This window comes from Lissotriton helveticus, chromosome 10 (assembly GCF_964261635.1).
Source record: "Lissotriton helveticus chromosome 10, aLisHel1.1, whole genome shotgun sequence".
Classification (NCBI taxonomy): Eukaryota; Metazoa; Chordata; class Amphibia; order Caudata; family Salamandridae; genus Lissotriton; species Lissotriton helveticus.
In genome coordinates this window covers 109,772,788-109,916,966 of record NC_136071.1, presented here as the reverse complement: position 1 = coordinate 109,916,966, position 144,179 = coordinate 109,772,788, and the positions used below count along the sequence as shown (strand labels likewise).

General features: G+C 45.0%; 2 protein-coding genes across 2 annotated transcripts; one reads left to right on the top strand and one right to left on the bottom strand.

The window, feature by feature from the left end:
* Positions 1-57,343: 57,343 nt before the first annotated feature.
* On the top strand, positions 57,344-123,236 carry LOC144783953 (uncharacterized). Its single transcript, XM_078662682.1, has 4 exons — positions 57,344-57,956; positions 120,410-120,502; positions 121,745-121,876; positions 122,588-123,236. The coding sequence occupies exons 1-4, from the start codon at positions 57,344-57,346 to the stop codon at positions 122,995-122,997; spliced, it is 1,248 nt and encodes a 415-aa protein (XP_078518808.1). The 3' UTR covers positions 122,998-123,236.
* LOC144785993 (zinc finger BED domain-containing protein 6-like) lies at positions 120,976-126,890 on the bottom strand. Its single transcript, XM_078664899.1, has 2 exons — positions 123,494-126,890; positions 120,976-121,234 (listed from the first exon to the last, which is right to left on the bottom strand). The coding sequence occupies exon 1, from the start codon at positions 126,868-126,870 to the stop codon at positions 123,499-123,501; it is 3,372 nt and encodes a 1,123-aa protein (XP_078521025.1). The 5' UTR covers positions 126,871-126,890; the 3' UTR covers positions 120,976-121,234; positions 123,494-123,498.
* Between the last annotated feature and the right edge of the window lie 17,289 nt (positions 126,891-144,179).

Genomic DNA, 144,179 nt, shown 5'->3' with positions numbered 1-144,179 from the left:
CTGGATCTAGCTGGAGCAATGATGCTTATCTTCACCCTCAGATACACCCAATCACCATTCTGATTTGACACATTTGACTTTACACATATTCTGGTTCAATATTATTAGCTTAATGTCATCCATTTTCTAATTGCACAGTTTCACAGTAATGTCATTCATTGTTTTATCACAGGAAATAAGTTTAAACATTTACAAAAGTAGTTTCCACTTAAACTCTACTTTTGAGGCACAGGAGCGTTCTGTCTTTTCCTATTTTATATTGCATCACAGGCAACTCTTGGCAGTAACAGCTGTTGATTTACCGGGGCAAGTTGTTGTCACGCTGTGCGGTCGACTGAGATGTAATCATGCTCAAAGTTCAACGGTGTGTCTGCCTCTGGGTACTGCATTGCTCCTTCGGGGATGGGTTCACAGGGCATGGTATTTCTTGGGTGCAGCTAGTATTGGCCCCTCTCACTCACCATATTCTGTTAAATGGCTGTGCTGGGGTAAATCACTTCTTTCACTCAAAGCCTTACCATGGAAACTTCTTTTGAGGAATTCTGGGTCCATTCATATATCCATAATGTCTCCATTCATTGTTTCTCTGTCCATGAAACAGAAAGTGTCACAATGGGGCTGATGAGGATGGCAGTCGGAAAGCATTGTTTGGTCGGACTCCCATTGACTTCAATAGGAGCAAGTGTTCCAAACGACAACACAGGCTCCCATTGAAAAAAGGGTTGGTTGCAGAAAACCATGCACCCTTTGGAGTGCACCCCTTGGTGCCTACCACACCATGCATGGTTGGAAAGAGGGGAACCATGGGTACCCCCATGGGTCCCAACCGGAGGACTCCTGGTGAAGGGAGGGCATGCTACGGGCCACCAAAATCAGATTCCGACAGTCAATCTGTGTCGGACAGACCATTTCAGAAAATTCGAAATTGTAATGGCTCGGTTGGAAACGCGGTCCGTAGAGATACACGAGTTGGCTCCGACCGACTCAGTCTCTCCGAAGGCCAGTCAGACATGAGTCGAAAAGTCCAAATGGTTTCCAACCATCGTAATCAGTCGGTCAGAAAAGATAATGAGTCAGTCAGAAACTAGGCTTCCGATACGGATTCGGAGTAACCGAATGCCGTTCGGAGCCTTTCCGACCGACATCATAATCAGCCCCTTGATGTTTATCCCAATTAAATAAGGAGTAACTTGCTAATACGTTATGTGTTTCCTCAATTTTACCTCCATCCCCCAATTGTAAAGAGAAGGAATCATCAGTACCATGCCTTATAAACTCTTTGGTAACTATGGCAGTGGGTTTCTCCCTTGTGGTTACTTTTGCTGCTTGTTTTCTGTTTTCCTGCCTTTAAGACATCTCCTAAGGGATTTAATTCATCTACATCTGGAATCTGCTCCAGCTGGACAGAGTGCTCATCTCCTCTGGTTTGGGGTTTGCTTGTGCCAGGTCCCTCTATTAGTTCTGCTTGGATTTATCCTGCCTGTCTGGAGGATTTTTTATGCCACTTGGCTTTTTCCTCCATTTAGGGACCCTTCAGAAGGATGCATGTTGCATCAACATGATACTCGGAACTATTAAGCAACATAGTAGCTATAGGAAGAATTCACCCTTACTTCTGCCAACATCGATGAGACAATTAGACATAACAATTGTGTCTAGCAATTTACATTTGCAGATTTTAGTTTCTGTTACATTAAAGAATCGTAGTTAAGCTTGCTCTCAGCTTTTTTGTATAGTTTATTTCTTGTTAGGGCTAACTTACTATACATCTCATGCAGTTTTGTGCTTGATTAGCAACTTTTCTGTTACTGCTAACCTTGGCTTTATAGGCGGTGGCAGAATTCAGGTTACAGAAGGTTGAGGCAATTTTCTGCTGAGTGTTGAATCCAGTGGGATCAGGCAAAATAAACTGCGTAATCATAGGTTCTGACTGCCTCACTTTTCTTTGTTGCCTAGCAAGATGGGTAAGGAGGGTGCACAGTGTTTTACTGTGACGTTCCAGAATGGCTACGGAAAATGGGGACTCCCACAGAAATGTAGACGTCCTGTTCTCAAAAACACTTGGGGGCTAATTAGGATGGCTCACTGCCATCCTAAGCAAATTTCCAGCCGACTACATTAGGATGGCGGGCATTTCGTTGGCCGCTGGCAAGACCACCCACCACGCATCCGACGGGCTACACATATCCCTGCACTACGTGGCAGGCATCATGCAGTGCCTGCCACGTAGTGCAGGGATATGTGTAGCGACCCCTTTTTGTCTTGCAGCGGGTGCTGCAGCCAGCATTGTAGAACGGATTCAGGGGTGAACACATTACCTTTCTATATCGTAATGACACCATCAATATAGCTATTCCACCAAGTTATATTTTGATGGAAGGGGTTGATGACAAAAAATAAATGCACAAGTTCATAGTAATCCATATAGAGATTAGCTAAATCTGGGGCAAAGCCTTCCCCCCTAATAATCCCCTTGGTTTGGAAGTAAAAATCCCCTTTGAATGAAAAAAACCCATTGAGATCTATTAATAGAAGATCTACAATAAATATAGTAGGTACCTGCATTGGGCATGCTCTTTTTTTGAGAGCTGAGGTAACCATTGTTAAGGCCTCGTGCTGGGGAATATTGGTATACAATGATTTTAAATCTAAGGTGACCAACATTTGTTGGATCGAATCAAACCAATAACCTTCCAGGATATTTCTAATGTGCACAGTGTCCCTTACATATGCTGCAGTAGTTGGCACAAGTTTAAGAAAGTGGTTAATGCTCTTACAAATTAGTTCTTGTATTGAACCATAACCTTCTATTATACCCTGGTAGTTTATCAAACTTTTGTGCATCCCAATACAGTCAATTCTTTAGAGGTCGACAAATTGACTTTTTGAACATGATTGACCTGCCAGGAGCTTGTTAAGCCCAATTAAGAAAACCCCTATGAAAATCTAGTAAATACTGTTCTGTACTTGAATCTGAATTTGAGGCAGCTAGGTTTTGTATATATTTGCATTGGAGCTGTTTTATTTTAATTTTGTTGCTTATACATAGGCTTTCCTGTTTTCAGTTTCTATTTTTGGTAAATTCTGGTGTTTTTTTTTGTGTTTTCAATATCTTAAAAAACAGTTGTTATCAGTGGTTACACATTTTCGCGCCACTAAAAACAACAGAAAAAGTGTTTTATCCGGTGTTTATGGAACGTTTTGCTTTTATTATTGCTTGCTTTCTGCACTGAAAGAACATGGTATATAGACAGTGTACTTATAGTGTATATGAGGTCCAAATAGATTTTGCAAATTAATCTTATTGTAGTACACCATACAATACTTCTTCAGTGAGTCTTTGGGTCATGTGCGCTCGCTCTTTCCTTCCCATGTAATCTTCTGTGAAAAGCCCCTCTCAGCATTCATAGCACCTTGGGCTGAGAACCATCAGCTAAGGGACACAGTTGGGATGACTCTTTCTTTGATGCCACATAAAGCACGAAATGATAAATATTTGCGTTTTAGTTCCTGTGCATGAGAAAACAGTGCACCAGCATGGACGAAAAAGTCAATAGCTTCCCTCATTAACTCTGAAGATGTTAAAGATGCTTTCAGCACACCATCTAACAAGTGGCAAGGATCTCCTACAGGGAGTCACTTCAGCTCGTGTATCAATTTTGACAGGTCATCACACAACTTTTTTATATACGTAGCTGAATCACTGCAAATACAAACAATATCACTCCAATCTTTGTTGAACTTGGAAACAACCTTTTTTGCAGAGCATTAAAAGTGACACTGAGTTCGATGCTTTCCAAAAGTCTGACGTCATGTTTTCACCACTATCCCAGATGCTTGGTGATATATATACTTGTCACTATACCTTGCATTGAATGTTTAAAGCCTGAGGTGTTGGCAATTCACCTACTATCAATACTGACCCACTAGAAACTATGGTCTGATGTATTAAGGGTTTTTACCCATTCTCTGTGGGTAAATGTGATGACACATATTAGGAAAGATTTTCATGAAACCAGCCATTTTACCTATCAGTGAAAGAATCAAATGCAGCCAAAATATCAAATATGAGTTTGATTTTTTCTGATTCTCTACAGTTTATAAAATAATTAAACTAGACCTAAAACATGAAACTAAACTCTGCATCTTTAGACCAAAGGCCACTCAACTGAAAAAAGTAAAAGGAAGAAGAAACAACATTTTAGTGGCATCCCTAAAGAACAAAACTCAAGCAGAATAATGTTAGCCAGTCTTCCTTACTGCTAGCTTGTGTAACAAAGTTACATTGTATTGACACCTTTAGGAAGAAAAAAATGACTTTCAGTCTCTTTTTCCTTTCTTTGAATGGCATTTAGTTTGTGGTTGTGCAGGTGTTTTTACAGTGTGTATATGTTTTCACTGGTGGGGGCTATTTATCTTTCAGTGGGGTTTTATCAGTTATTATAGATTTAAACCTAAAACCCCACAGCCTACTTATACACAACTATCACTGCGCCCTAATTGTGCATTACATCCACTGAGCACCACTTGTAATGTAGATTGCTCTGCTTTATGTTTGTTGGACAGTGTTACCACTACCGATGCAGTGTGAGGCAACACAGAGACTTGCTCTGCACTGCCTCACTCCATCTACAAGGCCATGAAAAGCCATGCAGGGTGGCTTTACGTGGCCATGTAGATATGGCTAAGCCCTGTACGCCATTGGTACGTCACAAAAAGTGACATTCCAGCGGCACACAGGGCTTGTAAATGAGCCGCCTAGAATACAGAGTGATGTTGGTTGAAAATCCAGGCTTGGCAGAAAGTTCCTTTAAGGCAATAGGTAAAGAGTGAGCTTTGAATTCCATATCTCCTGTGATCAGCTTAGGACTTATATTTCTTATATTTTATTTGGTGAAATGCTCTTATGTAAATGAGTGTGGGAAAAAAGGCAAGTGGTTTTGACCGAGCAAGGTGATAACTTTACAATTTTAATATTGATTTTGTCATTTGCCAGAGTTGTAACGATTATTTATGAGACTTTTCACCTTTCCCAAAAGTTGAGACTTTCTTACATGGGTAAATAATAGTTAGAAAGCAAAACCACATCTCTAAGCCGACACAATTACTCTAAAACCTGCAGGGAGGTGCTGGAAAGCTGCTTTGTCAGAAATGAAATCCCATTAATGATAGGTTAGTCATCAGGCTGTGCTGTGGGATCATGAAACACACACAGGATAATGAAAAACAGAGACCGGTTTTGTTTTCATTTCAACTTTTATGTTTGTTAATCACTGTTTTTCTTTCTTTACTCAAGCTAGCGGGAAGGGGGGTGACTTTTCCCGTACGTATTGGGTGTGGATTTGCCAGAACTGGGGATGGGTTGTGCAGCAGCCAAATGAATATTTGTGAAACTCTGTACATGTCATGCAGGATGACAACTTGATCGGGCAGCCACACAGGAGGTCGGAGTTGCATCCTTTTGCCTCCTCACCTCAGTAGTATCTGATTGGCTAGGCAGATTCCAAAAGACTCATTTACAAGCCCCTTGCACCCTTGGTGCGTCACTTTTTTTGACGCATCAGCAGCGCAATGGGCTTCCCATTATTTACAAGGCCAAGTAAAGTCACCCTGCTTGACTTTTCATGACCTTATAAATATGGGCCCCTTCCATGCATTACTCTCCGTGAAAGGGGTGTTCTGTGGGTGTTGCTGTGGGTGTTCCTACACAGAATCCATGGAACCTGACACGTTCCCATATTTACAATGTTTTGTAAAGCTGGGAATGCGCTGGAATCATACGCCTTCCCAGGGAAGGCATAGGAGTGGCGCAACAAGGAGAAATACTCTAATTTCTCCTCGTTTTTCCTCTTTCTATGTGTGCTGCATTCTGCAGCACACTTAAAAAGAGGAATATGCCATCAATGTTTGTTTTTGTGCAGGAAGGTCTCCCTTCCTGCACAAAAACATTAATCCCTGTAATGCAGGCACCCTTGCAACATAACGCAAGGGTGCCTGCGCAAGTGCATGGCAGCCAATTGTGTGCCAGTGCAGGGGAAAGCACACAGATGCATTGTATTGTTGTCAATATGACGCAACCCTGTGCTTTTAAAACGATGCTGCTTGGCTCAGCAAAATAGCTTGCGGTGCCACGCTGCATAATTGTTTCATAAATGAGGACCTAAGTCTTTGCAATTGGCATGATGCTCCAGTGCAAGGTTTTCAGCACCCCAGACAAAATTAAATTTTGCAGTTTGGTGCACTCTCCCGCTAGAAATAAGGGCCTTTTAAGATGCTGACATCCTCTTGTGGCTTCTTGTGGTGGTGGCTTAAGACAGGTACTTACATTGGTCATGAGTCACAAAAGTAAATTTACACATATAGATGTTTCCACGTGTACATCTAGTACTGCAACTAGGTGTAAATATACACTTTTTCTCTTCACCATTGGGTAGATTTACCTCAAAATGTAGGCTAACGTGTTGCCACCTCCTTAGTGAGCATCCTACAACAGGATTGACAAGCATAACGTTACTACTAGTAAGTTTTCACATGTAGGTAGAGGTCTTCGTCACAGTGGCAGAGATCTCCCTTGAGAGAAAAAAAGACAAAAAAATAGGTTAATATACAATAGAAATGTAAAATAATGGAAAATAAGTTATATAAACCGAGAACTGCTAAAATAAAATGTTTCACTACATTAACTCACTAAATGAATTGTATATTAAATAATTAATTACTTACAAATATATCTATTAAATGTAAAAAGAATATTTCTTAAATTATACTGTAAAAAATGATGTCCACCCACTGTGACATTTTCATTTAACATGTATTAGATGTTGTTAATATTTATGTTGCACAGATTGAACGTACATTATTTTAAGTGTTTTAGCTAAAGTTTAATTCAAGTTTTATAACACTAAACTGTATATCTACATATACATATCACCATGAGATTTTGCAGAACTTTTCCTTTTCCCACATTGGCGGAGGATGTAAAGTTTTGGGATGATTCGTAAAGGGGGAATGGAGAAAAATGGGTTTCCAAAACATGCTTTTCCCCATGCATTTTCAATGAACTTTTTTGGACTTTTTAGACAGACTTAGCGCCATAATGGCTGAATGAATTTTAATTAAATATGACCGGAATATAGATTATGGTGTGGAAAGGATCCTTGTTCATATCTCAAGTCTATTGGTTTAGTAGTCTTTCAGTTAAAAGGCACAAAAACATAGTGATATCTCATGCCCAGTCTACTGCGGTGGTAACACGTAACTACTACGGACCTAGCGATGACAAACCACAATATAATTGGCTAATGAAAGCCTTTCCAAAATGAAAAGGCAGCCATCTTGATTACAGCACAGTTTTACTGTGTTGTGTGTTTGAATATAAAGTCTAAGTGATTACTTATGATGCACATCACAGGAATAAAGTCGCCACTCTAGACAATTGTGTAGTAGTAGGGAAAGTTAGTTTTATGCATTTAAAGGTTTTTGCATTTTTTATGGCGTACTGCAATACTACATCGGAAGTATCTACAAAGTACGGTTGTACTTGAATTCTTTTTATTTTAAAACTGTACATCACTCTATTATACGGCACTCCCTCTACACCACTCCACGCTACAGATCTCCCCTCACCCCACTCCAGAGTATACTATTCCACTTTAAGCCACTTCACTGTATACCACTCCACTCTACAATACTCCTTGCTATTCCACTCTATGTTACTACACTGCCTCAAACTCCACTCTATGGCAGTCCACTCTACACCACTCCACTGTACACCAGTCCACTGTACCACATTCCACCCTCTGCTATGGCACAGTACACCACTTCACTGAATGCTATTCCACCATACACAGCCCACTCTATGCTGTTCCAGTCTACGGCACTCCAGTGTAATCTATTTCACTGTATGCCAGTCCACTCTACCACATTCCTCTCTACGCCATGGTACTGTACACCACTACAATATACGCTAGTCCACTGTACGCTGCTCCAGTCTACACTGCTCCAGTCTACGGCACTCCACTGTACGCTACTACACTGTATCCCAATGCACTCTACACTATTCCAATGTATGCAACTCCACTGTACCCCACTCCACTGTACGCCACTCCACTCTACCCCACTCCAGTGTATGATATTCCACTGTACGCCCCTCCACTGTCTGCCGCTCTACTCTACACCACTCCACTCTACACTATTCCACTGTACGCCTCTAGTGTACCTCATTCTACTCTTCGCCAGTCCACTCTACACCACTCCACTCTGCACAATACCACTGTACTCCAGTCCACTCTACCCCATTCCACTGTACTCTACGGCACTGTACACCACTTCACTGTACGATATTCCCCTGCACACTGCTCCACTCTGTGCCACTCCACTCTTCGCCACTCCACTGCATGCTACTAAACTGCACCCCAATCCACTATACACTATTCCACTGCAAACAACTCCACTATATCCGACTTCACTATATGCCACTTCACTCTACCCCACTTCAGTGTATGCTGTTCCAGTGTATGTCACTCCTCTGTACACCACTCCACACCAGTCCACTCTGCACTATTCCACTGTATGCCACGACAGTGTACCACTCCACTCGAATCCAGTCCACTCTACACCACTCCACTCTATGCCTCCCCACTCTATGCCACAGCACTCCAATGTATGCTAGTCCTCTGTACTTCAGTACACTCTACCACACTATACTCTATGCCACCGCACTGTACAATACTTTAATGTATGCTATTCCACTGTATATCACTCCACTCTAGGGCACTCAAGTCTATGCCACTACACTGTACCTCAATCCGATCTACATTATTCCACTGTACGCAGCTCCACTATATGCAACTCCACCTTAGGGCACTCCACTGTATGCTATTCCACTCTATGCGTTTCCACTTTATGCCACTTCCACTGTACGCTACTCCACTTAATGCAATTCCACACTATGCCCCTCTGCTCTACCCCACTCCACTCTATGCCATTCACCTTCTGTGCAATTCCCATCTACACCACTCACCTCTATGCCACTTAGGTCTGCGCAACTCCTCTGTGCACTGCTCCACTCAATGCTCCTCCTTTCTGCACGATTGTACTGTACACAACTATACTCTACACCATGGGTACTCACAAACTTTCTCTCGGGGGCCAAATTTACAGTTTGGTTTGTGTCCGAGGGCCGCATCGGTGGGGGGCGGGGTCAGTGGGGGAGGGGGCGGGGCTAGAGCAACAACATAAAACTGACCATGAGGTTGAGCACAGGTCCCTGCAGCGGACGCCTTCATCCACTGAGCCGTCCCAGCATACACACATCTCTCTCTCTCTTTCTCTCTCGGTCTCCTTCCCTCTCTCTAGCTCTCTCTCCCTCTCCCCTGTCTTACTCTGTCTCACTGTGACTGTCTCACTTTCTCTCTCTCACTCCCTCTCTCTCACTCCCTCCCTCTCTCTCCCTCCCTCCCTCTCTCTCTCCCTCCCTCTACCTCCCTTTCCCTCCCTCTCACTCACTCTAAGTCTCACTCCCTTTCACTCCCTTTCCCTCCCTCTCCCTCCATTTCCCTTCCTTTCCCTCCCTCTCCCTCCCTCTCCCTCCCTATCAGTCTCCCTCCCTTTCCCTCCCTCTCACTCCCTCTCACTCCCTCTCCGTCTCCCTCCCTTTCCCTCCCTCTCACTCCTATTCCGTCTCCCTCCCTTTCACTCCCTCTACGTCTCCCTCCTTTTCCCTCCCTCTCACTCCCTCTCCGTTTCCCTCCCTTTTCCTCCCTCTCCCTCCATTTCCCTCCCTTTCCCTCCCTCTCCCTCCATCTCAATCCCCATCAGTCTCCCTCCCTTTCCCTCCATGTCATTCCCCATCAGTCTCCCTCCCTTTCCCTCCATCTCACTCCCTATCAGTCTCCCTCCCTTTCCCTCCCTCTCACTCCGTCTCCCTCCCTTTCCGTCTCCCTCCCTTTCCCACCCTCTCCTTCCCTTTCCCTCCCTCTCCGTCTCCCTCCCTATCCCTCCCTTTCCCTCCCTCTCTGTCTCCATCTCACTCCCTCTCGCTCCCTGTCTGTCTCACTCCCTCTCCGTCTCACTCACTCCCTCTCCCTCCCTCTCCCACTCACTCACTCTCTCTCACTCCCTCTTGCTCACTCCCTCCCTCTCACTCACTCCCTCTCACTCTCACTCACTCCCTCACTCTCACTCACTCCCTCACTCTCACTCACTCCCTCTCACTCCCTCCCACTCACTCACTCCCACTCACTCTCTCCATCCCTCTCACTCACTCCATCCCTCTCACTCACTCCATCCCTCTCACTCACTCCATCTCTCTCACTCACTCTCACTCACTCACTCTCACTTACTCCCACTCACTCACTCCCACTCACTCACTCTCACTCACTCCCTCCCTCTCACTCACTCCCTCCCAGTCATTCCCTCTCACTCTGCCTGTGTGCCAGCCGGGGCACACACACACTCGCAGCCGCACCCGAGCACTTCACAGGTCTTCAAAAGACATTTGCATGTTAATGAGGCCTTTGTATTTCACCTCTTCTTAGGCCTCTGCAGCTGTACTCTGGCCATTGCTAGGATCGCCCGGCCGGCAGCCCCCACAGAGCAGCAGAGTCTCTCGCGCTGCTGTAGACACTGAAGAAAAAAACGTAAAACACAGGTATGATGTCTCAGGGGTCCGCGGGCCGCCAGGGAAGGCTTGCCGTGCCGCCCCTGGCCCGCGGGCTGTACTATGAGTACCCCTGCTCTACACCATTCCATTTTATTCTATTCCACTCTACGCTAGTCCACTATATGATATTCCATCCTATGCCACTCCTCCCTATGCTATTCTAATCAATGCCCCTCCTCACTACTCCACTCCACTATACACTATTTCACTGTATGTCACTCCACTCTACACCACTCCATTCTATGCCACTGCACTCTAAGCTAGTCCACTGTACGAAAATCCACTCTACCCCACTCCACTGTATGCTATTCCACTCTACCCCACTCCACTGTAACACTCCACTCAACTCCACTACACTCTACGCTACTCCTCTCTATGCCACTCGACTCTAGACTATTCTACTGTATGTCACTCCAATCTACGCCACTCAACTGTATGCTATTCCACTCTAACCCACTCCACTGTACCCCACTCCAGTACAGGTCATTCCAATGTATGGCACTCTATTGTACGCTACTACACTCTATATTATGCCACTCTATGCTACTACAATATACGCCACTCCACTCTGCACTATTCCGCAATATGCCACTCCACTCTGCTATTCCACTGTATGCAACTCTTTTGTGAGCTACTCCATTTTACACTACTCCATTGTATGTCACTCCATTCTGCACCACTACACTCTACGCTATTTTATTGGATGCCCTACCACTCTACGCCTCCCCACTCTATGCTCTTCCACTGTATGCTACTCCACTCTATGCCACTACAATGTATGCCACTCCAGTATACGCTATTCCAGTGTACAACACTCCACTGTACGCCACTCCACATAATGCTATGCCACTGTACGCCACTCCACTCTATGCCTTTCCACTCTACACCACTCCACTCTACACCATAACACTATACGCCACGGCGCTCTATCCCATGATACTCAACATCGCACATTACAATTTGCAAGAATACAGTGCATGGTAGAGTGGCCACTGCATTGTACACCACTTCACTATATGCTATTCCCCTGTACTCCACTCTACTCCGCTCCAGTCTACACCACTCCACTGTACACCACTCCACTCTTCACTATTGTGCTGTAGGCCACTACAGTGTACCTCACACCATTCTACCCTGGTCCACTCTACACCACTCTACTCTGCGCTATGCCATTCAACAGCACTCCACTGTAAGCCATTCCACAGTATGCCAGTCCACTCTGTCACACTCCACTATATGCCACTGCACTGCACAACACTTTACTGTACACTATTCCACTATATGTCGCTCCACTCTACACTGCTCTAGTCTATTCCTCTTCACTGTACCCCAATCCATTGGACGCTATTCCACTGTGCGCAGCGCCACTGTACACAACTCCGCTGTACCCCACTCCACTCTACGCTTTTCCACTCTATGCCACTCCACAGTATGCCACACCACTGTGCGCCACTCTACCATTCACTTTTCCACTGTACGTCATTTCACCCAATGGAAATCCACTCTACGCCACTCTACTCTACACCTATCTACTCTATGCCATTGACCCACTGTGCTATTCTACTCTATGCCACTCCAGTCTGCACCACTCCACTGTATGCTACGCCACTCTATGCTGCTCCATTCTACATTATTACACTGTACACAACTATACTCTAGGCCACTCCACTTTATGCTAGTCTGTTATACTCTTAACCACTCAACTGTACACCACTCCATGGTATGATATTACATGCTATGCCACTCTACTCTATGCCATATAGCATATAGTGGAGTGGCGTAGAGTTGAGTGGTGCAGATTGAAATACCAATCTACACCACTCAACTCTACGCCACTCCACTATACGCTATTCTACTGTATGTCACTCCACTCTATCCCACTCCACTCTACATCACGGCACTCAACGCTAGTCCACTCTACGCAACTCCATCCTACGCCAGTCCACTGTATGCCATTCCATTCCATTCCACTCTACCCAACTCCACTGTATAACACTCCAGTCTACACCATTCCACTGTGCACCACTACACCCTACGCTACTCCATTCTACGCTATTCCACTCTATGCCCCTCCACTCTATGCCACTCCACTCTACACTATTCCACGGTATTCATTGTACTGAACAACATTTCACTGTATGCTATTCCACTGGACGCCACATGACTCTATGCTGTCCCAGTTTATGCCATTACACTGCACCCTAATCCATTGTGCGCTATTCAACTGTACGCAGCTCCACTGTACGCAACTCCACTCTAGGCCGCTCCACTCTCCGATATTCAAATTTATGCCACTCTACTATATGCTTTTCCACTGTACACCACTCCACTCAACAAAACTCCACTCTACGTCACTCTACTCCATGCTATTGTACTGTACGCAACTATACTCTATGCCACTGCACCCTATGCTTTTCCACTCTACACCATGCCCCTGTATGCCACTCCACTATATGCTGTTCCACTGTATGCACTCCTCTCTATCCCACTGCACTCTACAATATTCCAATTTATGCCATTTCATTATATGCCACTCTACTCTATGCCACTAAGTAACTATAACGCATGCTCAAAGGTAACTATAACTCGCACCCTCATCATGCACTGATAGTTACCGTACATATTCCATCACTTATGACATCGTCTATGACATCATTGAAAATATTACTGCAACATTTGCAGCAAAATTACTAATGAGAAAACTGTGCATGGTGGGGGCGCGAGTTATAGTTACCTTAGGGCACTAGTTATAGTTACTTGAGATAACTCTAACTATACCTGGTGGATTTCTATGGTTTTCTGTGTGTAAAATCTAAACCTATTACGTCCCACTAACCTTTGTTTATGTGTTTTATGTAAAAAAAAACCTTACCTCGTTTTTACCCCTTGCGCGCTGCGCTGTGCGGGAGAATTAATGAGTTGGCGGGGTTTGGACGGTCCCTGGCTGTCCTCCGCACACGCCCACCGTGACGTATGATGGCCGGGGGCCGTCCTGAGCACCGAAGGGGTTAAACTATATCCCTCTGCTTGTAGGCCATTTGGCAGCAGACAAACAGGGCTTACTTTCCTGTGTCAAGAGGGCTACACCAGCAGGTTACCTGACCCTATTATTCAAACCAATTTTGCAAATCCTTATCTTTTCTTGACAATTTTACCGAGAGGAAACAAAGGGGGCCCTACACTGCCCCTTTTGCCTCACTCCATATGGATGCATATGGATGTGCCCCAATGTGTGCATTCACCCCAGTACCTGCACGTCATGAACTGCAGCAGTTTATGCCATGCAGGTATTGCCTTTGACATCGTCATTGCAGTGCCTGTTTCATAGGCACCGCACTGGAAATTCCAAAGAACTGCCCATTAGACAAGGATAATACTACTGATCTGGTGGGCTGTTCCTAAACGGGTTTGGCGATGCGGGAGCAGGGCGGTCCCGCCCTACCAAACTCATAATAATGCCCCAAGCCTAGTTATTTTTTTACTTTTATATGCCAATAAAAGTGTTTTGATAACTGTTTGAACCACCCCGATCGTGTGTCCCCCTTCTATCCCTGCCACACAGAAATTATGTAATGATGTAAACTCTTTTTTCTTAGACAAAATTAAGGATTCCAACCACAAGGAGGTGGAAGAACGGTCAGGAAGTACCAACACCAACCCCATGGCCAATTTCTCAGGTCTAAGCAGAGAACAGTTCCTGGAGCTTCTAAACAAAGTAAAATCAGGCCCCCCAAATGATGTGTTCTCCTCATATACAAAAACACATTTTTGCAGCATTTCCAGAGACTATTCCCTCTTTACTGAATATTTCCTTAATCCAAGGGACAGTTCCACAATCTTTTAAAGAAGCAGTGATCATTCCACTACAGAAAAACAAAAAGAGTTGACCCTCAGAGGCTGGACAACTATAGGCCTATATCCCTTCTCCCCTTCCCGGACAAAGTATTGGAAACACATGGGGGAGGGTGCTTGGTTGCGCTCCACCACCAAACTCTAAACCATGGTCACTCTTCCAGCCCATTCTAGAAGAGGAAATAGTCAAACTTATCTCCACCTCGAAACCTTCATCTCACACCCTTGACCCCCTTCCTGCTCTGCTAACTAAAAAACTGAAACTCTCCCTAGCCCCACTGTGGTGCAGGATCATTAATAGCTCCTTACAAACCGGAAATGTCCCAGATTGCCTGAAAGTAGGACAAGTCACTCCATTGCTAAAGAAACCTGGCCTTGATACAAACGACTTAAATAACTTCAGACCCGTCTCCAATCTTCCTCTCCTTTCCAAAATACTAGAAAGGTGTGTTCTCCAACAACTAACACAGCACTTGACAAATACCAACCTCCTTGACTCACATCAGTCAGGATTCAGGAAAGGGTGTAGCACGGAAACTGCAATCCTTAACATAATCGATGACATACACAAATCACTGGACCAAGACCAATGCTGCCTCCTCATTCTCCTCGATCTATCTGCAGCATTCGACACAGTTGACCATACTCTTCTCCTCAAAACCCTCGAAGAAAGGGCTGGACTAGATGATATGGTACTTAATTGGTTCTCCTCTTTCCTGCATAATCGCTCACAAAGAATCAAAATGAGAAGCTTTGAATCCGACCTTCATCCAGTCATTAGAGGAGTTCCACAAGGTTCAGTGCTCTCCCCTCAACTCTTCAACATCTACATGGAACCCCTCTCCACCTTACTTAGGAAAGCTAACATCCCCTTCCACCTTTACGCAGATGATACCCAAATCTATCTGGAAATCTCCTCGGCGCAAGACATTCACAGACTCAACGAAACACTAAAGGAAGTCCAATGCTGGCTGTCTAGCAACCATCTAAAGCTGAACCCTGACAAAACTGAATTACTCCTCATCTCGAACAAAGAAGAGAACCCACAAATGATCGAATGGCTAAAAGATATTGACGCGCTAAATAAGAATCTCTCCCTAGCGGACTCTGTCAAATCACTTGGCATCACACTTGACTCCAAACTAGATCTAACCAAACACATCAAGATCTCGGCGAAGAGCGCCTTCCTTAATCTGAAGCTACTAAGCAAAATAAAACCTTTCATTCCACCCAGTGATCTCAAACAAGCCACCCAAGCACTGGTACTATCAAGGCTTGACTATGGGATTGCAATCCTCTCTGGAATACCCAAAATACATCTGGCTCCTCTGAAAAAAACCCTCAACGCGGCTGCCAGAATGGTCACTGGAACTAAGAAATTTGACCACATCTCTCCGGCACTAAAAGAACTCAAATGGTTACCAATAGAATTGCGGGAGAACTTTAGAACAGCCTGCCTCACCCACAAAGCCCTTCACACTGGCAAACCTGAATATCTGGCATCCAAACTTAAAAAAGCGGGTCAGAACAGGAACCTCAGAAGCTCTAACACCCTACTCCTGATCCCACTAAAAACTCGAAAACAAAAAACCAAGGATCGGTCCTTTGCCGGGAATGCACCCACGATTTGGAACTCTATACCCCCTGACATCAGAACTATTCCTTCTTTCCCTAAATTCAAGAGTCAGCTCAAAACCCTGTTCCTTGATCGTTCCTTAACTATCAGATAGGTTCACCTTGGAGTGCACCTCAAATGTCTCTTTGCACTGTATTGTACTTTGCTTGCTTTGGTATGCTATGTTGGCTTTCTTTTGCACCGCCTTGTACTTATGTGAAGCGCTCCGATACCTTGCGGTCTGGCTAGCGCTATACAAAACTTCCTAAATAAAATAAATAAAACATGTGGCCAATAGAAGACGCCAATTGTTTAGACTCACATCAGGCAGGGTTCCGCTCATCCCACTCTACTGAATCTATTCCTCTATCTGTCATAGATGCCTCCAAGGGTAGGCTGACGAAGACTGCACTCAAGCCTTGACTCTCCTGGACATGTCTGCGCCGTTCAATACTGTCAACCATGACATCTTGACGGAACGTATTGCTGCAGCAGGTCTCAGAGGTGCAGCCCTAAATTGGTTTCAATCCTTCCTAGAGGACCTGAAACAATCAGGGTGGCTCCCACCTTACAAATCCGCCATTGCCAACTTGAACTGCGGAGTACGGCACGCCTCTTCACTGTCCAGCACCTCTTTAATGTGTATATTCTCCCCCTCATTTTCACGCTTCGTCAGATGGGCATACAGATTTACAATATGCTGACGATATGCAGTTGATCTTTTCCATCAATGACTCTACTGACTCCGAGGAGTTTCTCAGGAATACCATGTTGTTCATGAGGAATTGGATGAACAAAAATCAATTAAAACTAAACTCCGAAAAAACTGAAATCATCATCCCTAACACTAAACTTCTGCACTGGACTCCTGCCCATTGGCCCATGGAGTTAGAACCTGCACCGGCCCCTAAGAATTTGATAAAGAGCCTAGGCATACTCATCGACTTGGATGTCAGCATGAAAAGGCAGATTGGGGAGGTCACCTCTGCCTGTTTTTTCCAACTGCGGAAACTGAGAAAAATCAGAATGTTTTTCAGCAGAGAGGCCAACATTCAAATCATCATTGTCTTGATCCTATCAAAAATCGATTATGCTAATGCAATCTATCTAGGCCTCCAATGCAACCGGAAACAAAGTCTGCAGCTGATACAAAATCAGGCAGCTAGAATTATCAATCAACAAGGCAGACGCTGTCACGTCAAGCCGCTGCTGAATGAGCTGCACTGGCTCCCAGTGGAGCAGTGTTCCATGTTTAAAACAGGTTTCATCCTATTCAAAGCAATACATGGTATTGGCCCAAAGTACGTATCCTCAAAAATTCACAGTTACGTTCCACAGCGCACTTTAAGATCCATGCACATGAATCTATTGGTTTCAGACGTAAATTGACGGGAGGGTCACGTTTCTCAATACAAGGAGCTTACAGTTAGACATGGACCTTTCTTATCGGCAAATCCAATTGAAAAATTAGCGCCAAGAGACCTGTTGGTGAACGTGCTCTCTACAAATTTACAAGAACATAACATTTGTTTTATTTGAGGTGTACATGTACCCGATCTGCCTTTCAGTGCAATCCATTAGTCAGTAAAAAATTCAGTACTATGACAAAAACCCTTAAGAAAGGGCATTGCTTCAGAATTACTATAATCTCACCCTCTGCAGAAGGGGTGTCCAACATAGGTCAAAAGGTTGGAGCATGATAGATTTTCAGGATAGCTACTGATTATGTATAATTAGTCATATTTACATTACTTGTATGCAAATGTATGTGGACATTCTGAAAATGTGGTTTGGATATAGCACTCCTGAATCTACATTGGCAGGATGTAGCCACAGACGGATCAGTTGTGTACTGCTATTAACCTTTGTTGTCCCTTGCACATGCACTTTAGCTGCTGCTCCATTGCTTGCATGCACCATGCCCGCATTTTAGCTTCTAAGCATTGATTTTAGATTTTTTATTGCAATTATTTTAGCAGTTATATCTATTTCACTAGTTTGCACTTACCTCACTCTTTCCACTGGTCTCCGGTCCACCGCGACACCTCACGGCCTTTTGTGTGTAGAGAGCAGGCGAAAGGGACAGTTCAGCCGCATCGACGGCCGCTATATTGGGGTGGTTGATGAGTGACGGTCTAGTTTGTAATCTAGGCTGAGCCTGCCCCTACTTAATCGGCCCTGCCGCAGTCGCACGCAGTAGACGCGCCAAAGGTGCGGCAAAGGCACGGCAAAAGCAAGCCTGTCTGTGCCCGTCGGTGCACCGACCGCGCACAGCGCCAGCCACGCTGCCAGTTTCAGGTGAGCCCCTCTTAATATGTACACATACTCCAGAGAGAGTCTACTGGCCTAGTCTACCCCCAGGCTGCGCTGTGCAGGCCCTAGTTTTAATTGTGTCACCAGCTCATAACCCTGGAAATGTCATATTTGCTACATAGAGCTCTCCTACATTTAAACGAAATCAACAGGGACTTCCCTTAAGGCCCAGTCAAGGCTTCATTGTACGCTTATTAACGCACGCCCGCTCATCAAACATAAGTTTGAATTCTCCAACTTCGTTTAAGAGCAGAGGCTGGGCATCCTGTTTGTGGTAGAAACCTGGGCAGATGAAACCTCAGGTCCTGATCTGGTGGTAGCCATTCCACCTGGTTTTGCCATCTTTAGGAAGGACCATAGAGGGAAAAAAGGCGGGGGCTCGCAGTTGTCTATAAGAACCACTTAAAAGCCACATTTAATGACATTCCCGCGGGATTATCGTGTGAGGCACTCACTTTCCAAATAACTATTAATCACAACCATTCTTTTAATGGGATGCTGATCTATCTCCCCCCTGGACCCAGGGCCAACTTTCTACAATCATTGGGGCAACTATTAGAGCACAAAGTGAACTTCCAGGATTACACCATACTTGGGGACTTACATTTTCCTGTAGATAACACACAGGACAATGACTCGAAGGCCCTGATGGACCTTCTTACTAGTGTTGGTCTGACACAGCTGACAGATGGTCCTACTCACAGAGCCGGTCAACTACTGGATGCGCTTTTCTCTGATTGTACGCGCTTGAAATTTAAAAGCAGCCTACAACTACTTTGGTCGGACCACGCAGCAGTCATGCTCACTCTTACCCTGCCACCCTCTGCAAGTAACAAGCACGTGCCTATTAAAAGCCAGAGTCGTTTTCTCCGGCATCCCCTTGACCACACTGAATTATCTTCTGAACTTAGTCGTAATAGACCACCCCATCCATTGCCCCAGAGAGAGAAGCCCTAGATTACCATGACTGGATTGGGTCTTCAATAGGGACAACCGTTCCCCAAAAACCAGGAAAAATCACGAGGACAGCCCCCACTGAACCATGGTTTTCGGATGAGTTGAGACTTTTTAAAAAGCAGTGCGGCAGGCAAGAAAGGCGCTGGAGACTCATTTATGATCCCAAGGAAAAAGAGCGCTATAGGGAAATAGTCACCCAGTATAAAGGTATAATTCATACAACAATAATCAAGTATTTCTCAGAGACCATTGACAAAGCCAAGAATAATGCAAAAGAACTCTTTGCTACAGTTCAAAAACTGAGACAAGTGCATGTATATAACAAGGCAATCCCGGATCAAGCCTTTTGTGACACCCTGGCTTCCACCTTTTATAGTAAGGTTTAGGACATCTACAACAAATTTACATTGAGCCCTACTCAGGTGGCAAGTAGTCGGGATCCCCCTGAGTTAAAGCACTCCAGCAGCCCGAATTCTGTGCTTCTCTCCGAGTTCCCACCAATTACTTACGAGCAGATGGTTAAACTTCTCACTGCAGCCAAATCGGGCTCAACATCGGATCCATGACACCCCCAAGATTGTAATCTCAGTAATCGAACCGATAGCCTTCCATCTCACAGAGCTATTTAATCTTGTTCTGCAAGCTGGTATCGTCCCCAAATTATGGAAAAAGACCTCCATTTTACCACTATTAAAAAAATCCAATCTGGACAAAACAGACCCAGGCAACTTTCGTCCAACAGCTCGTCTGTCACTGCCAGCAAAAATTCTTGAAAACTACATGTATCAAGAACTTACCACGTTTATCAATAACAACAACATTCTGGATCCTTCCCAATATGGTTTTTGCGGCGGTCATAGCACGGAGCTTGCATGATTACGGCTGCGGAAGAAGTTAGGCGCTCTGTAGATAAGGGAGGCATGGCGGCGCTGATCCTTCTGGATCTGTTGGCAGCATTCGACACGGTGGACCATGGCCTCCTACTACGTCGTCTTCAAGAAACAGGCATTGCCGGCACCGTCTTACAACCATTTAACTCTTTCCTTTCTAAACGGGAATAATTTGTGGAGATGGAGGGCATGAGTTCTCAGAGTTTTTATCTTCCTTGTGGGGTCTCACAGAGCTCGTCCCTCAGCCCGACTCTTTTCAATTTTATGTGGTTCCCCTGACCAGGCTTATTAAATCCTTTGGATTTGCCATGGTGTCATATGCCAATGACACTCAGATTATAGTATCCATCTCTGAGGACCCTCGCAGCACCATTCACAACTTTCATGCCTGTATGAGACAGATGAGGAAATGGATATCTGAGAACTGCCTTAAACTGAACTCCAATAAAATGGAGGTTCTTCTCTTTGGCAGAGATGTCTCCCTTTGGTCCTCAGACTGGTGGCCTAATGAACCTGGCCCTCTCCCCACTCCAGTCTCTAAGGCTAGGAACCTTGGAGTCATCTTTGACACCACTCTTTCAATCTCCCATCATGTGAATGCAATTACATCAGCCATCTGTTACATCCTAAAAATTCTGAGGAAAATCTTCTGCTTTATACCACCTGACCTACAGAAAACAGTGGTCTCGACATTAGTGCTGTCAAGGCTGGACTACTGCAACGGCCTTTTGATTGGTATTAATAAAGACCTTCTCATCAAGAGACAAGTCTTGCAGAATTCAGCCGCCGCCTGCTATTCAAATTACCTAAATATGCTTCTGCAAAGGTGGCCCTTAATTCCCTTCACTGGCTCCAGGTGGAAAAGAGGATTACGTTTAAGGCCCTCTGCATCGCCTTTAGGGCATTGCACAATCAGGATCCTGCCTATCTGTTGGACCACTTTCGTTGGTATACTCCTCCCAGAATGTTGCGGTCTGCTTCCAATCGGCTGGTGGAAGTACCCAAGGCACATCTCTCTAACTGGGGTGGAAAAAGCTTTCTATACATTACCACCAGATTATGGAATCAATTGCTATTTTCATTGAAAAATTAATCAGACTTGATATCCTTCAGGAATAGTCTGAAGACCTGGTGGCAGATTTACGTTAACTGGCGCATCCCCAGGAATGCGCCAGTTAATGTGCGCCACAGTGCGCCACAGCTCCGCCACCCATGGTGCGCCGCATTTAGAATGCGGCGCACCATGGTGCAAGGCAGGGAAGATGCGTGGCGCATCTTTCGGCGTACGGGCAGCGCATTGCTGGAGTCATGTCGCAAGTGCGACATGACCCCTGCAATGCACAGGGGCCACCCCTACATTGCATGGTGCATCACCCTTACGCCTGCTTCAAGCAGGCGTAAGGAATTGACGTAGAAAGTGACTCAGTGAAATCTTGTGGATTTCACTGAGTCACTTTCCAGGGGCGTTCCTGCGACGGAACGCCCACCCCTGCACCGTAACGCCTACATGAAACCTGACGCAGGTTTCATGTGGCGCAGGGCCTTACACCGTGACGCATCTCCATAGATGCGTCACGTTGTAAATGCCTCGTAGGGATGCGCCACGTTTACGCCGCCTTGCGTGACGCAACAGCGGCGTAAACGTGGCGCAAGGGTCTCATAAATCTGCCCCTGGCTTTTTCAGGCCTAAAGATAGACAGTGATTAGTTCTCTTTCTTCCGATTCCGCATGACGGGTCGGAGATTGAATGTCAGCGCCTAGACGCCTCAGATTAGTGTGCTATATAAATATATAAATAAATAAAATTTCCGCTAGAGCGTTTGACCTCGAAGCTGGGGAACCGGGTTCGAGTCTCGGCAATAACGGTCAACATACAGTGATTCTGGGCAAATCACTTAATCTTCCCGTGCCTAACAAAAGTGAATGTGTCCGTCTGTAACGAAACTGGTGCTCATGTGAGGCGCTCTGATACCGGATATCCTCGGGTCTAGTTCGCGCTATATAAAACTCTAAAAAAAAGAAAAAAAACTCCAGCTCAATATGTGCCTAAAACACTAGTTACCATTAATGTTGAGCAAAGAGAGGGGTAGCAGTGGTTTACAGGTGTTAAAACTGCTGCTATACAATGTTTGCTGCCTGCTCCAGGGTGCTGCCGTGTCTTATCCATTGAGTAACTCCTGGACAGAAACCGAGGACTGAGCTCAGATGCTCTTAAACCACATCAGAGAGGAAAGGAGTGGGACAGGATGTCTCACTGCCAAAGGCTGGCTGGGCTCCAGAAACAGGAGCATTGAGCAAAGGGTGACTGCACTTTCACAACAAGAACTGAGGAATTTAGGATTCAGTCCAAGGAAGGAAGAAAGGAGCGGAAAAGAGCTGAGCAAGACGTGTTGTGAATTTAGATTTAATCGACACCATTGAGAACTCCTGCACTCAACTTCCGATATATGCATAGTTTGCCTGTGTTACAACGTGATTCTTTCTTTGACCATTATGACACAAAAATAAAGAAAAAAATGAACACATTCTTTTTTTCACTAGCTGAAAGCTTATCAAATCTTGTAACTCTTGTTAAAAAAGACAGAAAATGAGTCCGACAAAGAAATACGTTTTTCCCCAGGACCATACAAAAACAAATTGTGTCTTATCATAAGCATTAGCAATACCTGGAGCCACCCATGAAAGAACATTGTTAAAATATATTCTTTCTAACTCAGACACACTTGTACACTCACACCTTTAGGTTCAGGTGTTAAGTAAAATGAATAAAAAAATGGCTGGATTATAGAACCATTGCATTTGAAATACATGTATGATGAGATTCTGATATACAATATAGTATAAGATTGTGTCCACAGGCATTCTTCACGTCAAAAAATATATGAACTCTTTCTGTAGTCACATTTGCCCAAACTTTTACACTGTTCTCGAACCAGCAACATTTATTTTTTGGCAGAGGCTGTTTCTAGCTATTTCTTCTTTTCCTGTCTCATGGATTGGCCCAGGGACCATGGAGAGCAGAGCTAGAAAGGGCATGGCTAGCTGTGAGTTGCATTTGTGTGTTTTCTTTCCTTCCATAATTACGCAACACTACCAGACGTTGCATTGTGGAAACAGTGGCAGAGTTTTTGGCTACACCGTGGCAGATCTTCATAAGGTGGCCCTGGCGTAGAGTGTGGAGAGGTGTGGTGCAGCGGCCAGGGCAGCTGACTTCGGAGCACAGGGTTCACGGTTCGATCCCCGGCGGAAGCTCAGCTCCTCATCATGCGACTCTGAGCAATAGCTCACTTAATTTCTTAAAAAACAAACACTTTCCCCTATGTAGGTCAGAAGTGCTCCAGGGAGTGTAACAGTGAAAGATGAATCAGCATCTAACCTCTCTCCATCTTCCCATGTGGGCAGACTGGACTGAGTTTTGAGAGCACTCAGTAGGAGGAGTGAGGTTTGTGGGACCACTGGGCTAACTCTCAAAAGGCACCCTAGATGGGCCCACTAATAATAAGACATATTTGTAAAGCGCAAACATATCGGGCCCGATTCACAAAAGTAATCTGAGGCAAAATCCTAACTTTATGACATTTGGTATTCACAGAAGGCATTTAGGAGTACTAAAGTTCGGATTTTGTCTCAGTCAAGCTTCAGTTTTGGTCTCAAGTTAAACTTAAAACAAACTTAGGTTTAACTGAGACAAAATCCTAACTTTAGTACTCCTAAATGCCTTCTGTGAATACTGGAAGTCGTAAAGTTAGGATTTTGTCTCAGATTACTTTGTGAATAGGGCCCATCACCCTTTAAGGTTTCATGGCGCTGGGGGCCCTTGGGGAGATTACGTGAGTTATTGCCTAGCATCACATGATGCTGAGCTAAACCGCTGCCAGGGATCAAACCGTGAGCCCAGCGCTCCGAAGTCAGCCATTCTGGCCGCTGCACCACACCTTTCCCAGCTCACTTCCTAAAGGGCACACAGTGTGAGAGAGAGTTTGCTTGCCCCTCTACCTGCATCAGTAACGTGGCCTGGGTGCAAGGGAAAAGATGTTCCAGATGGAACACGACTATGACATTGTATCGGCAGGAAATCTATACCCACACAATGATTATCACAGTAGGGAGTAGCAGCTGTAAAATCATATGCATCCATTTCCGTAATGCAGACATAGGAAGCAAAAGTCCACTTCGCCTCCAGGTCACTTCTGTAATCCGGTTTTAGTGCAGTATTGGGGACCATTGGTAGCAGCTGTTGCAATCTAACATGTACCAATTCTGCATGACCCTGAATACATCCCACAGGTATGCATTGTACAAAGTGCCTTGTCATCTGTGGAATCACTTAATGACGAGTTACAAGGAAAACATATTACAATTATGTTGTCCTGTACTCCAACGTTTGGGGATTTCCATTCAAAGGTGATTGTTCGACTCCACAATTTGTATGTGTTTATTTGCCTTTCAATTGTTTACTTTCTTCTGTTTACCATTTTTGGATATAGTATGTATGGTCAAGTGTATATTTTGTATGCATTATCCTAAAACGTGAAAAATACTTTTGCAGCTGTACTGTTTTCCTTTTTGTTGACTTGTCTCTAATGTAATATATGTACAGTTTGAAATAAGCAGAAGCAAAAGATGACACACTGTGCCAAATGCAGACTTTTAAAAACTAATTAATCAGTTCCTATCTGGGATCTATATAAGTTGAGATGAGGAAAGAAGACAAGACAGCAATGCCCTGATTATTTACTAGAAATCTGTATTTCAGAAAAAACTTTCCTACCACTGCTCTGTGGTCTCAACCCTTCAATGTGCTTTGGCTTTGACCTTGTTTAGAGGACTGCTTTGGCCAATAATGAATGAGTTCAAGAATCAGCTCCTAATCAAAGGCCCTAGTGAAATTGATCTCCAACCTTGTTTTTCAGACATGTGTGAAGGATACACTAACTGGGCACATGTCCAGGCAAATTGCTGCTCTTCTTTGGTTGGATGAGAGAGAGATGAACAGCTCCATATTTACCAAGATATGGCGCTGTTCGACTCCCTCGATGCACTGGTGTACTTATGGTGTCTGGTGAAGGTACCAGTGCACCATGGTGCAAGGGTGCCTGCATTACGGGCAGGATTGTTTTTGTCCAGGAATGAGCCTTTTCATTCATATTTAAAATCCTTAGAGGCATATTCCTCCTTGTATGTTTGCTGCAGAATGCATAACCCATGGAAAGAGGAAGTAACATGAAGGAAAGAGTATATTTTTCCCTTGTTACACCTGTTGTGTGATGCAACATTTGGCGTAAACACATTTCACAAGCCTTTGTAAATCTGGGTTTGGATCAGAATACATGGGTGGATGAAGGGGGAACTCCCATGCTCCACCCATGTAACGCCTACCTGGTGCTATTTGCTTGCTTCCGTTACTTTGTATTTGATAAACCATGCAAATCGACTTTGCGCAGCTTAATAAATGCCAACATTGATTTTGTGTCGGGGCTGCGCCACAAAAGTGACGCAACCCTGACACAAAATCTTAGTAAATCTTTGCCTTTAAAACCATTGCTATTCATAAACGACTCTTCTACGTTTACTATAGCTCTAAAGGTGTCATAAATGGTGTAAAAATACTCTAGCGCCGTCTTCAGTAAGTCAGGCACAACACTTGGCCACTCTCAAGTCCTACAACACACTGGCAGAGAAAACATTGAGGGCAGGGAAATAAGTAACATTCCAAAGCAACTAATGTTAAAATAATTAAATTATTTTGACATGTAGAATACTCCTATATGTATACATATACATATATCATTATTTTAATGTTAAAATCTATATTCATATCGTATTTTTTTTAAAGTTGATAACTTAATTTAAAACATAAATTAAACTTTCAAACTTTATAGGGAATGCATAATAATCGAAATCAACTTTTTTCAAGGTTTTATGTATTAAATTACATTATATACATTTAAATTTATTATTTAATATGCAATATGCAATGTTTTTCAGAAAGTATTTATAGGTTAAAATACATATTAAAATTGAATGTGAATTAATTAAAAAAATGATTTTACATTAAAGTCGTTTTGAAATTTTTTAAAGAACAAAAACGTTTCCTATACTTTTCCATGTGGAGATCTCTTGGCAATTGTTACTAGTAGTTCCTTTACACCTGTAAATACTTTTGAAGAAGACTTCATCCCCTGGTTTTGAGGTGGTGGAGACATATAAGTCTACACCTAGGTGTTATCTCTACCAAGAAATGGTGAGTACCAAAAATTAGAATTACACCTATGTGTAGTAGTATATATACACATGAGAAAAATGCATGTGAATATTTACATATATTTAAATGTATTTATTTTAATTTTATAATTATTTAAATTATGTATTTGTATTTCTTTAAATTTATTTAAATACTTGTGAATATTTATTTATTTGTATTTATTTAAATACATATGAATATTTACATTTGTGAATAGGCCTTTAAGTGTTTATTGCTTCATAAACAGGAGCGTGACTGCCTCATCTTTCTGACCTTTTCTTTTTGGCCGGCCATGTTTATGACCAATAAACACTTTGGAGGGATTTATTGACATTTTTGCAGGTGCAAAGGCAGAAAAAGTGATGCAAGCCACCACAAAGTTGTATTTGGCATTACTTGAGAGTGCAGGAGATGATAAAGCGCCGCGGGACAAATTCCGTCTTTTACTCACTGCTCATACACACAGCTGAGCATAAGCAGTGAACAGGCTTTATAGCTCAATAATACGAGGAGCTGTATTAGCCTGTAATAACAGGTGTACACGTTAATACGTGTATAGTAATCATGGACGTCATTTAGGGGTCACCAGGGGTTGCTGCTGTGAGCCCTGGCACTGCCTGTGAGACCCCTAGCGTCAGCAGTGTCAAAATCATTGGCAGGAACAGAAGCAGCTTGTCGTCATGGGCGTCGATGGGCGCATCACTTTCATTTTTTTGGTCACTTTTTAGTATACTAATAGGGAAAAATAATACATTATTCACTATTATTTTAATTTTTTAAAAATGGAGTATAAATAGCTGGAATGACTTTCCCTGGCAGCTTAGGTAAGTATAAAAAAATGCTTTTAAATGTATGTATGTATTTTGTGAACGTGTTTGCAGTTTTGAGTGTGTTTATGTATGAGCCACTGTATGTGTGAATATGTGTGTATGTGTAGGCAGAGTGTGTGTGTATGTGCCAATGTGTGTGTGTGTGTGTATGTGTGGGTGTATGAGTGTATGTAAGAGTGTGTGAATGTGTGTGTATTTGTGAATGGTGGGTACGTGTGAGTGAAAGTGAAAGTGAAGCTCAAGGGGCATGTGAAGTCACTTCCGCAACTTCAGATATTTTCATGAATTGACGTCCATGGTAGTAATAGGTCTGGTATTCCAAATAGTGTAGTGAATGTGTGAAGGGTGAGAGTTTACGCTGCAGATTGAAGGGTGCTAGAGTGAGGCTTGTAGGGAAGACCAGAGTAGAATCAGCAGTGCATGATCTACATGTGCAAGAGGGCGGCTGGGAATGGCTGGGTACTCATTCCCAGCCCGACTCGTGTGGTTTGGCCTCTGGGTGATTACTCTGTAGACAAGTGTTTCTTAAAGATTTGAGTTTTTAGCTCATTGCATACATGCAGTTTGAATGCAGTCTGGTGGATACAGAGTTTGCAATATGGGTTCATAATCTAGGCTCAAAGGACAATACCAGGCATCTTGTCTATGCTTACTTAGCAAAACAGCCAAGAAAACTTCCTGAATGGGAAGTTTGTCCCTCTCAGGACCTTCAACGACTAAACTGGAAAAACGTATCCTGTGCCAAGCGTTCTGTAGTGGGCTGGACCCACGTGTTGAGAAGACATAGTAGACGTAGCCGAGATGTATTTCAGGTAGTTTAATAAGCTCCTGAGAAGAGTAGTTACAAAGAGTTACAGCAAGCCCCACCAGGAGCAGTCTGCTAGCTGCTCCGCCCATCTTCCAACTGACAACACTCACGCCAGGCACCCAAGCATTCCACTCATGTCAATCACACCAACATTCTACACAGATCACTCACACTGGCTGAACAGCTAGGTACAAGGTGAAAGGGAACATAATAAAATAACCTGAGGATCCTACTCATTCCAAGAACTGTCTACAGGTTCAGTTTGAGAATCATTTATACATCATTTCCTAGTGAGTGAGTGATACTAAGATATGTATATGCAAGAACGACTGATGGACAGTGAGCCACGTTGGGAAAAGGGAGCAGCTAGACAAGGGAACTTTTCTTAGTAATATCTTCCACCTTTGCAATTCCATCCAACTCTCAAAAAACTTGCCCAGAAATCAGGGTATATTATCAAGGGGTTTTATCTCCGCTTTTTTGGCTTTAAAAGCCAAGAAAGGGGAGATAAAATTATCTCCCTATTACCAAGCTGTCGCTAACACCAGTTAGCGACAGCTAATAGGAGATAGCGACCATCATGGGCCCCACTTTGCATGTCAGTGATATTTATCACTAATGATATGCAAAGTGGGCGTGCCAATATGTTAGCGACTGGAAACAGTCGCTAACATCGCTATCTCCTATTACCAACTTTTGGAGATATTTGCGCTAAGCGCGAATATCTCCAAAAGCTAACACCTGCCCTGAGCAGTTCTTAGCCATGTTATCCAATGGGAGGTGGATAACATGGCTAAGAGCATTTGCTCGATAATGCATGAATATCGCTGACTTTTCAGCGATATTCATGCATTGCGGGCGTTTTTTATCGCATTTGCGATAAACCTTGCTAATAGCAAGGTTTATCTGCGATAAAAATCGCCGATGTGCGGCGATAATTTTTGTCTCTAAACAAGTTAGAGACAAAAATTATCGCTAGTTGTTGGTAATATACCCCTAGGTTTCCCACTTTAAAGACTATTATCTCCCCATTGAGTTGAAACAGACACTTTTTTCTCACAACCAAAATTAGTAAGATTTACTTTCACATCCAGAATTTGTTTTGCGGCATGAATAGCAACCTGCCTCTAGTTGTAAGTAACGAGTTTCTGGGAGACTGGACTTCTTTCATCCTGGCTTCCCAGAATGAAGCTGGTCAATACTTAAGCAGTTCAAATCAGGCTCTCCGATGATGTCGGCACTGTTTCCTTTTTAGAAGCATGCGCCCAGTTTACCAGCATCATGAATCTCTCACTCTCGGCAGGTTGTATTCCTGTCTAGTTACATGGAGGTTAGAAAACTATAGATCCAAAATGGTAGCATGCATAGTAGCTAAACAATGGCCTCCCATTTGCACCCTTAGCCACTGGGTGTGCGTCCTGTTGGAGGCACAGAAACTGCTCTTACATTGGCACAGGATGAGTTAAGATTAGTAGTTGACCAGGGTGGCCCTGCAGCGCTGTTAGAGCTGGACTTGTCCACAGCTTTTGATACTGTGGACTACAGGATTTTGCTAAATTGTCTCTGGATGACTGAACTAAATGGATTAGTCCTAACCTGGCTTCCCTCTTTTTTGACTGACTGTTCCCCGAATGTTGCACTTTCTTCATGCAGAGGTTCCAAAGCTTTGCAGGCAAAATAGATTGTAGCCTTAAGAAATATGAGAGTGTATCGCAGACCCATTTTTCTTTGCACTAGCTTCCTATCAAGCACAGGGCGGTTTTTCACACTCTAGATTTGATGCATAAAGTTTATTATGGCACTGAGAAGTCTCCACTCGTCTTCCATTTCAAACACTATACTCCAGGGGGCATATTTACGAGTTCTGGCGCATCTCTGCATATCAGCAGAGATGCGCCAGAACAAATGCGTCACGCAAAACTACCCTTGCGTCACGGCAGATGCGGCACGCCGTGGCGCAAGGGTAAGCAGATGCGTGACGCATCTTGTGACGTAAGGGCGGCGCATCGCTGGAGTCGCGTCCAGCAATGCTCAGGGCCGCCCAATACTTAACATGCTGCGTCGGTCCTTACGCCTGCTTCAAGCAGGCGTAAGGAATTGACGTAGCAGCGCAGCGGAAGTGCCTGCGTGAAATCTTGTAGATTTCACACTGGCACTTTGCGAGGCGCACAGGTGCCGGAACGCCCACCCTGCGTGGGAACGCCCCCATTGTGGCGCTGGGCTTTATACCGTGACGCATCTCCCTAGATGCGTCACGTTGTAAATGCCTCCAAGGGATGCGCCACGTTTACCCCGCTGTTGCATGACGCAAGGCGGCGTAAACGTGGTGCAAGGGGCTTGTAAATCTGCCCCCAGCTATTTATCTTCCTTCAGGATCCCAGCTAAGTGTTTCTGTGCCAGGTTTCAGAATCTAGTGGGAAGTCTCTTACTTTGCTTGCCCCAACATGGTGAATGATCTTCCCAAAAGGACTAAAGCCATTAGTTGTGAAGTCTCATTTAGGAAACAATTCAAATAACTATCTGTTTTGCTAAAGCAAGATTGTGGCTGGGAATATCAAATCCCTAATATCGCCGGGACAGAATACCATTATAACAATACTGAGGGCCAAACTATTTAGAAGTAAGTGCACAAAGAGAGGTATGGATTTTCTATTCTTAACTCCACATCTACGTACCTTGAATGTGTATATATATATATATATAAATATATATATATATATGTGAGTGTGTGAGATATATATATATATATATCACACACTTATATATATATATATATATATATATCATCAATCAGGTAGATGTGAATTGAGGTGGATTTTAGGTGGAGAAAATGATTAGCAACATAACCTTTTGATAGTTTGTCCCTTTCAACCGTTGTAACGATATTCTGTTGCACTGATATTCAGGGTTCAGTGTTCCCAGCCTAAAACCTAGTGCAAGTGACTATCTTCAGTGACTTGTTCCTGGTGGGGTTTTTTTCTCTCAAAGTGTCAATATGCCTTAATGCCTTAATGGTGAACATTGTCCTTAATAAGTTCCTTTCAATTCCTTTCTGTTCTATTATGTGGCATACTCAACCATTGCAAAATACGCATTAAGTTCAGCAACAGCGCTAATGAAAGCTATTGGGACAAAGTAAAACAACTCTTAACTTAAGGAGGAGCTGCGCATGTCCTGTTAAGGAGGGCACAAGTTCTGCAAGGCCATCTAACTGCATACATCTGCAGATGAACCACTAGGGTGTGCCATTGTGATGACGTGCTATGCATTATGGAACACATGAAGGGTCAATCACATGCTCTAGTCACATAGAAATTACCTCCTTCACCCAAGACATGCCTTTCCCTACAGCTTCTCAGACCAATCACTGGTAAAAGTGATAATCAGACGGGAAGAATATTTCTGACCCTTGTGTACCTTGATGCTGTCTTGGATAGCATGAGAGTTGCATTTTTCTTTCTGTTTCAAACTCGTCAGTAGACAGCAAATGCTAAGGGGTACATTTAAAGATGGATGATAACAGGACATCTACCAAAAATTGGTGGACTCATGACCGGCTACCTTTTGCCTACCTAGCCTAATAAAAAGATGAATGGATGGGGATCAAGAGTGTAGCTTCCATTGATGCAGAGGCGTGAAGGACCCACTGAACCCTGAATATTGATCTATTTTATCATAAAAAAAGCAGCCAGGGGGCCCATTTGCTTCCTTGCACTAGTGCCTGTGACACACTGGCTATGCTACTGATAAGGCCTTAGGGCAGTTGCTGGCAGGACCTCTGACTCCATGCCTGTGGTATATTATGCAGTTTGGGTCTTCCGTCTGTCTTAGGCATCCTGGACAGAAAAAGAATAAAGCTCTCCCTTCCACACACTGGAAGCTAATTCCTTCTGCTCTATGAACAAAAACTCCCTTCTAAATACATTCCCTGCAATAATTCTACTTTGTGTATGATCCCTCTGTGCTTCCCGTCCTCTCTTCTCTAGAGTGTCATAATGAGTAATCATTAGTGTCATAATGAGTAAGGAAGAAAAAGTGTAACAAGAGGTGTCAATGGGCAGCCTTATCTCACAAAGAAGTATCCGGGAGCTCCTGTCACCTTGCCCCACCTTGATAATATCCAGCTTGCCAGCAGCCTAACGCTTATTTCCCTTAGCAAAAAGTGAATTTTTTATTGTTTAGTTAATTAAAACCAAAACAATGTTCCAAAACACCAGGGGGCATATTACCAACAACTAGCGATAATTATCGCTATGTTGGCTTAGCGGCAATAATTTTATCGCCGTGTTGCGGCGATTTTTATCGCTTAGGAGCCTTGCTATTATCAAGGTTTATCTCCTAAGCGATAAAAATCGGCCTAAATGCATGAATATCGCTGTAAAGTCAGCGATAATCACGCATTACCGAGCTAATGCTCTTAGCCATGTTATCCACCTCCCATTGGATAATGTTGTAGATAAACTCACGGACCATTTAAGGTAAATAAGGAGGTTTATTTACTAGCGCAGCAGTGAGAGACCAGGCGCCTGCCGACCAGTCGACCAACTGTCCTGGCAGAACTCAGAGTCTACATTAGTAATACAATTCTAGAACACAGGGAGTGAAGAACATGGAGAATAGAGCAAACCATAGAGATAACAAGTGTATAGTTTACAACACATCTCCTTTCCTTATAAATTAAACAACAGAAAGGAAAACATATTAATTACAAAGGTAATCATTTAGATAATTGGGTGGTTTGCGGTACCTTTGAATCCTGGAGGTGGAAAGGGGAGGAGGAAGGGAGGGAGAAGAATCAATGGTGGTGGATGGAACAGCAGAGGAACCAGAATCCGATGATCCCATCCTCGTCGCCAAATTGTTGTAGATAAACTCACGGACCATTTAAGGTAAATAAGGAGGTTTATTTACTAGCGCAGCAGTGAGAGACCCAGCGCCTGCCGACTAGTCGACCAACTGTCCTGGCAGAACTCAGAGTCTACATTAGTAATACAATTCTAGAACACAGGGAGTGAAGAACATGGAGAATAGAGCAAACCATAGAGATAACAAGTGTATAGTTTACAACAGATAACATGGCTAAGAACTGCTCAGGGCAGGTGTTAGCTTTTGGAGATAATCGCGCTTGGCGCGAATATCTCCAAAAGTTGGTAATAGGAGATAGCGATGTTAGCGACTGTTTCCAGTCGCTAACATCTTGGCACGCCCACTTTGCATGTCATTAGTGATAAATATCTCTGACATGCAAAGCAGGGCCCAAGATGGTCGCTATCTCCTACTAGCTGTTGCTAACTGGTGTTAGCGACAGCTAGGTAATAGGGAGATAATTTTATCTCCGCTTTCTTGGCTTTTAACCCCTTCGCTGCTAGGCCTTTTCCCCTCCTGTGCTGAGGCTTTTTTTGGCGTTTTGGAGTAGTGCGCGCTTAGGCCCTTGTAACTTTTTGACCACATAAGGTATCCACGCCAAATTTGCGTCCTTTTCTTCCAACATCATGTGGATTCTAAAGGCGCCCTGGGTTTGTGGATTCCCTTGGAGGGGGCCCAGAAATTTAGCAAAATATAGTGATTTTTTTGTTTTTTTCAGAAAAATGGGAAAAACGGGCTGCAAATGAAAGCCTCTGGGTGTTTCCCTGAAAATGGTATCACAAAAAGGTTTGTGGGGCTGCAATCTCCATTTTCTCAGCTTTCAGGGAATGACAGACTTTTGTCAGAGAACCGAAATTTTTCACTCAGTTTTGGCATTTTTCTGGGACATAGCCTATTTTTGCTATTTTTAGAGCTTTCCACCTCCTTCCAGTTAATGGTAGAAATGAGTTTGAAAGCAATAATGGATCCTGGAAAGCTTTACATTTTCGAAAAGTAGACAAAATTCTGAATTCAGAAAGGGGTCATTTGTCTAAATCCATGAAGGTTTCGTTATAGAAACTAACAGTTAGATATTGGAATATTTGAAATTTTGTTGAAAAAAACAGCCTTTTGTCTCAACGTTTTCACCTATAACTTTTTCTAATTTTGACAGCTCTTGGAAAGCAATATACCGTTACATCCGTTAGACCTTCCTGGTTGTGGGGATATATAGGACTTGTAGTTTCACCAAGAACCCGACGAACCCAGATCCAAAAACTGAGCAGCAACTTGCAATGGTATTTTTTCATTTACTGGGTATAGTGCACTTTGTCTTGGAAAATGTATACATGGAATAATCTGTATGAAAGACACCTATGTATTTCTGAATTGGGTACAAATTATAGACTTCAGAAACAGTATATAATTGCACATTTTCAAAGTTGGGAATACTCATACTAGCATGAGAATTATTGGTCATTTTTCATAAAGATTTTTTTTTTACTCAATGTCTTTCATTCAAAGGGAGAAATGCATGAAAGCTCAATTGGTAATAACAGTTGATTTACAAATCTGAATTACCCCAAGTGTCCCGATAAAAACGGTACCTCACTTGTGTGGGTCGGCCTTGTGCCTGCGACAGGAAACGGCGGAAAATGCAACGTGGTCACACCTAAATTTAGCAGTTACAAATTGACCCTTTTTTGGCAAAGTGCCTACCTGTAGTTTTTGCACCCTAGCTCTGCCGGCACCTAGGGAAACCTTGCAAACCTATACATTTTTGAAAAGTAGACACCCAGGGGAATTCAGGATGGGGTGACTCGACTGCCTACCACCAGGTTTTGTTACCCAGAATCCCTTGCAAAGCTAAGTTTTTCACAAAATAAACACATTTTCCTCACATTTCTGTGGTGGAAAGTTCTGGAATCTGCGTGGATCAACAAATTTCCACCCACCCAGCGTGCCCCCAGGTCTCCCGAAAAAAACGGTACCTCACTTGCGTGGGTAGGCATAGTGGCTGCGACATGAAACAGCGCAAAACGCAGCATGGTCGCACCTCAATTTCCCAGTGAAATTAAGCACGATTCGGACAAAAAGACTACCTTTTGTTTTTGCGCCGTAGCTCTGCCAGCACCTAGGGAAACCTAGCAAACCTATACATTTTTGAAAACTAGACACCCAGGGAAATTCAGGATGGGGTGACTCGCCTGCCTATCCCCAGGTTTTGTTACCCAGAATCCCTTGCAAACATAAAAATTTGACCAAAAAAACACATTTTCCTCACATTTCTGTGGTGGTAAGTTCTGGAATCTGCGTGGATCAACAAATTTCCACCCACCCAGCGTGCCCCCAGGTCTCCCGAAAAAAACGGTACCTCACTTGCGTGGGTAGGCATAGTGGCTGCGACATGAAACAGCGCAAAACGCAGCATGGTCGCACCTCAATTTCCCAGTGAAATTTAGCACGATTCGGACAAAAAGACTACCTTTTGTTTTTGCGCCGTAGCTCTGCCAGCACCTAGGGAAACCTAGCAAACCTATACATTTTTGAAAACTAGACACCCAGGGGAATTCAGGATGGGGTGACTCGCCTGCCTACCCCCAGGTTTTGTTACCCAGAATCCCTTGCAAACATAAAAATTTGACCAAAAAAACACATTTTCCTCACATTTCTGTGGTGGAAAGTTCTGGAATCTGCGTGGATCAACAAATTTCCACTCACCCAGCGTGCCCCCAGGTCTCCCGAAAAAAACGGTACCTCACTTGCGTGGGTAGGCATAGTGGCTGCGACATGAAACAGCGCAAAACGCAGCATGGTTGCACCTCAATTTCCCAGTGAAATTTAGCACGATTCGGACAAAAAGACTACCTTTTGTTTTTGCGCCGTAGCTCTGCCAGCACCTAGGGAAACCTAGCAAACCTATACATTTTTGAAAACTAGACACCCAGGGAAATTCAGGATGGGGTGACTCGCCTGCCTACCCCCAGGTTTTGTTACCCAGAATCCCTTGCAAACATAAGAATTTGACCAAAAAAACACATTTTCCTCACATTTCTGTGGTGGAAAGTTCTGGAATCTGCGTGGATCAACAAATTTCCACCCACCCAGCGTGCCCCCAGGTCTCCCGAAAAAAACGGTACCTCACTTGCATGGGTAGGCATAGTGGCTGCGACATGAAACAGCGCAAAACGCAGCATGGTCGCACCTCAATTTCCCAGTGAAATTTAGCACGATTCGGACAAAAAGACTACCTTTTGTTTTTGCGCCGTAGCTCTGCCAGCACCTAGGGAAACCTAGCAAACCTATACATTTTTGAAAACTAGACACCCAGGGAAATTCAGGATGGGGTGACTCGCCTGCCTACCCCCAGGTTTTGTTACCCAGAATCCCTTGCAAACATAAAAATTTGACCAAAAAAACACATTTTCCTCACATTTCTGTGGTGGAAAGTTCTGGAATCTGCGTGGATCAACAAATTTCCACCCACCCAGCGTGCCCCCAGGTCTCCCGAAAAAAACGGTACCTCACTTGCGTGGGTAGGCATAGTGGCTGCGACATGAAACAGCGCAAAACGCAGCATGGTCGCACCTCAATTTCCCAGTGAAATTTAGCACGATTCGGACAAAAAGACTACCTTTTGTTTTTGCGCCGTAGCTCTGCCAGCACCTAGGGAAACCTACCAAGCCTATACATTTTTGAAAACTAGACACCCAGGGGAATTCAGGATGGGGTGACTCGCCTGCCTACCCCCAGGTTTTGTTACCCAGAATCCCTTGCAAACATAAAAATTTGACCAAAAAAACACATTTTCCTCACATTTCTGTGGTGGAAAGTTCTGGAATCTGCGTGGATCAACAAATTTCCACCCACCCAGCGTGCCCCCAGGTCTCCCGAAAAAAACGGTACCTCACTTGCGTGGGTAGGCATAGTGGCTGCGACATGAAACAGCGCAAAACGCAGCATGGTCGCACCTCAATTTCCCAGTGAAATTTAGCACGATTCGGACAAAAAGACTACCTTTTGTTTTTGCGCCGTAGCTCTGCCAGCACCTAGGGAAACCTAGCAAACCTATACATTTTTGAAAACTAGACACCCAGGGGAATTCAGGATGTGGTGACTCGCCTGCCTACCCCCAGGTTTTGTTACCCAGAATCCCTTGCAAACATAAAAATTTGACCAAAAAAACACATTTTCCTCACATTTCTGTGGTGGAAAGTTCTGGAATCTGCGTGGATCAACAAATTTCCACCCACCCAGCGTGCCCCCAGGTCTCCCGAAAAAAACGGTACCTCACTTGCGTGGGTAGGCATAGTGGCTGCGACATGAAACAGCGCAAAACGCAGCATAGTCGCACCTCAATTTCCCAGTGAAATTTAGCACGATTCGGACAAAAAGACTACCTTTTGTTTTTGCGCCGTAGCTCTGCCAGCACCTAGGGAAACCTAGCAAACCTATACATTTTTGAAAACTAGACACCCAGGGGAATTCAGGATGGGGTGACTCGCCTGCCTACCCCCAGGTTTTGTTACCCAGAATCCCTTGCAAACATAAAATTTTGACCAAAAAAACACATTTTCCTCACATTTCTGTGGTGGAAAGTTCTGGAATCTGCGTGGATCAACAAATTTCCACCCACCCAGCGTGCCCCCAGGTCTCCCGAAAAAAACGGTACCTCACTTGCGTGGGTAGGCATAGTGGCTGCGACATGAAACAGCGCAAAACGCAGCATGGTCGCACCTCAATTTCCCAGTGAAATTTAGCACGATTCGGACAAAAAGACTACCTTTTGTTTTTGCGCCGTAGCTCTGCCAGCACCTAGGGAAACCTAGCAAACCTATACATTTTTGAAAACTAGACACCCAGGGGAATTCAGGATGGGGTGACTCGCCTGCCTACCCCCAGGTTTTGTTACCCAGAATCCCTTGCAAACATAAAAATTTGACCAAAAAAACACATTTTCCTCACATTTCTGTGGTGGAAAGTTCTGGAATCTGCGTGGATCAACAAATTTCCACCCACCCAGCGTGCCCCCAGGTCTCCCGAAAAAAACGGTACCTCACTTGCGTGGGTAGGCATAGTGGCTGCGACATGAAACAGCGCAAAACGCAGCATGGTCGCACCTCAATTTCCCAGTGAAATTTAGCACGATTCGGACAAAAAGACTACCTTTTGTTTTTGCGCCGTAGCTCTGCCAGCACCTAGGGAAACCTAGCAAACCTATACATTTTTGAAAACTAGACACCCAGGGGAATTCAGGATGGGGTGACTCGCCTGCCTACCCCCAGGTTTTGTTACCCAGAATCCCTTGCAAACATAAAAATTTGACCAAAAAAACACATTTTCCTCACATTTCTGTGGTGGAAAGTTCTGGAATCTGCGTGGATCAACAAATTTCCACCCACCCAGCGTGCCCCCAGGTCTCCCGAAAAAAACGGTACCTCACTTGCGTGGGTAGGCATAGTGGCTGCGACATGAAACAGCGCAAAACGCAGCATGGTCGCACCTCAATTTCCCAGTGAAATTTAGCACGATTCGGACAAAAAGACTACCTTTTGTTTTTGCGCCGTAGCTCTGCCAGCACCTAGGGAAACCTAGCAAACCTATACATTTTTGAAAACTAGACACCCAGGGAAATTCAGGATGGGGTGACTCGCCTGCCTACCCCCAGGTTTTGTTACCCAGAATCCCTTGCAAACATAAAAATTTGACCAAAAAAACACATTTTCCTCACATTTCTGTGGTGGAAAGTTCTGGAATCTGCGTGGATCAACAAATTTCCACCCACCCAGCGTGCCCCCAGGTCTCCCGAAAAAAACGGTACCTCACTTGCGTGGGTAGGCATAGTGGCTGCGACATGAAACAGCGCAAAACGCAGCATGGTCGCACCTCAATTTCCCAGTGAAATTTAGCACGATTCGGACAAAAAGACTACCTTTTGTTTTTGCGCCGTAGCTCTGCCAGCACCTAGGGAAACCTAGCAAACCTATACATTTTTGAAAACTAGACACCCAGGGGAATTCAGGATGGGGTGACTCGCCTGCCTACCCCCAGGTTTTGTTACCCAGAATCCCTTGCAAACATAAAAATTTGACCAAAAAAACACATTTTCCTCACATTTCTGTGGTGGAAAGTTCTGGAATCTGCGTGGATCAACAAATTTCCACCCACCCAGCGTGCCCCCAGGTCTCCCGAAAAAAACGGTACCTCACTTGCGTGGGTAAACATAGTGGCTGCAACAGGAAACGGTTCAAATTGTACGGTGGTGAATTTACATTACCTTATTGCAAAACTACCTTGATTTTGGGGGGGGGGCATCTGAGTTTGTGGCCCGGGGCTCGGTGGTATTCTTTGCAAAGTAGCAAACCCAAACAGTTCTGAAAACTAGACACCCGGGGGACTCCAGGGAGGTATGGCATGCATGGGTCCCCCAATGTTTTCCTACCCAGAACTCTCTGCAAACCTTAAAATTAGGTAAAAATTGCACTTTTCCAAACTTTTTGGCGTGGGATCGCCGGGTCGGCAAAAAAGTCATACCACCCTGCGTTCCCCTTGTTCTCCCGAGTAAAAGGATACCTCACTTGTGTGGGTGCCCCAAAGCAGAATACGCCAAAAATGAATTTTGAAAAAAGTAGTTTTTACTCATATTTACGTTTTACAAATTAAGCACCCCAGCCTAAGTCACATGCCTTTGGCCCACCCACACAAGTGAGGTATCATTTTACTCGGGAGAACAAGGGAAACACTGGGTGGTAGGACATTTGTTCCGGCAGCGAGATCCCACCCAAAAAAGTATGGAAAAGTGGGTTTTTTGATCAAAATTTCAGGTTTGCAGGGGTTTCTGGGTAGGAAAACATTGGGGGACCCACGCATGCCATACCACCCTGGACTCCCCTGGGTGTCTAGTTCTCAGAACTGTTTGGGTTTGGTAGTTTCCAAAGATGCCTGCCAAGCCCCGGGCCAAAAGCTCAGGTGACCCCCTCAAAAAATAAGATTATTTGGCTAAAGGTAAAGTTTTTGTCTCCACAGTATGAATTGGGCCTTTTCCTAAAGCAGCCGCTATGCCTACCCACGCAAGTGAGGTACCATTTTTATCGGGAGACCTTGTGGAACGCTGGGTGGGAGGTAATTTGTGTGTGCCCAGTGATGCCACGCTTTCCCACACTAAAACGTGTGAAAAAACTGATTTTTTACCATGCAAAAAAATGAGGTTTGCAAGGGATTCTGGGTAAAGGAACGTTGGAGGATCCACGCAAGCCATACCTCCTTGGAAGCCCCCGGTTGTCTACTTTTCAGAAATGTGTGGGATTGGTAGGTTTCCCTAGATGGCTGTCTCGCACGGGGCCAAAAACCCAGGTAACCCCTCTTGCAAAAGCTGGTGGACTTAGGGGTTACCTGGGTTTCTGGCCCCGTGCGAGACAGCCATCTATGGAAACCTACGAAACCCACACATTTCTGAAAAGTAGACACCCGGGCGCTTCCAAGGAGGTATGGCTTGCGTGGATCCGCCAACGTTCCTTTACCCAGAATCCCTTGCAAACCTCAATTTTAGCAGAAAAAAATCAATTTTTTCACACGTTGTAGTCTGGGAAAGCGTGGCATCACTGGGCTCACACAAATTACCTCCCACCCAGCATTCCCCCAGGTCTCCCGATAAAAACGGTACCTCACTTGCGTGGGTAGCCATAGTGGCTGCAACAGGAAAAGGTCCAAATCTAACAGTGGTGAATATAAAATACCCTGAAGCAATATAACTTTGATTTTTTGGGGGGGAGGCACCTGAGTTTTTGGCCCGGGATGGGTGGTATTCTTTGGAAAGTAGCAAACCCAAACAGTTCTGAAAACTAGACACCCGGGAGAGTCCAGGGAGGTATGGCATGTGTGGGTCCACCAATGTTTTCCTACCCAGAACTCCTTGCAAACCTTAAAAATAGGTAAAAATAGCACTTTTCCAAACATTTTGGCGTGGGATCGCCGTGCCGGCAAAAAAGTCCTACCACCCTGCGCTCCCCTTGTTCTCCCAAGTAAAAGGATACCACACCTTAACAGAGTTACTCAAAAGTCAAACATTCAAGCACGGCTATCTATTCCTCAAAGACACACACATACAGGTTGGATTTGGCACGAGGGCGAGTGATGGTTCAGTACATAAAATTTTATTAACAAGATATTTCAAAAAAATGAAATGCTCTGTCAATAAATAAATGCATAAAAACTGAACCAGTGACTCGCAACTCGTGAGCTGTAAAGCCACGACAAGGCACCAACCGTTTTACAGGCCATTCACGCACCTTTCATACCTGATACAAACCAGACCATTGACACCATCCGAATGGAAAAGCAACACATAACAACAATCACAATAAGGGGCAAGGTACACCCTACTGCAGAAATTAGAAAAAAAACAATTATTACTGCACACCCATCTAATCCGCAAGCACACACACATACTGGTTGGATTTGGCACGAGGGTGAGTGATGATTCAGTACATACAATTGGATACGCAAGTAATTTCATCAAAAATGAAATACACTGCGTATAATTGAAAGTATGATAAACTGAACCACTGACTCGCAGCTCGTGAGCTGTAAAGCCACGTCAAGGCACCAACCTCTTTACAGGCCATTCATACACCTTTCGTACGCGTGACACATACAAAACATTCACACCGCCAGCCGCGGACCCATCACATTTCAACACTCACACCAGCAAACAGCGCCATTCAAGGGCCCATCACTTTCACACGCCCACATTTCTGACACTGCAACTACACAAAATGATGGACTGTGTGGAGTGTCACTCAACTAGCAGTGTGTGTAGTGACCAACAGAAAGTAACTACTCACACACCGCCTGCCGAGCGCCAGTCCACCCACACCACCATCCAAGCACCAGACCATGCACACTGCCAGCCAAACACCACTCAGCGCACACCGACAGCCAACTACCACTCCACACACACCACCAGCCAAGCATCACTCCACGCACACCACCAGCCAAGCGCCACTCCACAAACACAACACCATCCAAGCACCACTCCACACACGCCGCCAGCCAAGCACCACTCCACACACACCGCCAGCCAAGCACCACTCCACTCACACCGCCAGCCAAGCACCTAACCATACACTCCGCCAGCCAAGCAAAAATCCACTAACCCCCCCAGCACAACTCCAATCCATGCACTATTCCAGCCAAGCACCAGACCACACACACCACCAGCCAAGCACCTGTCCACGCACACCAACAATCCAAGCACAATCCTGCACACACCACCATCAAAATTAGAATTTTTTAAAGAAATACCACAAATCAAATGTAGAAACCTACAAATCTGCTAACACAAATTCAAAACCTAAATGCTTTGCACTAATGCAAACCTAAAAGCAAACAAAAAAATATTACAGAAAACAAACCAGACAGTACACTTACAAGCTCAATGAAACTCCCAAAACTTCTTTTGTGTGTGGTACGATTTAAAACAAGCTGGCACACACAATCCAGGATTTGAAGGACAGTCAGGACAGTGCATACGAGACTCCCTCCGCACTTCTCTTCGCCAACAGACTCTACATCTTTTAGTGGGTTTGTCTTTTGCAGTTGTGGGAGGAATGTATTCTGGAAAGTGGCGATCTTTCAGTCTAGCCACTTCCTCCACCACTCCAAATCTTGGCACACTTGCCTGTTCCACTAGTACAAGGCTGCCTATTATAGTCTCCTGAAACTTAACAAAAGGCATCTTTGACTCAGGACAAGATTTCTGGAAAACAACAAAAGCATTAAAGGATGCCAAGTGGAAAAGATGGATAGCCAACTTCTTGTACCAAACGTAAGCCTTTCGAAGAGCAGCATAAGGTTCCAACCTCTGATCTACTCTGTCAACACCACCCATGTGCCTATTATAGTCTAAAATGCACACAGGTTTACGCACTTCAGCAGTCTCACCCCGAACTGGCAGAGCTTCAGTGCTTTCGTCATGGATAGTAGTCAGCATGTAAACATCTCTCCTGTCTGAAAACTTCACAGCTAGAAGCTTCCCACATCGCAATGCAGTAGACTGTCCCCGCACAAGCCTTTTGCAAACAAGTTCTATTGGAAAACCTTTCCGGTTACTGCGCATCGTGCCACATGCAACAGTGCCCACTTTGGCCAACTCCTTGAACAAACGCACACTAGTGTAGAAGTTATCTACATATAAATGGTGGCCTTTGTTAAATAATCGTCTACCTAGTTCCCACACAATTTTCTCAGTCACTCCAAAAGTGGACGGACAAGCAGAAGTGTTAATGCTGGAATCCTTACCGGTGTACACCCTGAAATTATAAACATATCCAGTCTCACTGTCACACAGCATATACAGTTTGATGCCATAGCGTGCCCTCTTACTAGGAATGTATTGCCTAAAAACCAAGCGGCCCTTGAACAACACCAAAGACTCGTCCACAGCTATTTCTCTTCCAGGTGCAAACATCTCAGGAAAACGATCAACAAAGTGATCAAGGACAGGCCGAATCTTAAAAAGACGGTCACAATCAGGGTGATCGCGTGGCAACGCTAAATCATTATCAACAAAATGCATCATGCGAAGAAGAAGCATATATCGATCACGAGTCATAAGTGCTGGAAATATAGATGTTGCCATCAAGGGACTAGTGGACCAATAAGAAGACATTGATGGCTTCCTTAGCAAGCCCATCAAAAAAGTTAATCCCAAAAACTTCTTCATCTCTTCAACATATGTGGGAGACCAATGGGTAGCTCTGGAATGGGGCTTAAGGCTGGCACTGTGGTCCCTCAAATACTGCTCTGCATACAAATTAGTTTGCTCCACAATCTCCTGCAAAAACTCATCGTCAAAAAACAATTGAAAATATTGAATTGGCAAAAAATTGTCAGTATCCACTCTACACCCTGGAACACCAGTGAAGTCTGGCAATTCCGGCTGCACCATGCCAGGGGCAACCCAGACGTCATCACTAACATGAGGAGAAGAAGCCACCCTAGCCTGCAGGCCAGATGCCTCTTGCTGCACTACATCAACGGGAACACTAGCATCCCCAGATGCCTCTTGCCTCACTACACCAACAGGAATACTAGCATCCCCAGATACATTTTGCATCTCTTCACCAACAGACGAACTCACATCCCCAGCTGCCTCTTGCATCTCAACATCAACAGAAGAACTCGCATCCCCAGATGCCACTTGCTGCTCAACAACAACAGAAAGACTAGCAGCACCAGATGCCTCATGCTGCTCAACAACAGGAAGACTAGCAGCACCAGATAACCTTTGGCGCACCACAGCAATGTGAAACCTTTTGGGCGCAGCCTTTACCACACTTGCCTGTTCCTGACGAGAAAAAAAGGGAAACCTTGAGGACCTAGGCTGCCGCTCACATGGCTCTTCCCTCTCTACCGGCACATCAATGTCCCTCTCTACCACAGGCACTTCATCAGCACTAGAAGAAGAATCATCATCCGATGATACCATGCGAAGAGAAAACTCACTGCCTGAATCTTCTGCACCTAACTCAAGCTCCGAATCGGAGTCAGTGTCTGGACCATGGTCAGAGGAAGACTCAAAAAGCAAACTAACAACCTGCTTAGCAGTAATCCTGCGAGCAGCCATTATCCTTACAAATCAAGAAGACTACACACACAAGTGAACAACAACCTACACTGTGCAAAGGAAGAAGTAAACAAGGTAGAGTCTTCACACAAAAATCAATACACTCAAAAACAATTCAAATCTAACCAAATATAAGAAGACTCACCAGCACCTACTCTGCTGAAACACAGCAAAAAGAAAGGAAATCCCACTGGAAAGAAAAAAAAACAAGTATAGATTAGACAAAGTACACATCAAGCAGCAATACAAAAAAAAAGTTAACAATCAAGAAACACAAAGCCACACAAACAGCAATAACTTCACTTTTCATAACAACACATTTATCTAGGAAAAATAGTACAAAAAACATTTACTTACCAAGCACATGCAACTACACAAGCTGCAAAACCAGCATTAACCGAACCACAACCTACACCAATACAAACAGCAAAAGCCTGGATCAAAAACAAAGAAGAAAAAAAATAATTTAATACTACATTTCACAAACAACATAACAAATGAATAAACAATACACAAATGTACCCCCAAAATCACATCCACACAGATGGGCCATCAAAAAGGGCAAAACGGACAAAAGTACGGGTTGATTTGCCCACCGGGGGGGGGGGCCAGAACATCTAAATTTAAAATCCGACCCACCTGAAAGCGACCCTTGCACAATGGGTCACTTCCTACAATCTAAAATAAAATCCCTGGTGCTAGTGAGGGCATTCCCACCGCACAATCGCAATGCTGTGCGCGACCGTGAGCCAGAAATGCCCTGCAAAGAGACATCAGAAGAGAGGAAAATCACTTACCTCTCCCCTGAAGCCTCTTTGCAAACCCCCCCAAATATCTCAAAACCAACCTAACACCTCCAGGCGCAGGAAGCAAATGGCTTCCCGACCGCCTGGGAATCCCTGAAGATGTTGGCGCGTGCTGTGCGCGCTGACATCATCAGGGATTCTCATGGGGAGGGGGACAACAGAATTACTGTGGTTAACTGCGATGCTGGACAGAGGCACTTGCATCCTTGATTTTCACAAGCGCAATCCTAAAACAGTTCCTATGACCAGGAGCTTCTTTCTCCCCATCTGCTGCTCTCAACAGTCTCTGACCATTTATACACATAAGAGGCATGTGAACTCACACAGAAGATCCCCTATTGGCAACGCCCACCAACTAGCGGAGTGCACCATCTTTCCTAAATTTACCCACTATGATGGACAGCTCACTCAAGGGACCTGTGCACACATTGGTGCGATGGCATAGTAACACACACGGACACTGGAGACAAAGCAAGCGCTCGAGTTGCAGCACAAATTCAGAAAAACATTCATCAGCCCCAAAACATTTGTGACCTTCCCACTATGATTCACAGCTCACACAAGGGACCCCTGCGCACATCTGTGCAATTGCATAGTAACGCACACATGGACACTGGAGACAAAGATGGGGCTCGAGTTGCAGCACAAACTCAGGAAAGCAATCATCAGCCCAAAAACATTTGTGAACTTCCCACTATGATGAACAAATGGTCTCTGCTTCCAGATACCTAAGAGCGTTGCTAGTTTATTCAGATAACAACCAACACACACTGGGGTCGATTGTGAAAATATGGTATTGTGTACAAAAAAGGGGAGAAATGCTCCTCTTTTAGGTGTCCCCTCACTCACCAGGGTTGCCCCACGGTGACATGCTTCATCATTGGGGCCATCCCAGTCCTCTACGGGCTGGGGCGTGCTGCGACTTGCGAAAGTTACGTAGGAGCACTTTATTAGACTATGTGTGGTGCATGTGTATTTGAGGAGTGGACTATGTGATGTGTGAAATACCTGCCCAGTAGGTTTACAATAAACTTTATTCTTGCCTCTAGGTGGTAATAAACGGGGTGGAAAGATAGGCTGCCCTAAACGTAATGTGTCCAGATGTACCTATCAACTCCTATCGTCGACATGTTTCGTGCATACCCCAAACACTATGATGGACAGCTCACACAAGGGACCCCTGCGCACATCTGTGCAATTGCATAGTAACGCACACATGGACACTGGAGACAAAGATGGCGCTCGAGTTGCGGCACAAACTCAGGAAAACAATCATCAACACAAAAAAATTTGTGAGCTTCCCACTATGATGGACAGCCCACTCAAGGGACCCCTGCGCACATTTGTGCAGTTGCATAGTAACGCACCCATGGTCAATGGAGACAAAGATGGCGCTAGAGTTGCAGCACAAATTCAGGTAACAATCAACAGCCCAAAAACATTTGTGAGCTTCCCACTATGATGGACAGCTCACTCAAGGGACCCCTTCGCACATGGCATAGTAACACACACATGGTCACTGGAGACAAAGCATGTGTTTGAAAAGCAGCACACAAAAAAAAAACATTCATCAGGCCAAAAACACTAGTGAGCTTTGCCTAGGCAGCACAGGTGTGTTTTTTAGCCACTTCAGAAACACACATCAGTATAAGTAATGAAGGACAGAGGCACTTGCATCCTTCATTATAATGAGCACTATTATTTTACTTTATAAATGACCCCCATCGGCATTTTTGTAGAAAAAACGGCCTTTCAACAACATTGCAGCAAAGAGAAGACTTCATAGATAATGTTCCCCCAACAAGGGGAGCGACCCTTCCCCAAGGGGCCGCTCCCCGAACTACGAAATTGATCATCCATGAAAAAAAAAAAAAATCCCTAACATTCCTGCTGCACGATCGCACGATCGTGCAGCAGGAAACCTCTAAATGCCACCGAGGGAAAGGAAAAGCCTTTCCTTTCCCTCCTTAGAACCAATACTGAAATCTCCCCCGCCCCAGCCGCAAAACTAACCTGTTTACCATCCGACGCGCAGGAAGCAAATGGCTTCCCTGCGCGTCGGTAAACAAATGGAGCCTCCGGTGACGTCAGCGCGCCTCGCGCGCTGACGTCATTGATGACGCGGGCGGGGAGGGCGGGGGGAGGCAGGGGAAGGTCTTCCCCTGCCATCCCCGCAGAAACTAAAAAAATCGGGCTGACTCGGGGGGAGCGCTGGCGCTTCCCCCGAGGGTGGGGCTCATGACGAGCTGGGCTCGTCATGAGCGTGCGAGGAGGCTACGCCATGACGAGCCCAGCTCGTCATCAGCCCCGAAGGGGTTAAAGCCAAAAAAGCGGAGATAAATCCCTTGATAATATGCCCCAGATACCTTAGGTTAAGAAGATCATGGGGAGCAGTGGAAGACCGCAGTAAGCATTGCCAGCACTGCAACGTCACACCACAGTGCATTCTTTTTTGTTTGTACACTGGTGTGACATTATAGCAGTTGTTAACAGCTACCAGCATTTTTCTTTTTGTTTAAGTACCTCTCATGGAAGCTGTATATATAAAATAAAATGGTTTTATGGATTGAGATTTCTTCACTGATGCTCCTGTTGCCGGGATGGTGTGCATCATCAATATTGAGTAAGGAATATTGTTATACCTTATTATCGCAGCGAAGATTTCGAGGACAAAAATATTGACAGGTAAATATGTTTAGATTTTCTATACAAAACGTCTCATCTACGCACCTTAATGATAAATATGTTTTCAAGATAAATAGATGTAGAGTAAAGAACAGTAAATTGATACTTCCCAATATGCCCTTACCTTTCGATATTTTGGTTCTCAATATTTTGGCTACAATATTAAGGTATCACGATATACATGCACTCGAGATTCCAGACTACAAACGACCCGAAGCTATGGAGGCCCGCGCTTTGTTCAATCCGGATTTGATGAAAGCACCCGGAGACTTCTTTGCATATTTGCCTTTATTCAAATTCCTAGCCTTGTCCTTGCGTTAGCTTGTTAAAATGATATGATGTATTCAAATGCTTAAAGGAACACTGAAGGGTAGAGTAAAAACTAATTTGGCTGGATTTCAATATTTCTACAGCAGGTGCAACCCTAACCGAAATAAACATGGACGGATGCAAATGCGGCTTACTTATATCTATGCACAGTTACATGTCCTTGTTTATTGTAGGTGCAAGAATCACAAAGGCGAGGACATCACTTAGAGGTAGTCGGGCTAGCACTTGCTACCCCCCCTCCCCGCCTTCTCTCTTTCAGACCCTGGTTCTTTCATTGTCACGGGTCAATATAGTCTCAGTCTAGACATATTAGACTTAAGCAAGCGCACACATTTCACTACAACCATACTGATTACACACCTGGTCGCACACTGACTTGTTCACATTCAACAAACCCATTAAATTCAGCAATCAAATAAATAGCTAACCATAAATGCCAGGATAGAGGGTAGTGTTGGGGTGAAATGGGCTGGGTTAGGTGGGGTGAGCTGGCTTAGAGTAGAGTGGGTTGGGTTTGGTTGAGTTGAGTTGGGCTGGTTTGTGTTTGGTTGGGCTGGGTTGTGTTTGGTTGGGCTGGGTTATATTGGGTTTGAGTGGGTTTGGTTAGATTGTGTTTGGTTATATTGGGTTGGGTTTATTTGGGTTAGGTTGGTTGGGTTATTTTGTTTTGGGTTGGGTTATGTTAGGTTGGGTTTAGTTGGGTTAGGTTGGATTGAATTGTTTTATTTTGGATTGGATTAGGTCAGCAGTAATCCATGAATAAAAGAACAATGTACAATCAGTGTCTTTATCGACAAGACACTTGTTGGTTCTCTGACCGGCGTCCTCTCCATCATCTCCAACTCTTGATCTTCTTGGGGGTCCATTGCCTCATAGTCTGCGCTGGCTGAACCTGTCTTTCTACCCCCGCCTTTGCCCCTACCCACATATCCCTTTCAGTCTCCGCGCTCATCCTATCCATTAGCAAGTTTCAAATCGTAATTTTCATCCTACTGAGAAAGTAAGGAGTTTGGAGCCAGTCACATGTTGTCACCAGAGAACTCTCCAACAAGGACATTGATGTACTGAATTTACTGGAAACGCTTTCTTGCTGTTGTCAGCCAAGTAAACCACGTTAAACCTCTGCGATTCAAAGTAAGTACGTCTTTGGTGAATGCTAAGTCTACTTGGTGGGCTGTGTGCTTGTTACCAGTAAAGGTTTTTTAACACACAAATGCTTTGAATGCTTCTTTAAGAATAGGTGCCGGATGCAGTGTCATTTCATTGGTACCAAACGTTGTCTGATGTGCCTTCTAGTGATGTCATTGCAGGGGAGTCTTATAGCATGGGACTTACCTGAACAGTATTTGTCTCCTCCTCCATTTTGTTTAGATAAACAGTAGCGCGATATATCCAATGACCAATCAGCAATCCCAGAGTCTGAGAAGTCTAAGTGGGAGACAGGCATGACAATGCGGGCTTTACACCACGCTGCCATTACGACGCTGCCATTACAACGCAAGTCGTTACAACGACTTGCGCTGGATGGCGCTAGAGACTAAGGAATAGTAGATTTACTATTCCAACACCTTCCCTACTGTTGCGTAGGCTGGAGTTGGAATAGTAAATCATACTATTCCAAAATCCAGCGCCTACAGCGCAAGTCGTTGTAACGACTTGCGTTGTAATGGATGCGTCGTTATGGCAGCACGGTGTAAAAGCCCGCGTTGTCATGACGTACATCCGTCTAATTGCTTGGCGTCTCAGATGTCGGCATCTGGGCAGCCAGTCTTTTTTGTAGTCACCCCTACCCTTTGGAACAAAATTCCTCTTCAGCTCTGCTTGCTTCACAATCACATTCTCTTTAGAAAACTGCTCAGTACCTTCTGTTTTCCTCCAGGCTCTGTAACCACAAGTTTTTTTTGTTTACTTTGTTGCTGCCTGGTACCTTAGGCAAGTTCATAGAAATGCGTTAATGAGGCGTTCGCTTACGCCCAAGCAGGTCTTAACACAGCAGAGTTCACAGGGCTTAAATACAGCAGAATTTTTGCCCATTTCATTATATATTTGTACACCCCATAGTCTGGAAGTAACACAAATGGAGACTGTTGGAGGTCACAATGAGTATTCATGTGTCTATTAAGGGCAAAGGCTTTCTACACTGCTTGCAGGAGGTATGTGGGTTTCCTCTTACTTTATACGTTTTGTTGGATGGCAGAGGTGTGTGTGCCCCCTTACGTCCTACGCGTGCACATAGAAGGATGGGCATTGCAAGATCTAAAGTACTACCAAAGAAGTAGTTTCTATAGGTTCCACTACTCACTAGTAGACAATGGCGAGGAAGGGGGTAAGAAAGTTGGAGTAACAGGTGTAACTATTACCAAGGTACCCACTTGATAGACAAATGGCTGAGTTGGCTCCATGACCTGCAAGGCCTACCAAATGTCAGCGGTAACTTACTGAGTCAGACATGCCTGCAGGAGCGGCCCTTGCAGGTAAGAGTGGTGGGGGGGCTGGGTGGGGGGCATTCGACAGGCGACCACGAGGGACAATTAATGATTAACTTTCTCTCATCGTCATCTGTTGAAATCCCCCCACACCCAGCCCCACCGCTCTTACCTGCACGGGCCTCGGTTGCATGCCTGATATCACAACATGCGTAACATTATCCAGGATATGCAGCTGGAGCATTATTGTAAATATTGGGACAAAAAGGGCCAACAATGGGGCAATCCCACAAGTAATAATGGTGGACCACCTAGGATCCAAACACTGGCAGCAGGAGTATCTAATGAAATTGATGGGGTTAGTATAGCAGTTCCTGGATAGAAGCACGACCAAGGAGGGGGGAACTGAATTTATGGGTGATACGATACCCAGACCAAACAACCGTGGGCTTACTGCTATACCCCGGTTGGAGGGGGCCACAGGGAGTATCAACATTTTATCCTGGAATATCGCTGGGCTAAAAAATAAATTGATACCCGAAGACTGGGGCAAGTTTGTGGACAAGCTGTCTGTCTCATGCAGGAGACGTGGGCCACGGTGGACATCCAGCAATGTGGATTTGCGACCTTTAATATCCCTGCAATAAAAGCAACTAGTGGCAGACCGTCGGGCGGATTAAGTATATGGGTTGCCACCCACCTGGGAGCTAGAGTTAAAGTGCTCCCCTTAGACTCCCTTGACATTCAATGTATTTTGCTAACAATGCCAGGAACAAACACATTGGTTTAATAAATGTATACTCTAGGCCAACCCAGAGTGGGCAAGTGTCAAATGTCATTGAGCAGCTGAGCGAATTCATGCTGACACTTGACCCAGATTATGGTTTAATAATCGGGGGCGATTTCAACTGTCAGTATGAACCTCTCAATAATACGGGTATAGATGACATTGACGAGGGGAACCAGTACTGGAATATTCCTGAACCAGTGATTCCACCAGTTAAAGCATGGACCCCGTTGGTCTTACAAATTACCTCCTGCACCCTGTCCACTTCCCTGAGGTCTTGCAATGGCCGATTACACTCTGATAGACTGGGTGCTGCGACTTTTAATAGAGAACGACACACTTCGATCATAGATTACATTATGATCGAATCTAGATCATGGGACAATGTCTTGGATTTTTGGATCCATCAACGGATGGACAGCGACCACAATGCCCTGGTTATGATTTTAAAGCCAGGTAGTTGGGGTCTGTCCAACAATCAGAATGATGCCAACCAGGTACAACAGCCTCTCCTTCTCCATAATAATAGGCGGAGAGTTAAATGGCCCTACATAATGGGCTCTCCTCGTAGGCAGTCCGAGATTTACCGCAAGGTTTTACCTCACCTTAATGAAATGGCAGAGTTGGCGTTTTTGGGATTAGGAGATGGGAGGAACAACAGGCCCATAGAAATTCATAATGAACTAGCCTCCAAAATGTTAGAGGTATTTTTCCCTATTATGAATGCCAAGGTAAAATCAAATAAGATTCACCCATGGTATAATATGACGTGACGCAAAAAGAAGAGGGACTTGATCAGAGCAATTAAGGCCAAAGACAAACCCAGGATCAAGACACTCCGGGCCCAGTAGAAACAAGCCATTGAGAAAGAGAGAAAATCTTGGGAGGCGGATCAATGGGAGGAATTGAGGTTAGCTCTACAGCACAGAGATCTGAAATGCTTTTGGGCAATTGTTAGCAACGATGGGAAGGGTGAGAAGAATGCAATTAGCCCTAACATAACTCCAGCGTTATGGTAAGACCATTTCGGTAGTTTATACACTAGTCCGAGCAATGGCGTCCCTGCACCGATGTCCCCGTGCCTCCCTCACGAGTGTCGACTGGGGGGGGGGGGCAGGTGATATCAGTACTAGAAGTGGAATCTGACATCGCCAAGTTGCTCCTAAGCAAAGCCCCCGGGCTTGATAAGATCCCTGGGGACTTAAATTGGTCTAAACCGAAAATATGGGCCCCATATCTCTCCGTCCTGTTTAACTCAATCTTAATGGGGATGGATCCACAGGAGACTTGGCGGGGGCGGAGATAGTCCCTATCTTTAACAAGCATTTGCAATGCAATAGGTCTCGCATTAGGAAAGTTTGAGCTATTGGTCTTGTAAATGACAATTTTTTTATTTATGTGTTGTTTTTGAAAATAGCTAAATTAATAGCTTTGTCATTTACAATGCCAATAGTTATAACTTTCACAAATGTGACACCTATAGCATTTGTAATGCAACACGTTTTGTATTTACGTGACTTAGATGTATTGATATTACAAATAACAATGGCTAAATTCATACAGTTCATATACAGGTATTTACATTTTGTGGTAGGTTACAAAGAACAACATCTCTCGCTCTCCCTGTACTCCAGCAACAGTGTCAACTCTTCTAACTTTGCAGTCAGAGAAATAGAAGTTTTTAAAAACATACACACGTACTAATGGTATGATGAAGTGTCACAAGGCAACTTAAAAAATCTGATTTTGTCCCCAGTCAGGTTACAGTAGTTAATCCAATTCGATTTCCCACCGCCCCATCATGCACGTCTACTGTTACTATTCCTAGAATGAATGCGAGCATTGAGGTATGCACTCCAAGGTAAAACAACTGGTTTCGTGCACAGTCGAAAACGTTTACTTTTTCAACTGCTTGTGATAATAAAAAAAAACTACTCAAATGGGGACATGAGGGGTGCAAAAGACACAGAATAATGTCCCACAGTCAGCTATGTTAACACACTAGTTGCCAGCAGACCCCAGATCATGACACTGTCAGTCAATTCCGAATAATTTACCAGTGGCACTTTCAGGGTGGAATCATTTTAAAGTCCTTACTTAAAAATGTTACATTGGAACTACAAATCTGGCGGTGACTGGGTAGTTGTGTCAAAAACAGGGTGCGTCCCCAGCTAGTGACGTCCCCGCTTTTGATAACATGCGTTCCCGGACTACACTGAAACCTAGCCATTGGGGACTGAATGGCGGCACAACACAAGGGTTCTTACTTGGAACCGGAACGTGAGGGCCGGGGGTAAGATGGCCGCTGAGGAGCTGTGCTGAGTAGTCACACTATTTCCCCTCTCCTGCTTGTGCCAATTATGGAATGACTAGAGGCGCTGCGGACCCCAGATGGCTGGTGAACACTGGTGGCAGCAAGGATTAAAGGAGTATATACGGTTTATACAACAAGTCTCCAGGTTCGGACTAAGCTGGGACTGGCTGAGAAAAAAACTCGTAAGGTGGGCAGGCGCGGTAGACGGTGAAAAGAACCAAGATTTGGTCTGTAGGATGCCGCCCCGACCTCCTAAGCAAGATAAACCGAAAGAGATGTCGGAACTATCGGCAACAAAGACAAAAACGGTAGTAACGGCGCTTACTCCGTGCAACGATGCAGGTCTTGGAAAGGCTGGGAAGGCTATGGGGGCGATTCGCAAAGTCCCGGCCCCCCTGGCTAAAAAAAAGACAGAGCTTCGCGGAAAGATAGCGGAGACCTTAGGGAAATGATCCACTTAGTATCACAGAAGGCAGGAATCTGAAAACAGACAAACCGGTCAAAGTAGATAAAACAATGAAAGGAACAGACACCTCAAAAATCGAAGACCCAGGGATGCGGCAGCCTACCCTCACAGAAGTTTTCTCCACGAGGGTCCCCGGCCAATCGGATGGTGTTCAGGAGCAGCTAGAGGCTGGTGAAAGCGTCCTCGAGGACGCTACGGAGGCAGCAGTGAACGTAGTGAACGCGGAGAATCTGGTTGCCAGGCAACGTCTGGATCCCGTACGAGGCTCAGTAGCGGCGCAGACACCCAGGCAACAGGCTGCTCACGGACATGGCTCGCTGACAGAGGAGGCACCAGGGGCCCGCACGGCAGGACTAACATCTAATTCAGAGCAAACAACGGTAGGAGGAACCCACGAGGCTCTTGGATGCGCTGACCTGGGGAATTCAGATATGCTCGGGGCTCTGATGTTAATGGAGGAGGAGATGAACTCTCAAAAGCAATCAGACAGTACCTGGGGCAGCAGGGATAGTTTGACTGATAAAGGCAACGAGGGGAGGACCAGAACTAAGCGGGCAACAGAAAAGGGTGATGGAGGCTCAATAGTGCTTTTTTTCACTGAATGAGGACACAGAATCTGAATCAATAATGTCAGGAAGCTCAGAGGAGGAGGAGGAGGAGGAGGAGGAGGGTACAGATTCAGGGTATGATACTTCTGGAAAAGATTCCAAGCAACGGAAAAAAATCCCCAGATCAAGAAGGCGTGCTTCAGGGTCTCCATTCCTTCCTGAAAGACGGTTAGTATGGGATTATTCGGCCACATCACAGGTCTACCAAGATGATGGTGGAGCCGGGGGTCCCCCTTCTGAGGCCCCACCCAGAAGTGACTCCTTTGAAATCTTATTCACCACCCTTAAACAGATGCAAGCAGAAGCAAGATCGGATAGCCGCAGAGCAAGGCAGGCCACGAAGAAAATTCAAGGGTCCCTTAGGAAAGTAAATAAACTGTATAAAGAAGTGGTGGGCAGAGTAACAGAGGTTGAGGAACGAACTGGGAAACTGGAGGACGATGTAGGAAGCTGGCAAGCATTTAAAACAGAACATGAGAAGATGGCGGAGGATCTGCGCTGGAAGATGGAAGATTTTGAGAACAGACAGAGACGGAATAATGTTAGAATTCTGGGTGTGGCAGAAGGGACAGAAGGGCAAGATGTAAGGCAGTTTGTTGTAGACCTGTTAAAGGGGGGTTTTCCAGAATCCCAGTGGCAGTGGGAAAGAGAGGTGCAGAGGGCGCATCGGTTCCCCTTTGTATTAAAAAAAGGGTAGGCTTCAGGGGGGCAGGGTGCACTACCCAGGGCAATTCTGGTCAACATAGGGAATTTTTTACTAAGGCAAGAGATCATAGACAAAGCAAGGCCAGACAGCAGGCGATCATTTCAGGGCACTACGTTCATCACTAGACCCGACTTTTGCCACGCCACTGTCGTGCAAAGATGGAAACTTAGGCAAATGATAGCACCCTTTCAGGCCCTTGGGGCAGAAGCATACCTCCTGTATCCTTCAAGACTTAAGATAGTGGTAAAAGGGAAAGTCTGCATGTTTTTTTCAGAGATTAAAGCCCAGCAGTTTTTAGATGAGATTAAGAAACAGAAAACTGGACATGGGGCAGGGCCTTCAAATCCTTGATGCTAGTTGCAGGGTTTAAGTACCTTGATTAGGGTAAATCTTGAAATGGAGCAACACAACACAGTATCGGATAGAATAAAGCAGAGGGGGGAAGCGACTCGCACAATTTGAAGCAGCCACACATAGGTCTCACGACCTATTTGCCTGTAAGGGGGTGGGGGGAGCTAGGAGGGTGGGAAGGGCTGGGGAGGGCAGAGGGGGGGAGGAAATGGCACACGAAGATATGGTGATTTTTGGTTGATACAGCACACTTGGGTAGGAAATATGGTAGGAGACGTACAAGATATACAGGGTACAAAAGGAAATGTATGGCATCAATTGCCACATCCACTTCTTAGCAGATTAGCAGTATTGTTTGTTGGATACAAAATCCATCTAGATGGCATGTAGAATAGCTTCAATAAATGTATGCGGGTTGAACGAAATAAATAAAAGACATAGAGTGGCTGCACTTTTGAATACTTTACGGTTGGATCTGGTTTGTCTACAAGAGACTCATATAGAGGGTAACAAAGAATATCTCCTGGAACAGCTAGGGTTTGCAGTTTTAGCAAAAACTAATCAAGGGACCAAAACTGGAGGGGTTGCAGTGCTGGGTAGAAATAGAGACACAATAGTGAAAAGGAAAAAAAAAGACCAATGGGGGAGGCGGGTGCTGTTGGAAATAGTTTTTAAAGGGGAGATAATCACGTTGGTTTCAGTTTACGGGTCCACAGAGGATGACCCGGATGTCTTTCAGTATTTGGATGTGGAATTGGCACAATGGCCTGAACCAATCATATGCTGTGGCGATTTTAATTTGCATGATCCAGTTAGCTCATTTTTGCCACCCGGGAGCCAATATTTAGGCAGAAAGAAGAAAACCTATAGAGCATTGACAGATATGGTGTTAAATAATGCTTTAGAGGATCCATGGGTAAAGTGGCATCCGAATTTAGATGGTAGCCCTTTTTTTTCAGCCCCCACCAGGTATTGGTTAGACTTGATTATTTTTTAATTTCGAATAGTTTGGTTGATGGGTCAAAAATAGAAAGACACCCTCGAATTATATCGGACCACAGCCCTTTAGTGCTAACAGTTAAATTGGGTCAGTTTCAAAGGAAAGAGCTACAGTGGACGTTTGAAAGGGTGTTGCTGCAGGATCAGGAATATCGGGCAGTCATGATAAGGTGGATCAAGAATTTCTGGGATATAAACAGAGGGACAGCGTCCCCGGGGGTAATGTGGGATACATTTAAGGCCGGGGTCAGAGGGGAGACAATGAGCTTTGTACTCTCAAGGCAGAAGAGGGAGAAGCTGAAGGCGGAAGAGATGCTTAAAAGCTTGTTGAGAGTTGAAGAGGAGTTAGCACTAGCGGTTAGGCAGCAATCCCCGTTAGATCACATAATGCTTAGAGTTATTACACTCAGAACAGAGGCGGTGGAAGGGATCGCCAAGAAAACCACTGAAAAATATCTCGCCAAGAAGGAGAGTGCGTATGAGCTCAGCGAAAGGGTGGGCCATATTTTAGCTGTTTGGACTAGGCAGAGAGGCGTGGCATCAGATATTAAGGAAATCATAGACACACAAGGAAATACTACTAGAGAACCAGATCAGATAAGGGAAGTATTCAGGCAATTGTATTCAGATCTATATGCAGCAGATAACACAAGGAGTGTGGTGGATGTAGAAGGATATCTGAGTGAGGTAGTCCCTTCAAAGCTCTCTTTGGATGACAAGGCTCAACTAGAAGATATATTTCAGCTAGAGGAGTTTGTTACAGCGCTTGGCAGCCTACCTTCAGGGAAGGCTGCGGGTCCGGATCAGATCCCGTTGGAATTCTTTAACCACATTGGTGCTAAGGCAATTCCCGCTGGGTGCTGAAATTCAGATTTTCCCTTGTTCATGACAAGGTCAGCTCGTCATAAGCACAGCTCCAGTGCACTGCATGACGAGCTGACCTTGTCATTAGCATGGAAGGGGTTAAAACATTTCAAACAACTCTTATGGGGGATATGTTTAACATCATGTTATTGGCACAGAAGGGAGAATCGGTACCCGAGTCTTGGGGAGGGGCCGACATCATAGTAATTGCAAAGAAAGGCAAACCTGTGACCGCCCCAGGCTCATACCGTCCGATTACTCTGATGAACTCAGACGTAAAGATATATTCAAAAATGCTTGCTAAAAGACTAGCACAGGTTGTAGAGAGTCTGGTCTGCCCTTCCCAGCATGGGTTTATCCCAGGAAAAGGGACAACACAGCATGTCAGACAGGTAATAACTATGTTTGACGCAGCAGGTACCCTAGGAGACCCTATGGCAGCGCTGTTTTTAGACGCTGAGAAGGCGTTTGATAGGGTCTCCTGGGGTTTCCTATGGTCAGTTATGAGGTGGAGCGGCATAGGGGAAGGCTTTATTAGAGCTATACAGACTCTATACAAAAGATCAGAGTTAATAGGGGATACTCGACAGCTGTCAGAATTAGTAAAGGGACCAGGCAGGGTTGTCCGTCATCCCCCCTGCTATTCACGCTTTATTTGGATCCGTATCTGCGCAGACTAGAAAGGAACCCAGGGATACCGGCAATGAATATAAATGGCTGCAGGGTAAAAACATTGGCATACGCGGATGATGTGGCCATTCTGACACCCAACCCCATAGCTGCCATTAGGGCGACGGAAGCAGAAGCTCAATGTTTTGGACAGGTTTCTGGGTACAGCCTGAATAGATCTAAAATGCAGATTGTCGAGAATAGTTATTTGAGCTGTAATGATGATAGGGTTGTTGGGTCAGCAATGTACTTAGGGGTGGCAATATCAGCAAACCTGGATCGGGTGGTGGGAAACAAGATGATCCCCTTAATGTCACAAGTAAAAGCGGATTTGGAGAGGATGAACAATCTGCATTTGTCATTGGTGGGTTGCACCAACGTAATTAAGATGGTGATCCTTCCCAAGTTTCTTTATTTTTTTAGATCCATCCCTTTATTTTTTGAGGCCAGTTGGTTTAATACATTGGAGGCTATCTGCAATAGGTTCATCTGGGCGCAGGGTAAGACTCGCAGGGCTTACAGATTTATCTCTCTACCAAGAGAGAGGGGTGGGTGGGGCGCCCCTGCTTTTAGGCTTTACTATATAGCAGCAGCTTTGCAATATATGCAGGGATTAATAGGCGGAAACGACTGTGATCCAAGAGTGAATAATTTTTCTACAAAAGTATACACAGCTGTATTAGAGGTGGAGGCGGGAAATTGTTTTTTAAATTGTATAGACTTTGGTTACTTCCAAAGAACGAGGTTTAAGACAATTCTGGCTGCTGTTAAGGTTTGGAATGTTTTTTTTAAAAAGTCTAAGCTGGGGAGATACAATCGGTATGTTAGATTGTATAAGAACAAGTCATTCCCTATGGAAATATTTGGAGATCAAACAATGGCAGAGTGGACAGAAAGGGGGATTGTACAAATTGGTGATGTATTGAATTCTGAAGGGATGGTACAGTTTGCAGATCTTAGAAATAAATATGATATGAGCAACCAAGGCTTTTTTAAGTATCTTCAGATCAGGAGCTTTTTAGCTAGTAAACAAGGAGGACCAGCAGGATTTAATAAAAACGAAATTCTGGAGAAAATAAGAATAGCAGGGGATCGCACGATTCGTTCTTTTTATGCAAGCCTGGTAAAAGAGAAAACGGATGATCTAGAAAAATACGGTAATAGATGGGCGGAGAAACCAGCTGGGGAAACAGGGTGGTTCCAGGAGTCACTAGATTTAGGCCGAACGATATTGTGTGCATCCCCAATGCAGTCGCAGCATTACAAAACTATATATTCACTTTATTTTACTCCAGCCAGGATCGCAAAATGGGGGGGGTACCACGGGTATTACCTGTCCCAGGTGTAATGCCGTTGAAGCTGATAGCATACATATATTTGCTACCTGTCCGCAACTTCATACATTGATTAGAGATATTGAGGGGTTTCTGGGTAGATCACTAGGGATGCAAATTAAGCTTACTCCATCTTGGATTCTGCTAGGGGTTGGCCTGGATAGGGATGGGGTACAGCGGGATTTCATGTTTGTAGCAATGGCGGTATACAGATTAACAATAGCCAGGGCATGGCTGGAAAAAATACCACCGGTAATGCAGAGTTGGCTGGCTAACCTATTATTGGCATATAATATGGAGAAGAATATATATGTGCGAAAAGGAAGGAGAGGGAAAACTCTAGGCTTGAGAATACGGGAGCCCATAATTAGATGGAAAGAGGGACTAGGTTGCAACTGAATTTGTTAGATGCTAGGCGTTTTTCTAATATAAATATAACGACGATAATGAAATGTATTGTATACTGTATATCTCTAATTGACATGAATTGATGGAATTTTAATCAATGATGTAAAATGTACAATGTTTAAAGTGTGCGTAATCGGAAAAATAAAAACATATAAAAAAAAAAAGAAACCTAGCCATTGGGATAGAAAACAATATACTGGGTAATAAACCTTCAGTACATAGAAATGTTCAGTTGGGCATACCCCGCATATAGCAATAATGTACTGTGCAGTGCTCAGCAGTCTGGAAAGGCTAATTTTACCAAACGCCCTCCAGGAGCGAAACAAAGCCAGCTACACTTGCTGGCGTCTGCGTTTGGAACCGTGTGTTGCTTCTTCTGTTTGTGACCCAAAAATCACAGATGTGAGGAAGTGTGGCAGCAGTTGCACCCGCTACATCTGCTCTCGTCCCTGCGTTTCATGCACGTTCTGTTACCTGCATACCCGGCGCCCTAGTGTCCACGCCACGAGTGTCCAGCACAGCAATAACCGTCCCGCGACCGTCGTACTCTGGGAATCGGGCGAGGAAGCCGGCGGCACCCGTCTCCTTCTTGGGCAGAAGTCCGTGGAGCGGGAAGGGCTCCTCGGCCACCGGGGAGGCCATGGTGACAATACAACAGTGCTTCTTGGAGCTGCTGCTTGCACCGGGGGAGGAGCAGTAGGGAGGTGACCGGTGCAATGTGCAGCCGGTGGCAGGAGAGACCCAGGGGAGACTTAGACAGCGGATGGGCGGCCATAGAACTCTCGTGACGCGCCGGGGGGAGGAGTATGTGCTATCTTGACCACCAATCGGAGAACGGCTGAGGGAGAGGCGGAAGTGTGGGTGCTTCTGCGGCCGCATGGCAGAGTCGAAATCCGACGCGCGCGACCCAATCCCAAGGCGCGCTTCTGAATCCGCCTCTGCCATTGACAATGCTGCGCGCTTGGCCAGCTCTTCTCTCCCCTCGTTGTTGGCTGAGCCGACAGCTATAGTTCTCTCAGCGAGAGTGCGCTTTCGCGCGCTTTTCGCAGCGAGACCTAAAAAAGGCTGCCCCTTGCAACCCTCGAACTACAGGCCCATCAGTCTGATAGATATTGCACAGAAGGTATTGGGACGTATAATCCTGGACAGAATGCAGACCTGGAAAGAGGATAACAAGATTCTGAGTAATTTACAGGCTGGATTCCGTACAGGTACGTCAACTGTAGATCAGATTTTCCGACTCCAGGTCCTTTACTGGAAATCGGTGAGTGTGGAGGGTGGCAGCCTCTACCTCATTTTTGTGGACCTGCGAGCCGCTTTCGACCTTGGGCCAAGGGACAAATTGTGGAGAGTCCTCTATAATCTCGATATTCCTTCTTATCTCCTGGGATTGCTGAGAAAGCTCCACAGGGAAAACTTCGCTCAGGTGAGATGCGGGAGGTCGGGAGAACTGTCAGCACGATTCCCTGTACAAAGGGGGGTGCGCCAGGGATGCGTGCTGGCTCCCACTATCTCCTGTCTTAACATTAATGGGCTCATACAGTATCTCAGAGGTATAAAGGACACCGATGCCCCGAGACTAGCGACAGCTAGGGTGCCCGCACTAATGTTCGCGGACGACACCTTACTGTTGTCCCGAACATTGACAGGCATCCAACGTACTCTGGACGGGTTTTCAGACTTTTGCAGGGAGAGTGGTCTGGAGATTAATCTAGCTAAGACAAATTTTATGATATTTAACCCCCCAAGGCAGACACGACCAAACCCTATTTTGAATGGTATACCCCTCGAGAGAGTAAAGACCTTTGAATAGCTGGGTATTACTCTCAAGGAGCAATTGGGGTGGGATGCCCAGCTAGCTAAATCTGCCCTAAAGCTGACTCAGACAGTGGGAGGTCTATCAAAAATGTTTAGGTCTTCAGCCTTCAAGCCTGCTGCCCCTGTTGTAGAAATATATAAGGCGCAAGCGAGAGCAGCCTCAATATAGCTTCTGGCATCTGGTGAAAAGCATGACCTGTCCTCAGACACATCATCTTTCCTTCCCACTCCCAGTCTGTGCCCTTTGCTGTAGGAGACTGCCTGCCTCTTTCAGTCAGTGTGATCTTCTGCACTACATTCTGTAGCCTCTGACTAAGGATTCTCACTTTCCGGAGCATTGCATTCTTCCTCGGACTGGATGTGTCATTTCTTGGATGTGTCATTTCTTGGTGCTGGCTTTGGAAGGTTTTTTCCTTACTTCTGTCAGGATTATTAGACATGGCAACGCTGGAAAACAAAAGTTGTTCTCTGCTCTGATGGAGAGCAGACAGCACAGCCATGTGAGGTCAGGGAATGGGTAGGGAAAACATAGAGGGGCAAATGTACAAGGGGATTGCGCGCCGGAACGTCACTTTATTCAACATTCCAGTGGCGGAACGCCCTTGCATGGCCTTAACGCCGCTTTGTAAATATGGTTCCCTTTTACACAGATATCTGTGTGAAAGGAGCGTGCAATGGGTGTTGCCATGGGTGTTTCACCGCAACACCCATTGCTTTTTGATGCTGCTCCAGATTTACAAGGATGTGTAAATCGGAGGCAGCGCCAAAAACTAAGGCCATGCAAAAGCAGGCCTTAGATATGCACAACCAGGAGGAATACTTTTATTTCTTCTCCTTTTTGCATTTTCTATGTGTGCTGCATTCTGCAGCACACATAGAAAGAGCAAATCGACATTAATGATTGTTTTTGTGCAGGAAGGGACACCTTCCTGCACATAAACAATTATCCCTGCAATGCAGGCACCCTTGCAGTATGGCGCAAGGGTGTCTGTGTTGGCACTAGGCAGCTATTTTTAGCACTAGGGAAAACACTTGTATGCGCCGTATTCTTGTACATACGGCTCATCCCAGTGTTTTAGAAATTAGCAGTGCGGCGCTGCAAAATGTGCCGCAGCACTGCGCTGCGCCATTTCCTTATACCTGTGCCCCAGAGGGTGATGGGGATGGAAGGCAGGTATTTTTGTTTTTTTAACAAAGGCCTTGGTATGTATAACTCCCCCATTACTCCTCTGCCCATGCTTAGCAGCTAAAAGCAAAGGAAGATGTTTTTGGAGGCAAATAGAACATAAAATTTGAGTTGGGTAGGAAGTGAATAACAGGGATATTTTACACTTCGGGGTCTGTGTAACATGAAATAAATAACTAGAAAAAAGCTCGAGCTGTCTACTTAATGTGATGCAGAAGCACTCGGAGAAAAACATCCCCTGTTTTTCACCAATACCCCTGTATAATTCCTATATTACATGCTTATATTATTAGTAGTAGTCGCATTTTGTTGTTGGTATTAGTGACAACGATTACAATAATATTCACAACAATAACAATCATATATTTGTATTATTATTATTATACATAGGATCCTGAAATACCTGTATAAAATCTGTCACTAAATTCCATTTTACAGGTGACTTGTGATGCACCTGGCCACCTGTAATAAAGAAATGTTGTAGCCGCTCAGCTGGAATGACTTTATTACAGTTGAGTTCTCACATCACAATGCCTGCTGCTAGATCCAGCAGACAAGGGGAAGGGCAGGTCAAACTTCATATTTAAAGATGCAGTTGCAAAAACCAAATTGAAACAGGGCCTTTCTGGATGAAGAGTGACAAGCAAAAAGGAGATATCCATGGCAACACGTTTATTTTTCTATGCTTTAGTTAATTATAGGAAAGAAACAATTTCTGTGTTTTTCTGCCTTACCCAGGTCTTTTTTATAAGCGTACCCCTGATATAGATGCCGAGGAGGCCCGGCAATTAATTGCAAGTAATTTGCAAGACCATGACCACAGCTATCAGCACTATCAGCATAGCCTTGTCTCTTTGAGCCAGTGCTTAATTGGAGCCGGTCGTTTCCAGTGCTTGGCACCTGCACTTAACTGACAACACCAGCACTTCTGACAGCTACCACATAGTGGCACTGTTTGTGTAATTTAAAGATGAGCAGAAAACAGCTGTTTATTAGTTCAATATAAATTAAAAACAACCAATACCTGCCGTTCAATCCATTCTTATAGCTTTGGGGGCCTCGAACAGTCTGAATTGAAACACTTGTAGCAGTGTAATGGCTGGTAGATCTGTAGGTACTGTCGATGGCAATACTGGCAGTGGTAAAGGGTGCTGCAAGCTGTGGTGGCCTCCTGACTAGGGCCCTGGTTCTTATTTATTTACAAACTAAGCGATGTTTTGTGCATACATCATTCACGTAATAGTCCACCCACACCCACACTTCTCTAAGTCATCAAAGGGTCTACTCTGCAGCTCAAGACATTGATGATCTACAGGCTTTACTGTTGTACAAGTGTGGAGCATCACTCCTTCCCCCAACATTGAGGCCCAATTAATTCTCTCACTTTGCCTGGTGAGCAGAGAAGCAAATGAGGCAAAGCAGATTCGTGTGAGTCCATGTGAGGGAAAAAACTATTCCCTCATGTGCCCATCAGTATTCAGACATGCCTATAGATGAGTGTAGTCCGACTATCAACAAATTACTTTGGTAGCATTATAGTTAGGGCCACTGCAATTATGCGGTAAGGGAGAACAAAATTATGCAGCATAGTTTACCAAATTTTGCTACAAGGAAAAGCAAATTTTGCAGCATATTGAAGCACATTTTGTTGTAGTATTACTTCATAGTTTTGTTGTTTACGTGTTACAAGTGTTAACAAAGACTGGCCAATGTCTCACCTTTGTCGGTTTAATACCTAAATACAGCATTCAGCGACTGGTAGGTGGCCAGTTATTCTTTGCAATGTGCCTGTCACTGCTCGGCACACGAGATTTTAGAAATTTACTGCTTTTAAGTATATGCATAAGGAAAGACAAAACATCTTTTAAGGGTATATCACAATTACTTGATAAGTAGTCACTAATTTATTTATGTGTTTGTTTAATTATTTATTCGTGCATGAGTTTTTGCAACATGCTCTAACACTCATGCATGGGCCCTCCTGGAGCTAAAACTATTGGAACAGAAACCAGCAAGTCAAAACACAAAAAAAATTCTGTCTCCAGAAAACCAACAAATAAAATACTACTCGACTATGCTCTTCACCAGATCAAACAATGGCAACAGTTTGGAAAAATATACAAAAACTTTGGGCCTCATTTCGATGTTGGTGGGAATGCCACCATCAGGGCATCGGTGGTGGTCTCACTGACAAACAGCCCTTCGGTCCGCTGGATTACAATACTGGCGGTCGGACCCTTGTCAGATGGGGGAACAGACAGCTGCCTTCAACAGGATCTCCTGATCCCGATGGGGCGGCGATTGGAATCGCAATCCACAATGACGGCAGTGCCGAGGCAGGTACTGCCATCGGGATTACGATCTCCCTCTGTGACAGCCTTTTCGAGGTGGTCTGACCGCTATGAAAAGCCTGCCGGAAATGGGGTATGGTGGCCCCAAACAGGGCCTTTGTCCCCCTTGGGCCACTCTAAAGAGGCCCTGGGGGGCACATGTAGTGCCCCCACACACATCCATGCACCATGTGCCAGGCACCTCATGGCACACGGTGCATGGATGTACAGGTAGTGCTCTTTAACACTGCGGCTTGTGTTGTGGCCCTTTTCCTGGACCGCAGCACAAGTTGCAGTGTTAAAGTGTACTATCCGACCGCTAGCACGCGGTCTCATCATAATTCGACAGTTGGAGCACCGACTACTTGTCGGGCGGTCTCCAGAACACCGCGATAGTGGTCAGTGGTCCAACCGCCAACATTGAAATTAGCCCCTTTGATGCATATTGCTAAAAAAATCAAAGTGCAAAGTGCTCAAAAGCGGATGGTATTTACTTACAAGTCTAAGTCTCTCCTGCATCGATAAGCTTCAAAATGTCTGCCTATGGAACCAGTAGCCTCTGACCACAGTATCAAGTTAATGATCCACAGAAAGGTTTGCATCTAAGCGATCACCCAGAATCTTAACAGTTTCCACTGATACCAACAGGCCACATGATAACAGACTACGTCTCCATGGTTGAGATGTAACAATACAAAGCACAGATAAAGCCTTGACGCAGGACTGTGTTTCATTTGGTAATACACATTTTATTGAGATAACGCACATTTACCTTTTCCATGTACCTACACCCTTCCTTAAACGAGGCTGAAAATTATAGGAACAAGTAAACTACGAAAACAAAAAATGATAATCACACAATATACAGCAATCATTACTTACATATCATACAACCATGCCAATCCAACATTTATGCTGATTTCTACTCTCTGCACTCCTCCAAACTCATCCTATACAGTGACCTGTGGCTCTCGATTACAGGATCTGGAACAATACTAAAGCAATTCTAATATTGACTACATGATGTTTAATCAAAACAGGCTCTAACATCAAATCAAATGGGATAGAACGCTACTACCCGTGGGGGTCTCCAGACGCTGGGGGGGAACATTTTGCTGCTCCAAGCTTTTTGTTGAAGAGCCAGGTTTTCAAACTCTTTCTGAACTCCAGTAGTGTTGGTGCTGGTCGAAGAAGTAGGGAGAGGTTGTTACAGAGTTTGGGGTCCAGAGGGGAGAGGATCGGCCACCACTTCTGCCTCTGATGATTCGAGAACAGTGGGCGGGGTGGAGGGAGGAGGAGCGAAGCTTGCTTGTGGGCTGGTGGAAGTTCTCTCACTGGTTGAGGTAGGATGGGCCCTCATTGTGGAGAGCTTTGTAAGTGTGGTGAGGAGTTTGAAATGCATGCTATGAGGTTGGGGGTCATGTGGGTCTGTCTCGCGAGGTCGAGGACAAGCCTGGCGGCTGTGTTCTGTGTTGTCTGGAGCCTGTTTCAGAGTAGGGTGCTTTAAACCCAGTACAGTTCGTACACATGTATGGAAAGTGCTCTAGATATGATGTGATGGACACTGCACTATAGATATAGATCAAAGAAGATTTAAAAGTCCTTATACACAACAGCAACACCACAGAGAGTAGGATCTTCCCTGAACATTGGTGGGCCTATCAAGGAAGGCCCTAATGGAGACTCTATCGCCAGTGGTGGTCTTCAGCTTGTGCTACCAGGGGTTGAATAAACCCACTTGGAGGTGGCTCCATGGCTTATGTCTTGTTGGTGGAAACACCTTCATCGCGGCCAACGGGTCACCACAATATGTACAGAGTGGGATACTCCGCCTTGTTTGACAGACTTACAGCTCTTAAAGGCTGCCCTGCAAAATGTAATACTTTAAAGGAATCCTAAATGTTGACAAACACACTCCAGCATGTTACGTTGACACCCCTTTGGTGAAGAAACCTCTATTGTAATGGTGGCAGAGGCATAGCTATCAATAGTGCAGAAGGTGCAGTGGCACCGGCGCCCGAGGGTGTGGAGAGCCCACTTTGCCCTAATTGGGGCCTGATTACAATTTGTATGCTCCCAGGCTAACAGTAAAACCACATCCGAACTTACCGTTAACGTGTGGTACAACCCCACTAATAACATACAAACATGAGTAAAATGCCTTGGACCGATGCAATTAACTTGTCTGACCAATTTGTCCAGTCATAGAACCAGACAGAATTCACAATTTCATGGGGTTTTAACACTTACATTTACCAACCGCTGTGAACAGGTATGTAGGCGCGGACAGTGGGTGGCGTGGGAAGAGAGGTAAGACCATAGAAGAGTAGGAGACAGAAGGGGAAGGAAGTTCTGATAAGGGGGAGCATTGTATGCTCCATTGGTGACCAAAATGGGAAAACTCATGTGATTTTTCCAGCTGGAAATACCAGCAGAAGAAATCAAGTGTGATTATCCCACACCTGGAAAAAACAGATGTGTTAAAACCTCCCCACTCTGAATCAAGCAGAACAAAATCCAGTGTATCAAATTCACTACAACTGACTCAGAATCACATCAGGACAAGGAGGGACCCCCATGTCCTCGCTTGTATTATTGTCCAAGGCTCAAAGGGTCCACCATTCGAACCCCTTCCATGCTTATGACGAGCTGAGCTCGTCATTAGGCACAGTGGAGCTGTGCTCATGACGAGCTGAGCTCGTCATAACTGCTGCGGCCCTCCCATGCGCAGCTAATTCCCCACCTGTGCGGGCGTTCTATTGGAGTGGGCGAGTCATGATGAGTCCTGCTCGTCATGAGCACAGCTCCGCTGTGCAGCATGTCGAGCTGGACTCGTCATGAGTACCGCGGAACCGCGCGCGGCCCCTCCCCCTCCCCGCACCGCGGGGAAATTAGCCCCGCGTGGAAGGGGTTAAATATGGCAGAATTTGCCGCACCTGGGTGCTGGAACAGATGGTGGAGAATACACCGGCAAAACAGCTTGCAGATTTCTTACTTCATATGTGGAAAGCTGAAGATTTTAAAGAGAAAGGCTCTTTGTCTGGTGCCCTGCAGTAAAACCCTCCTCCAGGACAGCTTTCCTGGCTGTGACATGCCCAGGCATAGCCCTGGGCTGTCATCTTACGAGGGGTGCCCACTCAGGAGTCTTCAGATAGAAGGGGCCAAGACCCACCTCGTAATCCCCACCACTGCTTTCCATCCAGAGCCCTCTGGACGCTCACTCGTGACAGCCCCCCCATCATAATCTAATCTGTTTTAAGGGAGCTCCTGGAAAGAGCACGTCATATTTGTCAAAATGACTATAAGTGTATCTAATTACTTTCACCTTTTAGGGGGAGGAGGAGGTCATTCTTGTCAACACTGGTATCAATAACAAGTCATCAATCGCAAACTGGACATTTTGTTCTCTTTTTATTTCTTATTTTACTTTTACAAACAAATGGCAAAGTTATGCAGTATCAGTAATACCTATCATATGCTAATGTAAATTCTTTACCTTACCACCCGTTTGCTACTTTTTAGCTTGAAATACATGTGTCATTAGATACCATAGTCAAGCTGACCTTTACTGGAAGCAGTTGCTGGAAATGTAATGCCATTTTATTCTGAATATGCAGAGCACACGAACAGAAAAGCAGTTTGGCGCTTTAGAAAACACATAACCGTGAAAAGAAATGTGAAACAAAAAGAGAAAACTGATCTTTCTCTTTCAACTTCTTCCAGGTTTTTTTCAGCACAGAGACCCATAGGAAGGAAGTGCCACAGTTTGGCAGCAGAACTCTGAAATCTTAATCTCCATAAAGCCAGTGGCGGCTGGTGAATTTTCTAAGAGGTGAGACAAAAATATGCATCATGAATTGCACTGAGCGGGGAAACAACATGAGCCAGTCTTTCTCTCCACTTTGGCATTAGAGAGGCTTCTAGTATTTAGCTGCACAGTAACACCAGTGGCAAAATGTACTACACTCCAGTGGCGGCTCTTCTGCTATGGCAGAGGAGCGTCGCCCCCCGCCAGCAGCCAAAAAAATGAAAAACAAAACAACAAAATAAACCCTTTTTTATTATTGTTTTATTTTTGCTCTCGGTGCTGAGGCTTGGGGGCGGGGCCAGGGGGATGACAGGCACTAGGGGGAGTGTTTTGCACTGTTCTCAATGCGCATGACGGTTTGGCCGGCCGTCTCAGGATGGTCAAACCGTCATGCACACTGAAGCTCTCTCCAACCTGAGCTGCGTTGCCGGGTTGGACAGAGCAGGCTCCCAGTCTAACTAGGAGCGCAAATCGAGGGAGCTCTGGCCAATCCTGATGCTTCTTTCAAGCTGCTGAAAGCAGCATCAGGATTGGCCGCAGTGGACTATGGAAGCCTGTGACTGCATTGGAGAGGAGCACGATGCGGCACTGTGGCAGGTAAGAAGGTTTTTTTGTTTTATTTTTGTCTCGTCACCCATCTGTCTGTCCCCTTCCCACACCCCTCCATTCGCACCCACTCTATCAAGACACCGGCCGCTACTGCTACACACCTAACTTTAAATTTGTTTAAACTGCACCTAATTTCTCTCTCCCACGGATGCTTCTCCTTTGTAGAGCTATGTTGCCTACGAGGCTTCGTTCAGACTATAGAAACCGTGTACATAAATACAGTTTACCTTTCAGTCGACTGGCTAAAAGCTCAGAGAAGCCAACACTGGTTTCTGTGACAGGTTGAGAGCCAGGGACCCCAGTCTCTGGAGCCTGGGTACGGGAGAGAGACGAGAAAACACAACTTTTTCTTTTGTTCTAATATCTTTATTAATTTGAGAGAAGAAATATAAACAATTAAAATACCATAATAAGCAATGCAACCAAAAAGAGAGTTACACAATAAATACATATATAAATAAGCATTCATCAGTATAGATATAATCAATGTCATATATATCACCGACATATCAATTAATATGGTGGAAAAAGCCATAAAGAAGCAATACGAGAGAATCAGTTGTATCACTTGTATAAATCAATCAGCAAGATAAAGAGGGAAAGGAAGAAAAAAAAGAAGAGAGAAGAAAGAGAAAACAAAACTTGACAGAATGTTTCTTATCTGATCTGGTAGACAAAGCAACCAGCTTTGGCACAGGGAGACTGTTCAGCATGGTTTGTTAAGAGACATGCCACGTGAGTCACTGTGTACGGAGCCATTAAGTGCACCAAGAACACAGGAGAGCAAGTGCAACGCCTGCCACACAACAGGAAGGAGAATATGTAAAGTTATCACCAGGAAAGGAAAACCAGAATTGTAATCTATACTACTATTATAAAGAGAGAACTTGCACCTTTTGGCCAGGTAAACTCGGGAACCACAGTGCCAATCTACACACCCGATACATCTATGAAAATGTCAGGGTGTGTAGATGGACATAGGCTATATAAATTTAAAAAAAAAGTAAATTAAGTTTGTAAACAAAGTAGTCCCCTGAAAGTAGCGCCGGCCGGGACCTAGCGCTGGCCGCGACGTGCGTGATGACGATGACGGAGGAGGGCGGTGCAGTGACGAGCGGCTGTGCAGTGAGGAGCGGCGGCACAGGTAAGGAAAGGGAAAGTGAGACTGTGTGATGCAGGGGGAGGCAAGAAGGAGGCAGCAGTAAATGAAAATGTCGGAGCGCGAGTGAGTCGGGCGGGAGGGGGGCGCGAGTGAGTCAGGGCGGGAGGGGGTGCGAGTGAGTTGGGACGGGAGGGGGGCGGGAGTGAGTCGGGACGGGAGGGGGGCGCGAGTGAGTCGGGCGGGAGGGAGTCGAAGCGGGAAGGGGTCGGGGCGGGAGCGGGTGTACTGCCCCCAGCCCCTTTCTGCCCCAGGCAACGCTGGGCCGGGCTGCTAATAGTAAATAAAGCCAGTATTATAGAGCACCACAACGAGCGGCAGTTCAGTCGCAAATACAACAGGAGGAATCAGATTGACAGACAATTTACATGAGCTTCATCTGCAGATAATTGCACTTCTATATAGCGTATAACTTGACCAAATATATTGAAGCGCTTTACATGAGCACCAGTTACATTACACAGAGATTCAGACACTGGTAGATTAAGTGATTCGCCCAGAATCACCGGCCATTGAGGCTACGCCCAGACTAGAACCTCGGTCCCCGGTTCCACAGTCGGCATCTCTGGCCATAAGGCCACATTCTCTACCTGTATGAAATAAAAATAAGCCTTTATTACTTACTTTACTGCCGACTGCATTAAAATATGTAATCCTTTCCCTTAAAGCTTTGTAACTCATAACTCAGGCATTAGCCACAAGAGATTTGTTGTAACATGTATTGTTGCTTTGCATCCTTTCCTTTAGCTACCTTTTCCCTGTCGCTCAGCCAGTATGAATGTGATGTGTGTGGAATGTTGGAATGCCTGATGAGGTAGTGGAATGCCGGAGTGCCTGGTGGAGTGGAGAGGAGAGAGCAACAGTTGGAGTGTGCGGGTTGCGTAACAAGGATGCTGCTCCTAGTGGGGCAGAAATACTGAACGTACTATCCTACTTACCATCCTTAATAAACCACTTACCAACAATCTACTTCATGGCTACCTTATGGACTTTTTTGGGGACTGCAACAAGATTTAATTTAAGTCACTAAGCAGAATGTCTTCAATTAAACATTGAAGGCGGACTGATGAAATGAAATGAAATACCAGCATTTGTACGTCGGGAAGACTAAGCGAGCTATTGTCCAGAGTCACATGGTGCTGCCGCCGGCACCAGGAATCGAACCGTGAACCCCGTGGTCCAGAATTAGGCACACTGGCCGTTGCGCCACACCTCTTCCACTGCAACAATGAGCTTTCACAAGGATGTGAGGGGTGACGGCATCACTCAGGGCTTCCATATTCTGCGCCCTCTGAGACCAAAATTCCCGTGGTGCCAGTCTTCACACTACTGCAGTCCCTCTGCTATGATAACTAAGGGCTGTGAAAAGGTAAGTCCGGACATGAGCCTTTCAGCACTTCTAGGAACAGTACAATACATTTTAAATGTATGCAAATTAGAAGGGCAGGGCACCAAAGCCCGAGAGCAGAAGCCGCTACTACATAAAGGGCTGTTCTGATTCTCGAAGGGCAAGAAGTGGAAGATTTGATGATCTGCTGGAACACGTGTATTGGCCAGTTCATTTATATACAGTTTTATATAGATCTGATGGGTATCAGGGCACTGTATTCAGGAATTCTCACAATTCATAAGCGCTTTCAATGAAGCACGATCCATTCATTTGAGGCAGATTATGTACAAATTACCAAAAAGGTTCTTTAAATACCTTCGCCTCTGTTGCACAGCAAGTGCATGGACCAGGAAGGCAGCCCCCACTCTTGCAATATTTGAAGCAACATTAGCCCCTCATTTTTCCATTCATTGTCTAGTATTTCTATTAAGTTTATGAGAAAATAATGGATGCTTCCTGTGCAGAGTGATGTAGTGATACAGTCGAAAAACTGCAGACTCCGAGCATCAGGGTGTTTATCATGTTCTTTTTGCTAGGTAGAACTGCAGTTGTGCTACTTTTGTCGTCTTGACCACGCTCCACAGCCTCCTGTGCTGTTGATTACGAGGCGTACCAGGCAGTGGCTGTTTCTTACCTAATGTAAGGGCATGGTGAACGCCTGCGCTCTTCTTTGTTCATCAGTGGCTAAATAGGCAATTGCTGGTATGAAATATAAATTGTGTCAAAGGCCTTTATGGTACTGGACTGAGTCATCTACTAAAATATCATTTTAGTTGGTCTATAGTAGATTTGTAGCATCATGAAGTAGCTGAGATAAGAGAGCTATCCGTTTTACTTCCTTCAGGGCCGTTACCATTCAGCCCACAGCGTAGTATGCAGTTTTAAGAATCGTGTAGGGTAGTGGTCTAGTTGTTGAAGAATTGCCTAACAAGACATGGCGGCCTTCAGGGTATTCGCTAGGTCCACCTACAGATCTATCCAAGATTATCAGGGGAGCCCCCAGAAGAGAGTCAGTACTGCAATTACAGCACCCCAGTGGCCACTGCTCCCTTTCCATTCGTAACTCTCTAAGACGACAACACAAGTCAGGATCACTTATGAGGCAAGGGGAAATATCTCTTGTCCCCCTGATGGAGAAATGTAAGGCCCATCATTGGGAATACTATCAGAGCCCTGGCCTGATCCTCCATTACCAATGCACGCCCCTCAAGCCCACTGTAAAGCACAGCTTCTAGATACACCCACTTATTGTTGGGTACTGCGGAATCCCAACTCTAGGAATAAAATTTGAATCTAAAAAAAGTTAGAATCTAAATGTAACCAACATAACTTTAATATGGACCACCTGTGAAAAGCATCTTGGGCTCAATGTACGAATGCAAAGAATTGCGATTCCTGAGTTTCAAATCTCTGCGAATCACATTTAGGAAATTGCAATTCCTTATGTATGTCCAATTTGAGGCCACAAAATTGCAAGTCGCTACTAAGTCACATCACAATTTTGATACTCACTATCAGTGATTTCCAAAATTGTGACTGGAGTCGCAAATTACGAATGAGACTGCATATGGGTAAAAAAATCTGCCTGGACATGGGTAATCACCTCTGAACCGAGAAGTGCCTCACAGTTCCTGCCTGGAGACCAGCCTGAGTAGATGTAGAGTGGAGGTGGAGTGCCGCTGCCATTTCAAGCACAGCTATGAAAACCCCAAAGAAGGCCTATCTACACAAATGGCTAGCCAAAGTGGAGAATAGGATGCAGGAGACAGAAAACAAAAAAAGAAATTTTCAGAAAAGGAGTTGGAGCTACTGACTCAGAAGGGCTATTAGAACCTTGGGGTACAGTTTGGAAGGGCATCCGTGACAGTCCCAGCCTCCTAAAAGAAAAAGATCTATCAGGAAATGCAACAAAAAAGTTATGTCGCTGGAGTCACCCACCGCTCCGCTGATGAGATCCACAAGAGGTGGAATGACCTCAAGTAGCGTACTACAGAAAAGGTGGCAACGCAACTGCCGAAATCCCAGGCAACAGGAGGTGGCACCCCAACTGTACCCCCATACATTGCACTGGAGACAATGGTTAAGACACCCTGAAACCTGAGGCCATTTCATGAATTGGGAACATTGGCACCTCAGCACCTAGAACATCTCAAGGTAAGTGTGAATTATTTACGATTGTCACATCTCAGGCCTTACATCTATGTCCAAGTCCACACTGAACTGTAGCATTCATTAGATGATAGTTCCTCACGTTAGTCAAAAAAGTACAGTTACAGTCCATTATGGGACATGTAGTCAAAACGTCAGCACAGATATAGGGTGACCAGGCGCCCTGGATTTGCCAGGAGGGTCCCGGTTTTCCACCAGCTGTACAGGCAGATTTCAAGAAATTTTGCTCATGTCCTGGTTTTTAGAGAGGATCGACTTTTTTTATGTTTTACAAAGCAGGGATGGTTAACAGTTGTTTCAATTTAATTAACAGGCAAGCTAATGAGTTTAAAATTGCATTTTATGTATGTTCTTACTGCCTATTCGGTAATTCTCTGCTGAGGAGTACTGTCATTCTTTGCGCTCGCTTGAAGTAAAATTGTAGTCCTTCTTCTATTTATGTGAATGTCCCAGTTTTTGGCATAAACGTTCTGGTCACGCTACACAGAAGTCACACGTATAAATTTATTTGGGTACTGCTATCAAAACATACACATTGATATCTCATCATATTAGTGAGTAAACAGAATTTCATTTTTTCCCTCAGATCTCCCTGAGGTATTTTGTGATGACACCAATGTGGAGAGAGTAGAGGACGCAAACAAGGCAACTGAGTAACCCATCTCCATTGCTAGTCTCCCAAACACAACACCAGCCCAATGTAGCACTGCCTCATTGACACAACAGGCAGCATTAATGGAGGACGATGAAGTCACTCTGCAAACCAGTACCAATCAGCATCCATGAAATAGGCGTGGGCGCAGTCGGCATATCATGTTGTAGATCCTGAAGCCAATAAACAGGTGTTTGGAAGCATGAAGCCTCCATGATCCAAATTGAGCATCTGCAACACAAGTAAATGAAACTCACGAACAGGAATATACAGAACATTCAGCAATGCATTTAATTTGGATTTGAGAACACTGGGACACAATTGGCAACCGTGAACACCACTGTGGTCAGCCTCACCACCGGGATTAAAGAATTATGCCATCACATGGGGGATCACTGTGCCTATCAAAGGAGTTGCGATCGTAGGACTGAGGCTAGAATGGACGGGCCAACCTGTTCCATTAGTCATTTGACCAACGCCACTTCCACCCTATCAAGGAAAACAGATAGCCTGTAGGTGGAAGTGGAACACTTTCATGGTGATGTTGTCAGGGCACTAGGGAAGATCACGTCTGCAGTTGAAGTATTACAAAATGCACAGATAGCAGGTAGTGTTGGAGATGTCTCTCAGGATCATGAGGACATCTCAAGTGTTAGCAGCATCTCTGCCAGTGATGCACATGCCCTGTGACACAGCCATACTCCTGCTGGAGAGCAAGTAGCGGCAAGCCCTGTTGGACGTAGCCGCAGAGAGAAATGAGGGACACATCATATTTTTAGGTCATATTGACTTGGTTGTAGTTATTTTGGTGATGTAACCAACATTTGATTTGTACTTTACCGGCCACTTGCTTATCATACAATTTAAAAATGAAACAATAGATAGAAGTCTGACATTAAAAGTTGCTTAGTTTTCTGCATCAACACCTCGTTCGTAATTTCAGTGAGTGTAGTGCCACACAGAACTAATCTTGAGAAGTAAATTGTTCAAATGTGATCCTATCGGTGTCTCCCCACATTCTGTACTCTGGTCTCCAGACAGCTGAAGAAGTAGTTCAGCATCCTCATCTTCAGATTCAGTGACCTCCAAAGTGATGGGTAGTCTGCACCTGGTTGCTATGTTGTGCAACATGCACATGTTGCCACAACTTTGCAGGCTTTAACAGGATCATACTGCTGTGCACCTTCACTCTTGTGAATGTGCTGAAATCAAGATTTCAGCATACCAAATGTTCAGTTAATCACCACTCTGGTGAATCAATGAGCAATGTTGTAACGCATTTTATTTTGATTTGCTGGGGCTAGATGTGGGGTCAGTATCCAAGGCCTTAACGCATATGCACTGTCACCTGGAACAAAAAATATACGTGTGAGCATGGCAGAACCTGAGATTTGATGGTCACATTCATATGTGTTAATAATGCAGCATCACATTGCCTAATAAATAGCCATCCTCAAAACCCCCTCTTTCCAGGCGTTGGTGTATTCCACTGTGCATGAAGATGTAGGAGTCATGGGTGCTCCCGAGGTATTTTGCCACTATATCTGTGATTACATTATGTGTATCACATACATCTTGGATGTTGAAGGATGGTGTATGTTTCTAATTCCAAAACAAGTATTCTATGGGGGCTGGAGGACAAATAGGAACATGTGTTCTATCTACACACCCTAAAACATGGATGAATTTGGCCAGTCTTTAAAAGTTTAACTTTGCGCTTTGAATTTCCTCTGCATTCCTGGGTAAATATATGTACCTGTTGATGTTTAGGAGCAAGGTATCTAGGAACTTCCACAAAAAAATGTGACAGCGCACTTGGTGACACCCCACCAGCAACAACAATCATGTTGTGGTAGCTGCCTGAGGCCAAACGGTGCAGTGAGCACATCACCTGCTCACGAGTGGGGATGCAACTGCTGCGCAGCGTATTGCTTTCAAGATGTGATTTCAGCAATTCAATTAAATCTAATATCACTGCACTACTTATCCTGTATTTTTCCTCTGTCTTTTGGAAAATAGGAAGCCTGGTTTGGTTCTAAAGATTCTCTCCTGTCTCCTCCTCTGCTGAGCAGCCAGTAGTCGCATCCTCCACGCAATCTCATACAATGCAGCCATTGTGGAAATCCCTTATGCGTTCTGGGTCAGCTTTACAGTTTGCACACATTTACCCCCAGAAACTAATCAGTGCAAAATTTCATGTGCATACAGGCGTTTTTGCGACTAGTCACTAATTGCGATGGCCTCGAATATAAGGTTGGTGAGTCACAAATACCGATTTCGTATTTGCTACTCGCAAATGTCGGTTGCGAATAATAGCTATTCACAAAACAGTCATATTGCTATTTTTGGTTAGCAAATGAGGATGGAAGGGCAACAACTCATCCAATAATATAAAAAGGCTCGCTCCAGACACATTCTACTCAAACTCCCTATCCCGGGACGTATATTCTCACCTGCATCCTGGAGCTACTGCATCTGCACAGGTGTTTCCAGTGCCTGATTCCACTGTCTTGCCGGTCTGTCCAGCACCAGGGAATATTACTCTAGGAGTAACCTTCTATTTTGATCCATTAGTTTGATTTCAACTGAGCCTCCCTCTTTTCCCAAAGGCAATTGAAATGTGTTGGTTGCAAAGCTTCTTGCTCCTCCCATCCTTTTTTTAAGTGTAAAGAAATGATTTTCTTTATAAATAGAAAAGTACAACATGAAAAAATACAAAATAAAAACCGTTTATGCAAAATTGTTAATTCACTAGATAAGCAATATAAAACGGAAATAAAGGTAAGAAAGAAAAACAAAAATGACAACTGTATATATATCTATAATAAACATAACCACTGTATGCTGATTATTCTAAATAAGAGAGAGAGTAAAAACGAAAATGACTGAGCATTACAATCAATAGACTACAAAAAGTATTCATGTGGGTTTAGGTACTTCTTCAGTTCAGGAATTATTACAACCTGGTTTATTTGCAGACCTATCTAAAAAATTAGTTATGGGTAACCATAGAGAATCTTCCTTAAAGCAAGAGAAATTGGAGAAACAAAAGCCCTGTCACTCTGTGATTATAACAGATACCATACCACCATGCTTGGTAAGACACCTTAGTACAATCCTTCCAAGCCCTGGTAATCTGTTGAAATACAAATTGCTTCTCTCATTCTAGTCTTAAGAACTGCAACAGCCTCAGTCTTAGCATTAGGTCCATCATGTTTTCAGTGTGCCATGACCACATGGACCAAATGTCTCAACATTCCTTTCAATGTTTCAGATTACTTTGAGTACTTAGAAATCAGGTTCCTGTGTTCCACAGACAACCTTTTGTCCCCCTTTTTAAAGCCATTCTAGGCCCCTTGCCCGGAATTGATACAATCCCTAATCCTTAACACCGAAGAGATTGTTCCTACAGCTGTCTCACATCTGGATTGTCATGTTGTTGTTACCTTATCAGAGACAATTTGTCCTGTGATGGCCTGGTTAATTTTTTGAAAGACCACCCATGTAGTCCCTATGGGGTCAAAGCAGTCGCTTGTGGGATGCCTATGTCCACTCATCACCTCACTTCAGTTCAACCCCAGGAAGTCCCCTACTGCTGCTTCCCTTTTCACTTCATCAGGCACCTCATTCTCATGGATCCAGTGCCCCCATCTTATGATTTACCTTGACTCCCACTTCCTGTTGTCCCTGTAACAGCCTCTGGACCTTGATCCATACGGTGCTGAGCTTCCTCTCACAGCTGGCTGTCCCTTGGAGTCCAATCCTTGCCGTGTGGCTCAGGTAAAGGCCAGTGTCTGTCTAATAAGTTAAAACCAACATTAAAATGATTGTGGTCCAACCTTCTATTGCATATTTCAGGGCCACTGCAACCTAAATCAGCTCAGCATATTGTGACGAATGTTGGGTGGTATGTATTAAAATCTTTTTTCTTCATATTTTTCTTTATATTTATCAATACGTTTACAGTGTTAAAATCAATGACCACAATCAAATGTGTTACCTAATAAAATAAGTTAAAACCTTTGGTTTCAAAACTCACCCATACCAGTAGCCATGAGCTGACATTCAGGAGGGTAACTCACCCAAACACTGGCTTGTAGGGGTGCAGCGTCTTGCGTGGTTTCAGCCCTTGGAGTGTTTACCCTGACTTGGAAAAAACTAGAGAATAGCATATTTTCACAGACTTTTAGAAGTAAGACAAAATGAAGGAAGGTAACAGAGATAGAATATTCAGCAGTCAAGGAAAAAATATTTTGCCTTTTGGGTGTTTCAACCTTCTGTGAAGAGGCCATTTTTGGACGTTTTCTTGTTGACTGGCACTACCTAACAGGGGAACCATGAAGCCAGTCTTACATGTACCAACATCAAGCCTACTTTACCGCTCCTTGCTGCGAAAATAGTGTTAGGCTTAATCCTTGTGCTGTGTTTCAGCTTATTTTCAGTCTTGGGGCAGCTGGCCTTAATCCAACTTTCCACTCAGATTAGAAATTATCTCCAAACTTTAGGGAGCTCCAGTTACGACATAATGCATTCTCCTGCAAAGTGGGGCATAGCTCCATGGCAACCATCTGCAGGGAAGCTGCGACTCTCAGTTGCATATTGCCCCCAGACTATTCAATGACCAATCAGGCGCTTATGCTGTTCTTATCTCTCCAGTAGAAAATAATTTAGGATGTGGCGGGTGGGCAGGTAGCCAATTTAAATAGTATTTTGTGTGCCTTGGCCAAACATTTGACCACATCATTGTTCGAGTGTTGCTCTTGACGAGTCATAGGTTAACCTACTGAATATGTTTGGCCCATGCCAACTGCTCAAAGGATCCTTCTTGCCCCTTTCTGTTGGTTGCAAACCCTAGGCAAACAGTTGTGATTGACGTTTTGAAGAATTCGATAGGACGAGGCAAGCTGAACAACAGCATGGAGCAGGTGCTTGCTGAGAAAAACTGCCCATCACTAAACTCTGAGGAGCACCCCATAGCCTTATGGCTACTTGCAACGAGAGGGACCCCATCTAAGACGCATCCCACCTCTCATGTATCCAGCACCCTCATGCACACTTCACACAACAGGAGAATAAAAGGGTCAGTTATGAGTATGACATAATATAGGTTTAGAAGGGAGAGACAGCAGGCAATCTCCCAACGTGGGCACATTTAAGAAACCCACACACCCCTCATAGGAACAGCTGTCACCAACCATTGGCAGCGTCAATAGGAAGGGAATTTGGATGGGCCACTGTCACTCAGCATAGTCTATCTAGCACTCTGTTGATGAGCAACATGAAAACCACTGTTGAGCACTTGTTATGGAATTACTGACCATGCTCTCCTGCACAAGAACACATACTGATCAGTCAGAATGATAAAATGAGGAGCAGGTTTTCATCAGGACACACCACCAGGAACTTTTGACTCTATGACCCTGAAGACGTGACTGTCCAAAGAAACCCATACAAATTAACACGTGGATCAGAATAAGAGATATAGCTTCTATAAAATGTATAAGATAGAGGTATCCAATGTTGGACCATAGGAGGTGGCTCCATTATATATTTTGAGGAGACCTATCCGTTTACATGTAATGGCTAAAATATGGGAATCGTGAAGATAGCCAGCAGTTGTTCTGAAAAGATGGCACTGATTCTGCCATCATAGACCAGCGTGGAACATCCCTGGTATCGAAGCACCATAGACTACAGTAAGAGCTTCTTTACTTATAGGGCCCGATTACCTCTACCCCGAACCATTCAGACCACTGTGCAAACCTGTGTGCTCAGGAGTGGGATTGGGAGTTGTGTGATGTTTATCACATTTATCAGATGCAATAAAGTTTGCACTCCCATTAGGTTGTGGCAGGTTCAAATTTGCTGGAATTTTATATAGAAAAAAACACTAACTACGCGGAAGTGCGTATTGCGGTGAGGTAACAGGCGCTATTATGTGCAGAATAGATGCTGTTTCTCAAACCCAAACAATTCCAAACCCCAGGGTGTGGGATTTGTGTTGGTTCGATAAACACCGACTACCCTGGCACGCGTAATCACCACCACAGTAGTTGCTTTCTGGAATCTTAAGATTTTTCCTGTAGTCTTTGCCTCTTCTTGGGTGATCCACAATGCCATTAGGAGGAGGTGGCATCTGAAGGGGACTGGCATGCAACCCAAAGTGGTTGATCAACTCCTTGTACAATCAGCTCCCCTGGCAGGACAGCCGGTTCCAAACTCCTCCGCGCCACCAGACTGCGCCCCATTATGTCACTCACCAACTGGCTCCAGCTCTAAATGTCAGAAACCCCAGCTTTGACACACACCATGGGCAATGGAGCCTGGCCCGCTCGAACAAGTAAACAGCCCTGCAGGGTCCCCCGTAAAGCCCGCAGGCTCGGTCGCCCGCCAAATGCACTACAACGCCATCCATCTTGCTGTGGAATTTGCCAGAACAAACCCTAGGCTGGGCCAAGTTATTAACCGTCATTAAAATAAATGAGGGACCAAGCCAGAGAACAATGGGGCAGTGGCAGGCAGCTGGAACGCAACGCAGCCCTAATCAGAAGTAAACAAGATGCAAGTTCTGCGGTTACAGGGCGGAAGGAGGGTGGGTGGGGGAGGGGCGGTGTAACACCACCCGGCTTCAGGCCTCTCATCTGAATCCAGAAACAACTTCCTAGTTTGCAGAATTCCAATCCCTGCGCAAACAAGAGGCCGTACGGGAACCAGAGTTCCGCTGACGCAGTAAACATTGCACCTCCACAATTTTCCATCGACGGGTAAAATGTGTCGAAATTTATCAGAGGAAAATGACTGGTTAAAGAGAAAAACATAGGGAATTTAGGGGCATATTATCAAGGGATTTATCTCCGCTTTTTTGGCTTTAAAAGCCAAGAAAGCGGAGATAAAATTATCTCCAAATCAGCAACAGGGTGCTAACACGCAAATTCGCATGTTAGCACCCTTTTTCTCTACGCTTCCCCCTGCATCTCTAATGAGATGCAAAGGGGGCGTTCCAGAGAAAAATAATAGGAGAAATGTTGGTAAGCGACATTTCTCCTATTATCAAGGATGTCGCTAACCCTGTTAGTGATAAAAAAACGCAGCACTAACCGTGGTTAGCGCTGCTTTTTTACACCTGGTATTTTCCTGACTTAGCCATGATATCCTATGGAAGGTGGATATCATGGCTAAGTTTGTGAGCCCCTATCATCAAGCTAACGCCAAACTTCGAGAGATTATTGTTGGTTTTCCAGCGATAATCTCTCATTTGGCAGTTAGCGTGAGGATTTTTATCACTTCTGAGATAAGCGTTGCTGATAGCATGCTATCTCAGTGATAAAAATCCACGCTACCCGGCGATAATTATCCTAGCGCTAAGTGCGCTTAGTGATAATTATCGCTGGGGCTTGGTAATATGCCCCTTAGAACGTTAAATACCGATTCTGCGTGTTATTATTTACAAATTGAAAACTCAGCTTAGAGTTATTTACTGCAACTGGTAAATACTCCCCTCTGGATAATGGTATTTATCGTGAAAGGTAAATGCCATCCCCACCCATTCCTACAAACTCATGATGAAAGTCATAGCACTGTGAATAACATATGTAATTTTGGTGTGTACCGTCACAGAGTGCTGATATGTGCAGACAGTTAAATCAGAGAGGGGCATATCAGCAAGTGCCAGCGTAATTATCGCTAAGCACACTTAGCGCTAGGATAATTATCGCCGGCCAACTCTGAATTTTATCGCGGAGATAGCGTGCTATCAGCAACACTTATCTCCAAAGCGATAAAATTCAGAGCGCAAGCTGCCAACTGTGCGATTATCGCTGGAAATCCAGCGATAATCGCACAACTTTTGGCGATAGCTTGCTGATAGGGCCACACATACTTAGCCATGATATCCACCTTCCATAGGATATCATGGCTAAGTCAGTTTCAAAGCAGGCGGAAGGAAAGTAGCGATAACAGAGGTTATCGCTACTTTCCTTGTCGCTATGCTTCTTTGCGTGAGGCTTGATAATAGAAGAAATGTTGCTTAGCGAGATTTCTCCCGTTATCCTGGGGAGGAACGCCCACTTTGCATCTCATTAGAGATGCAAAGCTGGGCATTAAGGGAAAGGGCGAAGAAGCATGGATTCACGCGTTAGCATGTCCTTGCTAATAGGGCGTTAAAATTATCGCCGCTTTTTGTCCGAAAACGGACGCTAAAGCGGCGATAATTTTAACTCAGGCCCTTGCTGATATGCTCCAGAATTCTTTAAATTAGGTTTCTGTGTCTTCTTGTTTTTTTCTTGAGTCCAGTGTTCTTTTTTACTAGAGGTTCAGGAGCTCACGAATTCATTGTAAACAAGTAACTGCTGACCACAGCAAGGGAATTTCAACATATTTGGGTGTGTGTGGCACAGGAAAAAGCGCCCCTTTTTCATTTCTATCAAAATGCTAAATCCAGAGCACACAACAACTTTATAGTAATTTATGCTGATTTATGAAGGTCCCTGCCAGACGATGTCTTCAGAATCAGTCAAGTGGGGCAGATCCTTCCCCAGCATTGTCCCAATCCTGTTAGGTCGATTATCAGAGCCATGTTCTGATTGGGTGGTGATAACGGTATGAAAAACGTTCGGTGTCTGATAGCAAGCTTTGCTCTTTACCTGTGTCGTTAGGAAAGGGCAGATACATTGCAAGAGACCTCGGGGATATTTACAGCAAAATGTCGGAGTGCGGTGTTACGCCAAAATTGGTAACGTCGCGCCCGGACATTTTTTTAATGTTGGGATGCGCCATATTAAAAAGAATACGAGGCACCCCTGTGTTTCCCCAAGCACTGGTGCTAATAAAGCTGCCGAGTGCCAGTACCAGGCACTTTTGCGCCATGTTGCAAGGGTGCCTATGCTGCAGGGGCGATTGTTTATGTGCAGGAAGGGACGTTTTGGTGGCGATATCTCCTTGTAAATATACCCCCATATTACACTGTAATTGATGCTCAAATAGGCTGCCCTCCATTGGTCTGGATGGACCGTGCAGCTTTTCCTTTTCAGATCAAGATCAACAGTATATCACCTCCTCCCACCACACTTACAAAAACTAAAAAAGCAACATTTTAGGGCCTGGCATAAGGTCAACGTGGATTCACCTTTAGAGCTCTTGTCAACAAGGACAGTTTACCTTCAAAATATTTGAAACTAACATCCCTGTTGTCTTACAACACCTAGACGCCGGGTTTAGGGCAGCTGTCATGCTTTAGGACTCATGTTTTTTTCATTTATTCATCCATGCATTAATTCATCCATTCATTCAGCAGGGATTTTCTGAGCCATTTATTCTTTTTATGTTCTTTATTTTGCAAGGTTATAGAGCTTCTTGCAGAACTGTGTTAGTGGGAGGTTCCCTTTTCATGCTGGTCACCTGCCCCTTACTTCATGTAGGGCTAGTTGTATAAAGCCATTTTTCGGTCTCAATTTACTAAAGCAAAATGGCTGTTTGCTACATACTAAGTCCATTTTGAAAGCCGTGAATCCAATTCCAACCTGCAAGATGTGTTTACTGATCCATTGCTAATCAGAATTAGGAGGGGACACGAAACTGGTTTCTCCTTTTAATTGTGAATGTTTGCAAAGAGCAGAAAAGTTACAGACTCCTTAAGTTAGTAGCCCGTTGACAAAGTGGAAGTCGTCCAGTTGGACAGCTTCATTTGTGGGAATTTTTTAGGTCATCTTGAGGGGGGTGGGCAGCAGTCCAGCACACCACTCCCTGCTTCCACCAGGTTTTTAAAAACAGGATTTTTTTAAGCCGCCCCAATTCCTTTCAGCAACACAGGCTGCTTTATACAAAAACGTAAAGTATACAAAAGTGATGAATGGAATGCTTGAATCAATCTCAGCCACTGGTAATTACGAGGGCCACAATCTATCGTCACTTTGCACACCACGCCACCTCAGGCTGGACCCAGCTTTATGTAAATCAGTCTTGACCCTGCGCCAATGGGAACAGTCCAGCTCAAACTGCCAAGCCTGGGCCTCCCTGAACCAGAACGCAAGAAACCCAGGATCGGTTTCACCCATGTTATGGGATCATCAGCAGGGTATAGCTTGGCTCCAGTGACACAGTGTGCACGGATCCCATGTCTGGGCATACCTGTCCCACCTGGAGTGGCACACTAAGGTTTACAAAAAGTGACGGATGGACGGTTTGAATTAATCTCAAACACTGGTAAATCTCAGGCCGCATCCCAATCCATTGTTATTTTGGCACTGCATGCTACCTCAGTTTGGATCCAGCTATATGCAAATCAGTCTTGACCCTGCTCCAAAGGGAACAGTCCAGCCTGAACTGTTGTTATTAGAAAAAAAGCTTCCTTTTTGGGAATGAAAATGCAGGTATGCTGTTCGCTGTTCCTTGTAAGCCACCACAATGGTGTTTGTAGCCAATCACGGGGGTGGGTCACAAATAGCCATGTCTAAATCACATTAATTAGGCAGGTCATTCCGTGACTCCATGCGACTGGGGATTTTGCAATACCACTTATTAGTACGTAGGTGGCGTCGCCAAATTAAAGACTAATCGCAAACAATTTGTATGCAATTTGCAACCCGTCTTTTCATATACCAGCCTGTCATCCATTTCATTAGACGAAGTGAGCTCCAGTATGCAGTGAGGACAAGTGGATGACAGCTTAGGGGACTGGGAAGGGATGTGTGTGTGTGCGTGCATGCACATGTGTTTGTGCATGGCTTGCCTGTATGTGTACTCACACGTGTGAATCTCTTAGAAGATACATTTCCAAACAAATGTGTAATCCTAGGTTTGTGCATTAGAATTGATTGCCTCTTGGGGTATGGGACAGCCCTGTTCCACTCTCAAGTGAGTGGGCCTAGCTATCAGTAGCAAGGCAAGCTATTGGACAGTTGGGGCGAGGAGGGAGGCATAAAGGAGACTTTACCTGGAGATTCACAGTGTAAGGCTTTCTCTTTAGTTGCTTTCCTGTGCTTCCAGAGAATTGTTTTCTGTGAAGTTTGAGAAGGGTTGATTCGGTTCCAGGAACCACAAGCCAGCTCAGGGGGATGGTGTGGGTGGTCAAGGGAAGCTGTGAGTAAGGAACATAACTACACAGAATAGGTGAAGCAATGGTACAAGAATGGGACAGATATATACATTCAAAGGGAAAGATGTGAAGATTAATTAGTTTAGGAGTAGCTTTGTTGGAGGAATACGAGATCCAAGTGTTTGTGGGCTGTTGGGCTCAGACAGTGGGGTTGCGAAGGGTGCTGGAGTCAGATTGCTTATGCCAGCAAGCTTTATAGGCTGTAAGGCATAAGGCCGGTTGAGGTATTTGTTGTAGTGCAGAGTGGACCAGTTTAATTAAAGTGGTGTATTCCATACATCAAGTAAGTGCCTGTAATAATAGTAAAATCTCACCCGTTCGCTTAAAGGAATGCCACAAACATATGTCCAACTTTCTTCAGTGTAGTTTCATCAGCAGCCCCATGTAAGGGTCACCTTTGCTCAGTGAACTGTGAGTGACAGGATTAATGGTGCTCCTGCTCTGTATGTTCCTAGTGGTTAATATGAGTACTGCATGACACTTATTGGTCGGGTGGTTGGAGGGAAGTGACAGACGTTTTCTTAGAGAGGATGTTCCAGGTTGATGAGTCAGTTGAACCTATAGGCCACAGAGCTGAACAGAGCTGCTCCAGTTTCAGCACAATTCTTGGAGTGCCTTACTTGGAATCCCCTCCTCCCCGAGGGCTGAGGCAGGCTTCAGTGCATCTAAGAGTGGAGCTGGGCTACATTAGGATTTCTTGAGCTGGGGGCAGAGAAGCCTTAGGGAATGCTACTTACTACCGCACCCGCTACACACACAACAATCCCTAGAGTTTACCTTAGCGGTGACACCGAGCAATGCGTCAAACAAGACACAATCATTCCTATTAGGTTAGTGCATGGAGGAAAACTATGTACCAAAGTCCTACATAGGTGCTGGACACAGGAGCACTAAAACCAGATTCGTCTTTGCACCCGTAGTCCTGAATGAGTCCCTTGGCAGTTCATATTAGTTTAAGCACCCCCAGAAAGGGATGAGCAGTAGACGCCTCACAGATGACACCCAGGTCCAGACTAAAATTGTTTACAATTAACTTCACCCCCTTAGAAGATGATTTGTCCTAGTAACTTGTTGTTGCCTTAAGGGTAGCCAGGATCGGGCATAAAGATGGGCTTCCGAGAAATCCCCCAAGGACAAGAGATTCAGAAAATGAGATGCTTCAATGGTCAAATTACCCTTTTTCCTGTGGGAGACTGCTAGGATCAGAATGGGAGAGATGAGCATCTGGTCCCATATATGAATGTTTATGGGGCCTCATCTGGATCATGCCTGAAAGCTCCAAATAGGGCTCCTCGCCATCAGGGGTTCCCATACAATTTGCGGAGATCATCCATCTTTAGTGTAACTGAGAAGACCACGGTGCTTACTGGAGGTTACAATCTGTGTGCTCAAGAAATTCTTTGTGTTTAAAGGGAATTCAAGTGCCTGGGTCAGCAGTATGGTTTCTCCCCATATGTCTCCTCTGGTTTTGCTTACTAGTACTGGGAAGAGTAATCTACCCTGTCAATGGTAATGACATTTCCACTAAGGAGGGCCATGGGTCAGTAGGAGCTACAGCAATATCCTTTCTTCTCAAAGCTTGTCTGCATTTAGGTTCTCAACTTTGACTTATTTTCTCCATCTTCGACACAGCTACTCAAACCCTTAAAGTGGGTATAGTTGAACAGGTTTTTATGCTAGTAACTCCCTGAAACATGGGTTCATAAAACACCAGGTAGTTGTGTGTGACGCACATTTTACTCGAATAATTGTGCAGAACTTAAGAAATATTTGTGATTGAGGTCCATTTCAGGCTTGAAGGACTTAGATGACTTTTGTAGCATACTCATGAACCAATCAACATTCCCATTAGCATGAAGCCATAGCAGAAGGGTCTTCTTTTGGTCAAGCCACATGCAATTTGCAAGCTGACCTTTTTAGTCAATGGCGAACCCTCACCCTCCCTGCCAAACACAAGCAAAGCAAACATTTCTGCATCATGACTACATGATTTTTGCCAGATTGAAGTGGTTCAGAGAAATGCGTGCCTGACGACTGCCACATGCTTCCTTACATTTCAGGGGTGATAGATGTTTAGTCTTATGAACTTGTTTCCACTTTGACCTATATAGCATGCAATGAAGGTGCCTTTTCTCAATGTAGGTGTCTCATAGCGACCTACTGCAATCACTTCATGGCAAAGAAGAGGAACCTGTTTCCTTAGATTCCTAGGCATCACACTCTGTGTGATTTTAAGACCTCAGCCTTCTCTGATTCTGATATTTGGAAACTCACAGTTTGCAGAATTTTAGCTGTTACACACAACAAAGACCCTATACATAGTTTTTCAGGGCCTCGTACGAGAGCAGATGACCAGGGTAGGCGGCCAAGCAGAAACACCTCTGAAACGAAGCCACTGGTCTAAAAGGGTGGCGCTGACAAACAATTTATACCTTAAACCAGGGACAAATCTGCTATTTCCTATGCATATAGTAACAGAGTTATATAATTTAGTAGAGATACCTGAATACTACATCAGATATCAGAAGAGTAATGAATTCCCATAGATCCACTGTACATATTTTCGAGATATTGTCCTATCTGAGGCACAAAATGTATGGGGTGAGGAGTTGGCCAAACGGCTAGGGCGTTCAACCTCGAATCTGGGTACCTGGGTTCGAGCCTCGGCAATCCTGTGATTCTGGGCAAATAACGTAATCTCCCTGTGCCAAATAAAAATAAATGTGACCTCATGTAACGAAACTGGTGCTCATGTAAAGCGCTCTGATACCCGGTTCGGTTCAAGTTTGCACTATATAAAACTCTGTAAAAGAGAAAAGGTATGAGGCAGTTAGTTAGCACCAGTTAATGCACTGAGTAAAGAGCAATACCACATACATTATGCATGTATCCTGTAACAAAATGGCCTTATTATCTTGGACTTAGAAAGTGCGCGTGGAACCACATGTGCCAGTTTCAAATTCTGTAAATTAGTCCTTCCTAATAGAAAAGCCATGCCTCATTCATCTACCGGCCAAATGCTTCTCCCTAAAATGTTCTGTCGTCTCATGCCAAAATGTTTTTGTAGAGTAAAAGCTGGGAAAGGGCTGTAATTATCTTTCGGATTTCTCTGTGAATGAAAGAAATAGATTTGGTTTCCTAGATACTGCATAAAGTGCAGCCCTTTTTAATGAACTATTTGTCTTGGAAGAAGTGCAGAAACAGTTGTAAAACATATACGTATCCCCTGTGGGATGTGGGGCTGGTGCAGTGGGTGGGGCTGAGGTGGGATAAGTGGTGAGGGGAGAGGCGGAGGACTGAATCATACAGAACTCCACTGGAGCATGGCACCCGAGCCAAACTGTTGTCTGCTAAGGCGGGAGGGAGGCTGCAGGCCAGTGGTTAATTAAAAAAAAAATAATTCGGGCTTGCGTCAGGAGGCAGCCTGCCCCAGCCCTTTTCTCCTGTTAGCACTGCCTAAAACTGAACAAACTACTAACCATGGAAGAGGGGAGAGGATATGGTGTAAAGGTCAGAGCTGCTGACTTTGAAGCTAGAGAACCAGGTTCGAGTCTCCTCGTTGGCTCAACAGCTTGTGATTTTGGGCAAATCACTTCCGGCCACATGCATCATTGTAGGATTTTGCATTTCCTAAATTGCGAAAATTAAGGAATCACAATTTAGGAATTGCAAAATCCTATGCATCAAGAAATCCTGAAAGTTTTTAGGATTTCTTAATTTTCGGTATTTGCGATTCCTTAATTGCGAATCGCAATTAAGGAATGGCATTACATTGATTCCTATGGGGCTAGAGGCCCATAGGAATCAATGCCTTTTTGCACTTTTTTATTTTGCGAATCCCATTTTTTTGATGCATTGCAAGGGTGCAGAGGGGGGTCCAAAGGAACCCCCCTGCACCCCTGAAATTTATTTTAAAGTGCATGTTTCACACACACATGTCCCAAGGACATGTGTGTCTGTAACATGAAAGTTTAAAAAATGAATTTTTGAGCATTTTCATAACTTTTCGCAAATTACCACGAGGTTCAACCTCGTGGTAAATTGCACCCCCTAATTGCTAATTCGCAATTTGAAAAACAATCATGCATTGCTTTTAAGGAATCGCAAATTTGCGATTCCTTAAAAGCAATCGCATTTTTGGAAATCACTAAAAATAGCGAATTTCACAAAAATGTATGATGCATCCCAAAAACTTATTTAGGAATCGCAAACAGCCTAATTTACCGATTCGCACCGTTTGCACTTCCTAAATAGGTTGATGCATGTGGACGTTCATCTCCCCCGTAAATGCATGTGTCCTTAACTAGTGCTCCTGAAAAGCGCAGGTGTTGATGATTTAGTGCTGGTACTGAGCACTGGAAACCACTGGGTCAAATTATGTACTGCTGCAGGCTGGAACTAGTGGCTTCCTACACACGGTGGGGGAGATTTACTAAGATTTTACATCTTGTTTGTTTCACAAAAATGACGCAAATCGATGCAAAATCTTTTCTTCAAATGTACTTTTGTGAAGCAAAATACCGAATATCGCTGTTTTGCATTACTTAGCGCAAAGGAGGCATACCATGGGCGTTGTAACAACAAAAATGGTGGCGTTAGGGTCCCAGGGAATCTGGTTTATAGACCTGCAAGGAGAAACTTCCCCTAAACATAATTGACAACACACTATCACCTCGGGTCTAGGAAACGCACAAAAAGCCTTAACTTGGCAAAGATGTGTGATCAATGTCCGAACTCTCTCAAAAATATATAGTGAAAACCTAAAGGGAAAAAGTGGGGGAATTTATCCCTTAAGGACTAGAACCCTCACTCACCCGAGGGTGACATGCTTCATTATACGGGTTTCTCCTTACCAGTAGGAAATCCTAGTCCTACTGGGTGCTACAACTTCCTCACTGTGAGGAAGGAGCTCAGAGATGTTTTTATTGATGTGCAATCATGGAGTCAGGATGCTAAAATCCCATGTGTGAGGCTTATGGTGTAGTGAGGGTGCAGCGCAAAAGGAGTGATGTGTTGGAATAATAAGTGAATGTTAAAACTGTGATGTGTAAAATAGAATGTTACACATCGCAGGAATACTGGTTTTGTATCTTTATTCTTTTAACATCTTTCATATTGGCAGCAGCAACTGTAACATTCTATTTTTGGGTCCTGAAGAAAGCCACTGACACAGATTCCTGATCATAAGGCTGAAACATGTCGCTCTATCTTTAATAGTAGTTGTAAATCCATACTACTCCCTGCACTGCTTTTTTAATCCTGCCAGTGAGAGCATGCCAATAAAACTAGATTTGTGCATCGACCTAGGCAGTTTTAACATTCACTTATTATTCCAACACATCACTCACTGTGGCTCACTGGTTAGAGGCGGCAGACCCAGGAGCAGAGGACGGCCTGGGACCAGGGTTCAATTCCTGACGCGGCAGGGTCTTGGACCAGGGTCAACGGACTCGATAATTCTCTCCTCAGTGCCTACTCTAACTAGGGATCACACTCGGCAACTCTGGGCATTAGCTTGCCTCATCTCCACAACAGCCCCCCACATACGCCAGGGATGCCTGGTTTCACCTTGGAGATACCCAGTAGGGACTATCTCACAGGGAAAGCCAGGACGGGTTCCCCAGCGGTCTACAGCGCAGAGATACTCCTTCGGGCGTCGATTCTAGCACTTTACAAACCCACAATCAATCAATCACTCCTTTTGCGTTGCACCCTCACTACACCATAAGCCTCATATATGAGATTTTAGCATCCTGACTCCATGATTGCACATCAATGAAAACATCTCTGAGCTCCTTCCTCACAGTGAGGAAGTTGTAGCTCCCAGTAGAACTAGGATTTCCTACTGGTAAGAAGGAACCCATATAATGAAGCAATTTATCCCTTAAGAACTAGAACCCTCACTCACCCTCGGGTGAGTGAGGGTTCTAGTCCTAAAGGGATAAATTCCCCCAATTTTTCCTTTAGGTTTTCACTATATATTTTTTTGTTCCTGACGCTAAACCCAATTAATAATAAAGTAGACATGGTTTTGCATCTGAAAACTATACCCTTTTGAAATAGCGCAAGGAAGGAGAGACGCTTTAATTTCTCCTTCCTTCTCCCACTTTGTATGTGTTCTGCACTTTTACAGCACACATACAAAGAGAGAAAAGGGTTGAAGTAAGTCTATGCATAATATTTTGTACTGGAAGGGTACTCTTCTGATACAAAACCTTTGCTAGATTCACGGAGACACCCTTGCACTATTGCGCAGAGGTGTCTCCTTGGCGCACTAGGGAAAGGGCAGGAAAGTGCAAACTTTCTGTAAATATGGCACTCTCTTTCTCTCTCCTTTTCACGCAGCACAGCATTTGCTGCTGCTACACTGCGCTGCGTGGTTAAGTGGTAATCCTGGCCCTGTTATTCACATTTTGTAACATACAGAGCCTTTAAGGCATGGGCAAATTGGGCTCTGGCCCAGGGCCTCCACCTTTCTAGGGACCCCATCATTAAGCTTTCAGGACAGTCACAGACAGTGGCATAACGCACAAATGATGGGGTCCCCTGTACAATCTGCTGTACAATCTGAAAAGGGGCTCACAGGCTTCCAACACCTCATAAATATTCAAACGCTTTGCACTGAATGGGGCACCCTGAAGGACTTGGGTCCCCTTAAAGGTTTGGGGGCCAACAAAGAGGATTGTCAATGATCAGACTATAGTTGCTGAGGGCTTGAATGAGCTGAAAATGAATAAAAATTCAGAAATGTTCCAAGCAGGGGGCAAAAAATTATGTTTGGCCCGGAACCTAGAAAATCCTTACAATGCTCTGATAATACATATAAAACGACAACCCGCAGACAGGAAAAATACAGCATGTTTTAAAGTCCAGCCTGATATAGAGGAAATTTAATTAGCATAACATATAGGGGAAATACACATTTAGAAAAAAAACATAAATATTGAGTATCCTTGTTTGTATGTATGCATGTGCCTTATGCAATGCAAACCTAGCTACAACTCATAGGAGCCAAGTTCGGACTGGGCAATGGGTAGTATGGCGGTGCCAGAAGGGCTGTTTTGATAGGGCAGTGTGTGGGCCACTTGTTTGGCTGATTCTTGGTCTTTTGTATGGTCAGGTTTTTACAATTGCTTTCTCCAATATTACCACAAACATTGCCTGCAGAAAGTTCAAAAACAGGCAGTCTCCCATACCTTGCAAAATACCCATACAGCATGGTTTTACAAGTTCGAAACTGTCCCAGTTTGCAAATGTGGGCCACTTTTTTAGCTATCTGATTTTCTAATGGGAGGGCAATTTTGGGGGTTTTTGGTGCCCAGCCTAATTTCTATCCCAGTCTGCCCCTGAACTGAGCAGTGTGCAGGAGAGAGGTATCCAATAAGGGCAGGAAGGAAAGGGAGGGCACTGAGCTCCCTGGGAAACAACATTGTGAGACCATGGGGGTCATGGTTACTGCTTAATTTGAATGGTGGTTGCAGGTGGGATCCACTAACACTCAATAATTGTGACGTGGAGTTATTTTTCATTATCAGACTTTGACCAAGAGAGAGAAAAGCAGAAAAGGAGAAAAGAAAGAGGAGGGTAAAAAAATGAAAAACAGTGACAAAAGGAGAAAGCAGAGATGAAAAGGAACCTTCAAGAGGGACATAAAAAAGCAGGAGTGTTGGTGGCGTAAAAAAAGCATGAAGTAGAATCCGAATTACACAGCCTGGGTATGCGGATATCCTGATATTTAGGGTTGTATGATGGTACAATGCTAGTAAAAACATTGCATGCCTTTAAAAAACATTTGTTACCCCACATTTGTTTATCAAGCCTTAGCTTTTACCTCACATGCCATTACCAGGCATTACTAAGGTAAGTTTAAATATATATATAAATATATATATATATATATATATATATATATATATATATATATATATATATATATATATATATATATATATATATATATATATATATATATATATATATATATATATATATATATATAGACTTTGCTGTAGAAATGATAAAAGATGTTTTCCAATTCTATCTCGTCGTCGATGGCACTGTGCTAATCCTATGCTTAAAGACTTGGATAGAAAAGCTGACATTTGAGGTCTAGAGTGTCTCTGGTGTTGAAGGTGCCCTATACAGAAGCTGCTTTCCACCGAAACTTGAGAACTACCCAGAGTTCTCTGCTTCTTTTTTGCATACTTTATACGTCACTCTATGCCTGAAAGGGCATTGTTTTTTTTTTGGTTTTTTTTTGTTTCGTAAGAGTTTTATTTATAGTTGCCAACAAAACACAGCTTTATGCCTACAACCCTGAGGCCGGCTGCTTTTTGTAAATACTGTTATTAGATGCAAGTTACACAGCTGTTCAGGCGACAACCTCCGGTCCGGCAGCAAGTTAACCAGGATGGCACTAAAAACCATAACATAATTTACCACGAAATCATATTTTCTCTCACTTTTATATTTTTCTAAACATAACTCAACTTTTGACTCAGTAGTGTTGCAGACATCTTATAGCATCGCCCCTAATTGTGTAAAGTTTCTACTTGCGGCCAGTCAAGGCGCATACATTCCTCATCCCTGCTCTGGGTGTCCCCCCGCGCACCTGCCTGGTTGTGTATTGTCCGTCGGAAAGGGTATTGTTATGATATATATGTGTATATACATTTAAAAAAAATCTTTTTGGGGGGACCCCCATACTTACCTTAAATGCATGGTAAAGGCATGCGCAGTAAAGGCCTTATGTGCTAAACAAATGCGGGCTAACAAATGCGTGGAAAAGGCACTGCGATGTAAAAATCGCGTTGCAAAGACTGTTTCATGATATTTAGCAGCAACGGTGGCAGTCTCCCTAAATAAACTTGGACCCCAGCATTAACTCCTTTAATAGTTGAGCACTGGTCACGATTGTGAGAGGAGGAAAGAAGTGACACAATTGCAACGGGTATAAGAGGGATCCTTACTGACGAGGTAGAGAAGATATAGGGATGTCTGAGAAAACAGACTGGAAGTTGCCAGATCAGTGCTAAGTGAACCTTCCATCAGAAAAGTTTAAATGCCAGGATACGGGTTGGTGAAGTCCACCTGTCAGTTTTGGGGTGGGGCAATGGGTCACAGCAGAGTGCCAGGCACGTGACAGGCAATTGTGCATTGGGATGCCAAGCGAGGCAGAGGAGTACCAACCAGCGACAAAGCTTGCTTTGTTTCCAGAATACCAACCGGAAATTGGTTCTAGAGAGAGTGGAAAGACTAGATCTTGGCCTTCTCTGAATTCTGGCAAGTGCTCAAACTCCTTAATTGTTTCCCTTATTGCTATATTACTTCCTGTCCCTGGAAGTACCACAGTGGATTTAAAAAAAACAGAGAAACAGCAGCAAGTCAATGGAAACTTAATGAGCATGTTGACTTGTCACTTCCTGAGCTGCAAACAACAACCAAGTCAATGGTGATAAATCATGACATAAAGACTGACTACGCATGGGCGTAGTCAAGTTCTGTATTAATATATTTTTTTTGCTTTTTAAGTTTACTGAGAAATATAGACCTGAAAATCACTTTGTTTTCGAACAGTGTCACAAAGAAAGGAGTTCTTTGTGAAAACCCATGTAGTTCATTTGAAGTGCTGAATAGTCTTTCTACAAACTCCTGTTTTGAGTCCTTATTAAGCTGTGTGTCTCTTCTATAAAGTTGAAACAAATGCTTATTGGTATTTAAGTGATCTGGATAAAAAATATAACTTGTGGAATCCTGTTCAGGTGAGCTATTTCTCTCAAAGCTAGTTCCTCTTTTTCCCCTACCTCGTTTCTTCCTTGTCCTTAACCCTCTGCGCCTTGCCTCTCCTTCACCTCTGCTGTTGTTGACTCTCTACTCTCCCCTAGAGCCAACTCAGTGTCCTTCCCAACCCCTGCCTCAGATGGTAGTCCACCTTACCTACTTCCCAACACGACATCCTTGATCTGCCATTCTAACTCCTTCTTCTTCCAGTACAAGTTGTGATTGACATAAAAGAATTGCAACACAATCTCTTTTTTTCGGGAAACCATGTCTCTTCCTTTTTTTAAAAAATATTTCTAACATTATGGGAATTATTTGAGGTTGTTATTTGTGTTTTTTTTCTGTTAAGCCTAGATTCAGTACTGGGTCCAGCACAATTTTTTGACAAAATTGAAAAGTTTAGATTAACCCCTTCGCTGCTAGGCCTTTTCCCCTCCTGTGCTAAGGCTTTTTTTGGCGTTTTGGAGTAGTGCGCGCTTAGGCCCTTGTAACTTTTTGACCACATAAGGTATCCACGCCAAATATGCGTCCTTTTCTTCCAACATCATGTGGATTCTAAAGGCACCCAGGGTTTGTGGATTCCCTTGGAGGGGTCCCAGAAATTAACCAAAATATAGTGATTTTTTTGTTTTTTTCAGAAACATGGGAAAACGGGCTGCAAATGAAAGCCTCTGGGGTTTTCCCTGAAAATGGTATCAAAAAAGGGTTTGTGGGGCTGAAATCTCCATTTTCTCAGCTTTTAGGGAATGACAGTCTTTTGTCAGAGAACCGAAATTTTTCACTCAGTTTTGGCATTTTTCTGAGACATAGCCTATTTTTGCTATTTTTAGAGCTTTCCACCTCCTTCCAGTTAATGGTAGAAATGAGTTTGAAAGCAATAATGGATCCTGGAAAGCTTTACATTTTCGACACGTAGACAAAATTCTGAATTCAGAAAGGGGTCATTTGTCTAAATCCATGAAGGTTTCGTTATAGAAACTAACAGTTAGATATTGGAATAATTGAAAATTTGTTGAAAAAAACAGCCTTTCGTCTCAACGTTTTCACCTATAACTTTTTCTAATTTTGACAGCTCTTGGAAAGCAATATACCGTTACATCCGTTAGTCCTTCCTGGTTGTGGGGATATATAGGACTTGTAGTTTCACCAAGAACCCGACGAACCCAGATTCAAAAACTGAGCAGCAACTTGCAATGGTATTTTTTCATTTACTGGGTATAGAGCACTTTGTCTTGGAAAATGTATACATGGAATAATCTGTATGAAAGACACCTATGTATTTCTGAATTGGGTACAAATTATAGAGTTCAGAAACAGTATATAATTGCACATTTTCAAAATTGGGAATACTCATACTAGCATGAGAATTATTGGTCATTTTTCAAAAAGATTTTTTTTTTACACAATGTCTTTCATTGAAAGGGAGAAATGCATGAAAGCTCAATTGGTAAAAACAGTTGATTTACAAATCTGAATTACCCCAAGTGTCCCAATAAAAACGGTACCTCACTTGTGTGGGTCGGCCTTGTGCCTGCGACAGGAAACGGCGCAAAATGCAACGTGGTCACACCTAAATTTTGCAGTTACAAATTGACCCTTTTTTGGCAAAGTGCCTACCTGTAGTTTTTGCACCCTAGCTCTGCCGGCACCTAGGGAAACCTAGCAAACCTATACATTTTTTAAAAGCAGACACCCAGGGGAATTCAGGATGGGGTGACTCGACTGCCTACCACCAGGTTTTGTTACCCAGAATCCCTTGCAAAGCTAAGATTTTGACCAAAAAAACACATTTTCCTCACATTTCTGTGGTGGAAAGTTCTGGAATCTGCGTGGATCAACAAATTTCCACCCACCCAGCGTTCCCCCAGGTCTCCCGATAAAAACAGTACCTCACTTGTGTGGGTCGGCCTTGTGCCTACGTCAGGAAACGGCACAAAATGCAAAGTGGTCGCACCTCAATTTCCCAGTGAAATCTTGCGCTCTTTGGACAAAGAGACTACCTTTTGTTTTTGAGCCCTAGCTCAGCCGGCACCTAGGGAAACGTAGCAAACCTATATATTTTTGAAAAGTAGACACCCAGGGAAATTTAGGATGGGGTGACTCGACTGCCTACCACCAGGTTTTGTTACCCAGAATCCCTTGCAAAGCTAAGATTTTGACAAAAAAAACACATTTTCCTCACATTTCTGTGGTGGAAAGTTCTGGAATCTGCGTGGATCAACAAATTTCCACCCACCCAGCGTGCCCCCAGGTCTCCCGAAAAAAATGGTACCTCACTTGCGTGGGTAGGCATAGTGGCTGCGACATGAAACAGCGCAAAACGCAGCATGGTCGCACCTCAATTTCCCAGTGAAATTTAGCACGTTTTGGACAAAAAGACTACCTTTTGTTTTTGCGCCGTAGCTCTGCCAGCACCTAAGGAAACCTAGCAAACCTATACATTTTTGAAAACTAGACACCCAGGGGAATTCAGGATGAGGTGACTCGTCTGCCTACCACCAGGTTTTGTTATCCAGAATCCCTTGTAAACATAAACATTTGACAAAAAAAACACAATTTCCTCACATTTCTGTGGTAGAAAGTTCTGGAATCTGCGTGGATCAACAAATTTCCACCCACCCAGCGTGCCCCCAGGTCTCCCGAAAAAAATGGTACCTCACTTGCGTGGGTAGGCATAGTGACTGCGACATGAAACAGCGCAAAACGCAGCATGGTCGCACCTCAATTTCCCAGTGAAATTTAGCACGTTTTGGACAAAAAGACTACCTTTTGTTTTTGCGCCGTAGCTCTGCCAGCACCTAGGGAAACCTAGCAAACCTATACATTTTTAAAACTAGACACCCAGGGGAATTCAGGATGGGGTGACTCGTCTGCCTACCACCAGGTTTTGTTACCCAGAATCCCTTGCAAACATAAACATTTGAGAAAAAAAAACACAATTTCCTCACATTTCTGTGGTGGAAAGTTCTGGAATCTGCGTGGATCAACAAATTTCCACCCACCCAGCGTGCCCCCAGGTCTCCCGAAAAAAATGGTACCTCACTTGCGTGGGTAGGCATAGTGGCTGCGACACGAAACAGTGCAAAACGCAACATGGTCGCACCTCAATTTCCGAGTGAAATTTAGCACGTTTTGGACAAAAAGACTACCTTTTGTTTTTGAGCCGTAGCTCTGCCAGCACCTAGGGAAACCTAGCACACCTATACATTTTTGAAAACTAGACACCCAGGGGAATTCAGGATGGGGTGACTCGTCTGCCTACCCCCAGGTTTTGTTACCCAGAATCCCTTGCAAACATAAACATTTGAGAAAAAAAAACACAATTTCCTCACATTTCTGTGGTGGAAAGTTCTGGAATCTGCGTGGATCAACAAATTTCCACCCACCCAGCGTGCCCCCAGGTCTCCCGAAAAAAATGGTACCTCACTTGCGTGGGTAGGCATAGTGGCTGCGACATGAAACAGCGCAAAACGCAGCATGGTCGCACCTCAATTTCCCAGTGAAATTTAGCACGTTTTGGACAAAAAGACTACCTTTTGTTTTTGCGCCGTAGCTCTGCCAGCACCTAAGGAAACCTAGCAAACCTATACATTTTTGAAAACTAGACACCCAGGGGAATTCAGGATGAGGTGACTCGTCTGCCTACCACCAGGTTTTGTTATCCAGAATCCCTTGTAAACATAAACATTTGACAAAAAAAACACAATTTCCTCACATTTCTGTGGTAGAAAGTTCTGGAATCTGCGTGGATCAACAAATTTCCACCCACCCAGCGTGCCCCAGGTCTCCCGAAAAAAATGGTACCTCACTTGCGTGGGTAGGCATAGTGACTGCGACATGAAACAGCGCAAAACGCAGCATGGTCGCACCTCAATTTCCCAGTGAAATTTAGCACATTTTGGACAAAAAGACTACCTTTTGTTTTTGCGCCGTAGCTCTGCCAGCACCTAGGGAAACCTAGCAAACCTATACATTTTTAAAACTAGACACCCAGGGGAATTCAGGATGGGGTGACTCGTCTGCCTACCACCAGGTTTTGTTACCCAGAATCCCTTGCAAACATAAACATTTGAGAAAAAAAAACACAATTTCCTCACATTTCTGTGGTGGAAAGTTCTGGAATCTGCGTGGATCAACAAATTTCCACCCACCCAGCGTGCCCCCAGGTCTCCCGAAAAAAATGGTACCTCACTTGCGTGGGTAGGCATAGTGGCTGCGACACGAAACAGCGCAAAACGCAACATGGTCGCACCTCAATTTCCGAGTGAAATTTAGCACGTTTTGGACAAAAAGACTACCTTTTGTTTTTGAGCCGTAGCTCTGCCAGCACCTAGGGAAACCTAGCACACCTATACATTTTTGAAACCTAGACACCCAGGGGAATTCAGGATGGGGTGACTCGTCTGCCTACCCCCAGGTTTTGTTACCCAGAATCCCTTGCAAACCTAAACATTTGACAAAAAAAACACATTTTCCTCACATTTCTGTGGTGGAAAGTTCTGGAATCTGCGTGGATCAACAAATTTCCACCCACCCAGCGTGCCCCCAGGTCTCCCGAAAAAAATGGTACCTCACTTGCGTGGGTAGGCATAGTGGCTGCGACATGAACTAGCGCAAAACGCAGCATGGTCGCACCTCAATTTCCCAGTGAAATTTAGCACGTTTTGGACAAAAAGATTACCTTTTGTTTTTGCGCCGTAGCTCTGCCAGCACCTAGGGAAACCTAGCAAACCTATACATTTTTGAAAACTAGACATCCAGGGGAATTCAGGATGGGGTGACTCGTCTGCCTACCCCCAGGTTTTGTTACCCAGAATCCCTTGCAAACATAAAAATTTGACAAACAAAACACATTTTCCTCACATTTCTGTGGTGGAAAGTTCTGGAATCTGCGTGGATCAACAAATTTCCACCCACCCAGCGTGCCCCCAGGTCTCCTGAAAAAAATGGTACCTCACTTGCGTGGGTAGGCATAGTGGCTGCGACATGAAACAGCGCAAAACGCAGCATGGTCGCACCTCAATTTCCGAGTGAAATTTAGCACGTTTTGGACAAAAAGACTACCTTTTGTTTTTGAGCCGTAGCTCTGCCAGCACCTAGGGAAACCTAGCACACCTATACATTTTTGAAAACTAGACACCCAGGGGAATTCAGGATGGGGTGACTCGTCTGCCTACCCCCAGGTTTTGTTACCCAGAATCCCTTGCAAACATAAACATTTGAGAAAAAAAAAACACAATTTCCTCACATTTCTGTGGTGGAAAGTTCTGGAATCTGCGTGGATCAACAAATTTCCACCCACCCAGCGTGCCCCCAGGTCTCCCGAAAAAAATGGTACCTCACTTGCGTGGGTAGGCATAGTGGCTGCGACATGAAACAGCGCAAAACGCAGCATGGTCGCACCTCAATTTCCCAGTGAAATTTAGCACGTTTTGGACAAAAAGACTACCTTTTGTTTTTGCGCCGTAGCTCTGCCAGCACCTAAGGAAACCTAGCAAACCTATACATTTTTGAAAACTAGACACCCAGGGGAATTCAGGATGAGGTGACTCGTCTGCCTACCACCAGGTTTTGTTATCCAGAATCCCTTGTAAACATAAACATTTGACAAAAAAAACACAATTTCCTCACATTTCTGTGGTAGAAAGTTCTGGAATCTGCGTGGATCAACAAATTTCCACCCACCAAGCGTGCCCCAGGTCTCCCGAAAAAAATGGTACCTCACTTGCGTGGGTAGGCATAGTGACTGCGACATGAAACAGCGCAAAACGCAGCATGGTCGCACCTCAATTTCCCAGTGAAATTTAGCACATTTTGGACAAAAAGACTACCTTTTGTTTTTGCGCCGTAGCTCTGCCAGCACCTAGGGAAACCTAGCAAACCTATACATTTTTAAAACTAGACACCCAGGGGAATTCAGGATGGGGTGACTCGTCTGCCTACCACCAGGTTTTGTTACCCAGAATCCCTTGCAAACATAAACATTTGAGAAAAAAAACCACAATTTCCTCACATTTCTGTGGTGGAAAGTTCTGGAATCTGCGTGGATCAACAAATTTCCACCCACCCAGCGTGCCCCCAGGTCTCCCGAAAAAAATGGTACCTCACTTGCGTGGGTAGGCATAGTGGCTGCGACACGAAACAGCGCAAAACGCAACATGGTCGCACCTCAATTTCCGAGTGAAATTTAGCACGTTTTGGACAAAAAGACTACCTTTTGTTTTTGAGCCGTAGCTCTGCCAGCACCTAGGGAAACCTAGCACACCTATACATTTTTGAAAACTAGACACCCAGGGGAATTCAGGATGGGGTGACTCGTCTACCTACCCCCAGGTTTTGTTACCCAGAATCCCTTGCAAACCTAAACATTTGACAAAAAAAACACATTTTCCTCACATTTCTGTGGTGGAAAGTTCTGGAATCTGCGTGGATCAACAAATTTCCACCCACCCAGCGTGCCCCCAGGTCTCCCGAAAAAAATGGTACCTCACTTGCGTGGGTAGGCATAGTGGCTGCGACATGAACTAGCGCAAAACGCAGCATGGTCGCACCTCAATTTCCCAGTGAAATTTAGCACGTTTTGGACAAAAAGATTACCTTTTGTTTTTGCGCCGTAGCTCTGCCAGCACCTAGGGAAACCTAGCAAACCTATACATTTTTGAAAACTAGACATCCAGGGGAATTCAGGATGGGGTGACTCGTCTGCCTACCCCCAGGTTTTGTTACCCAGAATCCCTTGCAAACATAAAAATTTGACAAACAAAACACATTTTCCTCACATTTCTGTGGTGGAAAGTTCTGGAATCTGCGTGGATCAACAAATTTCCACCCACCCAGCGTGCCCCCAGGTCTCCTGAAAAAAATGGTACCTCACTTGCGTGGGTAGGCATAGTGGCTGCGACATGAAACAGCGCAAAACGCAGCATGGTCGCACCTCAATTTCACAGTGAAATTTAGCACGTTTTGGACAAAAAGACTACCTTTTGTTTTTGCGCCGTAGCTCTGACAGCACCTAGGGAAACCTAGCAAACCTATACATTTTTGAAAACTAGACACCCAGGGCAATTCAGGATGGGGTGACTCGTCTGCCTACCACCAGGTTTTGTTACCCAGAATCCCTTGCAAACATAAACATTTGACAAAAAAAACACAATTTCCTCACATTTCTGTGGTGGAAAGTTCTGGAATCTGCGTGGATCAACAAATTTCCACCCACCCAGCGTGCCCCCAGGTCTCCCGAAAAAAATGGTACCTCACTTGCGTGGGTAGGCATAGTGGCTGCGACACGAAACAGCGCAAAACGCAACATGGTCGCACCTCAATTTCCGAGTGAAATTTAGCACGTTTTGGACAAAAAGACTACCTTTTGTTTTTGCGCCGTAGCTCTGACAGCACCTAGGGAAACCTAGAAAACCTATACATTTTTGAAAACTAGACACCCAGGGGAATTCAGGATGGGGTGACTCGTCTGCCTACCGCCAGGTTTTGTTACCCAGAATCCCTTGCAAATCTAAGATTTTGACAAAAAAAACACATTTTCCTCACATTTCTGTGGTGGAAAGTTCTGGAATCTGCGTGGATCAACAAATTTCCACCCACCCAGCGTGCCCCCAGGTCTCCCGAAAAAAATGGTACCTCACTTGCGTGGGTAGGCATAGTGGCTGCGACATGAAACAGCGCAAAACGCAGCATGGTCGCACCTCAATTTCCCAGTGAAATTTAGCACGTTTTGGACAAAAAGACTACCTTTTGTTTTTGCGCCGTAGCTCTGCCAGCACCTAGGGAAACCTAGCAAACCTATACATTTTTAAAACTAGACACCTAGGGGAATTCAGGATGGGGTGACTCGTCTGCCTACCACCAGGTTTTGTTACCCAGAATCCCTTGCAAACATAAACATTTGAGAAAAAAAAACACAATTTCCTCACATTTCTGTGGTGGAAAGTTCTGGAATCTGCGTGGATCAACAAATTTCCACCCACCAAGCGTGCCCCCAGGTCTCCCGAAAAAAATGGTACCTCACTTGCGTGGGTAGGCATAGTGGCTGCGACACGAAACAGCGCAAAACGCAACATGGTCGCACCTCAATTTCCGAGTGAAATTTAGCACGTTTTGGACAAAAAGACTACCTTTTGTTTTTGAGCCGTAGCTCTGCCAGCACCTAGGGAAACCTAGCACACCTATACATTTTTGAAAACTAGACACCCAGGGGAATTCAGGATGGGGTGACTCGTCTGCCTACCCCCAGGTTTTGTTACCCAGAATCCCTTGCAAACCTAAACATTTGACAAAAAAAACACATTTTCCTCACATTTCTGTGGTGGAAAGTTCTGGAATCTGCGTGGATCAACAAATTTCCACCCACCCAGCGTGCCCCCAGGTCTCCTGAAAAAAATGGTACCTCACTTGCGTGGGTAGGCATAGTGGCTGCGACATGAAACAGCGCAAAACGCAGCATGGTCGCACCTCAATTTCCCAGTGAAATTTAGCACGTTTTGGACAAAAAGACTACCTTTTGTTTTTGCGCCGTAGCTCTGCCAGCACCTAGGGAAACCTAGCAAACCTATACATTTTTGAAAACTAGACACCCAGGGGAATTCAGGATGGGGTGACTCGTCTGCCTACCACCAGGTTTTGTTACCCAGAATCCCTTGCAAACATAAACATTTGACCAAAAAAACACAATTTCCTCACATTTCTGTGGTGGAAAGTTCTGGAATCTGCGTGGATCAACAAATTTCCACCCACCCAGCGTGCCCCCAGGTCTCCCGAAAAAAAATGGTACCTCACTTGCGTGGGTAGGCATAGTGGCTGCGACACGAAACAGCGCAAAACGCAACATGGTCGCACCTCAATTTCCGAGTGAAATTTAGCACGTTTTGGACAAAAAGACTACCTTTTGTTTTTGCGCCGTAGCTCTGACAGCACCTAGGGAAACCTAGCAAACCTATACATTTTTGAAAACTAGACACCCAGGGGAATTCAGGATGGGGTGACTCGTCTGCCTACCGCCAGGTTTTGTTACCCAGAATCCCTTGCAAATCTAAGATTTTGACAAAAAAAACACATTTTCCTCACATTTCTGTGGTAGAAAGTTCTGGAATCTGCGTGGATCAACAAATTTCCACCCACCCAGCGTGCCCCCAGGTCTCCCGAAAAAAATGGTACCTCACTTGCGTGGGTAGGCATAGTGGCTGCGACATGAAACAGCGCAAAACGCAGCATGGTCGCACCTCAATTTCCCAGTGAAATTTAGCACGTTTTGGACAAAAAGACTACCTTTTGTTTATGCGCCGTAGCTCTGCCAGCACCTAGGGAAACCTAGCAAACCTATACATTTTTAAAACTAGACACCTAGGGGAATTCAGGATGGGGTGACTCGTCTGCCTACCACCAGGTTTTGTTACCCAGAATCCCTTGCAAACAAACATTTGAGAAAAAAAAACACAATTTCCTCACATTTCTGTGGTGGAAAGTTCTGGAATCTGCGTGGATCAACAAATTTCCACCCACCCAGCGTGCCCCCAGGTCTCCCGAAAAAAATGGTACCTCACTTGCGTGGGTAGGCATAGTGGCTGCGACACGAAACAGCGCAAAACGCAACATGGTCGCACCTCAATTTCCGAGTGAAATTTAGCACGTTTTGGACAAAAAGACTACCTTTTGTTTTTGAGCCGTAGCTCTGCCAGCACCTAGGGAAACCTAGCACACCTATACATTTTTGAAAACTAGACACCCAGGGGAATTCAGGATGGGGTGACTCGTCTGCCTACCCCCAGGTTTTGTTACCCAGAATCCCTTGCAAACCTAAACATTTGACAAACAAAACACATTTTCCTCACATTTCTGTGGTGGAAAGTTCTGGAATCTGCGTGGATCAACAAATTTCCACCCACCCAGCGTGCCCCCAGGTCTCCCGAAAAAAATGGTACCTCACTTGCGTGGGTAGGCATAGTGGCTGCGACATGAAATAGCGCAAAACGCAGCATGGTCGCACCTCAATTTCCCAGTGAAATTTAGCACGTTTTGGACAAAAAGACTACCTTTTGTTTTTGCGCCGTAGCTCTGCCAGCACCTAGGGAAACCTAGCAAACCTATACATTTTTGAAAACTAGACACCCAGGGGAATTCAGGATGGGGTGACTCGTCTGCCTACCCCCAGGTTTTGTTACCCAGAATCCCTTGCAAACATAAAAATTTGACAAACAAAACACATTTTCCTCACATTTCTGTGGTGGAAAGTTCTGGAATCTGCGTGGATCAACAAATTTCCACCCACCCAGCGTGCCCCCAGGTCTCCTGAAAAAAATGGTACCTCACTTGCGTGGGTAGGCATAGTGGCTGCGACATGAAACAGCGCAAAACGCAGCATGGTCGCACCTCAATTTCCCAGTGAAATTTAGCACGTTTTGGACAAAAAGACTACCTTTTGTTTTTGCGCCGTAGCTCTGCCAGCACCTAGGGAAACCTAGCAAACCTATACATTTTTTAAAACTAGACACCCAGGGGAATTCAGGATGGGGTGACTCGTCTGCCTACCACCAGGTTTTGTTACCCAGAATCCCTTGCAAACATAAAAATTTGACAAAAAAAACACAATTTTCTCACATTTCTGTGGTGGAAAGTTCTGGAATCTGTGTGGATCAACAAATTTCCACCCACGCAGCGTGCCCCCAGGTCTCCCGAAAAAAATGGTACCTCACTTGCGTGGGTAGGCATAGTGGCTGCGACATGAAACAGCGCAAAACGCAGCATGGTCGCACCTCAATTTCCCAGTGAAATTTAGCACGTTTTGGACAAAAAGACTACCTTTTGTTTTTGCGCCGTAGCTCTGCCAGCACCTAGGGAAACCTAGCAAACCTATACATTTTTGAAAACTAGACACCCAGGGAAATTCAGGATGGGGTGACTCGTCTGCCTACCCCCAGGTTTTGTTACCCAGAATCCCTTGCAAACATAAAAATTTGACAAAAAAAAACACATTTCCCTCACATTTCTGTGGTGGAAAGTTCTGGAATCTGTGTGGATCAACAAATGTCCACACAACCCGCGTGCCCCCAGGTCTCCCAAAAAAAATGATACCTCACTTGCGTGGGTAGGCATAGTGGCTGCGACATGAAACAGCGCAAAACGCAGCATGGTCGCACCTCAATTTCCCAGTGAAATTTAGCACGTTTTGGACAAAAAGACTACCTTTTGTTTTTGCACCGTAGCTCTACCAGCAACTAGGGAAACCTAGCAAACCTATACATTTTTGAAAACTAGACACCCAGGGGAATTCAGGATGGGGTGACTCGTCTGCCTACCCCCAGGTTTTGTTACCCAGAATCCCTTGCAAACATAAAAATTTGACAAAAAACCCCATTTTCCTCACATTTCTGTGGTGGAAAGTTCTGGAATCTGTGTGGATCAACAAATTTCCACTCACCCAGCGTGCCCCTAGGTCTCCCAAAAAAAATGGTACCTCACTTGCGTGGGTAGGCATAGTGGCTGCGACATGAAACAGCGCAAAACGCAGCATAGTTGCACCTCAATTTCCCAGTGAGATTTAGCACGTTTTGGACAAAAAGACTACCTTTTGTTTTTGCGCCGTAGCTCTGCCAGCACCTAGGGAAACCTAGAAAACCTATACATTTTTGAAAACTAGACACCCAGGGGAATTCAGGATGGGGTGACTCGTCTGCCTACCCCCAGGTTTTGTTACCCAGAATCCCTTGCAAACATAAAAATTTGACAAACAAAACAAATTTTCCTCATATATCTGTGGTGGAAAGTTCTGGAATCTGTGTGGATCAACAAATTTCCACCCACCCAGCGTGCCCCCTGGTCTCCCGAAAAAAATGGTACCTCACTTGCGTGGGTAGGCATAGTGGCTGCGACATGAAACAGCGCAATACGCAACATGGCTGCACCTCAATTTCCCAGTGAAATCTAGCACGTTTTAGACAAAAAGACTACCTTTTGTTTTTGCACCGTAGCTCTGCCAGCACCTAGGGAAAACTAGCAAACCTATACATTTATGAAAACTAGACACCCAGGGGAATTCAGGATGGGGTGACTGGTCTGCCTACCCCCAGGTTTTGTTACCCAGAATCCCTTGCAAACCTAAAAATTTGACAAAAGAAACACATTTTCTTCACATTTCTGTGGTGGAAAGTTCTGGAATCTGCGTGGATCAAAAAATGTTCACCCACCCAGCGTTCCCCCAGGTCTCCCGAAAAAAATGGTACCTCACTTGCGTGGGTAGGCATAGTGGCTGCGACATGAAACAGCGCAAAACGCAACATGGTCGCACCTCAATTTCCCAGTAAAATCTAGCACGTTTTGGACAAAAAGACTACCTTTTATTTTTGCGCCGTAGCTCTGCCAACACCTAGGGAAACCTAGCAAACCTATACATTTTTTCAAACTAGACACCCAGAGGAATTCAGGATGGCGTGACTCGACTGCCTCCCACCAGGTTCTGTTACCCAGAATCCCTTGCAAACCGGAAAATTTGACCAAAAAAACACATTTTCGTCACATTTCTGTGGTGGAAAGTTCTGGAATCTGCGTGGATCCACAAAATTCCACCCACCCAGCGTTCCCCTAGGTCTCCTGAAAAAAATGGTACCTCACTTGCGTGGATAGACATAGTGGCTGCAACAGGAAACGGTTCAAATCTTACGGTGGTGAATTTACATTACCCTATTGCAAAACTACCTTGATTTTGGGGGGGGGCATCTGAGTTTGTGGCCCGGGGCTCAGTGGTATTCTTTGCAAAGTAGCAAACCCATACAGTTCTGAAAACTAGACACCCGGGAGAGTCCAGGGAGGTATGGCATGCGTGGGTCCGCCAATGTTTTCCTACCCAGAACTCCTTGCAAACCTTAAAATTAGGTAAAAATTGCACTTTTCAAAACTTTTTGGCGTGGGGTCGCCGTGCCAGCAAAAATTTCCTACCACCCAGCGTTCACCTTGTTCTCCCGAGTAAAAGGATACCTCACTTGTGTGGGTGCCCCAAAGCAGAACACGCCAAAAATGAATTTTGAAAAAAGTAGTATTTAGTAGTATTTAAGTTTTACAAATCAAGCCCCCCCAGCCTGAGTCACATGCCTTGGGCCCACCCACACAAGTGAGGTATCATTTTACTCGGGAGAACAAGGGAAACGCTGGGTGGTAGGACATTTGTGCCGGCAGCGAGATCCCACCCAAAAAAGTACGGAAAAGTGGGGTTTTTGACCAAAATTTAAGGTTTGCAGGGGTTTCTGGGTAGGAAAACATTGGGGGACCCACGCATGCCATACCTCCCTGGACTCCCCCGGGTGTCTAGTTCTCAGAACTGTTTGGGTTTCGTAGTTTGCAAAGATGCGCGCCAAGCCCCGGGCCAAAAGCTCAGGTGACCCCCTCAAAAAAGAAGATTGTTTGGCTAAAGGAAATTTTTAGGTCTCCACAGTAAGAATTGGGCCTTTTCCTAAAGCAGCCACTATGCCTACCCACGCAAGTGAGGTACCATTTTTATCGGGAGACCTTGGGGAACGCTGGGTGGGAGGTAATTTGTGTGAGCCCAGTGATGCCACGCTTTCCCACACTAAAACGTGTGAAAACATTGATTTTTTCCAGCTAAAAATGAGGTTTGCAAGGGATTCTGGATAAAGGAACGTTGGAGGATCCACGCAAGCCATACCTCCTTGGAAGCCCCCGGGTGTCTACTTTTCAGAAATGTGTGGGTTTGGTAGGTTTCCCTAGATGGCTGTCTCGCACGGGGCCAAAAACCCAGGTAACCCCTCTTGCAAAAACTAGTGGACTTGACATTGTCACCATTGTCAAATTCACCAGCTTTTGCAAGAGGGGTTACCTGGGTTTCTGGCCCCGTGCGAGACAGCCATCTATGGAAACCTACCAAACCCACACATTTCTGAAAAGTAGACACCCGGGGGCTTCCAAGGAGGTATGGCTTGCGTGGATCCTCCAACGTTCCTTTACCCAGAATCCCTTGCAAACCTCATTTTTAGCTGGAAAAAATCAATTTTTTCACACGTTTTAGTGTTGGAAAGCAAGGCATCACTGGGCTCACACAAATTACCTCCCACCCAGCGTGCCCCCAGGTCTCCCGATAAAAACGGTACCTCACTTGCGTGGGTAACCATAGTGGCTGCAACAGGAAAAGGTCCAAATCGTACGGTGGTGAATTCAAAATACCCTGAAGCAATATAACTTTGGAATTTGGGGGGGGCACCTGAGTTTTTGGCCCGGGGCTCGGTGGTATTCTTTGCAAAGTAGCAAAACCATACAGTTCTGAAAACTAGACACCCCGGAGAGTCCAGGGAGGTATGGCATGCGTGGGTCCCCCAATGTTTTCCTACCCAGAACTCCTTGTAAACCTTAAAATTAGGTAAAAATTGCACTTTTCAAAACTTTTTGGCGTGGGATCGCCGTGCCGGCTAAAATGTCCTACCACCCAGCGTTCACCTTGTTCTCCCGAGTAAAAGGATACCTCACTTGTGTGGGTGCCCCAAAGCAGAACACGCCAAAAATGAATTTTGAAAAAAGTAGTATTTAGTAGTATTTAAGTTTTACAAATTAAGCCCCCAGCCTGAGTCACATGCCTTGGGCCCACCCACACAAGTGAGGTATCATTTTACTCGGGAGAACAAGGGAAACGCTGGGTGGTAGGACATTTGTGCCGGCAGCGAGATTCCACCCAAAAAAGTACGGAAAAGTGGGTTTTTGACCAAAATTTAAGGTTTGCAGGGGTTTCTGGGTAGGAAAACATTGGGGGACCCACGCATGCCATACCTCCCTGGACTCCCCCGGGTGTCTAGTTCTCAGAACTGTTTGGGTTTGGTAGTTTGCAAAGATGCCCGCCAAGCCCCGGGCCAAAAGCTCAGGTGACCCCCTCAAAAAATAAGATTGTTTGGCTAAAGGAAATTTTTTGGTCTCCACAGTAAGAATTGGGCCTTTTCCTAAAGCAGCCACTATGCCTACCCACGCAAGTGAGGTACCATTTTTATCGGGAGACCTTGGGGAACGCTGGGTGGGAGGTAATTTGTGTGAGCCCAGTGATGCCACGCTTTCCCACACTAAAACGTGTGAAAACATTGATTTTTTCCAGCTAAAAATGAGGTTTGCAAGGGATTCTGGGTAAAGGAACGTTGGAGGATCCACGCAAGCCATACCTCCTTGGAAGCCCCCGGGTGTCTACTTTTCAGAAATGTGTGGGTTTGGTAGGTTTCCCTAGATGGCTGTCTCGCACGGGGCCAAAAACCCAGGTAACCCCTCTTGCAAAAACTAGTGGACTTGACATTGTCACCATTGTCAAATTCACCAGCTTTTGCAAGAGGGGTTACCTGGGTTTCTGGCCCCGTGCGAGACAGCCATCTGTGGAAACCTACCAAACCCACACATTTCTGAAAAGTAGACACCCGGGGGCTTCCAAGAAGGTATGGCTTGCGTGGATCCTCCAACGTTCCTTTACCCAGAATCCCTTGCAAACCACATTTTTAGCTGGAAAAAATCAATTTTTTCACACGTTTTAGTGTGGGAAAGCGTGTCATCACTGGGCTCACACAAATTACCTCCCACCCAGCGTGCCCCCAGGTCTCCCAATAAAAACTGTACCTCACTTGCGTGGGTAGCCATAGTGGCTGCAACAGGAAAAGGTCCAAATCGTACGGTGGTGAATTCAAAATACCCTGAAGCAATATAACTTTGAATTTTGGGGGGGGGGCACCTGAGTTTTGGGCCCGGGGCTGGGTGGTATTCTTTGCAAAGTAGCAAACCCAAACAGTTCTGCAAACTAGACACCCGGAGAGTCCAGGGAGGTATGGCATGCGTGGGTCCCCCAATGTTTTCCTACCCAGAACTCCTTGTAAACCTTAAAATTAGGTAAAAATTGCACTTTTCAAAACTTTTTGGCGTGGGATCGCCGTGCCGGCAAAAATGTCCTACCACCCAGCGTTCACCTTGTTCTCCCGAGTAAAAGGATACCTCACTTGTGTGGGTGCCCCAGAGCAGAACACGCCAAAAATGAATTTTGAAAAAAGTAGTATTTAGTAGTATTTAAGTTTTACAAATTAAGCCCCCAGCCTGAGTCACATGCCTTGGGCCCACCCACACAAGTGAGGTATCATTTTACTCGGGAGAACAAGGGAAACGCTGGGTGGTAGGACATTTGTGCCGGCAGCGAGATCCCACCCAAAAAAGTACGGAAAAGTGGGTTTTTGACCAAAATGTAAGGTTTGCAGGGGTTTCTGGGTAGGAAAACATTGGGGGACCCACGCATGCCATACCTCCCTGGACTCCCCCGGGTGTCTAGTTCTCAGAACTGTTTGGGTTTGGTAGTTTGCAAAGATGCCCGCCAAGCCCCGGGCCAAAAGCTCAGGTGACCCCCTCAAAAAATAAGATTGTTTGGCTAAAGGAAATTTTTTGGTCTCCACAGTAAGAATTGGGCCTTTTCCTAAAGCAGCCACTATGCCTACCCACGCAAGTGAGGTACCATTTTTATCGGGAGACCTTGGGGAACGCTGGGTGGGAGGTAATTTGTGTGAGCCCAGTGATGCCACGCTTTCCCACACTAAAACGTGTGAAAACATTTATTTTTTCCAGCTAAAAATGAGGTTTGCAAGGGATTCTGGGTAAAGGAACGTTGGAGGATCCACGCAAGCCATACCTCCTTGGAAGCCCCCGGGTGTCTACTTTTCAGAAATGTGTGGGTTTGGTAGGTTTCCCTAGATGGCTGTCTCGCACGGGGCCAAAAACCCAGGTAACCCCTCTTGCAAAAACTAGTGGACTTGACATTGTCACCATTGTCAAATTCACCAGCTTTTGCAAGAGGGGTTACCTGGGTTTCTGGCCCCGTGCGAGACAGCCATCTGTGGAAACCTACCAAACCCACACATTTCTGAAAAGTAGACACCCGGGGGCTTCCAAGAAGGTATGGCTTGCGTGGATCCTCCAACGTTCCTTTACCCAGAATCCCTTGCAAACCACATTTTTAGCTGGAAAAAATCAATTTTTTCACACGTTTTAGTGTGGGAAAGCGTGTCATCACTGGGCTCACACAAATTACCTCCCACCCAGCGTGCCCCCAGGTCTCCCAATAAAAACTGTACCTCACTTGCGTGGGTAGCCACAGTGGCTGCAACAGGAAAAGGTCCAAATCGTACGGTGGTGAATTCAAAATACCCTGAAGCAATATAACTTTGAATTTTGGGGGGGGGGGCACCTGAGTTTTGGGCCCGGGGCTGGGTGGTATTCTTTGCAAAGTAGCAAACCCAAACAGTTCTGCAAACTAGACACCCGGGAGAGTCCAGGGAGGTATGGCATGCGTGGGTCCCTCAATGTTTTCCTATCCAACACTCCTTGCAAACCTTAAAATTAGGTAAAAATTGCACTTTTCAAAACTTTTTGGCGTGGGATCGCCGTGCCGGCAAAAATGTCCTACCACCCAGTGTTCACCTTGTTCTCCTGAGTAAAAGGATACCTCACTTGTGTGGGTGCCCCAAAGCAGAACACGCCAAAAATGAATTTTGAAAAAAGTAGTATTTAGTAGTATTTAAGTTTTACAAATTAAGCCCCCAGCCTGAGTCACATGCCTTGTGCCCACCCACACAAGTGAGGTATCATTTTACTCGGGAGAACAAGGGAAACGCTGGGTGGTAGGACATTTGTGCCGGCAGCGAGATCCCACCCAAAAAAGTACGGAAAAGTGGGTTTTTTGACCAAAATTTAAGGTTTGCAGGGGTTTCTGGGTAGGAAAACATTGGGGGACCCACGCATGCCATACCTCCCTGGACTCCCCCGGGTGTCTAGTTCTCAGAACTGTTTGGGTTTGGTAGTTTGCAAAGATGCCCGCCAAGCCCCGGGCCAAAAGCTCAGGTGACCCCCTCAAAAAAGAAGATTGTTTGGCTAAAGGCAATTTTTTGGTCTCCACAGTAAGAATTGGGCCTTTTCCTAAAGCAGCCACTATGCCTACCCACGCAAGTGAGGTACCATTTTTATCGGGAGACCTTGGGAAACGCTGGGTGGGAGGTAATTTGTGTGAGCCCAGTGATGCCACGCTTTCCCACACTAAAACGTGTGAAAACATTGATTTTTTCCAGCTAAAAATGAGGTTTGCAAGGGATTCTGGGTAAAGGAACGTTGGAGGATCCACGCAAGCCATACCTCCTTGGAAGCCCCCGGGTGTCTACTTTTCAGAAATGTGTGGGTTTGGTAGGTTTCCCTAGATGGCTGTCTCGCACGGGGCCAAAAACCCAGGTAACCCCTCTTGCAAAAGCTAGTGGACTTGACATTGTCACCATTGTCAAATTCACCAGCTTTTGCATGAGGGGTTACCTGGGTTTCTGGCCCCGTGCGAGACAGCCATCTATGGAAACCTACCAAACCCACACATTTCTGAAAAGTAGACATCCGGGGGCTTCCAAGGAGGTATGGCTTGCGTGGATCCTCCAACGTTCCTCTACCCAGAATCCCTTGCAAACCTCATTTGTAGCTGGAAAAAATCAATTTTTTCACACGTTTTAGTGTGGGAAAGCGTGGCATCACTGGGCTCACACAAATTACCTCCCACCCAGCGTGCCCCCAGGTCTCCCGATAAAAACGGTACCTCACTTGCGTGGGTAGCCATAGTGGCTGCAACAGGAAAAGGTCCAAATCGTACGGTGGTGAATTCAAAATACCCTGAAGCAATATAACTTTGAATTTTGGGGGGGGGGGGCACCTGAGTTTTTGGCCCGGGGCTGGGTGGTATTCTTTGGAAAGTAGCAAACCCAAACAGTTCTGAAAACTAGACACCCGGGAGAGTCCAGGGAAGTATGGCATGCGTGGGTCCCCCAATGTTTTCCTACCCAGAACTCCTTGCAAACCTTAAAATTAGGTAAAAATTGCACTTTTCGAAACTTTTTGGCGTGGGATCGCCGTGCCGGCAAAAATGTCCTACCACCCAGCGTTCACCTTGTTCTCCCGAGTAAAAGGATACCATACCTTAACAGAGTTACTCAAAAGTAAAACATTCAAGCACGGCTATCTATTCCTCAAAGAAACACACATACAGGTTGGATTTGGCACGAGGGCGAGTGATGGTTCAGTACATAAAATTTTATCAACAAGATATTTCAAAAAAATGAAATGCTCTGTCAATAAATAAATGCATAAAAACTGAACCAGTGACTCGCAACTCGTGAGCTGTAAAGCCACGACAAGGCACCAACCGTTTTACAGGCCATTCACGCACCTTTCATACCTGATACAAACCAGACCATTGACACCATCCGAATGGAAAAGCAACACATAACAACAATCACAATAAGGGACAAGGTACACCCTACTGCAGAAAGAGAAAAAAAACAATTATTACTGCACACCCATCTAATCCGCAAGCACACACACATACTGGTTGGATTTGGCACGAGGGTGAGTGATGATTCAGTACATACAATTGTATACGCAAGTAATTTCACAAAAATGAAATACACTGTGTATAATTGAAAGTATGATAAACTAAACCACTGACTCACAGCTCGTGAGCTGTAAAGCCACGTCAAGGCACCAAACTCTTTACAGGCCATTCATACACCTTTCGTACCCGTGACACATACAAAACATTCACACCGCCAGCCGCGGACCCATCACATTTCAACACTCACACCAGCAAACAGCGCCATTCAAGGGCCCATCACTTTCACACGCCCACATTACTGACACTGCAACTACACACAATGATGGACTGTGTGGAGTGTCACTCAACTAGCAGTGTGTGTAGTGACCAACAGAAAGTAACTACTCACACACCGCCTGCCGAGCGCCAGTCCACCCACACCACCATCCAAGCACCAGACCATGCACACCGCCAGCCAAACACCACTCAGCGCACACCGACAGCCAAGTACCACTCCACACACACCACCAGCCAAGCATCACTCCACGCATACCACCAGCCAAGCGCCACTCCACAAACACAACACCAGCCAAGCACCACTCCGTGCACAGTCAGCCAAGTACCACTCCACGCACACCATCCAGCCAAGCGCCACTCCACACTAACCCTGGGCGTAGTTCGCGTAGCCGCACTCCGCGAAGCTACGCGAAGACGCACTTGCACTCCGCGAGCTACGCGTAGCTCCGCGGACATGCGTAGTAGCTTGCTAGACCCGTTCGCGCGCCGTTTTTCGTCTTCGGGAGCGTGGTGCGCGTGTTCGGGGCGCTGCCTGCATGCTCGCAATAGCTAGCGCGCTAAGTTACTCAATGAGGTTTGTCCCGCCCGCTTGCGTTCCCTTATTTCCGGTTCCGGGTCACAAGTAACGTGTTCGCGTTGTGTTAGACATGTTCGGGAACTCATCTTCTCGTTCGCACTGCCAAAGTGCGTGATCGCGTCAAATATCGCGCGAACTTACCGCGGCGGTCGCGACGGGCAGAGCCATCTTCGATTTCACACTCTGGCTATGGTTTTGGGCCTACTTCAGCATCTCACTCCTATCTCTTCCATCCTGGTCTTTTCCCTCAGTTTTTCTAACTTTCTTTACTTCTTACCTATTTCTGTCTGTGCCTAGGTTTATATTTCTCATTTTATTTTTACTTTTACCACTTTTTTTGCAACTTTTCTCTTGTTTTATATTACTTCCTTCTTTTATCTTTCTTCTTTCTTCCCCTAACCTTTTTGTCTTCAACTTTCCTTCTCCCCTCCACCCAGAACCATGGTGAAGGGTGCCAGCAGAATCGGCGGCTCAAAGGGCAAGGCGGCTGTGCCTAAAAAAACCCGGCTGCCTTGCGGCAGAATGCGCCCGGCAGGAGTGACGCCCCGCCAACTTTTTGGGGAGGAGGAGGTGGCCGCCCTGGTCTTTTTTATCCAACGTCACCTCCCCTTGACTTTGGCAGCAGGCGGCAGGCCCGGCTCCGGCTACCAGCGCATTGAAGAGCGTCTCCGGCGGTGGGCGAAGGTGCGCCGTGCAGTCTTCCGCTGCTCCGGTATCCGGCGTACACACCATCAGCTGTCCCACCGCTGGGCCGACATTTTGGACCGGGAGCAGGACCTGTTGGACCTGCTTGGTGTGGAGGTTGTGGGTCTTGGTGAGTGGCTACCCCAAAAATAAAGTGTGTATATATATATATATATATATATATATATATATATATATATATATATATATATATATATATATATATATATATATATATATATATATAGTTATATACATATATATATATATATATATATATATATATATATATCAGTCAGTTCAGGAAGCACACAAAGCGAGGAAATCCACAGGAAGCCTCGTATGAAGGTACACGTTTATTTTGCAATCTTGCCAGCAGTCGCTCCACAAGAACTGGCACTCCTTGCTGTGGCCAGACGCGTTTCAGGACCAGATGTCCTTTCATCAGTGGCAGCAAAAGAAAAGAAGTTCGCGCTGCACACGCGCAATTAAGTTCCAAACACCTTCCCCCAGTGGGCGTGGCCATCCTGTGGCCTTCTGGTGCTCGTAGTTCGTGTGCATAGTATTACCACATAGGTGCGCTCTGATTTCTTTTAGTTCATGCAATTTTAATCTTTCCCTCGTGGGTGAATGCCTGTTCTCATGTTGCGGCTGCCCCGCTTCATAGAGAGCAAAATGTACCTGTGCAGGCTCCAGCCCTGAAATAGAGCGTGCACACCTTCCTCCCGATGTTCCCAGCGCGTTGTAGGCCGGGGCGGGCCCGCTGTTTAGGCAGTGGTCTCTCCTCTACGGCTGTGCCAGCCGTTACAAATCAGTCAGTTCAGGAAGCACACAAAGCGAGGAAATCCACAGGAAGCCTCGTATGAAGGTACACGTTTATTTTGCAATCTTGCCAGCAGTCGCTCCACAAGAACTGGCACTCCTTGCTGTGGCCAGACGCGTTTCAGGACCAGATGTCCTTTCATCAGTGGCAGCAAAAGAAAAGAAGTTCGCGCTGCACACGCGCAATTAAGTTCCAAACACCTTCCCCCAGTGGGCGTGGCCATCCTGTGGCCTTCTGGTGCTCGTAGTTCGTGTGCATAGTATTACCACATAGGTGCGCTCTGATTTCTTTTAGTTCATGCAATTTTAATCTTTCCCTCGTGGGTGAATGCCTGTTCTCATGTTGCGGCTGCCCCGCTTCATAGAGAGCAAAATGTACCTGTGCAGGCTCCAGCCCTGAAATAGAGCGTGCACACCTTCCTCCCGATGTTCCCAGCGCGTTGTAGGCCGGGGCGGGCCCGCTGTTTAGGCAGTGGTCTCTCCTCTACGGCTGTGCCAGCCGTTACAAATCAGTCAGTTCAGGAAGCACACAAAGCGAGGAAATCCACAGGAAGCCTCGTATGAAGGTACACGTTTATTTTGCAATCTTGCCAGCAGTCGCTCCACAAGAACTGGCACTCCTTGCTGTAGCCAGACGCGTTTCAGGACCAGATGTCCTTTCATCAGTGGCAGCAAAAGAAAAGAAGTTCGCGCTGCACACGCGCAATTAAGTTCCAAACACCTTCCCCCAGTGGGCGTGGCCATCCTGTGGCCTTCTGGTGCTCGTAGTTCGTGTGCATAGTATTACCACATAGGTGCGCTCTGATTTCTTTTAGTTCATGCAATTTTAATCTTTCCCTCGTGGGTGAATGCCTGTTCTCATGTTGCGGCTGCCCCGCTTCATAGAGAGCAAAATGTACCTGTGCAGGCTCCAGCCCTGAAATAGAGCGTGCACACCTTCCTCCCGATGTTCCCAGCGCGTTGTAGGCCGGGGCGGGCCCGCTGTTTAGGCAGTGGTCTCTCCTCTACGGCTGTGCCAGCCGTTACAAATCAGTCAGTTCAGGAAGCACACAAAGCGAGGAAATCCACAGGAAGCCTCGTATGAAGGTACACGTTTATTTTGCAATCTTGCCAGCAGTCGCTCCACAAGAACTGGCACTCCTTGCTGTGGCCAGACGCGTTTCAGGACCAGATGTCACGCTCTATTTCAGGGCTGGAGCCTGCACAGGTACATTTTGCTCTCTATGAAGCGGGGCAGCCGCAACATGAGAACAGGCATTCACCCACGAGGGAAAGATTAAAATTGCATGAACTAAAAGAAATCAGAACGCACCTATGTGGTAATACTATGCACACGAACTACGAGCACCAGAAGGCCACAGGATGGCCACGCCCACTGGGGGAAGGTGTTTGGAACTTAATTGCGCGTGTGCAACGCGAACTTCTTTTCTTTTGCTGCCACTGATGAAAGGACATCTGGTCCTGAAACGCGTCTGGCCACAGCAAGGAGTGCCAGTTCTTGTGGAGCGACTGCTGGCAAGATTGCAAAATAAACGTGTACCTTCATACGAGGCTTCCTGTGGATTTCCTCGCTTTGTGTGCTTCCTGAACTGACTGATATATATATATATATATATATATATATAGTTGTATAAATATTGTTATTGTATCTTTGTAAATATTGGCTGAATAAGTAACGCGATGACTGTTGCCCCTAGTTACATTTGCGATGTATTCCGGTATATCTACTGTCATTGTATGACAGTGTTCTTCTTCTTCACTGGCTCTTGCGTGTTGTTTCAACTTGGCGCTAGCTGTTGCTGTTTATTGATGTGAGATTTTCTTTATTGTTGAGAACTGAAGTTAGTTAATGCTATTAATAGAGTCTTGTCCTTCCTTTGTCCGTCAGTGAAATAGCGGTGGATGGATAATTGTACGTTGTTTGCATATTGTAGCATTTTTTTCACGGCCTTCTCTTCTGCATGAATGGAATCCTTTTCTTGCAAAGAATGCTAACGTTACTTTGTTCTTCTTACCTCAGCCAGGGCCGGCTCTAGGGGGCATGTGCAAGCTGTGCAACTGCACAGGGGCACCAAACTTCAGGGGCCACCGCACCAATAGATATCCTTAATTTAATAATACTCTAAGGATGGATACATATTTGCGTTGCGGCCCCTGGCATGGATTTGTTGCCTCCGGCTCTGTTCCACTGTAGCAGTGTGATTTGCAATGATGTCTATGTTTCACAGCACTCAATGTTTTTCTCTTTGTTTATTATTTTAATTTTTACATGAACCACAGAACCCAGGGGCAAGCAGAATACAGGGACCGAGTCGGCGGGTGAACCACCAGTTACACAGAGCTCCTCTACTGAGGATCCTGCTGCTGTCCCCAGTAAGTCCAACAGTGCTTGTTTTTTCCTCTGTAATGTGTCTGCAGTGCTTTGTCAATTGACAGCAACCAAGTATGCATCCAGAATGATGTTTGTCTAGTATTTTTGTAAACGTTAGTATACCACTACTAGTCTTGTGGGTATTCTTCTATCTCCTATGGAGTTATATACATATTACACAACTATGTAACTATGCACACGAAAATTGGATGTTGTTGGTACTGATAGGCAGGTTGGACCTTACTTACACCTCAGTCACAGAACTCTGAGGAACGCACAATTCACTGAACGTCAGCCTATATGGCCTGAGTCATTGGTCTATTGTTCAAATCACACTCCTGAACCCCAATACCAAGATGCCGAATGCTTTTAGGACACAAACCGTTACCTAAGAAACCCCCTTTTGCTCACTCACTCGTGTGAGTCTCTAAGACAACAGACACTGAAAATAAACTTCAGAGTCAAAGTGGTCATTCAAAAGCTTTATTTTGTTAGAAGTAAGTAAGTAACATCAATGTTTTTAAGTTGTTCCGTCCAATACGTTGAAGGGCCCACCAGAAAAAATCCAGAGTTAAAACAGGCATAATAAAGTAATCAACATTTGTACAGCTACTAGTGCACAATAGGGAAATGTGGCAACTATCGGAGACCTCTCACCAACGTATACTGGTCAGATATTCCTCTTTTTTTGTAAGCTATGGAAATGTCCGCTTCGTAGAAGGCAATCTTCTCACCTGCCGAAAAATAATGACAAAAGTGGTGCACGTTAGACAGTATTAAATACATTTATGACAGTTTTATGCAGCCATGCTAAAAAGAAGTTGTAACCTGTAAGCAAACTCTATTCCACAATCCACATAGAAAACTTAAATACGGGCCCTTTTACTTTCCCACCTCTTCAGGTGTATGCATTGAACAATGATGTGTTGCCCCAGAGCGTCTTCTCGTACTGCGCAACAAGCTGCGAGTTAACATGCGCAAAACTGGATACATTGATGTACAAAGGTTACATAGTTCACTTCCAATTTCCAAGGACTAGAGTAGCAGGACAGATGAGATGAGCTTGGGTACCATACCATAACAATGAATGCTAATAATATGTGTAGTGACTCTGCTGTACTATGCAATGTGGACTCATACTGATTACGTACGTTGGACTTAACTGTTTTGAAGAACTCCATTCTTGGTGAACAAGTACAAAGGGGGCTGTGCATCCATCTAAAAAGGTGTACTAATTTTTATAGGTGCAGAACCCTTACCATCGACCAGTGCCGACGGGGACAGCGGCGCAGCTTCAGCGATCCCGGCGGGGACAGGAGGAACAGAGGCACCTACACCAGCAGCAGTGGGGGGGGAGCCAACAGCGGCGGGCGATGGTAAGTTACATTCAATAGTGATCTGCATTACTTGGTGGGAGGGGAAAACTTTCTCACTGTACTCTACTGGAAAATATATGATGTTACCTTTACTTGTCATTAGCATGCTAAGCATTACCACTACAGTAATGCAAGTGCCTGATAGCAGTCGGATGCATGGGTTGTTGTTAAAGCATGTAAAGGGGAAAACACAGCTGCCAGCGTGGTTGGGAGACACACCCAATACCGGTGGTTAGTGGATAGTCTCAGCAGCAGCGGTGTTTTGGGCAAACCCAAAGGCAAGGGAAGGAGGGGACGACTGGGTGCATGGGTCGTTGCTGGTGAAACACAAACCAAATAAGGTTTGTTGCGCGGTATAAAGTATTATAGTCTTTACTAGACATGTGCTACTAGCTGCCCCCTGTTAATTAATGTTACTTTGAGAGTGTTCCCGCCTTCCCGGAACAAAAGGAGATATGAAAAAGACAGGTGTTCGTTCTAATGTGTGTGACCGTTGAAGTACACCCATGCTAATAGGGCAGGCATAATGCCGTGACAAAAAGTCCGAAAAATTAATAGAGGCTGTAGAATGTTCAAGATAGACGCAACACAATTTCTGGTACTCAGCTTGCTTGCTAGTGCTACTGTGCCGCCCACTATGTGTTGAATCAATGTTGTGTTCTTGATTTGCGGGGAGTTTGGATTACAACAATTCTCTTTCTTTCTTTATAGTTACTCCTTCCCAAAAACCAACAAGGAAGGAGTTGGCAGTCCGGGCCCGGCAGCGGAAACTGCAGGCAATTGTAGAGGCCTACCGCCGGCTGGTGGATCAGGCCGAGGAGGAGGAGGAGGAGGAGGCGGCGGCAGCAGCTGCTGCCTCTTCCAATGCCCCGGGCCCCAAGCCTGCAGGACTACGTCGCCGTGGTCAGGCAGCCGCCCGCCGCCGCATTGTTACATCTTCGGCGGCCCCCCCACAACAACAACAACAACAACATGCATGCAAGTGTAGGTGCCGTGATTTCAAAGCAAAGATTCTCCGCCGGGTAGCGAAGTTGGAGGAGGAGCGGAAGAAGCTGGAGGACGGTCTAGAGGAGCGTGTGAAGATACTGGTGGACAAACACCTGAAAGCCCGCCGGCTTTGAAATGGACCCTGTTTTTTGCCCCTTTTTTAATCCTTTTGTTGGTGGGTGGGATGTGGGAGTTGGGGTGTACATTTGGGTTGAAATTTGGTTGGGGTTAGGGGAGGGTAGGGACAGCTCTGGGTCAGGGGGTTACATTTGTTATATATTTTATTTTTCTATTATCATTATGAAAATATAAAAATAAAACAAAGATATTTTCACAAGAAAACATTTGAAGTTCATTTGTGTTTGTTGGGGGGGTGGAGGGGGGACTGTTTCACCAAATAATGTACGTTGTGCAACATGAACATGAACTACGAACGATAAATTAAGTACTGACTGCACCTGTAGTAGTAGGGTCACAAGTGCATAAATAATTTATATTATTAAATAACATGGGAAAATTGCCCATCACGTGAGTCTGAAGTTACTACTAGTATACTTTAATTCCATGCACATTTGCTCAGAGTCGGCTAAACAATCCTATGCAATGCATTGCATCATTCCTTTAATATACCTGTCCTAGTTGTCAGGGAAGAGGAGCTCGTCCTCAAACTCTGTGCGTTCAGACAGAAGTAGGTCATGTAACCCAGTAGTGAGGACGTCTTCTTCACACTCGCTTTCTTCATCCGGCGGTGATTCACGTACTTGATAGTCTGGTGGTATGAAGCGTTGATTCATTTTTATCATTGTCAGCCGCTCCACGCTTTTGGGGGAGAGACTAGTCCTTTTCGATGTGACAATGGCACCAGCAGCACTGAAAACCCGCTCAGAGGAGACACTGGCTACAGGACAAGCCAGATACTTTATCGCCAGCCTGCTCAGCACTGGCCACTGTCTCCTTCTTTCATACCAATAGACCAATGGGCTTTGCTCCATGAACACCTCTGTTGTGTCATCCAGATAGGCCTGAACCATCCGCTCAATGTTCATTGGTGCTCGGCTTTGCTGGTCCTCTTTTCCCTTTGCAACAGCAACGGACTTACCCATCCCTTTCTGTAGAAAAAAAGCAGTTATGCTTTTGGTTGGGTCTGCTGAATCAGATCGTGTAGGTGCTGCTTTTGGTACTGTTGGTGCCTGCTGGAAAGCAGACGCACTGCTCTCACGCTGTGAAGAACTTGCGTCAGGAGTACTTGGACTGGCCTGGGCTGGCAGTGGCAGGCCTTTAAGTAACAGCCGTTCAGTTTCTAACTCATTAGCTTCCGCAGCTATGGAAGTTTTGTACTTGTCAACATCCTCATCTGAAAATGGAATTACTTCGTTACTGCTGACAAATAATTTGTACCGTGGATCCAAGATTGTTGCAGTTATGTAATGTTCACCTGACACAATATTGTTGAGCCTTACATTTTCACACAAGCGGTTGACTAAGCCCTTGGCTAAGGTATATGCATCAACTTTTTGTTCGTCACCTTCGTATGTTTCACAGACCTCCTTCACCTGTTGCTCAAGCATGTACAACAATGGGATGGCTTGGCCCATAGTACAGTCCTCCCTGCTAACTGCACGTGTGAAGACCTCAAAGGGTTGTAGCATCTCTGTGATGCATTTAATGAGGTCCCACTGCCACATCTCAATGGTCAGGGCTTTAAGATTAACAGTAGGATCCCCTAATCTTCTTGACATGACATAAGCATTCAGTGGGATGTACTGCTCAAAGAGACGCTCAAGCATGAAATAAGTTGAGTTCCAACGTGTTGGGACCTCCTGGATCAGTGCTTTGACTGGCAACCTATGCTCTTGCTGAATGACCCGTAGCAGCTTCCGTCCTTTGAAAGAATGGTTAAAGTGCGTGCATATTCTTCTGCAGATGGCCATTATGTTTCTGACTTTGGCTTCATTTTTCAGAAAGTCTTGCACGACTAAGTTTATGCAGTGTGCCAAACAGGGTACCCTGAAATAATGTCCTTCTCTCATTGCCTTCACTACATTACTGCCATTGTCGGTGGAAACAAAACCAATCTTAAGGCCTCTTGGTTTCAGCCATTCAAAGACCTTGTCATTAAAGTCAGACAAAATGTTTTCAGCAGTATGACTTTTGTCCATACCAAACATGGCTATAGTTGCATGTCTGCGCGTATCATTAAAAATTCCAGCAACGTCACGGAGGCCTGAAGTTAACTTGTCTTTAACACCTGCAAAAGAGATCCAGTGTGCGGTGATGCACATGAAATCTGTAGCATCGCAACTGCTCCACATGTCTGTTGTCAGGTGGATACAATGGACAACACTCTGTTGTAAGGCTTTCCCAATCAATTCCAGCACATCGTGGTGTAGTGCTGGAACAGCCACTCGGGCAAAATAGTAGCGACTGGGAACGTTCCATTTTGGGCAGAGGGTTGCCACTAATTCCAGAAATCCAACAGCCTCAACAAATGAAAATGGGAGAAGGTCCAGTGCTAACATTTTCGCAAGTTTGGCATTGTATAAACGTGCTACTGGGTGGTTCCGCTCGTACTTTCCCTCCTGCCTTAACATGCTAGGAATGGTAAGCTGCTTTGCATGTCTTTGAGTTGTGCTAGACGGACCACCTTGCATCGCAGACTTTGCACTCCTTGGTGTTTCCAGCTGACTCTGGTGCCACTGAGAAGTTGCAGATGCGGAGGATGTGGACTTTACCACTCCAGTGCTGGCGACAGGGGTCGATTGTGTACCACTCCTAGATAGAAGGTCATCGTCTCCCTCTTCTTCTACCTCCTGGTCAACCATGAGTGGACCTTGTACCACTGTATCCCCACCAACACGAGTGCTAACATTTTTTAAGCTTGCAAGGTGGTTCTCCCACCTGATCACGTGTGTTTTTTTCAAATGGGTCGTTTGGCCTCCAGTCCCATAGTTTGTACCAAGCTTACCACGACTAACATTGGCATGACAAATGGTGCATACAGCAATGTTCTCCTGAACTGGGTGAACCGTAAAGAAGTCCCACACTGGGGAGGTAAACTTTTGTCTCCTGCCATAGGAAGAGGAGGACCCACTGCCAATGCCGGATGGACTGGAGGATTGTGGAATTTCACTATGGGACAGCTCAGTCCTAGTACTGCCACTACCTCCTTCTGTTGAAGTGGCGCTTCTGCTGGATGTCGGATGCTGCCGGGCCTTCGCTGTTGAAAAAATTGGAGCTGGTGTTACTGTGGGTGTTGAGTGTGTAGGAGTTATGCGTGGTACCTGCTCATCAGTCATTGCAGCATTTCTGGATAGGGTGAAAATGTTTGTCTCTACATCCTCTGCACCAGGAATAACGCTTGTGATGATGACAGTGTCAGACCCGTCTTTATCACCAGCAGTATCCTGCTCACCTACATCGACCTCCATAAGTTCAAGCCTGCCTGGAAACTTCCTTTTTCCTAGCATGGTCTTCTTGGGATGTCTCTCCTTTGAATGCGCAGATAGTTGTGGCTGCCAATCCGTATCAAGGTCATCGGAAGGGATGCTTTGCGAAGAACTCGATGCACTAACCCTCCTTTCCCTTGGTGAATTCAAAGGAAATAGATCACCTACAGAAGTGGCTTCCTCTTCTTCTTGCTCGGAAGGAGGCTCTACTTCCTGAACTGCCCCGACTTCGGGAGGAACAACTACTACTATTTGGTGCGGAGATGGTGGTTGTTGTTCTTGAGGAAGTACTATTGCGGGCTGGGGTTTTTCAACAACAACTGTTGCGGGCGGTGGTTGTGGTTGTTCAACAACTGTTGCGGGAAGTGGTTGTGGTTGTGGGTGAACAACTCCTATTGCGGGCGGTGGTTGTGGTTGTTGAACATCTACTGCTGGCGGTGGTTGTTGAGCACTTCCATCTTGCGTGGATTGTGTACTACTTTGAGACAGCGATAAGTTTAGTTCTGGCTCAGTATCACTGCTCGCAAGCAGAAGGCTGGCTACCTCTTCGACCCTCATCATGTGCTTGGCCCTGGGATGCTGGCTTGCCCCAACTAATGCAGATGTGCTGGTCCCAGCTTGCACCCCAGACCCCGCTGCTGCAGGCGTACCTTTTGGGGTGCCAAAAAAGGTTTTGGGGTCCATACCAGACTTAAGTGACACTTCCTTCTGCTGTTCCTTCTTCGCAGCAACTTTCTTTGTGGTGGAGGACCTGGTAGCTTTCTTAGGGCCCATCTTCTTCTGATGTCAGTCAGCTCACAGCAGCACAAATTGCAGAGATGTCTGGTCAGATGAGTCACACACCACACGTGGCGTACAACTGAAGGACGTCCGTCTGGCAGTAGAACGAGCGATGGATGAAAAAACAACCAGCACCTCCTCAGTCTTTTTTGTGCACCTACAAGTAAAGAAGGCAGAACAACATCAGTCAAACAAGCAGTAAGGCAACATGAACAATTGAAAGACACACAGGTCAATGTATAAAAGACAAAACAGAAGACTAATAATATAATACCAGTCCAGCAGCACCACAGCTCAAAGGCCACATGAAGTCCAGAAAGAACCAATAAAGTCAAGCAGGCCTATAGATACCAATATGGACAGAAAAACGTGGATGCCTGCTGCACATGACAGGTTAATGTGCAAGGAATAAATAGCCCATGGCTAAGACAGAGGTTGTAAACCTAACACCGCAAAAACACATACAAAGAAACCCCTGCCCAGGCTCCCAAAACAACAACCAAATGACAAATTCTGTTTTTTTGGGTGCACAAGAAAGACCTGCAACATTTTTGAGAAACTTTTATGCAACTCGGGACATATTGTCCGCGAGAATGCTAAATCGGCATGTTCGGCAGCGCGAACGGAATAAAAAGTCGTGTTCGCGTTCCCGAGCAAGTACATTGAGTGCGCGAACAAGACAAAAAATGTAAGTTCACGTGCTCAGACTGTGCGAAGTTACCAAAACTACCCAAGCTGTATTCCTAGGGTTACCTAATGGCAGAAATTGACAGAGTATTTAAAGTTTAAACACACCCAAAACCAGAGATACCCCACACATAAAAATAAGATTTTCTATATCAATCCAAGACATCCATGATTTTCACATTAAGGGTACACCACAAAAACAGTTGATTAACTTTCATGACCCTACTATGAGTAGTACCTATGGCCTACTGCCAGAGTAGGCCACAAGGTTGGAGGCCTATGCCTATGGCAAAAGCACAAAGGAAGGACACACAAAATGGCCGCCGACATAGGGCCTGGCCACCAACAACAACATGGCAAAATCACAAAGGATGTATACACAAAATGGCCTCCACCACATGGCCTGGCCACCAACAACAACATGGCAAAATAAATCACAAAGGAAGCATACACAAAAAGATCACCACCATAGGGCCTGGCCACCAACAACAACATGGACAACTTTACAAAATGGCCTCCACCACATGGCCTGGCCACCAACAACAACATGGCAAAATAAATCACAAAGGAAGCATACACAAAATGGCCGCCACCACATGGCCTGGCCACCAACAACAACATGGCAAAATCACAAAGGATGTATACACAAAATGGCCTCCACCACATGGCCTGGCCACCAACAACAACATGGCAAAATAAATCACAAAGGAAGCATACACAAAAAGATCACCACCATAGGGCCTGGCCACCAACAACAACATGGACAACTTTACAAAATGGCCTCCACCACATGGCCTGGCCACCAACAACAACATGGCAAAATAAATCACAAAGGAAGCATACCCAAAATGGCCGCCACCACATGGCCTGGCCACCAACAACAACATGACAAGAAAGAGAAGACAGACAATAATGCCTATGGCAAAGGGACAATGCTTTGCTTCAGAAAATGGACACACCACACCACCGCCCAAATTGGTCACCCCACCCCAAAAAAAAAAAAAAAATTACATAGAGGACAGAAAATGGAAGTGGTCCATGCTCCAAAAAGAGAAAACTACAACCAAAATGACAACATAACATAAATGAGGACTTTTTAGGTGCACAAGAAACACCTGCAACATTTTTGAGAAACTTTTATGCAACTCGGGACATATTGTCCGCGAGAATGCTAAATCGGCATGTTCGGCAGCGCGAATGGAATAAAAAGTCGTGTTCGCGTTCCCGAGCAAGTACATTGAGTGCGCGAACAAGACAAAAAATGTAAGTTCACGTGCTCACACTGTGCGAAGTTACCAAAACTACCCAAGCTGTATTCCTATGGTTACCTAATGGCAGAAATTGACAGAGTATTTAAAGTTTAAACACACCCAAAACCAGAAATACCCCACACATAAAAATAAGATTTTCTATATCAATCCAAGCCATCCATGATTTTCACATTAAGGGTACACCACAAAAACAGTTGATTAACTTTCATGACCCTATGAGTAGTACCTATGGCCTACTGCCAGAGTAGGCCACAAGGTTGGAGGCCTATGGCAAGAGCAAAGTGGCTGGAAACATTAAATGGCCGCCAACACATGGCCAGGCCAACCACAGAAAGTTAATACAATGAACTCATGCATGCCTACACACTAACTACATGGGGTACTAGGGTCAGATATTGGCTTAAAAATTAGAAACATTTTAAATTCCACAAAATGCAATGTTAGAAAAAAATTACAATTTGGGACCTCATGAAAGTACAGGCCTCCATCAATAATTTCATTCCAGGATTGAATACTGTAGTTAAAAAAAAAATCAAATCAAACAAGCACAAGTCTACATCACTCATACATTACACAAACTTACTTGAAAAAGAGAATTCCAATTCAAAAAGTCCTCATTAAATCCAAGGTAAATCAGTAATGCAGCCAACACAGACAGAAAGTGATCCTTCCAGCTCAAAATCCAAAGGAAAGTGAGCACCACATGGACAAAGCACTGGGAGGAGCCTGGTGGACAGGAACAGGAAGTTGTAAACTCAAGAGCCCTTCCTCCTTACTCTGCAAAACAAGAGTAGAAACAAAAAGAGGGGTCCTTCCCCCCTAAAAATAAAGCCAAAGGTACAACTTTAAGGTTTTTTGCTTTTTTTTCCTAACTAAAATGGTAATTTATTATGGTTTTAACATGCTCGCGAGTTATTCTGTGCAAGAATGCAGTTTCTGCGTGTTCGGCAACTCGATCTTACCAAAAAGCATCCTCGCGCATCCTTATGACGCTATCTCGCATCAAAATGACGTTATCGCGTTCGCACAGTCGCACGGGACTGTGCGAGAGTGTTTCCAAACATGGTGGCACAAGCGACCAGGAAAAAACGAACGCAGAACGAAGGTAAGCCATTGCCGCGCACGCGATAATGTTATTCAGCGCGCGAGAACTACGCTACGCACCGGATCGCGGAGTAATCGACAGCTACGCGTTCTCCGCGGAACGCGGAGCTGCCGAAACTCCGCAAGCTCCGCGAACGGAGCGTAGTTCTTCGCCCAGGGTTACTCCACACACACCGCCAGCCAAGCACCACTCCGTGCACAGACAGCCAAGTACCACTCCATGCACACCACCAGCCAAGCGCCCCTCCACACACCCCACCAGCCAAGCGCCACTCCACAAACACAACGCCAGCCAAGCACCACTCCACAAACACAACACCAGCCAAGCACCACTCCGTGCACAGACAGCCAAGTACCACTCCACGCACACCACCAGCCAAGCGCCACTACACACACACCACCAGCCAAGCGCCACTCAACACACACCACCAGCCAAGCGCAACTCCACACACACACCGCCAGCCAAGCACCACTCCACGAACACCACCAGCCAAAGACAAATCCAAACACAACACCAGGCAAGCGCAAGAGCACGCACACCGCCAACCAAACACCAGACCACGCACACCGCCAGTCAAGCACCAGTCCGCAGACACCGCCAGACAAGCACCAGTCCACAGACACCGGCAGCCAAGCGCCAAACCATGCACACAGTCAGACAATGGACACTACACGCAAACCAACATCATACTTTAGGTTTTTTTTAAATAAAAGAGAAACAAAAACAAATTGCAAATTGATACAAATCTACTAACTCGACAACTAAATCTAAAAAGACTACACAAATACAAACTTTGAAACTGAACAATAAGTTTTACAGAATAAAGACCAACCAGTTCACTTTACCACTCATTGATACTCCCAAAAATTCTTTTGCGTGTGGTACAATCTAAAACAACCAGGTACACACAGCCCGGGGTTTGAAGGGCAGTCGGGGCAGTACATGCGAACCTCCTTTCGCAAACCTCTTCGCCAACAGACTCTACATCTCCGACTGGGAAAGTCTTTTGAGGTTTTAGGAAGAATTGTATCAGGAAAGTGCCGATCTTTCAATCTGGCAACATCCTCCACCACTCCAACTCTAGGAACACTTGCCTGTTCCACTAAAACAAGGCTGCCTATTACAGACTCCTGAAACTTTACAAAAGTCATCTTTGACTGGGGACAAGATTTCTGGAACACAACAAAAGCATTAAAGATTGCCAAGTGGAAAAGATGGATAGCCAACTTCTTGTACCAAATGTAAGCCTTACGAAGAGCAGCATACGGTTCCAACCTCTGATCTACTCTGTCAACACCACCCATGTACTTATTGTAGTGCAGTATGCACACAGGTTTGCGCACTTCTGCAACCTGACCCCAAACAGTCACCGGTTCAGTGCTTTTATCATGTATTGTAGTCAACATGTAGACATCTCTCCTGTCTGAAAACTTCACAGCTAGAAGCTCCTCACAATGCAATGCACTGCACTGTCCCCGAGCAAGCTTTCGACAAACAAGTTCTTTTGGGAAACCTTTACGGTTTGACCGGATTGTGCCACAAGCAACAGTGTCCACTTTGGCCAATTCCCTGAACAACCGCACACCAGTGTAGAAGTTATCGACATACAAATGATGGCCTTTGTTAAACAATCCACGACCAAGTTCCCACACAATTTTCTCAGTCACTCCAAAAGTCGACGGACAACCAGGGGGGTTAATCCTGGATTCCTTACCAGTGTACACCCTGAAATTAGAGACATATCCAGTCTCACTGTCACACAGCATATACAGTTTGATTCCATAGCGTGCCCTCTTACTAGGAATGTATTGCCGAAATACCAAGCGGCCCTTGAACAACAGCAAAGACTCATCCACTGCAATTTCTTTCCCAGGATAAAAGATCTCAGAAAATCGATCAACCAAATGATCAATGACAGGCCGAATCTTGAAAAGACGGTCACAATCAGGGTGATCTCGTGGCAAAGCAAGACTATTGTCAACAAAATGCATCATCCGCAGCAGAAGCAAATACCTATCACGACTCATGACTGCCGGAAATATAGCTGTTGCCATCAAGGGACTAGTAGACCAATATGAAGCCATTGATGGTTTCCTAAGCAAGCCCATCAAAAAAGTTAAACCCAAAAACATTTTTATCTCCTCTAAATTTGTGGGAGTCCACCGGGTAGCTCTAGCGTGGGGCTTAAGGCTGGCACTGTTCACCCTCAAAACTCAAAAAATTTTCAGCATACAAATTAGTCTGCGCTACAATCTCTGCCAAAAACACATCATCCATACCAACTTGAAAAAATCAATACGCAAAAAGTTTTCAGTGTTCACCCTACACCCTGGAACACCAGTAAATTCAGGCAATGCCGGCTGCACCATGCCTGGTGCAACCCAGAGGTCAGAACTTTCATCGTCAAGTCTTGCAGCCGCAGGCCGCCGCCCAGCTGCCTCTTGTCTCACTACACCAACTGGAAGTCTAGCAGCCCCAGGCAGCAGCCCAGATGTCTCTTGCCGCACTATTGGGACAGCAATGTCCTCCGCAACCACAGGCACAGCAATGTCCTCCCCAACCACAAGCACATCAATGTCCTCCCCAACCACAGGCACATCATCCACACCAAAAGTAGCTTCATCAGCACTCAAAGTGTCTTCATCATCAGATGAAGCCATGTGTAGAGAAAACTCACTACCTGAATCTTCACCTCCCACCTCTGGCTCAGAATCAGAGTCAGACTCTGGACCATGGTCAGAGGAAGAATCAAAAAGCATTCTAACAACTTGCTGAGCAGTAATCCGGCGGCTAGCCATTATCCTTACAAATAAAGAAGTCTGCACAAACAACTCAACAACCCCAACACTGCGCAAAGTAAGATAAAAAATGTAAGACTTTTTCACAAAAAACTATATTTAGAAAAAATATGCAATTCACTTACAAGACACAACTACACTCACCAGCACCTACTCTGCAAAGACACAGCAAATAGGCAACGATATCCCACTAGAAAGAAGAAAAAAAACTTACATCTACAGAAGGACACATCAAAAACAAATGCAAAACATGTTTTACAATCACAACAAACAGAAACAAAACATACTCGTATTACTACACACTTTGCAAAATAAACAATTACATTACAATTGAACAAAAAAAAGGTCTCTTACCAAACACATGCAACTACAGAAACAGCAGAACAACAGAACCACCAGTAACAGAACCACACACTGCAACAATCTAAAGAGAAAAAAAAACAATACACATTAGAAGAAACAAAAACAACACACATTACAACAGGCTATGTCACAGGGTATGTCACAAATGGGGTGGCTGTACCCAAGGGGGGAAGATTATAAATCATTATAAACGTGGGCCCCCTGGAAGCAACCCTACGGAGGACAGAGAGGCCAAATAAAGACAGGGCAGAACATACAGAAAACAAATGGGCCCAAGGAAGCAACCCTTGGCCAAGGGGTCGCTCCCTATAAAAAACAAAAACCTGGAGTATAGTGGGCTTTTCTATCCCCCCCTGGGACCAGAAACTGTAAAAAAAAACAGCCACTCCGCCCCCAGGGGGGGGGGGGGCAGAATAGTCTACAATATTTATAATGCCCCCTGGAAGCGACCCTTGCCCAAGGGGTCGCTTCCTTTAAAAATATACTAAAATCCCTGGTGTCTAGTGGGCTTTTCTACCCCCCCTGGGTCCAGATGTGGCCCAAAAAACGGCTGATCTGCCCCCAGGGGGGGCAGACAAGTCTAAAAAAAATTATGGGCCACTAGGAAGCGACCTTTCCCCAAGGGTCGCTTCCTTTACAATTATAAATAAATCCCTGGTGTCTAGTGGGCTTTTCTGCCCCCCTGGGTCCAGATCACGCGCTAACATGGGCGATCTGCCCCCAGGGGGGGCAGAAAAGTCTACACTACATTTTGATGGCCCTGAAAGCGACCCTTGACCAAGGGGTCGCTTCCTTTACGAATAAAAACACAATCCCTGGTGTCTAGTGGGCTTTCCTGCCCCCCCCCCCCCTGGGTCCAGATTCCCGAATAAAACGGTTGATCTGCCCCCAGGGGGGCAGAAAGGTCTAAACTAATAAAAAATGCCCCAGGAAGCGACCCTTTCCCAAGTGGTCGCTTCCTTTTATCAAAAAAATAATCCCTGGTGTCTAGTGGGCTTTTCTGCCCCCCCCGGGTCGAGATCGCTCGCTAAAACGAGCGATCTCGACCCAGGGGGGGCAGAAAAGTCTGAATAACAAAATTATGGCCCTAGGAAGCGACCCTTGCCCAAGGGGTCGCTTCCTTTTATGAAAAAAAACATCCCTGGTGTCTAGTGGGCTTTTCTGCCCCCCCTGGGTCGAGATCGCTCGCTAAAACGAGCGATCTCGACCCAGGGGGGGCAGAAAAGTCTGAATAACAAAATTATGGCCCTAGGAAGCGACCCTTGCCCAAGGGGTCGCTTCCTTTTATGAAAAAAAACATCCCTGGTGTCTAGTGGGGGCATTACTGGTGCAGGATCGCAACGCTGTGCACGATCCTGAACCAGGAATGCCCTGCATTGGGACATCAGGGGAGAGGAAACAGTGTTTCCTCCCCCCCGATGCCTCAAGGCACCGAGAAATGGCCCCCCTGCCCCACCGGAGAGCAGAAACCTTACCTGCTAGCTGGACGCGCTGGAAAGAAATGGCTTCCAGCGCGTCCAGCACTTCCTGATGACGTCGGCGTGCGCGACAGCGCACTGACGTCACCAGGAAGTGCGGGGGGAGCAGCGCGAGGTCTTCCGCTGCCACCCCCCAAAAAACAAACACGATCGGAGCCCCAGGGGGGGAGCGACAGCGCTCCCCCCGAGGGCTGTACTGATGACGGAGCGGTTCCGTCATCAGCACAGCCCAGCCGATGCTGATGACGGAACCGCTCCGTCATCAGCATCGAAGGGGTTAAAGACATTTTCACCATTTTGATAATTTGCTAGATTGGAAATGTGTCATTCTGGGGACATCACCCTGAATTCTCAGACTAGCTTTTCACCAATATGAGCTCCAAGGTCTCACAATCTTTGCAGATCCACTTGCATTCCACTATTGGGTAAGTATGCTCATACAGTGGTGCTTGAGTATTTTGGAAAAATGTGCCGACAGTGCACAAAATTGGACATACAAAAGCATCTCTTTTGAAGAGAGACAGGGGTACGTAAGCAAAATATACCCTTGCCTACTAAAAGCTTCTGAACACCACTCTGCACCATTTGCCGTCATCTGCTTGGACATGTTCTAAGACCATAGTCCCGATCTTCATTAGGTCATCCACCCCAGCCTGGGAGGTAAGATATCATTCCGGAATAGTAGAGATGCTCACCTTATGGGCTTTGTGCCTCTGAAAAGTTGCAACATGGTATAACCTAAATCAGTAACTGTCATAACCTGCTGCTCAGCCAGTATGAGTGTCCTGTGTGGAATGTTGGTGCATGGTGATGCAATGGAATGTTTGTGTGCCTGTGAGCAGCGGCGGCCGGTACATGTAAGTGCAGTAGGGCGGGGCAGGGTGCGGTGGGGTGGAAGCTGACAGATGACGGAATAGGTGTTATTTATTTATTTAATTATACCTAGTCCGTCATCTGCCGACTTCCCCTGCTCCCACTGCATCCCGCCCCCGCCCCAACGCATTTACCTGTGCCGGCCGCTGCTGCCTGTGAGGTGCTGGAGTGTCAATAGGCGTATGGGCTGAGCAGCAGGGAGGCAACTCCTGGTCGGGCTTATAATTGAAGCTCACTATTGGAACATATTACTTACCAGCAACTAAGACTAATAAACCATCATACAAACAATATACACCTTGGCTACTGGACTTCTGATTATTACAGTAACTCACCCGAGTGTTGACATGAATTGGTTTCTCTGTTACAATAGGAACAAGCATTAAAAATGAGAACTATTAACACATCTTGGATCCGCAATTCACTTCTACTGAAGCCTCATAGAGAAGCTACTGATCCATCTCAAGACTGTACAAATGCATACAACTGGATTCATGGTCGACCTCAAATTTAATGACCCTGTTTCTCTAGGAATGTGATGAACAACAATCAAGCAATGGGTATGTACTTCTTTAGCGTAAACCTAACTGTGAAGCAACAGAGTGCTGCACATTACTTGAGGTGTCAGGCGACAACCTGCCCACAATGTTGAGCTCAGCACTAAGGCCGGTATTCAAACCTGAGTCTCCAGATTCCAAAGGTGGCAGCTTGAGCCGCTAGGCCACCAGCTTATTCTATACAGTGTTGAATAGCCCAATGCCGAACTATCGTCCAAAAGTGATGGTAGCCTGTCAATTTGCTAGATGCATAAAGTCGGCTTTCCAAAAGAAATTTCCCAATGATCACATGAGGGGCAAATGTTTTGGGAACACAACTCTATGTGTAAAAGCGTCCTGCTGTTATAATATCCAAAAGTCCACAACCACCTGCCAAATGATTTGTCTAATTTTCGAAAGGTCAAAAAACTTACCACATCACATATGTGTACTATGTTTCAGGTTACAACCTTAGTGCACAACCCATTGCTGATCTAAACACCCTTGTTTACTGTTAGGCCGATACCATTTCTTCTTTTCTGCAACCATCCCTTCAACTAGTGCTCTTAAGAGAGCTCCAGGCTTGGTTGAGCACTTGTGGAGGAGCGTGGCTCAATGGTTAGAGTGCCAGACCCTGATGCAGAAGTTTGGCCTGGGACCAGGGTTCAATTACCGCCTCGGCGGCTTTTGGACTCAATCTCCCTCGACCTGATAATTCTCGCCTCATGGCTCCCACTCTGTGACCTGGGCAATAGCTTGCTTAATCTCCACAACAGCCCCAGCAGCGCTTGGATGCCTGGCTTCACCTTGTGGGTGCCCAGGAGTGGACATCTCACAGGAAAGCCAGGAAGGGTTCCACAGCAGTTTGAATACAGCGCTACGAGACCTCTGGGTAGAAGTGCGCTATATAAATACAAACACATTTACGTTTACTCTGCAAAACAACACATGAAATAAATGAAAACGATGATACATCCTTGTGTATACGTATAAAGTGATCAAAGCTCGCACAGACATTCCAAGACTGATTATTCTCGGAACTTCAATATTGCTAGCCATCTTTCTTTCAGCTCAGAGAAAAAAGGTACAAACCTTAGAAAATAATCCAATCACAGAGCAAGATTCTGCCCTTAGTTTGTAGGCAAGCATTTTAGGATGAAATGTGTTACTGTATTATATTGTTCTCTTATATAGCATTTTTCGCCATGAGGTGCCTAGGGTCCCCACATTTTGGGAGTGAATATCGCATGGCACAATACTTTAAGTGATTGTGTCTTAACAAAGGGAAACATGTACACAACAGGCAATGGTTCAGGTCTACAAAATGACACAATGTGGGCCACCTATTCCTTCATTTGGCTCGCAGAAGCCAAAACACTCTAAAAGTTGCCCACAGAAACGTTTCTGGTTAAGCAATCCATAGCTGACAGGAACCCGCTTGCATATTGCATTTTCAGCGGCTCTTTTCCGGGTGGGAACAGAAAATGCATCAAGAACATTGCCCATAAAATGTGAGTTTTAGACTTTTAATTCAGCCTCAATGGGCCCTATTCAGAAACGTAAATTTGGTCATTTATACCTGCCGGTGGCCCTCAAAGGAATTCCCAGTAGACTTAAACCCCTTTATGGGCGTGGAGGTCTCTGCCATGAATGTGATCTCCACAGAGGTAAATCCCACTGAATCGGTGGGAAAGTGGGTGCTCCAAGGTATGTTTTTTCTTGGAATTTTGGAAACACCCACAAACTCGTAAGTTTGGATTTGGTTGAAAATGTAAGGGGAAGAGGAACAGATCACCCCCAGCTTTGGTGAGGTTGGAGGGCTTTCTCTATGGGAAAGAATATTTTCCCCGCGCACAGAAAAAGGTATATTTGCACTGAGTACCCTATTCTTCATTTGGTCACTTCATCACTATGGAGAAGTCGGCAAAGCAGTTAGAAGATTCCTCAGGGTAAGTCACCTGGTCCTTCCAAGCAGATGCCTGGAAAAATGTCCCCTGTGCAACTTTTCAGCCATACTCTTCTGAGAATGTTTGAGAATTGAAAAAAAATTAGAAAATACATTCGTGGAGAGGCGGAGATCTCTCCCTATATTTTTCCTACTTTTCTCATGAATCTGTCCCATTTTTGGCAGGTACTTAACAGCTTGGATTACCATAAAATTTGAGACTTTGTTTTGTTGGTTGGCACAGGAGCCCACGTATCACCACAGCTGCTTACGGCTTGACATCCACACCTCCATGTTTTTGCCACATGACGAGACTCTGTGTCACAGACACTGCCTGGTGGTCAAGATGGCGGCGCCGGCGCAGACTGTGGATACAGGTGGCGGCCTAACGAGGCCTAATTGGAAAACGTCACATTGGTGGAAGAAAGCTATAAAACATTTTTGGGGGGAAAACGCCTGCTTTTGGAACATGGTTGGATACTTTATCATAACAACGGCTACAACTTTATTACCACTCCACTTTGGCCCTGTTGCTGAATCGGAAGCTGACGTCTGTAATCAAAACATCACCTCAGACTGTGTCCAAATCTGTGGTTTTGGTTCTTAAAAATGTTCAAACCTGTGCTACTCAAATGTTTTGGTTTGTGGCCCCAAAAACACAAGCTTGGCAATTTTTGACGGCCCATACAATATGACCCGATATGCAGATTTCTTTTTTTACATAAGGTCATATTTTTCATATATTTGTGGTACTTTACTTTGGCATTTTGTGCTAATGCTCTTGTTCTTTAATACTTGTCCGACTCAAAGCTTCCCTTCTTTGTTATTTTCTTATCATTATTTTTTGGCTTTCTGACTAGCTCCTGGTGTGTGCAGTCAGATGTTACCCAAGAATCTTAGGGGCATATGTACAACAGAATGACTGAGCGTGGCGTTAAACAAAACTTTTAATGCCAAGGTCCACCATTCTGAAAATACAGGGATGCGCCGTATTTAAAAAGATACGGTCCACCCTTGCATTTCTCCTAGTGCTGGCGCTAAATTAGGTTGTCTGGCACCAACGCAGGCATCATTGCACCATAGTGCATTGGGAGAAATGATTGGTTATGTGCTGGAAGGGACACCTTCCTACAAATAAGCAATCATTCATGGCGATTTTCTGTTTCTAGTGTGCTGCACAATGCACGTCTCCTCATTTCGCCATGTTAAGACCAGGTTTTCCCTGGTCTTCATTTTGGCGCTGCACCATATTTACGCATTCCTTGTAAATATGGGGCAGCGTCAAAATCAATGGGTGTTGAGGCGGTACGCCCACCGCAACACCCATTGCCTGCCCCTTTCATGCTAAGTATAGCGTGAAAGGGTGCCTTATTTACAAGACGGCTTTAAGTGGCTTAACACCACCCTGTAAATAAGGCAAAGCCCTCATCGCCACAGGAACGTCTTTAAAAGTCACATTCCTGTGGCAAAAGGGGCTTGTAAATATACCTCTTAGTCTGCTATTTACTCGCTTTATTAGTTCTGTAGTCTGAAATCTCTTGATTAGGTGGAATGTCTATTTGTTATTTCGTATATTTACTTATTCACTCATAATCATTCATGCACCCATGGCTTTGTTTTCTGTTCACTCACTCGTTCTTTCAGTAGGCAGACCTGTGGGGTTATTTAGAGGTAGCCCAAGTATGGCATCATTTAAAAAACAGAGATTGGCAAAGCCAGTGGGCCTCGCCTATGCAAATGTATTGACCTTGCTAATGTCTTTGAGCCATGTTGTACAGCAGCATGGCCAAAAGGAAAGTTAGAAAAAAGCACCATGATGCCGGCAGTGCTGGCTGCATCACAGTGATTTTTTTCTCATGACATGTGCATCTAAGAGTGACAATGAAGCCAACGAATGGGAAGCAATGGGCGGGAGCCAAGCCCCTTATAGTACACAACACGTCTCACAGCGAAAGCCTATACGCTGTCAACAGACGAGACCTGATGACAGGTGCCCCATCCACTGGTGTAACGAAAAGTGAGGGGGCCTCCCTGCACGGTACTTAGGGGGCCCCCCTCCGGGCTCAATCAGGAGCTCTCCGGCCAGAGTGCTCTGGCCAGAGTGCAGTGCCGAGGGGGCCCCTTGGAGCTAGGGGCCCCACCGCACCGCGTGGGCTGAGGGGGCCTGTGTTACGCCCCTGGCCCCATCCACCACCCTTGGGCCATCACAGTGACAGTCGCGGCGATCACTTATTTAGCCTGAAGAATGGAGCCGGGAACACTGCAGAGGAAAAATGACAATGCCCCCATGTGCAGTGATATATCCACTAGCAAAATTCATCCCTTCACTAATTCATTAATCCAAAAGCATATTTGCAGATTCATTAACAAAATAATTGGTCAACCTGTGGTAGTGTTCTATATTTCTTCATTCCAACTATTCTCTCATCTCTGCCTTACTCTGCCTCTCAGTCTTTCCCTCTCTAACCAGTGTCGTCATGAAAAGGATGTTGACATAGTTCATCTGCTTCTGCCTGACCCCATTTCTGAAAGTTTAAGTGTAATTCAATGTTGTTGGGCACCCTGTGGGCTAACATATGTGTAACAAACTTAAAGGTTGTTCAGATCAAGGAGCCCCAAAACATGTTTTGCCCGGGGTCACAAAAATCCATAAAATGGCAGCGACTGTCACAGAGTTGAAGAACCAGGCTCACATATGACCTCTCACAATGTGCGGTGTATATGGTGTACGAGCCGACGCGGACTCCGCAGGCCATTTACAGATGGCTAACAGGCTCTCCCAACATGTCGGTGCTTCAAAGACCTCGGACGTAAAATTCTGCTTCCGACCTAAACCAGCAGAGAGCCGGTTTAAATCCTAAAACCATGAATCTTAAACCATAAATCTTAAACCGTAAATCTTAAATCTTGAATATTAAATCTTAAAGTCTATACCGGAAATCTCAAGGGACCTATTTATGACTCCTTCCTGTCAGAGCCTGATCTGTCTCTGGTACAGCTGTTCCTTTTCACCTCACCTCTCCAACTTCTCCAGAACGAAAACATGCGTGCACACGCACACACACACAAACACAACATAACATACCTATATAATTGAATTTTATTGAGTTTTATTAACTGTTCTATTAATTAAAATCATTACAGTAAAAAAATAATTAGGTTAAAAAAAAAACAGTTGGCAAGAATTTTAAAACAGATGAATGAGATTTTTTTTTAAAGGACAGTTCCCCCCATTCCCCCTATGCCCTCCCCTCCCCCTTGATGCCCTTAATTTTGTAAACAGCCATTGTCATTTTAATCGGTTGAAATGTTCCTCAGAATTGTTTGAGTGTCCATGTTTAGTTAAGACAATAAATAAAGCTAGAAGGTTAAAGTGCTAGTACTTCAAGAGTCCTTACCTATTATTATGCGGACTGGCCATTGAGCGCAATGAAGTGTGTATTTACTTCTCTCTCTCTCTCTCTCTCACACACACGCACGCATGCAAGCAGGCAGGCACGCACACACAAAACATAACAAACCTATTATTTTGCGGACTGGCCATTGACCGTAATGAAGTGTGTATTTACTTCTCTCTCTCTCTCTCACACATGCGCACACTCGCATGCATGCACGCAGGCAGGCCCGCACACACACGCACGCACACACACAAAACATAACGGGCCTCATTTATAAGGCTGTGCGTCAATTTTACACCGCCGTTGCGTCACTTTTTGTGACGCACCAGCAGCGTAAAAAATGTGCCTTGTTGCACCATATTTACAAAGTGACGCATCTAGGTAGATGCGTCACTTTGTAAACCCCTGCGCTATATTATACCTACGCCAGGTATAATGTATGCAGGGGGGGCGTTCTGACGCAAGACATGGTCATAGAAGTGACGCAGTGAAATCTATAAGATTTCACTGCGTCACTTCTAGGACACAAATGCATCAATTTCTTACGCCTACCTCACAGCAGGCCTGACGCAGGCCCTTTCACACCTTTCACACTTTTGTGACACACTCCAACAATGCGTCACTTTTGCGCCATACAGATATGTCAGAAATACTGACGTATCTGTAACTTCTTGCGCCATGATACGTCATACTGTAAATATGACGCATCATTGGTCTCGCAAGGAGGGCGCAATGAAAAGTGACGCATCGCTGTTTTCACGCAATGATGCGTCACTTTTCATAAATGAGGCCCAACATGCCTATTATTACGAGGACCGGCCATTAACCGTAATAAAGTGTGTATTTACCTCTCTCTCTCTCTCTCTCACACACACACACACACACATCTCTCTCTCTTACACACACACAGCTGTGCACAGCCCAAAAACGTTAACATCCAAAGTACTTAGGATGAGAAAACATTATTTTAAGGAAATATAATAACATAAGCGGTCATTACTTTTGTTTCACAATAATTGATTTATCAACCGTGTCCAGACGTATCTTCATTGCTGATCAGACCTGCAGCCTTGAAATTACCACAGAAATAAAATGCTGGACCACAAACATGTGTTTCTCTTATAAAACAGCTGAAACTTATGAAATGTTCACCAAGAAATTAATTACCGCAGCTAATTTCGCTGTACATTTTTGGCAAATAATGCATGTTAAACTTGCACATTGGGAAGTAAATATTAGCCCTAAGAGTCTAGTGCCTGTAATCACTATATTACAATTAAATCGCAGTTTTTACTGCTCATTACCTTCACTATATCTAAGCACATTATGCAAAATGAGTGTTCTTCGTTGTGCATCAAGTTCGCGCTATATAAAACGTTATAAATAAATAAATAAATAAATAAATAAATAAATAAATAAGTAAAGATGGATCACACTCTTACTCCAGACATGGTTTGTGCATTTTGATAGGCGGAAAGTTGCAAAGTTCTGTATCTCGCTACTTTGCAATTGTTTTTAAAACCCTGCCAGCTTTGCTAACAATGAAGTGGAAAAAATGTGTAGAGAAGCATTGGCAAATTCAACAGGTCTGGCCTTTGGCAAGCTGGTGAGAGGAAAAAAGAAAACATGCCGCCAGCTAAACATTGTAGTGTAGCTCCTATTTTCCCAATAGGCTCTGCGCATTGGAATAGTGCCTACAGCAGTAGAGGCCTAGGCCAGACGTTAACTAGGTCTACTACTGTCGATACTAGACTTAATTTTTGGGTTTGCCAGCTAAGCTCAGAGTTCGCTAGAAACTTTCTCGAATGTTCAAGGAAGGATTAACTCCCCTGATTAGACAAGAAGGGATTTAGTTTCTGACAACCATAGAACATGACAACTTTGCTCTCCCCTAATCAAGAGTCAATCTCGAGAGTCGTGTGAGCACAAGGCAATTATTTTACTCAGTCAGTACGTGCATTCTTAGTCTCATCAGAATGTAGAGAAAAGGAAGAGACGGGCGTGTTCAATAAAGATGTTATTTATTGATCAGTCTCTTTTCTCGTACAAGAGAAATGGATCGATATCATTGCAATACTTATAGTTAAGTAAAGTGCATACATTAGAAGCAATAGTATAAAATAATACTGTAAAAACATTGATATGGTTTCTGAGCCATATGATGTTTAAAATGAATAAAATATATTTACATACATATATACATTTGACTAAACGTACTCAACTGGTGTTTCTAAATACGCCTACCCCGTGTACCTGACCTAAGTCTAATGCGTGGGCGGGAATAGAAAGTTACAGTTTAGTTTAAGTTTGTTTTTGCCAAGTGAATAACTAAAGAATTCTCTAGGAGGGGTTATTCAGTTCTGTACCTGGAATTTAGGATGAATGAGGAATGGTATCTCTTTCTCTGCTCTCGATATTCCAGGCTGCCTGCGAGGGCTGCCCAGAAGCGCCGGTGCTGGGTCTCTCGGCTTGAGATAGCAGCGCGTCTCTCAGCGCGTCAGGAAGGCGGGGCTGCTGCCTGCGGGGTCTGCTTCTGCTCTCGGCTTCGGCAAGTATGGCTGCTCCGTCTTGTCACCACGCGTGTGTTTGCATAGGGCAAGGTCGGCAATATTTATACCTTAAAGGTGCCGGGATTG

What these genes read in the sequence shown, in the direction of transcription:
- LOC144783953 (XM_078662682.1), top strand. Translation starts at nt 57,344, where the DNA reads ATGTGGGATACATTTAAGGCCGGGGTCAGAGGGGAGACAATGAGCTTT. An exon ending in GGAATTCTTTAACCACATTG is followed by an intron (nt 57,957 to 120,409) that starts GTGCTAAGGCAA and finishes CATGAACCACAG; the next exon opens with AACCCAGGGGCAAGCAGAAT. An exon ending in GGATCCTGCTGCTGTCCCCA is followed by an intron (nt 120,503 to 121,744) that starts GTAAGTCCAACA and finishes TAATTTTTATAG; the next exon opens with GTGCAGAACCCTTACCATCG.
- LOC144785993 (XM_078664899.1), bottom strand. Translation starts at nt 126,870, where the DNA reads ATGATGAGGGTCGAAGAGGTAGCCAGCCTTCTGCTTGCGAGCAGTGAT.